Source organism: Zootoca vivipara, chromosome 11 (assembly GCF_965207765.1).
Source record: "Zootoca vivipara chromosome 11, rZooViv2.hap1.1, whole genome shotgun sequence".
Lineage (NCBI taxonomy): Eukaryota > Metazoa > Chordata > Lepidosauria > Squamata > Lacertidae > Zootoca > Zootoca vivipara.
The window spans coordinates 14373326-14477362 of NC_142594.1; the positions used below are offsets into that span (position 1 = coordinate 14373326).

General features: G+C 42.4%; 2 protein-coding genes across 3 annotated transcripts; both read left to right on the forward strand.

The window, feature by feature from the left end:
• The first annotated feature begins 4630 nt into the window (after positions 1-4630).
• Positions 4631-39990, forward strand: TOPAZ1 (testis and ovary specific TOPAZ 1). Its single transcript, XM_088653912.1, has 20 exons — positions 4631-6335; positions 7644-9960; positions 12854-12921; positions 15056-15183; positions 15978-16030; positions 17402-17517; positions 19997-20064; positions 20770-20889; positions 21726-21789; positions 22820-22971; positions 25069-25161; positions 25911-26017; positions 27640-27706; positions 30825-30999; positions 32189-32289; positions 33836-34001; positions 34951-35115; positions 37211-37414; positions 38247-38430; positions 39308-39990. The coding sequence occupies exons 1-20, from the start codon at positions 5072-5074 to the stop codon at positions 39504-39506; spliced, it is 5811 nt and encodes a 1936-aa protein (XP_088510038.1). The 5' UTR covers positions 4631-5071; the 3' UTR covers positions 39507-39990.
• A 3745-nt stretch (positions 39991-43735) lies between these two features.
• Positions 43736-61648, forward strand: TCAIM (T cell activation inhibitor, mitochondrial). 2 transcript variants are annotated; one of them, XR_015946270.1, is made up of 12 exons: positions 43736-43838; positions 49398-49467; positions 49906-50041; positions 51261-51414; positions 52273-52525; positions 53826-53948; positions 54481-54578; positions 55232-55323; positions 56573-56805; positions 58430-58561; positions 59820-60360; positions 61423-61648. XR_015946270.1 is itself a non-coding variant. In XM_035129806.3 (11 exons), exons 2-11 carry the CDS (start codon positions 49439-49441, stop codon positions 60046-60048), a joined length of 1479 nt encoding a protein of 492 aa, XP_034985697.1. In that variant the 5' UTR covers positions 43736-43838; positions 49398-49438; the 3' UTR covers positions 60049-61648. The 2 variants fall into 2 exon arrangements, 1 of the variants encoding a protein (XP_034985697.1); XM_035129806.3 differs by having other exon boundaries at positions 59820-61648.
• Positions 61649-104037: the final 42389 nt, after the last annotated feature.

The window sequence follows — 104037 nt, forward strand, 5'->3', positions numbered from 1 at the left end:
ATTGACAGGCAGTCTATAAATACCTAGAATATTTTTTTAACTCCGCAATTCATTAAAATTTAAATGACAAGGAAATCATTTCTTTGCCATAAAAACAAACAGTAAGGAGAACTAATGCTAATTTCCTGCTATAATTTTAATCTGAAAACCTAGTATTTATATGGAGGAGAGAGAGAGAGAGAGAGAGAGAGAGAGAGAGAGAGAGAGAGAGAGAGAGAGAGAGAGAGAGAGAGAGAGAGAGAGAGAGAGAGAGAGAGAGAGGTCTTATTAGAGTGTCTAAAGCAGGTGCTTCCTGAAAGAGGGAGGGATAAAGAAAATAAATCTAATTTTCAAAGTTTATAACCTAGGGGTGATATTCTGTCACTTCTGTTGCCATCTGCACTAAAACTTAGTTGAATTAGAACTGTACTGCATTTAATACTACAGAGTGTGTGTCCAAGTGTTTGCATTCTTGCACAAATGAAATGTGTTAATGGCAGCCTTCCGGCAAAGCAAATGCTTAGTCTGTGCCCTTCAAAGGGTTTGTGAGTGATCCTTACCCTGCTGTCTTCATCCTTAATTGGCCTCCACTGTGGGGAGCAATTAAAAATAAATGGTAGCTTGCTGAGCCGCTGGGAGGGATGTTCTGCAGTTCTGATCATGAGCAGCCCTTCATAGGTCGAGCATCAACGCCTGAGATGGGCAAAGAGAGAAATAAAATTAAACTGAACAACTGCGTAAATACATTTGGTGGAAAAAGCTACCACTCACATCAGGGTACTTGTTTAAAAGCTGAAATTAGATTGACTTTAAAAGCGATGTACAGAATATTTGTCTAATGAACTGAAAGTAAGCCTACAGATATGTAACTGGAGCAACTGCATGCAGTATTCTTTAAAGCACTGTGCTTACTGATTATGCTAAATAAACAGAATGATGAAAGCGCTAGAGATGTGTTATGTGGAAATTAATGGTTATTTAAATATGACGTATCAAGGCATGATTCCTCTTGCTTAAGTATAAAATAGCTAACATACTATGGTAGCTAACAGCACGGGCCTAAAACCCAGAGTTCTCCCTACCCCAACAATTAAGATTTCAAGCTAATTCCTTAACTTTAAAAGGATGGCCTTAAAAGAAGCCACCCTCATCACTCCCCATATCTGTAATATGGGGGTAATTCTGACCACATTAGAGCAGCGTTTCTCAACCGCTGTTCCGACGCTGGCTGGTGTGCCACGACGTGCCGCGGCGAGAAGGGCGATTTGCATTGTCATGTGCCTGGCGGCCGCAAATGCCCCACAGTGACCCGCCGGAAAGGAAGCCGGCCGGGTCAGTCTGGAGGGCGCGGGGGCGCGAAGGGTGTTTCTCCGTCCCCTCCTCCTCCTCCTCCTCGCATCGCACATCTGGGGTGGGAATCTACTCGCGCTCGCTCCCTGAGCGAGGCAGCGCTTCATGGCCGCGCGCCTGGGCTGAGGGGCTGGGCTTGGAAGCGGGAACATCGAGGGACGGGGCGGATCTCTCCGCCGCCGGACACAAAGCACCGCCGATGCCGCTGCTTTCCGCAATCCCGGGAGAAGGAGGAGGAGGCGGCGGAGGCTGCCCCTCGGGTCTCTCTCTCCGGCCCTTCCTCTCTCCCTCCTTGCGTATGAGTCAGGTATTTCCCAGCCCGCCGTCGGCAGCCGAGGCCGCCTCCTCGCGCTTTCCCCGCGCGCTCCATGGAGAAGGCAGCGGCGGCAGCGGCGCAGGGCGGCGGCGGCGGCGGGGACCCCGGAGCAGCAGCAGCAGCCCCGTCCAGCGGCGGCAGTAACAGCAGCAGCCGCAGCAGCAGCCGCCCCACCTTGGCGGGCTCCTCGCCGTCCTCCTCCGCCAGCCGGGGAGGGCTCTCGGGCCGCCAAGGAGCAGCGGCGGCGGGTACACCAGCGGGGAGGCCGGAGAGAGGTGGCAGTGGCGGCAGCAGCAGCAGCCCCAGCTCAGCCGCGGCCAGCCCAGGAGGGAGCGGGGGGCTGGCGGCAGGCAGGACGGAGGCGGTACTCGAGGGCTCTCAGCAAGTAAATGTTGTGGGAATGACCTCTCTCAGTCTCATTTTTTGGGGGTGTGTGTGTGCCAGTGGGTCGACCTACTTCCTTTCCCCCCTGTCTCCCCACCTTCCCTATTCCTCAGTCCCCCACCCATTCCCAACCCGCAGGATTTGCCCCGTCTTTTAATGGTGGTGTGCCGCGTGATTATTTTCACGGAACAAGTGTGCCTTGGCCCAAAAAAGGTTGAGAAACACTGCATTAGAGGATCTCATAAGAATTGAAATAACAAATAAAATGAAGATTTAGTCTTTATATCATGTTTCCCCCTTCATATTCCCTTTTGTCTGAAGCGGCTAAACAAGACTGAGCATTTTCAGAAGTGCTGTGTTTTATGCAGCTTTTTCAGTCATTCTATTGTTACACCATCAGGAATTGACCAGGTACAGAAGGAAATGAGAATAGGGCATATGTAGAGTCCCTTCCCATTCTTCTTTGGCTTGGCATCTATGGAAGAATTGTCTATACTGTAATATATATCACATCTGAGTCTTTTTTTTAAAAAAGCCCCTCCATCCACTGATGTTCACCTCAAATGATGCAACATTTCTAAGCATCATTTCAATTACAGGTGCAAGCAACAGCAGGAGTGCAGAATTATCCAGCGATTATCCCATAAAACCTTTGTTCAAATAAAAATGTTTAAATACTCCTAAGAGATGGCATGGTGAGACCTCATGGGGTTTCTTTCAGGAACGAGCTCAAAGCTAAAACACCAGAGAGAAATCCTTGTTCTGTACCCTTCCAGATTCCACTTCCCATGTTGACAGAAATCAGAGTAGGGCATCAACCTCTAACCTGAAGGAAAGGGGTAGTAGTGTCATAAGGCTGAATATGCTTTTAGGGTATTAGAGCAGGGGTCAGCAAACTTTTTCAGCAGGGGGCCGGTCCGCTGTCCCTCAGACCTTGTGGGGGGCCAGACTATATTTTGAAAAATAAATAAATGAATGAATTCCTATGCCCCACAAATAACCCAGAGATGCATTTTAAATAAAAGGACACATTCTACTCATGTAAAAACATGCTGATTCCTGGACCGTCCGCGGGCTGGATTGAGAAGGCAATTGGGCCGCATCCCGCCCCTTAGTTTGGGGATCCTGCATTAGAGTAAGCATAGGAGCTAGCGGTTTTGGAATCAATGAATCCCATACCACGCAAATACAGTATAGGAAAAACTATAACCTGATTAATGCAAAGCATTTTTTACAGAATAAGCCTAAACTATAGAAACATAAGTGACTGGCAGTTGACCTCCGGAGATGGGCTTTGCACTTTAAGGTACCTTAATTTTCCAAAGGTTCATTCTCATTTCCTTAAAATTCTGCATAAATTAACACAACGTGCAAATTCATTAAGTAAACTCCTACATGGCACACCAGAGCAGCACCATCTAGTGGCAGTTTTCGAGAAACCCAAGGGATTCTCTGGAGTTTAAACCAGGGTTTCCCAAACTTGAGTCTCCAGCTGTTGCTGTGTGGGTTTTTTTGGACTACAATTCCCATCATCCCTCACCACTGGCCTTGCTAGCTGGGGACGATGGGCGTCGTGGTCCAAAAGCAGCTGGAGAACCAAGTTCGGAAAACTGGTCTGAACCAAAAAAAAAAGGGCAGGAAGAAGCCCCTCGAAGCGATGGTGAATAAGAGAACAACATGGCGGGGTGTGTGTTTGAAGTGTGCGTGCAGATTTTCCCCGTCTGCACGTTATCTGCACGAGACCCTTTAACACGTGTCTTCTGCCCACACTTGAGAGTTGCAAAGTAAGGAAGTGACTCCCCACACCTTTCCCTTCCCTCTGAAACTCTTCATGGAGGGGCGGGATGGCGGGGCGCCTTGACCGACGCCCGCGCTTCCTCGACAACGCCATTTTGTGACCCTGCGAAGGAAGGGACCGGCGCTGGTTGCGTCGTCGTCGTTTTCTTTTACAGTATTGCCCTTTTCTCCCTTTGCTTAATATATTGGCAGCGGGAGGAGGCGGAAAGGGTGGGGAGGGGGATAGCTTCGGCCGGTTCCCTCAAGCTTCCCCTTAAGGTGCAAGGTGACCACAGTGGGAGGGCGAGCGAGCAAGCGACGCGCTCTAGCCCTTCGCTCACGTTCCCTTCAGCGGCACGCGACGACTCACTCTCGCGCTGGACGGGAAAGCCGTGCGCCTCCTCCCTCCCTGCGCGGCCTTTTTTTAAAAAAATCCCGTTCCCTTCCCGAGGCGGATCCGCGGAGCCACCGCCCCTCAGGCCGCGCGTCTTCTCCGCCTTAAGTTCGCTCGCTCCACGCGGTCCCCTCTTGGAGCGTGTGAGTGTGTGGGCGGGAAGGAGGGGGAAAGGGCGGGAAAGGAGGGCGGCGGCAGCCTGGAGTCCTAAGGCTTGCGGTCGGGCCTACAAAAAGGCGTGGGGGCGGTGTGTGTTTGTGTTGGTGTGGGGTGTGTGTGTGTGTGTGTGATATGCACTCACTGAGGGGGGGCGGCTTTTCTGAGGGGGGGACGGGAAGAAGTGGTTTGTTGGTCGCCGTACTGGTGTGTGGGGTGGGAGGTGGGTAATTAAGAAGTGCGGCTTCTCGGGTTCTCTTACCGGTTCAGTGGCCGTTGTTTAGACTCTGGGACCGCGCAATTTCCGCAGGTCTGCAAAGCGCCCGGGGGGCGGCGGCTGGGGGGGGCTTCTTTCTCGCTTTCCTGCTGAAGGAGGTGCAGACCCTAAAGCACCTCAAAAGAAAGGGATAGGCAGCTAGGGTTAAATCAGTTTCTTTTCTTTACACACAATATTATACACATCTTTGTTGTCGTGGCCTGAGGAAGACAAGTTCCTGTGGCAGGGCCCTTCCACATATTTCCCTTCCATCTTTTTTTTTTTTAGCGTCCTTTGGAAGCGTGTTTTTTTTTTTACAAAAATATTTTTTAGTTTTATGTCTATAGATTTGGCAAGTAGGTGAGCATAAGCTTCAAGTGATTCTAAGATTATTATTTTTTAAAAGAGAAGAGTTGTAGGTTGTCTCTAAGGGGGGGGGAGCACTTCGTTCCATTAGTCCATGATGGTACGAAAAGTGCAAAAGAGTAAAGAGCGGCCAGTTTGCTTGTTGCCAGGAATTGGGATGGAAGCTGAAAGGGGGCAACCATCCAGAAGTCTAGATTGCTTTCGGAAAGATGAGAGCAGGCGCACAGAAAAGTCATTTTCTTTGCCGGCTAGTAACTTAAGCAACCCGATTGTTATTGGTTCTGAAGTACAGTTAAGGGAGAAACAGCAACAGAACAAGGGGTTTGTTTCTAAAAGAAGGAAGGGGCAAAGTACTGGGGAAAGGAATGCAATCGGAGCAGACTGTAATGATGATGTGGGCATAAAATGGAAAGGCGAAATGGCTTTGGTGGAAAGACGTAATTCAAGGAAGGCTGTCCGGAGTATGACGGATCAGCCGAATGATTCTGCTTCTAGAGTTTGTTTGCAAACTAAATTGGCATCATGGGTGAGGAAGAAAAGAGAGAGATCCTTGCTGGGAATGGAATCTCATGACAAAGATACAACAGCGGAGAAAAATAGTCTGAGTTCCTTGTTGGAACCTGAACGAAAAATCAAAAGTTGCATGAAGAATGCAAGGAGCTTGAGGAAAAAGCACAGCTGTCCCTTCCTAAAACCAAGTATTTGTTTAATGGGAAAGGATAGGAGTTCTGTAACAGGGCTAGAATCTCAGAAAGTAACTAGGGGACTGCAGAAAAGCAAAAGCTGTTCTGAACCGGGACCACACCAGAAAACATGGAACATGAGGAAGAAGACTAAATCGGTTTGGCAAGAGCAAAAAGCTTTTATGAACCCAGAGAAAAGTCAAATAACAAATAGGGGGTGCTTGTCTTTTAAGTTAAAGTCTGGTATACAGAACGTAAGCCCGAGAACTTTGGGAGAAAGAGGGGAGAATTCTGTTGCAGGGAATCTAGCAAAATTACGTGTAGGTGCAGAAGTTCTAAAACAAAATAGCAAATGCCTGTTGAAGAGTGTAGCAAATCAAGAAGAGAATGGAAGGTATAGGGACACTGCAGAAAAAAAGCATAAAATGGTAACCCGAGCTTCTTTGAAACTAGTGGTGTGCAAAAATGATAGTAAGAACCTGAGCTGGACACCAGAGAAGTCTGTTTCAGAGGTTCCTGGGTGTAGACAAGTGATCTGTGAGGAGAAAATGATGGATTGTGGACCCACAGAGGATCTACTGATTACCAGAGTACATGGTAGGATTAAGAAACAGAGAGATGGAAAGGATGAAGTTCTGACTTCAACTGAACTAAAAAAAAAGACCAGAACATCTAGTAAGGATGCTTATTCGCTCTTTCTCTTTGTATTTGTATGTTATGTTTTTTCACCATAACCTCCCCCCCCCCCGGCCTTTATTTTCTTACAGCATGAAAATCTTGATTCATTTTCAAATTTAATATAAAAACTAAATCACAGTTCTTTATATTTACCCTGTTTCTCCTATTTTAAGACGTAGTCATAAAATAAGCCATAGCAGGATTTTTAAGCCTTCAAGGAATATAAGCCATACCCCGAAAATAAGACATAGTATAGGCACAACAGCAATACCGGCCACAGCAGGAGGAGGAAAAATATAAGACATCCCCTGAAAATAAGCCATAGTGTGTGTTTTTTGAGGAAACATAAATATAAGATGGTGTCTTATTTTCGGAGAAACACTGTACAGTAGGATACTGTTAACTAGGAAATCTTTAAGCTAGAAACCATTGTACAGTCATTTTATTGGGACTTCACAAAGCAAGCTTCTTGCTGGAAGAGACAAGAGACTGAAATTCCATCCCTGACTAAGGAGCACTCTTTTGTTTACAATTTGTGTGAAGCCATTAAATTGCTTCTTTTGATTCATATTTAGATTCACTTTTGACTAATGAAAATGTTAGGCACCACAGTTTTAGCCTGTACAGTACTTAAACTTAATCTATGGGGAAAATTTAATATGCTTGTTAACATATCACCAAAAGTGGCAAAGTTTGAATTTACAATTTCACGAACTTTTTTTTCCTACTTTGGGTATGTTACCTATATTGTGTGTGTGCATGTATGTGCACATTCTACTTTGTGTAATTTTAGCATTGAATTTCCAACATTGTGATTTTTTTGCCATTCTGGAAATGCTTGCAAATTTATTTTAGCAGTTTAAAAAACATTTTTTTAAAAAAGTATTTTATATAGCCAGTAGCAAGCAAAATACAGAACTCAGTCAGTAGAGCATGAAACTCTTAATCTGAGGGTCATGGGTTCAAGTCCCATGTTGGGTGAAAGATTCCTGTATTGCAGGGGATTGGACTAGATGTCCCTTGTGGTCCCTCCCAACTCTACAATTCTGTGATTCTTATATTCTGTATTTCTAATTCTATTATTCTAATTGCTATACTAATGAATGCCAGCCATAGTGGATGAGAACTATGCTTTTGTGTTTTTAAGCCATTAGATATGCTTGTCATTACTACACTTGCAGTTTATAAAGGCATTTTTATAAAATACATATTTATTATTACAGATATGCTTTGGCAAAGTCCAACCTTGTATATTAGAATGCATTCAACATTAGATTAATTATCATCCCCTTTTTTAAATCTCAGGAGAGCAAGTCCATGAACTTTCAAGCATACAGCATGGAAAAGTTCGCAAGACTGGTCTGAGTACTTATCAAGATTGCAATATACAAAATCTGCTAGAGCAATCTGCAAGCCTTCCAGTATCTAAATTGGATGAGACTGAAAACAAAGATCCTGTCATCCCTTGTTTTGGAGCGGATACTTCCTTGTTTCCTGTTACAAATGCCAATTCACAGCTTTTGGGCACAACAGTAGCTGAAAATGTGGAAACAAATGCACTGGTAGTGCAGCAAAATGAAGAATGCAAATTGTTTTCTAGGCATAATACTTTGCCATATACAGTAGAAAGGACTACTATTCCAGTAGTGAGATTGCTTGACTGTCGTTACATTAAGGCACTCTTGACACCTACAGATTTTGAGACCACCCAAAGCTGTAAGGTTCACTCTGGATCTCTGCATGTTGCACTTAATCAGTGTAAGGTTTTGTTCTCTAGCAGGGATATGGGACAGAACGATTTGAGTCGGAGCCCTAATATAGTAAAAGCTGGACAGTCATTTCCAGAAAAAAGTACATTGGTTGAAAAAGAGATGTGCCAAAATATTAAGAACTCCTCAAGATGTCAAAATAGAAAGCGATCCAGGGAAAGTAAAATGTGTTTAGATTTCAAAAAGTTAAACAAAGGGGTTAAAGTGCTTGAGGATCTGGAAAAAATAACAGACCAGGAAGCTTTCACAAGTGTGAACATACACAGCGAATGTGGATTACAAATGGAGAATAAAACTGCTGTAACAAGTTCAATGATTTTGGAAAACCCACTCTACAATGAAACAACTTTATTTTCTTCACTTGGTCATACACCTGATTTTGTTCTTAAGCAGGCTGTTCAAAAACCTCAAAATCAACGTGCCAAATTATCTCACGGTACAGAGATGAGCAAAGCACACTTCATCAAAAAGGAAAATGAGTTAAGCAGCATAGAACCACAAATTTGCTGTAGTAATAAATTGGTTGATAACTCTATAAGGGAGACATTAGTCAGTCAGAAAATTACCGACCACAACAATAATGTTGCTGGGTGTATGAAAAGAGAAAAAAGAACCGTCAAAGAAAACACAATATATAAAGTTAGAAAGAAATTGGTGCTACAAAGCTGTCAAAGAGCAGTACCAATTTCTGGTAAAAATGTTTGGCCCCGTGAATCGTGTGCTAGAACATACTTGTGGTTTGGTAAAAATCATGCATCAGACTCAAAAAGAGAATTTTTAAGAGTTTCTGATTCAGTAATTCTCTCTCGCCAGGCAGAGCTACATAAGCCATTGGCTTGTACTGTCGAAACTTCTGCATATAAGGTAATGGATCATAAAACGCAACTTCCCAATGAAAACCCAACCTCAGAATCTGTAGTTCATATATGCAAGGCTCACTCAGCTACTGCTAACAACAGAATTTCCTCTATGGGTACGGAGGAGAGACCTAAACATTGCACATCTAGCACTAAAAATGTAAAGAAATCAAAAATAGCTTTAAATTCACCAGCAAAAGAGGCTAAAAATAAAGGAAGTATAGCAAAGAGAAATAGTTCTATAGATACCCATAAAAATGGTGTTTGTTCAGATAGTGGAAAACATAGGAAGACATCAGTTCTCAAGCAAGAACCGCTAATCAAAGGGAACCTATCAAATTTCAAAATTCCTTTACTGAAGGATAAAAATGAATCCAGAAAAAGAGAATATACCAGATTGTCAAGAGATGTTTGCAATCCTTTGGACATCCTAGATTCTACTGTGTCAGTGAAGAAAGCCAGAGGTAAAGAGATTTCGTCCAATGTGAATTGTAGACATCAGTTCAAGTCAAAGGAAGTTAGTGGAATTACTGTCCTAGAAGAAAATGCAGACCAATTTGACAGTGTTCTTGAAAGCCTTTATAAAGAGAGAAGTGTTCATAATGAAGGTGTGAAGACTTCCCATGAGAGAGAATTGGAATTGGCAGATTTGAAAGATAAGCCTGATACTTTGAGTACTGGTTATATGGAGATTCAAAACCACAACTCTGCTGTGGTATTGGAAGTGCCAACTAATGATGAAAGTAGTTACAGCAATAACTTTGCACAGGACAAAGCTAACTTCTCTGCAGAGGTTGTTAAGGCTTATGAAGATGATGTTCTTGTGATTGATGTAATTCAGGATGACCCTGATCTGTTCGGAGAAACCAAGGAAGAAGAAAAAGGGCATTGTACCCAAACCAACTTGAATGTCAGCATTTCCATAAAGGAAGAAATGGAATTAGAACCGGAACCCCCTCGGCTTCCACAGAAGAGACATTTGGATTGCTGTCCTAGGTAAGCATTTCCTCTGGAAATAATTTACAGTGGTACCTTGGGTTACAAACGCTTCAGGTTACAAACTCCGCTAACCCATAAATAGTACCTCAGGTTAAGAACTTTGCTTCAGGATGGGAACAGATATCGTGGTTTGGCAGTGCGGCGGCAGCAGGAGGCCCCATTAGCTAAAGTGATGCTTCAGGTTAAGAACAGTTTCAGATTAAGAACAGACCTCCGGAACGAATTAAGTTCTTAACCAGAGGTACCACTGTATATATGTAGTATGGTAAGTGTATTGAGTTATTGGATGCTTGTGCTCTAGCTAGCCTTAAACAATTCAGTGACTTTGAGGTTAGTTACTAAAAATGTGATTTGCTTCTACTTAGTATATTATGTAGGATTTACAGTAATAGATTAGGATTTACAGTGAGAATTGAGGATTAGCAATAATGGATTGTTCTGCTTTTTATTTTTATTATTTTAACCCAGTGATAAAAGTAAAAACTAAAACTATAAGAGTAACAATTGAAAGTGAAGTTTGAAACACATCTGACTATGCTGGTGAGAGACAGTATAAAATTGTCTTTTGCAATTGACAGTAGAACTAAATAGCCTCTTCGAATTATCTTAATAATTTTCATTTGAAGATTGTTCTTTGTAGTACCATAGCATTTAGAAATACTTTTCCATACAGCTGCAGTAAACCTTTTTAGCCAAAGCTTACTTAGCTTAATTTCATTTGGTAGGTATTCAGTAGTAGATTTGTGGTTAGCCAAAGATGAATATGCTTGCTTGACATAGTTAATAGAACTATAGGGCTGTGTTATGTATCATTTTTATCATTTAATTTTGTCAATCAATAGAATACAACCAAGGCAGAATGGCAAATAATTTAAGCCAACTACCGCATACATAATATGTTGTGTGGGCAGTAGTGAATAGTTCAGCCTACCATCAATACTCCCAAATGTGATAATCCTACATTTGCTTTTCCTGTACTGTATTGTAAAGCATCTTTATGAAGTTGTGATCCCTTTGGAGGGATGTGTTTAGAATACATAACAGCTTTACGACTGGTAACTTGCCACACTAGGCAGGTGAAAGCCCTTAAAAACAAATCTTGTATGCATCTTTTGTTAATCTTAACTGTGCTAAATTCTCCAGCTTTAAAACTGCACATATTGTTATGCCTAAGGCTCGGAAAAGAATCTTCAATTGACTCAGAATACTTAAAAAGACAGAATAATTTCTAACAATAATAAAACAAGAAAACGCAAAACAACAATAAATGATTCTATAATAAATTACCCAAGTTAAGTGGACATATCCCTTTCATAGCTAAACAAAGTCAGTACAAACTAACGGTTCTAGCTTATGCATGCAAGTCTCCATGTTCAAATTTGAATGGCAAGATTTTACTGCCCTTAGCTTTAAGGCACAGTTTGTGATTCTTTTAGACACATCTAAAATTTTATTTTCTATTTTAAAATACCACTATTGTTACACCTGTAGAATGAAGAGTCAATTCTAATCTGATACCCAAATGCCAGAACCTATTATTAAATTATTGTAAATATAAACTCAGCCAGGTTAATAAAACAGCTTTCTTTGGTAAGGCACTACTTGTTGAACTGAGCTGAAGGTGGGAGACTATATTGTACATAATATAAGCATTCCTGGTCTCTTTAGCTCCAAAGTTATGTTTCTTATTCTAATATTTATATACTGCTTAACATAAAAAATACCCAAGTGGTTTGCATAAATCACAATAAGATTAAAAAGGAAAAGATAAACCTGAATACAACATTGTAACCCGTGTGGTGTAGTGGTTAAGAGTTGTAGACTTGTAATCTGGGGAACCATGTTCACGTCTCCGCTCCTCCACATACAGCTGCTGGGTGACCTTGGGCTAGTCACACTTCTCTGAAGTCTCTCAGCCTCACTCACCTCACAGAATGTTTGTTGTGGGGCAGGAAGGGAAAGGAGAATGTTAGCCGCTTTGAGACTCCTTTGGGTAGTGATAAAGCGGGATATCAAATCCCAACTCCTCCTCTTCTAACCAGAATTACAAATAAATACTTCAGTAAAAAGAGAGTTTATTAATAAAACATTCAGTGAAATATAAATAATTGCTAAAAGAGCAGTGTGATGAATCTAATGAGCAAGGGTAAACCTGCTTAATAGATGGGTCAGCAGGAGATATTTAAAGTTTGCCACTATTTCTATCTCACAAACAGGACAGGGCTGGGGGTCCCATAATGTCAAAGGACTGAAGGTAGTACAGAATTTCAGGTCCATCGGTTTGCATCTCTTATCTTGCAACAACATCCCAAGAGAGGATCTGGAAAGTAGCACATGGATAAAAGTCATCCTGTAGGCTTAGTCGGTTATTTATTGAACTAAGTGGCTGGAAACAAATCAAGTAAGGGGACATTATGGATTCTCTCCCTATTCTTTTGATCTAAACTCCCAAACCAATCTCCAACTTCCTTTATAGGACCAGTCTCAGGAATCTTACTTGATTTCAAACTCTCGTAGGAACTTCCTTTCACCTTTCTTAGAGAATTGCTTTGTTCCTTCAGGGAGATAACGGGTCCTAGGATAACAATGCAAGTGCAGAGAGGAATGTGCCCCGCCTTTCCCCACTGCAATTGTTGCTATAAAATTCAAATATTGTCATCAAATTTTCCTCCTGAGCTTATCAGTAGGTATAAGGGGCTTAGATTGAATAGGCACCATTTCCAAAAAGAGTTTATGGTGCTGGGAACTCTGGCAAATGAACTCATGACCCAGATTGTTAAGGATAGCTGTGGCAGACTTAGTGCACTCATTGTGTTTTAGTTAGATGAGTGTGGTATTGGTTCAGAAAACTTCCTTCACTTAACATTTTGTAAAATTTTCTTGCTTACAGAGAAGATCCCATTCAGTATGATAGAACATTGGACTCTTTCACAGATATTGGTGTTCCACTGGCAGAAGGTAAGAACAGGAATTTAAAAATGCAACATTAAGGACAATATGACAACTTGTTAAACAGCGTGTTAAACAGCGTCTACTCTTAAATGTTGATGGGACGCAGGTGGCGCTGTGGTCTAAACCACAGAGCCTAGGGCTTGCCGATCAGAAGGTCGGTGGTTCGAATCCCCGTGACGGGGTGAGCTCCCAGCCACATGACCCGGAAGCTGTCTGCAGACAAACACCAGCTCCCTCGGTCAGTAAAGCGAGATGAGCGCCGCAACCCCAGAGTCGCCCACGACTGGACTTAACAGTCAGGGGTCCCTTTACCTCTACTCTTAAATGTTACTTTGGTTTTCCCTAAATCCTAGGTATTTGTGAAAAATTCGGTGCTAGCTCTTTCTGGAGGCATAACATTTCCCTTTCATTCCGAGTCCTGAGCAATGTTTCTTTTCCCAGAATGCTCTGATAAGTTCTGATTGCTGCTATGTGTAGTCAATGTTGTTGAAGTGAGTCAATGATTAGGCTTGATGCAAGGATCAGCAGTTGATGTAAATGTCTATACATGTATGCAAAAACATAACTATAATAACTGTCTTTGAGAAGACCTTGCCTCTTGCTCTTTCATGTTGTTTTCATAATCTCTACTTCTCTTAACTTCTGCTCCACCCACTCCATTATTCCTTGGCCATCAGCTTCTTCCAGTCTGTTGTTTCTTGTACTGCTATTCCCTTTGTCCTCCCATGCATCACATATAGGATTTGGGTTATTTTAAAGCCAATCACAGTTGTAGCTGCCATGAAGACAATTCAGTTATGCAGGGATTGACTATACCTCACAATGCGAAGAGGCACTTAGCATGCAGCTGTTGTTAAATTAATCCTGGGGGTTTCCCCCCTGGAAGTCCAAGTTTAAACAACTTGTGATGTGGCATACCCATTTGTTTAAAGTGTAAACCTAGGTCTGCCTCAATCATGTATTAATTAGAAGGTTAAGGAGCAAAAGGACAATCGAGTGAGAGAAACAACTTCCTTGTCATTATTATTTGTTGCCTGGTGTATAATTATCTACGCTGTGGGTCTTTTATTGTCCAAGGGAAGATGAGGAGGAGCCCAAAGTTGCTGCTTTGCCTCTTATGAGCTGCTGAGCACTGTGACAGATGTTGCTCTGCTTAACTCCCAGCAGGAGCTACCGTTGTACACCTAGTTCTTTGTGTGACTTGCCTGATTATGCAGATTCTATTATGGTAGTGCATTTATTTGAATCTATAAAGATCTAATCCTTTTACAATACTAACTCTTAACAGCAACTCGTGACAGCAGTTGGTTGCGTTCCTTAAATATGTGAATATTTCCTTTTTTCCTTTAAAACTAAGTATATTTGCCTGAATATAAGCCTCACTTTCCCCCCAAATTCCGATTGTGAAAAGTTAAAGTGCGGCTTATATTTGCAACCTTCTGGTATGTAATCAGGAGTTTAGGGCAAACAGTGCCAGGGGCGTGGCAAAGCGGCACCCGCCCCATGTGTAGTCCGCCGTCCTCTCCCCTAAGGTTGGGAAGGGAGACAGTGAGGAAGGGAAAAGGCCGCCAGCAACACAGCGTGGCTCCACTCCCCACCCCCGGCCCAGTATGCAGTTAGGAGCAGTGAGGAATGGAGCGGCTTATATTCGGGTATTTTTTCATTTCCCCCCCCCCTCCACTATTAAAGATGCGGCTTATATTCGGGCCAACACGGTACAGGTACTTGAAACAAAAACACAAGCTGCTGCACACAGTCTTAGTGTTAATTTTTGATACAGTGCTGTCTTTTTAAGTGTATTTGAAGATAAAAGACATTTCATAGAGAATTTTTAACTTTTTAATATTGTCTTAAATTAGTCCCATATTAGCATATTCATATGATAATTGCTGTCATTTCATTACTTGAAATACATGGGACTGCTGCTGCTGATCACATGATTAATCATGTGGTATTATTTTGTATCAGTTTAGCAGTTGCCCAACAAAGAAATTTCACAACTAGTACAGTACATTACTACTGCATACTTTGTAAGAAGGGTCAGCTTTTTTAAAACTTACCAGTGATATGCCCAGCTTCATAGTTAAGCATTCTGTTCTTAATTTTACTGTTTCAGCATTATGTATTGCATTTTTTCCAGTTGATGGAAGTAAATCAGAATTCCTATGTGGAATAAGTTCTACAGGAGGTGTAGCAGAATCCTGTTTTGAGGATGGGCACTTGAGCGAATCAGATTATGTTATAAAGAGTTCTGACGCAAATGAAAAGGTACTGAAGTGAATTAATTTTTTGCTGTATAAAAGGTACTGTTGCAGAAGAGTGTCATTTATTTGAGGGAACTTTTATCATGTAGTAAGTTGCACTACATACAGCACAATCCAATGCATGTTTACTTAAAAGTAAGTCCCACTGAAATCGGGCAGTTCTAACTTCCAATTATGTGTGCATAGGGTTACAGCCTTAGACAGGCATAGGCAAACTCGGCCCTCCATATGTTTTGGGACCACAACTCCCATCATCCCCGACTACTGGTCCTGTTAGCTAGAGATGATGAGAGTTGTAGTCCCAAAACATGGAGGGACGAGTTTGCCTATGCCTGGCCTTAGAGATGTATGCATGCTGTTTTAATACAATGAGATTCATTAGATGTACTGTTTTCAACCAGCATGGTAGTTTTAATTTCTCTTTCATAAATCTGAAACTCTGTTGTGAATCTTAAGTCTGTAAATCAAAATTAAGCAAAGCAAGGAAATTAGATGAACGTTAAAAAAATGATGTGTTCTTTTATTAACTTATGGGTCTAGCAATACTGTGAGCTATAGAGGGAAGCCATGGAACTTCCTTCCATGCTAGATTTGAAGAAGACCTTGGTAGGCTTTTGTTGGTATTCTTCCATAAACAGGACATCTTGCATTAGGGAGTTGGACTTAGACATTGCAGAACCATAAACAGCAACCAAACTTCTTCCGCTTGAATATTCTGTGAAGAAAAAGAGAAAGTTATTAAATGAAACACGAGTTTCTGTTTATTTTAACTGAATTGCAACCTTTTAAATCTTACAGTACAAAATTTCAACTGTGAAAGAAGAAGCAGAGATTCAAGACACTGCAAAAATGTGTGTATGAGTTTTAAGTAGTCCTAGTTAAGTGAAAGGACGATATTTTATCTTCAAACCTGTTTCTCTGGTCTTATAGTCAAGGTTAGACACATAGAAGTTAGAGATAAAATGACTGGTCAGAAGCTCCCCTTGGGGAGAGCATTACAGAGCTGAGGCACCACAAACAAAATGAGCCTTTCCCCACTTATCACCTACCTAGCAAATTGTCCTTTAAGCTACCTGGGTATCAAGCTGTGCATTGTATTATATTATATTATATTATTATATTATATTATATTATATTATATTATATATTTTATTTTATTTTCTATACCACCCTTCATCCAAGGATCACAGGGCAGTTTACAATATAAAAACACAAAAATACATAACATAGTCACAAACCAATACAAATAACCTCTTCCCACAGTATTTTATTTATTTCTTTATGGCTTTAAATTAAATGTTGAATTGAAGCCACTCTTAAGAAGTCCTTCCTTAAGCCATTGTAACTGTGTTAAAGCTGGCAAGATGTTCCACTTGACCAGTTTTGATATGTAATCAAAGCAGCAGTATTATGAACCAGTTGAGGTTTTGAGCAGTCTTCAAAGGCAGCCCCATGCGCAATGCATTCGCAGTTGTTTAATAATAACCACCCATGTTTTTGCAGAAATTGTAGCTGGCCAGCCTTAGCTGCTGGAAGGCAATTCATGCCGCAGCATGAAGAGCATCAACAGTTCAGGATTTAACAGCAACTTGATACAGAACATGTTGAAAGGCCACTTCTCAATTCACGCAAGCAGCCTGTCAGTAGTAATTTTGTCTTGCCTAAATTGAACTGCAGGTTGCTCACCCTCTTTTAGTCTATTACTGATCTTTGCACCTATTGAGCACATTGACCACTTCATCTGAGTTTGAAAAAGAGAGATATTACTGGATGGTTGTCGCTTCAGAACAGTGTATGGTGTCACTTAGTGATTTTACATAGATGTAAAATAGCATGGAGCCTTTTGGAAATTCACAACACAAGTGCTGTGGAGCAGAACCCTAACTGATATAGCCAATGGAGGAGGATTAATAATAAAAAAAATGTATTGCCTCATCAGCTGATCCCAGGGCAGGTTACAACCATTTAGATGGTACTGACCAAGAAGTGATAAATGCTACGCCCAGTACATCCCATCTGTCTACTCACATTTCTTCTCATTCCCAGCTCACTTGCTATGTGTATCTTTGCTATCAGTAGGAGCAGCCTCCTCTACTCCACAAGGGAGGTGTGCTTGGGTATAGAAAATATAATTTACTTTATTGTGCTAATTTTAAAATAATAGATATAAAGTTTTTGTATCATTAGTCAAATAAGCATCTTTTTCCTCATTTGGAATTTAGTGAGAGGGCTCAATATATTGAATCTACGAGCCATGATCATCGGCTAGAATTGACATTTCCTGCTATGAAAACTGATCCCCGGCAGCAAGTCACAGCAGTGAAACCGTGGGTGAATGGTATTGTATTAGTTCAAAATACCTACACATTTTGTTTTATGGTACTACAGTGCTACTTTTCTGTGTCTGTATAAAGGTCTATTTCATTGACAGGGTTTGGTTTGCAGGAAAAACCTGTGGGCTCACTCATGTGCTGATTTCTTCCTCAATTTCCTGGCTCACAGCCATAACCTCATAATATATGAACTAGACAAGCTATTACTGCTAGCCATAGTTTGCCCATGCTGGATAGCTCAGTTGGCTACAGAGTGGTGCTGATAACACCAAGGTGGCAGGTTTGATCCCCATAAGGGACAGCTGCTTATTCCTGCATTGCAAGGGGTTGGACTAGGTAATCCTAAAGGTCCCTTCCATTCTGTGGGAACCACAGTCTAAACCACAGCTGAAGTGGGCAGTGGATTCTGGTGGTAGTGGTAACCATAGTTTTCCCAGTTCAGATGTGGCAACAAACTGGTTTCTGCAACCATGACATAAACAATGTGTTGGAAGAGGCAGGAGTGTGTGAGCCCACAGCACATTCCAGAGGCATAAATGGTTTGGCCATGATGTCTGTGTACCTGATGCAAATGTATGTGGATGGGTGTGTTTGTTACTTTAAGTTTATAAAAGTTAAAATACAACCTAGGATAAGTAGGGTGATTCTGTATTAAAGCTTGGAATTAACATCTGGAGTTTCCTTTCTATTGCCTGTTTCACTTAGTTCTACCTTCTGTATCCAGATCAGAGGGTTTTTAGCTTAATTGTACTCGGGTTCTAGATTTGTCCTTGCCAAGGCAACCTTTAGTTGAGATTTAGTATAAATGCATCTTTGTTTAGCTAAAATGACCCTCTAATTAAAATACTATGGAAAGTTAGCTAAACTAAACCTAAATATGACAGTGAAATAAATTACTGAATCAGTGCATTATTATGTGTACTTAGGATAGCGTTTGAGTGCCATTTCTATTTTCATTGGCCAAGACTTAGAGAACCATGTAACTAGTTCCCTGCACTCAGTAAAGCTTTGGCATTACTAAACTGTTTTTGAAAACAAGGAAACTTCAAATGTAGTTTGCTATGGCAGGAGGTTTGCGTTCAGAGAGTAAAACACACACAATGAACATTCACAAGCGTCCTTACGTGTTTTGGATTCTAGTCACCATATTGAGTTAAATCCAGATTAGATAAAATCTTGAGAAATATGACCATGCATGTAAAGGGTGCAGGCCAGATCCTATTGCAGTCAAAGAGCCCAAATGATTTTAACGTCTGTAAATTTGACCCTATGTGACTAGAACTACATTTTCTGTGTACCTAATCATGCTTACTTGGCATAGCTGCCAAGTTTTCCCTTTTCTCGCGAGGAAGCCTATTCAGCATAATGGACAATCCCTGAAAAAAAGGGATAACTTGGCAGCTATGTTACTTGGATTCTTCAGAGTTACAGCTTTACAACAGAATTCAAAATCTTTCAAAGGCTGTCACCCCAGAAGTCAGATAAATTACAGATTTTCATAGTTAAAGTGAAGCATTCCTCTCACTTTTTTAACACAGAGATAATGTATCCCCTGGGAATATAGGAATGCATGTAAGAATACATAATCGTCAAACAACAAGTTTAAAGGCTGTTGAAGGGGTTCTGTTGTGGGTCCAACAACATGGAGGACCACAAGTTTGCTACCCTACTAGTAAAACCATTTAATTCTTCCAAATACAGTAGTATTTGTACTTCTCTTAGGATGTTGAAGAGCTATATGACCGAAAGATAAAAGAACAGCTACACACAAAATAATTTCCAAAATGCATTACTTGTGTGTAAGATATCAATGTAATACACTGACGGTGTTGGCATATAATGCTAAACCATGGATTAACCATGGTTTGCTCAAACAAACCACAACTCCTCTAGCTTGGCAAGTGTCTAAGGTGGGGTGGCAAAACAAACCATGCTTAAGCAAGTCCGTTTGGTTAGGACATGACTCTAAAATGTAGTTAAACAACCAGTGGTTTATAAGGTAACAACAAATTTTGGCTTCAGATCATGGTTTGCTGCTAGAAAACCATGGCTAATCTAATGGGTAGGGTCCAGATATTTGAACAAACACACTTTGGCTAAACAAACCATGGCTTAGAGTTGTGTGTGAACCAGGCCACCGTCTATATACTGTAACATCTGAAAAAAGCATACATAAAATAAACTATGTGTTAAGGTATACAGTATTCCTGCATAGATGCAATATCAACATAAAGAAATCACTCTTTGTTACGTTGCCACAGAATCGGTTTGAAAATTGCAAAATTTGCCTTCCAGTGTGGCAAATTTCATTTAAGATTAGTTATCACTCATGGTACTTGAAAAGAGTTTAACTTGTCAATAGACAGGAAATGAAAACTTCAGTTGTCAGTCATCTCTGGGATAAGATAATTGAAGTTTATAATGTATAATAATGACTTATGGCTATTTCATTCACTTTAGGAGGTTTTTGTTCTTCAATCTTAGATTTCAGATTCTCAGGGAAAGGTCTTTTGCAGCAATCATATCCCAACAGTTTTAAAAAAAATGTTACGGTAAGTCCTTAAAATTCATAAATTCCTGCAACTAAGCATAAGTTTAGCTACCATTTAAGCATTTACATTGTTAACAACCATTTAAAGCTCAGTTTAAACAGGTGCAATTTACATGCTTGTTTGAGGTTTCTCTTTCATAGGGTTTAGTCATCCTGTTTTCAACTGTCCTGCTTTTATATAAAGTTTCTGACTTAAGGTATATAGCTGCTAGAGACATTTGATTCATATTTTTTGAAAATTTAGCATAATCAGGGTCCCTTCCAACACTACAAGTCTATGATTCTAAGCCTCTCTCCTGGTTCTCAGACCCAAATCTGCTAGCTTGAAAGCTGATGCAAGGCACTCCACACTACTGAGGCCACCTGAGCCTCAAGCAACATCAAAGGATCCAGTAGTACCCCCAAGCAATGTACCCACTCCTTCAGAAATAAGTCTTACTTCATAAGCCAATAACAAATCATGGTTTCTCATCATGGTGTGTTTGTAGAAAAATAAGCTATAAGTAGTTTGCTGGGCTAGGTTTGTACATTCAAGTAAACCATTGTTAGGTTAAGGAAACTATGACACTTTGTGCTATGTGTGAAGTAGTCCATACACTGCTTAATGCACATAAATCCCAAAATATGTGTGCCATATGTGTTTTTTTGGTTTTCAAATGAGAATTCTGAGAGGGAAATGAAAGACTACTCTCTGGTTGCATTGCAGACTTATCTAGGATTGAGTTGTCTACCCCGTGGATACTGCAGAATTCATTTCAATACATTGAATGGTTGTCAGAGAGCAAATTGCCAGTATTCGCATTCACTTGCACCAAGACATGAAAAGGTAAAAACTGTGTGTTTCTTCTCTGTATAAAATACTTGGTTGGTGCTGCCTGGTTAAAGAACAAAATACATTAGGCCTTTATCAGATCTCCAGGATAAGATTGTCATTAACAGTAGAGTAATCGGAGAATTACAGTAGAGTAATCAGAGAATTCTGTAGCCTGAACATATGTTCATTACTTGATGAATACAGAACCCATTGGTGATCTGTGAATGCAGCCATCAAATAAGAGAGCACAGATAAAACTTTAATACCATCTCAAATGTAACCTGTAAATTGGCTTTTGCAGAAAGTGCCAGCCTTAACTGCTGTTTCCTCCGGCAGAATGCACAATGGAAAGTGAAAGAAACTATGCCTTTTCTCCATGAACAACTTGAGGGTTCCTGTGGGGTTTTTACACTTTTTTTAGCAGCAATGTGCTGCTTGCATTTTCAGCAGAAGCCCAGTACAAGGACAAAACATTCCTTTATTTTCTGGCTTCTCTACACATGCCTGGGGAAAGGGAGGGTGGGTGGGGGTGGCAACCACAAACAATGGGTTTGGCTGGTATACTAAGCAAAAGGTTGTGCACAGGGATGATAATGATAAAACAATTGTTGCAGTTCCATGTGGAAGTTATTCATGCTTTACACTCTTGTCCACAACTAACTCTTAGCTACAGTTTAATATGTATTGATATTTTTTTTAGCTCTACTAAATGTAGATCAATGTGTACTTCAAAATTATTTGCATTTGTGGATCCTCACATTTTGGAAACTTGTAATACGCCTGTAATAGATGGCAAGTTTATCTGTAATATATTTATAATAGATTTGTGGTTTTATTTTATTTTCCAGCTTTTCATTGAAATACTTAATACATATCTAAGTATTGGTAAAGAGGTTTTGTTGCAGCGTGCAGGTATGATATAATCATCATTATAACACAAAATAGAGGTTTTGCTTGAAGATTGGCGGTGCCATAACTTTTAAATGCTTATATGTAACAGACCAAATAATACATTCCATTATACGGTCCAACTATGTTGAGTAGAAATTTGGCTGTTAACATTGCATAGTTTCTTAACATGTATCCTAGCACAGCATTTCTGAAATAGTTTGTGATAGCAGTCTAATATGTAGATCATAAAAGCAAAAGCCTGTAGCCAAATAAGAGGATAGTTCTACTTAGATCTGGAACTCTACGCAGAACTAGAATTCTAACCTGAATGAGGTTTTTTGTGGTCTAAGCACTAGAAGTTCTTCGGTTTGTGGGCTTTATTATATTAGTACTTCAGTGCTGAAACAGGAAGTATTATTATCATTATTAGGACATATGTATATGAGATCAAGGCCCTACCATAATTTAATTCAATTCTTTTTTAAAAATAATAATATGCAGATGAATTGTTGCAGAAGCTCTAGATGACATTTTTCAAGGTAGTGAATTTCACTGTTGAGAGGGAAATTGTATTTTTCTAATATGCTCCCCACAACAAGGTTCTTTTGGATATTGTACATATTGAGGCATCATTGCTGAGGTGTTTGCTTTAGTAGGTGCTATCCCTCTCATTTTATGTGAAGCTATGAACCAGTAAATATTAATGTGGCCTACAGGTTAAAGTACTAAATTAATTCTTCATTGAGCTTGACTAGGGATGCGAGCATTTTTGGATCCATGATGTACTAGGACAGTTTTTGTAAAGGAAAGGAACAAAATTTGGTACAGCTATTTTCATCCAACAGATCATGAAATAATGCTGATAAGAAATAAAGGATGCTTTTCATATGTTCATAGATACTGCTCTCAACATTACAAATGCACTTGACCAGTAAAATAGATTTTCAGTGCTTCATTTTTACTCATTTTTGCCTTTTAAAAATGTGTTAAATAATGTTTCAGTACTATGCTACATAAAACAATTTCACATTTAAATTTCCCATTTTTTTAGCCCAAGTATTTATAGACTACTGCAAAAATGGTGTTTCTGAAAAGCACTTGGATTCACAAATGCTAAATAACCTGCTAACATCTTTGCTCCGGTGCTGTTTGCTGAAAGAATTATTTCATGTATTCCGCACTAGCATAATGATTAAAATACTGGTAAGTAGCTTGGTATTTTTAATGGTGAAGACTATATATGTCTACCTAGAAGTAAGTCCCATTGAGTAAATGGGTATACAACTGCAGCTTAAAAGGTCTTCTTACTCATGGTATAATGACGTCATGTGTTTATCTTAATAAGCTCTCAATTTTGTTTACTTGGGTTTTGGTTCTGAGCTATTAATTTGGAAATCATAAGATAAGTTTTAAAAATCTACAAGAGCCAAAAATGTTAAAGTGGGACAGGGAGGAGAGACAGCCTTTAAATGCCCAGGGAAGTGCAGTACCTGACTCATCACGTGAGTGGCTGTGGTGTGAACCCATCAAAAAGGCAGGAAAATTGCTGTGCAATTGACGCCCCCTATTTTTGGGGGCTCCAATTTTAAGAAAATGGGGGGAGATGGCCCAGAGTTGTTGAGGTTTTTCTGGGGAGGGTTGCCCAGAGTTGTTGAACTTTTTGGGGGGAGGAATGCCGAAAATCACTCACCAGACTGACAAACGCTGCCAATCGCCCACGTCACAGAAGCAGAGAACCGTCTGCCCAATTGGCGCAGCAGCAGCCCTTGCCACAGCTACCAGTCACCCACCCAATCGCTGCTGACAAACTCCTGGTTGTGGCTGCAACCAATCGCCCATTCCCCCCTCTGCACTATCCATGTATAAGACAAGCCCCGATTTTGAACATTACTTTAGAGTAAAACTTTTACAAATATAGGACTGAATTGAGACAACTGGGAGCATAGCAAGAGGTTGTGTGCCCATAACTGCGTTTATCCCTGGCAAATAGACAAACAGTGCTTTGCTTTCACCTTCTGTGAAAGTTAAGACATTTAAAACTCCAGAAATGGCACTGAATGGGTTCCAAGTGTTCACATGCATAAGTGGCTCCATTGGATTATGACCATTGGACTTTACACATTGCAAGAACAAAAAAACCCTATTGTATGTGCACACAAATAGGTGCTTCCGCACTCCCTGCATAGCAGATTTTTCAAAACTCAGCACACTTTTCTCTGATTTATACTGCTCTGCATTGTGACCATCACCATTTAAAAATAGATAAACATAGAATGCAATTTAACCCCTTGCCTGGCAGCATGGTGATTGCTTTCATATGGATGGGGTCCCACACCAGAATAGTACTGACTGTATCTGAAAACCTGGTAGGGTCAGGCAGATAATAACTAACTAACTTAACTAACTTATAACTCACCATTCACCAAAAGAACAGTTATGCACAGCGGGTGGCGCTGTGGGTTACCTCAGAGCCTAGGGCTTGCTGATCAGAAGGTCAGCGGTTCAAATCCCCGTGACGGGGTGAGCTCCCGTTGCTTGGTCCCAGCTCCTGCCCACCTAGCAGTTCGAAAGCACATCAAAGTGCAAGTAGATAAATAGGTACCGCTCTGGCGGGAAGGTAAACGGCGTTTCCGTGTGCTGCTCTGGTTCGCCAGAAGCAGCTTAGTCATGCTGGCCACATGACCTGGAAGCTGTACACCGGCTCCCTTGGCCAATAGAGCAAGATAAGCGCCGCAACCCCAGAGTCGGTCACGACTGGACCTAATGGTCAGGGGTCCCTTTACCCTTTACCTTTAATGCAGGAGGAGTAAGACAGGTGTCAGCCAAAGACCTGAGTAAAAGAGGCACCTCTTGACCAATCATGAAAAAGCATATAGTGATGATGCAAGATGCACCTCAGGGTGGAAGTCCTACAACCTGATTGGACGCATTTATTAGATTTCTGTGCCACTTTTCATTCAGGTGAATCGCAAAGCGGCTTACAAACAATAAATAGTACGAACATAATAGAATATCACAAATGCAGTATAAATCATGGCGGTCACCACAGAGAATTTAACTTCCCACACCACCACCACATTGCCTGTCCAATGCTTGAGGTTCGCCAGGACAGGTGATACTGCACAGGTGCAGTATCCCAGTCGCTCAGAAGTGGCAACCACATGCCATGGAGTAATGATTAACTGTTGGAAGCCATCTATACGAGAGCCAGGTGTTTTGTTTCAGATTGAAATTGTTCCTTGAAGTTTTGTTAATTACAGCTAATGTATTTAGCTCTAATGTTGAGGCATTTTTGTTTAGCCAACTGTAGACATTCTCCTCAGTGTCTTTGAACAAGTGGCGTCCATGAAACTAAGAGTCTTAGTGCCTGAGTTAATTGACATATCTTGTAAGGTATGACTTTGATTATTTGATTCTATCTTAAATGTCATTCTGCCTTCTGCATAAATTTATCTGCTTCTTCTACACATCTTATAAAGCTCATAAATTATGTTCATTTTTATTAGATTTTACGCTTTTTCATGCTGAAGATTGTGGGTCCAAAGGTTAACCCCTTAAAAAAAAAAACTCCAGAGGAAAGTTATATGGACATAGAGCATATTTATTGAAAATAAATTCTACCATCCACAGTCAATACACATAGAATTAAAAACTTAAGCCAAGAAATAGTATCAGCCTTGTAGATAATATACTAAGCTATTGTTTGTTTGCTGCATTTATATTCCACCTTTTTTCTCCAATGAGCTCGAGGTGGCATATATAATTCCCATTTATTTGTTACATTACTGTTTACATAACTTAAGTTCACTGGGAGGTTTGTTCAGATGATTAAAACTGACTAAAGTTACAAACGCCATGAAGGTGTTTATGTTCCTGTAATATTAAGGACTTTGTATGTTTGGAAAGATGCTTTCTTGAATACAAGGGAGGAAGCTAGATCACTCATGCCAGATAACAGAACTGATCACTTGCAGCGGGATTTTGAAAGCCAGTTGCCCAACACTGCTTTATACATAGATGTATTACTTAACTGTCTATTGTTAATCACTTGTACAGAACTTTGTAAACAAAGAATTGCTTAGGAAGTCTTCAGTGATATTCAGGTTTTTGGTGCTTTGGGGTTTATTTCCTTCCTGTCATAGCTTTGTGATGGTGGAATGGTTTTTAAAGACGAACACGTTGGCTGCATCACCACATTCCTAAACCAACTACAAGTTTCCAGTCAGGAACAAGCTATTTTTTTGTCCAGGTATGTTCTTCTCTTATGCAATCTATATTAAATCTAAAATATATTTTCTCAACTACTGGTGCCATAAAATGCCAGTCTACGCATTTTATAAACTATTTTTTGATCTCAACAAGATGACAATATTAAATATGGGGTTATATTATTGATTTTATTTTATTTTTTATTTTGGAAGCTGCCATTGAGGGCTCTTATGCTTTGTTTTGTTGTTGTTTAGTCGTCTTAGTCGTGTTCGACTCTCTGTGACCCCATGAACCAGAGCATGCCTTGGAAACTCTCTCTTTCTTTTCAAAGCTTTTCATTTTTTATGTCCATGGAGTTTACTTACCGTAGGATGAACAAAAATGAAGAATGAAGTTTGGCAATATCACTTTCAAATGAGTACATACAATGTGATAAAGATCTCCTGTTTCTGAACTTTTATGTCTGGTTCAGCCATAACAATCTTGGTCTAATAAAGTATGGTTTATCAAACCCAAAATGAAAACTTGCTTATGTCCTTCCTCCTTTCTCTGATGCTCCACAATTAGGTCTCAGTTTATTAAACCATTGTTCCTCTTTATATCCAAACCTGGGAACTGTAGTATGGCCTTAGAGTACAAGCTAGGATATGAAACCAGGATCAGATCCTAGTTAAACCAGTTTCCCAGTTTGAAAGCAAGAGAGAAGTCCTGGAAGTCCTTCATTACAGTGCATAATGCTAATATTCCATCTAATAAACAAACCATGGTCATTGCATCTGAACTGGGTCTTGAACTTTCTGTTGGAGCCTGTGGAGAGAGGAAGGAGGAATTGGAGCGAAACCAACTAGGTAATTAATGAGCTGGATTATGCTTACCACAATCCCCAGTAAGTATACAGAGTTGTTGGGTGAATTTAGGAGTAGAAAGAGGTAATTAATTAGGCTGTAGGGACAAAATCTGAGGCCACAACAGGTAGGAGAATGGGGAAGCAGGAGGGAGATGCTGTTTGGGTAATGTGAGCAGTATTAACATTCCAACAGATCTTGCCTCTCCATTAGGTTCTGAGGGAGAACCCCAGGACATAGCTCCGGGTCCAGCAGGGGCCCAAGCACTCTTGCACATGGGCTTCCCCCCTTTACCTATTCTTCTCTGCCCTAGGGTGATGTAGCATACAGCGAGGTGAGGTGGGAAAAGACCCACACATTTGTGTCTATGGGAAAAGGGCAACCTCTTTGGACATGTACCAGTAAATGGAAGTAATTAACTGGGTAGCTAAGGCAATTATCTTAACTTAAGAAATGGTTTGATTGGTCCAGCAGGTTTACTCTCACACATTCTAACCTCACATGTACAGCATCATAGGCCTGGAAGGAACACAAAGATATCCACACTGAACCACAAAAACATATAACACTATGAAGTATCCAGGTGCACACTTTTGTTGTATGCTGCAGTTGCTTCCCTTGACCTCCATAATACTACCCATGCCATGCAGCAGATAAAAGAAACTGGATCATATTTTGATTGCAGAGTGTATGCTTTGGGGCGGGGGGGGGGGAGTATAAGTGCAACAAAAGATAATTTTTTAGAAAGTCACTTGTTGCTTTTTCTGTTAACTCCAAATTTAAGCTTTATCAAAAGCAGATAACTGTTGTTCCTTAGATTTCAGGCAAGACATTTCCATAAGGCTAGCCTTTGTGACTTGGATTCAGCAATTGCAGAATTTCAGGTACAGTATATACTCATTGTTTTAAAAGCAAGCTTGGAAGGACATCTCAATACTAATCAAATCAAATGGAAGAAAGATGCCTTGGAATCAGTAGACCCTGCTTCTGTATATATCACTTGGTGACAGGGGTGCTAAATGCTTGAATGGCATATTTCTTCTTGGTGGTTTAGTATTCATAAAAATATGGAGGGAAATAACTTTCCCTTCTAAAAGGAGAAATAAATGGGGTGGTGGGAGACTTAGGGACCTGGACTGCTAAAGCCTGCTTAAATGTCCCTCAATTTTCATTCTCATAAATCACATTGAAGTATTAAGTATTCTGAATGCAGTTGCCAGCACTCGTGAGCAAGGTGCAGAATGGGCTTAGTTTCATGCTCAGGATAGGAATTAAGATCAGTTTGTGTAAAAAGTCTATACGGCCATGTGTACTTGCAACTTTCTCTTTTACTGTCAATGTGAAAAGCTTGAAGATTAATTGCTTCATCATTACTCACAGCTAGCAGTTGCAATTCACCTGACCTCTACACTATTGTCTTTGGTATTCTTTCTTTCTTTTTCCTTCCTTCCTTCCAACCATAGTTGCTTCTCAGAAAGCTTGACTCAAATGTTTATACAGTGTGCCAGCCAAACGTGTCTGGTGACTTCATGGCACTGCATCTCGTTCATCCTCTTTTTAATTGGAACAGAAAGTCATCTGTTAATCTTGTTGTTGTTTAGTTGTGTCTGACTCTTTGTGACCCCCTGAACCAGAGCACGCCAGGCACTCCTGTCTTCCACTGCCTCCCGCAGTTTGATCAGCCTCATGTTTGTGGCTTCGAGAACACTGTCCAACCATCTCGTCCTCTGTCGTCCCCTTCTCCTTGTGCCCTCCATCTTTCCCAACATCAGGGTCTTTTCCAAGGATTCTTCTCTTCTCATGAGGTGGCCAAAGTATTGGAGCCTCAGCTTCAGGATCTGTCCTTCCAGTGAGCACTCAGGGCTGATTTCCTTAAGAATGGAAAGGTTTGATCTTCTTGCAGTCCATGGGACTCTCAAGAGTCTCCTCCAGCACCATAATTCAAAAGCATCAGCCTTCTTTATGGTCCAGCTCTCACTTCCATACATCACTACTGGGAAAAACATAGCTTTAACTATACGGACCTTTGTAGGCAAGATGATGTCTCTGCTTTTTAAGATGCTGTCTAGGTTTGTCATTGCTTTTCTCCCAAGAAGCAGGCGTCTTTTAATTTCGTGACTGCTGTCACCATCTGCAGTGATCAAGGAGCCCAAGAAAGTAAAATCTCTCACTGCCTCCATTTCTTCCCCTTCTATTTGCCAGGAGGTGATGGGACCAGTGGCCATGATCTTGGTTTTTTTGATGTTGAGCTTCAGACCATATTTTGCGCTCTCCTCTTTCACCCTCATTAAAAGGTTCTTTAATTCCTCCTCACTTTCTGCCATCAAGGTTGTGTCATCAGCATATCTGAGGTTGTTGATACTTCTTCCAGCAATCTTAATTCCGGCTTGGGGTTGGGATTCATCCAGTCCAGCCTTTCTCATGATGAATTCAGCATATACAGTGGTACCTCGACTTACGAACGACTCGACAACCGAATTTTTCGACTTACGAATGGGGCTAATGGCCGCGTGATTATGAATGTCTCGACATCCGAAAGGAAACCGTGGCGGTTTTAGATAGGGATTTTTCGACTTACGAATTTTTAGATATGGTTGCTTCAACTTACGAATTTTTCCGTTTCCAATGCATTCCTATGGGATATCATGTTTCCAATGGTGTTTTTTTGACTTATGAATTTTTCAACCTACGAAGGTGCCTTCAGAACGGATTAAATTCGTACGTTGAGGCACCACTGTAAGTTAAATAAACAGGGAGACAATATACAGCCTTGTCGTACTCCTTTCCCAATTTTGAACCAATCAGTTATTCCATGTCCAGTTCTAACTGTAGCTTCTTGTCCCACATAGAGATTTCTCGGGAGACAGATGAGATGATCCGGCACTCCCATTTCTTTAAGAACTTACCATAGTTTGCTGTGGTCGACACAGTCAAAAGCTTTTGCGTAGTCAATGAAGCAGAAGTAGATGTTTTTCTGGAACTCTCTAGCTTTCTCCATAATCCAGTGCATGTTTGCTATTTGGTCTCTGGTTCCTCTGCCCCTTCGAAATCCAGCTTGCACTTCTGGGAGTTCTCGGTCCACATACTGCCTAAGCCTGCCTTGTAGAATTTTAAGCATAACCTTGCTAGCGTGTGAAATGAGCGCAATTGTGCGGTAGTTGGAGCATTCTTTGGCACTGCCCTTCTTTGGAATTGGGATGTAGACTGATCTTCTCCAATCCTCTGGCCGCTGCTGAGTTTTCCAAACTTGCTGGCATATTGAGGGTAGCACTGTCTTGATCTTAGTTATTAATAAGTCCTGTCCAAGAAGATCCTTCCCTGGAGAAATCAGTCCTGATGGTAGCTGCTTTTGGAAGTACTAAATGTGAATGGTATTAGGCTTGCACATGATGAAAACTTGACTTTTTGGCAGCTTTTTGCTGGAGAGAAAACTTGTGGGTGCACCTGCATCCAAGGTTTTCATTGGAAAACCCACTGAAGGGGAACAAGTAGCACAGCCTAGCCTGAGGTAGATTGCAACCTACATTGCTGCATTTTGTATATGTTTAAAAGCTAAATAGAAACCCAAACATCTTTGTATTCAGCATCTTTGTTTGTCCCTATGAAGCTACTGTTAAACAAAATGTAAAGTATTTCTCAGCTGCTTAAGGCAGTACATTTTAGATAATATATATTTTCCTATTTGAAAATTGGATTGCATTTTGCAAGAACAGCTCTGAATAATATCTGATCAATATGTATTGTTTGAAGAATAATTGGAAGACTTATCTTTCAGTTCTTTGTACAATAACTGTTTTGAATGCTTTGGTTGTGAAAGATCTTACAGAATTTACTGTAGTTTCCTCAGTGACAAAGTTACAAACAAATCCCAAGTTAGTTACTAAAGTGAGATAAAACTTCCAGTTTTAAAACAAAAAATTCAAATGCTTATTAAGTTTACTGTTTTTGAGATCATATTAAATTAAGAATAATTCTATTTGCATTTTATTACTTTTTGAACAGCATTGCAAAGAAAAAAGTGACTGGGCCAAACTGGGAACTTTATACGTTAATGTGAGAAGTGGATGTGAAAATTTTGGTGACCTTGAAAAGTACTCATTGTGCATTGCTAATATCCTGACCGATTCAGTGACAGAAGAGAGACCAGGCGTTCCTTTTTGTGAATTTGCAGTTGCAGGTAAAATTTGTACAGTATTGCCCATTCTGGAATCACATGCATAGGGAACTTTAATAAAAGTTGGGGGTGCTTCACCAAAATATCATTTCAGCAAGCACTATCACCCCCAAGTCCTCTTCCAAGTGCAGCACCACCACAAATATTTCACAGGCAAACCAACCCAATGAGATTTTGGAGGAAGTTCACAGGCATGGAGACATCTTTAAAAAGTGCATCCACAGAAGTCACACATTAAAAACTTCCCTAAACAGGGCTGCCTTCAGATGTTTTCTAAATGTCGGGTAGTTGTTTATCTCTAATAGTGGGTGGAGCAACAAATATCAAGGGGGGGCAGTAAGCTAGTTTCTACTCGCACTTGTCCTCCATCCAGATAAATAAGAGCCATCAGAGTTCCAGGAGACATTGCAGCCAGGTTGCAAAGGGTGCAAAAAATACTTGGGGTGCAAAGGGTGTGGCCTGGGGAAGGTTCTGAAGGGCTGCATTTGGCCCAAGGTCTGAGGTTCCCCATCCTTGATTTAGATTTTAACATGGTATCTGAACCAGCCAACTGGCTCCATACTGATGGTGTTGGTTTCCTGGCCCTTAAATGGGTCATATGTGGTGTGGTGGTGCCATTTTCTCCCACCTTACTTGTCACCCTTCAAAACAGTTACAGCATAATCAGGGGACAGCAAACCTTTTCAGCAGGGGGCCGGTCCACTGTCTCAGACCTTAAGGGGGGGCCAGACTATTTTTTTGGGGGGGGTGAACGAATTCCTATGTCCCACAAATAACCCAGAGATGCATTTTAAATAGAAGGACACATTCTACTTACGTAAAAACACGCTGATTCCTGGACCATCCGCAGGCCAGATTTATAAGGCGATTGGACTGCATCTGGCCCCCAGGCCTTAGTTTGCCTACCCATGGCAAAAGTCTGCATACTACCGTAACTCAGTAGTCCCACTGTGTCCAATGAGACATGCCACCTAGTAAGCATATTGAAGATGGAAGCCTGCTAATCCTACATTTATTGTATGTCTTTAAAAAAGCTGTTTTCATAGGAAATAATTCAGATTATTTACTTCACATAATGAATGTCACATTGGCACATATGGGAATGGGTAATCATTTAACTAGTTCCTCCATTTAAAAACTTACGGTAATTTCAAGAAATCTAAAGCAACATGTGTTTTTTTTTCTTTTCTAGTTAAGGCTGATGCTTGTCACAATGCAACAGATACAACTTTATTGGGAAGGATTGGTATCGGTGCTATGTTTTCATATTACAAACTACAGCAGTGGCCAAAGGTACTTGGCTTCTTACAGGGCATTCTTGTGTGTCTAATCACATATTATTACATGAGCATGCAAGTAACACATGACCATGGCAGCATGGTTTTGGAGATATTTAATTTAGAAATTATTGCACACCTTGGCAGTGGGGTGGGGGGGTTTACTGTTCCTTTACTCATAATTAATTACTAACAATAATGATTCCCACATTCCTAAGATTATTCTAGTTTGCTTCTGCCAACTTTGAATCTCTAAAATTCAATTAGATGGATGACATTGGCAAACTTTTAGAGGCAATTTAGAAGAAGACCAAAACAAGTTGTAATGCTTCAAACGATTATTGTGGTTATTGCATTGCTGTATTTAAATTTAAGTCTCACTCTTTTCAGTGGGAAAGTGCTTACTTCTCCTACTTAAGTCAGTGGGATTTTAAAAGTACTTAACTTTGCCTGATCATGCACAAGATATATAAGCGAGACAGCATAAGAAGTACAGTACTTTGGCAGAAACAGTGCCTTTAAGTAAGTGTTTTCTGAGTGGGGATAGATTTAATTATAAATTGATCAGCAATTTTAAACAGCATCTGTGAATGCTTGGGAGTTTTATCTATAGTTCTAAATTACCTTCTTTTCAGAGGCATACACATTCTTGGGAACTGGAATATGGATTTAGGGGAGGCAGTGTTTCTTTAATTCCCTGTACATCATGGTTATTAAGGGTTATGTGGAGGACATGCCAAATTTAAAAATAGTTTCATTTGCTAAACTTGGTTAATTGGTTGTATATGTGGCAAGGTTTTCCCGCTGCGACAAATGGACTTGGCGATTTGCTTTTAAAAGGGTCTCACTTGCCTGATGTTTGCTCTCCTCTTGAGGCATATGTATTTATATAAATAATATTGGAAATTTCCAGCCAAATTATTCATGTAAATGCTCAGGAGCCAGGGTAATGCTTGGTATACTACATACTCACTTTTATAAGCTCAAAGTGGTTTTGGCAATCATTGAACACATGCCAACAAAGCAATTTGCCTTTTTGGACCCCTAAGCTGAAATTGCAAACCATACAGGTATAAAAATATTGGTGCCTTTTAATCTTGAATTAAATTCATAAGCAGAAAACAATTCCTTGTATGAAGGGAGTGCAGCTCAATATGCTTGTGTATTGTGCTTTGGCTGAACCAATACTGTATTTTCCTGTGGTGGAGGATAATGTCCTTGTTCAGATTGCTCCTCCCACTAGACTAGGGCTGAAACAATTAGGCTTCAAGGCTCCCTTTGTGGGAGGCAGCAGCCAACCTTCAGTCCTTTGTCCTGACTGATCCAAAAAGAAGCAAGTGGGAGGAGCAATGAGTTTATCACAGGTAAAAGCTACCACTCCTTTCCATGCTCATTTTTTCATACTTATCAGTGTTGCTAGCTAAGAACAAAAAAGAACACACACACACACACACCCTTGTGCTTAGGAATATACAGTGTCATGCATGAACAAGTATTCTGAGATGAAAAACTGATATGTACTGTGGTAATTATCTACGCTGCTTTCCCCCTTTGTATCATAGGCCAAGAAGGTTCTGGATACGCTTCATGCCTTAAAGATACATTTCACATTTTTGAAAGGACTTCTTGGTCAGGAGAGGTTGGCATCACGGTGCCACATTGTTAATGTTGCTGTGGAAATATTTCTCAAGTGCAGGAGCCTAGATGGAGCATTATGGGTATTGAGAGGTACACTTCTTTATTAACAGAAATAAGCAGGGCTTAAAATGACACGTGTAGGTTCTGTCCTACGTTACAGCAAAAGCAGAAATTGAGAGAGCCAAAGTATGTGGTTGAAGTCTCAAGCTGACATTTACTCATATTTCGGAGAATTTGCTGACATAGGCTTGGTGAATAATTAAAGTATGTTGACAATAATAAAGAATAGAGGAAGCAGGGGGAACTGTCCATCATATAAAACTTTGTCTCCTTCATATTTCATGTCTTGCTGAATGCAGAAATGTCAAATCCTTACCTCCCTGGCAGTTTTCAGGAGAGCAACTTTCATTAGTTATGTAACATTTTGTGAGATTAATGGCCTGTTCCATAACAGTGCCGCACAGTGCTGTGCAGATGGTCCCTTGGTGCTCTTGTCTGTGTTTAACTCCAGCTTCTGCTGCTCTGACCTGCTGCTGTGCTTCAAGTGACACTTTGGTGTAGCTGCTCCTAGCAGTAGCCAACCAGGAAATGAACCCTATAGACCTGCTCTGGAAGGGGGATATATGATATATGACATTATATCCTCCAATCACACATTTTAAACTCTTCTCTCTCTCTCTTTCTCTCTCCCATCCTGTGCAAATACCTTGGGGACACCTGGCTTCTGTCTCAGTCAGGAACTCAAGCTTGTCAACAAGGCTAGGCCAAACTGATAGTTTTCCACATAAGCTGCCAAGATAACACTCAAGTCTTTGCAGCCTCCAAACATTCCCATGAGATTCACAATGATCAGTAGTTCATAACTGGACATCAAAATTATTTTCCTCAGGCTCTGCATGGAGAGCAGTTCTTTGTTAAATAGCTGAATGCAAGGTGGGCAGTTACCTGGGATCTTTCACAAGGCCCTATAATATTTTGTTTGTCAGCATTCATGGCCTCATTTTAATCGCTTTTAAAATGCCAGTATTAATCTCTCTAGAGTCGGAATGGATAATAAGTACTCCAACATGGCCTTGTGATCGAATGGATGTCCTCAAGCGACATAACCTGCTATATGTAATAGCATCTGAATGCATTGCAAAGAGCCGTTATGGAGAAGCATTTGAAGTCTTGCAAAATCTACCAGGCTTCCAGAATTCTTGTAGTAAGTGTTTATAATTCCATTCTCAATAGCTAGTAAGCATCTATTGGCTTTTAATCAGATTTCATATGAACTTAAGATAAATGTGTACTCCTGAAAATGATGCCAAGAGATGGTGGGCCAATTTTGGATGAGAATGGAATGAGAACAGATTTACTGAGGTGGATTATTTCTTGGCATATAGCAGTGTTGGAACCCTTTGTGGACTTGCAGTGTGGAGATTAGAGTTAAAATTCATTGAATGTCAGTTGCTGGAAAACAGCAGCAGCAGCAGCAGCAGCAGCAGCAGCAGAAGAAGAAGAAGAAGAAGAAGAAGAAGAAGAAGAAGAAGAAGAAGAAGAAGAATTTGTATTTGATATCCCGCTTTATCACTACCCGAAGGAGTCTCAAAGCAGCTAACATTCTCCTTTCCCCTCCTCCCCCACAACAGACACCCTGTGATGTGGGTGGGGCTGAGAGACTTCAGAGAAGTGTGACTAGCCCAAGGTCACCCAGCAGCTGCATGTGGGGGAGCGGAGACGTGAACCCGGTTTCCCAGATTACAAGTCTACCGCTCTTAACCACTACACCACACTGGCATTTGCCCTCTTCTCCTTCCCATAACTATCTTGCCAGTCACTGGGAAAGGGGACACTGTACCACGTAGACCTTAGGTCTGATCCAGGTCAGCCATGAAGCTTGCTGGATGGTCTCAGAACTATTTTTAAGTCTTCACCCATACTTCTGGATTGTGAGGCGCAATAATGGGATAAATATTTGTATACTAACGTTTATATACTGCCCATATAAGTGAGTTATATGAGTGGTTTCTGCACCATTCAAATACAAAATATAAAATTTAAATTGGAAGCACAAAAACCAATTATAAGACAATTATCAAGGCAGTGGAACTGATTCAGTTTCAGCAACTGAAAACAATTTAAAACAACATAATACCAGCCAGGGGAGCAACTTGGTTCTGAGTTCTAAAAGTACTAAAATAATTGTATGATTAACATTCAAAGACTGAGCAAAAGGGATCATAGTGTGGGCACCAGTTAGTCCTCTAGGGAGGTCATTCCACCACAAATAAGACCCTTTCTCTAGTCCTTGCTAAGCGGGAGAACTTGGACAAGGGTTTCTGATGAAAATCAATTCTTGGGCAGGTATAAGGTAAAGGGGCCCCCGACCATCAGGTCCAGTTGTGTCCGACTCTGGGGTTGCGGCGCTCTTCTCACTCTATAGGCCGAGGGAGCCGGCGTTTGTCCGCAGACAGCTTCCGGGTCATGTGGCCAGCATGACAAAGCTGCTTCTGGCGAACCAGAGCAACACATGGAAACGCCGTTTACCTTCCCGCCGGAGCGGTCCCTATTTATCTACTTGCACTTTGATGTGCTTTCGAACTGCTAGGTGGGCAGGAGCTGGGACCAAGCAATGGGAGCTCACCCCGTTGCAGGGATTTGAACCGCCGACCTTCTGATCAGCAAGCCCTAGACTCTGTGGTTTAACCCACAGCGCCACCTGGGTCCCCTTGGGCAGGTATAAATTAGAGCAAATGGACCTTCAGGGGACCTGGCTAAAAGCAAATAAGGGCTTTAACAGTTAAAACTAGTACTTTTAAATGGGCTCAAAAACAGACTGGGAGCCTGCACAGATGTTCACTGTTTGCTCGCCCAAACACTTTAGAGAGGTTAATAAAACAATCACCTATATATCTCAGGATGCAGGATTTAAGCTGTTCGTTTTGCAGATCACAATATATTTGTAACTTTTTTTGCTTCTCATCAAGATCTATTTCTGTGTAGCATCTATGATATGAAAATAATATCTATTGCTTAGTGTACACACTTCTGAAATATTCCATTTAGCAGAAAACCATTTTGCAGTGCAGTTATTCCAATACAAGAAGAAATGATGCCTCAGGTGGCCAGGGGGGTGCATTCTAAGCTTGGTTGATTTGTTTGTGAAAATGAAAGAAACTAAGATCTGCTTTTTTTAAAAAAAACTTAAAACAGAGAGGGAAATGTTTGCTGTACTTTTCCACTATTATATTGCTGAAACCAATGTTCTACTTAATAACTGAAGAAAATTAATCACTTGTAATGCTTTTCTTTTGCAGATAGTTTGGATGTAGCCCAGTACAGGCGTTTATTTAATAAACTGCTAGGTGCTTCTTTAGAAAGCCAGAAGCTTCAAATATCATCTACTGTAGTAGATTTCATGCTTGCAAAGAACATTCCCGTTGAATTTGATTTACTTAGAGCCTTAATCACAGCACTTGGAAGAGGCTGTTGGTGGCTTAAAGCAAGGACACATTATAAACGTAAGCTCTCAATGTCTACTACATTACTAGTTGAAGAACTTCAGTTATGCTGCAATCTTAAATGTACTTATCTAGGAATAAGCTACATTGGATTTAGTAGCACTTGCTTCTGAATAGATATGATTCGGGTTGCATTGTTAGAAAAGTTCAGGCTGCAGTCTAACCCACAATTACACATTAACAACTAGATATTGAAGAATTCTGCCCCAAATTATTTTTGGGAGATGTCTTGGGAGCTCCTGAAGGTACAATATAGCTAAAGAAGTTATCTGCTTTGTTTGACTTTTTATGACTTGCTATAATTATTCAGAAGACCTGTCTGATATGTGTTGCATTCCAAGCAAACCCAGCATTTTCTAGATTTCCTAGGTTTGTGCTTTAGAATGGATCTACAGCAAAAGGAACATTCAGTGACAACTTCTCTTTTCGAAGAAAAGTAGTAGGTTGCTAACCTTGTCTGGAAAAAGAGAGGTGGGAAAACAAAACCTGGTCTGGTCCCAGATTGCAGCAAAATTCAATTGCAGAACTTTAAAACTGAAATTTAGAGTTTTCTAGCTTTTAGGAATATGTAGAGCAGCTTTGGACTTTCTGAACAAGTAGGGGAGGTTTGCCACTTCTCGCCTTCAGTTTTTGAGACAGTCCAAAACAGCAATAACAGTAGGATGGAAATTGGAAACAGTTAAAAGTAGTCCAGAAGCTCAAATAATCTTGGAAGAAACTGTTTTTCAATAAAGCAGTGGATGATCCAAGTACCCACACACAAACCTAGAGATGTGTGCTGTTTAGTGCAACTTTGACACCTTCTTTTACATACTTTCCTGTCACTTTTTAGATGCTTTAGCATTGGGTTGCTACCCACCACTGGAAGTAAATCTTCACCGTAAAGTTCTTCTGATTCCCTCTTACATGACTGAGATTGAGATGCTGTTAGCAATTGAAATTTTCTTGGTTTCTAATGCTAGTAGTATTCTGAGTCCTGGTGCTTCCAATCAAATACTTCAAATAGTACTGAAAAGGTGAGTTCATTTGCTTTTCCAAGTACAGTCATACTTCAACATCCGAACGATTCGACTTCCGAAGGTTTCGACTTCCGAAGTCGACAACCCCAGAAGTCTTCTCGCCGCGCGTGCTCCACGCACGCGTTCTGCGCCGACTGCGCGCTTCGACATCCGAAAACCTCGACTTACGAAGATGGCCATGGAACGGATCGTCTTTGTAAGTCGAGGTACCACTGTACAGTACATGATTGTGTATCCTCCCCTCAGCTTTCTTGCTTATGTCTGATTTGTGTCAAGGAAAAGAATCTTATGATAATCAGTTTAAATCAGTAACTTATAAAATACAATTAATACCTAAATTATTCAAAGTCCTTTTTGTAATGTTGCCAGTAATAGAAACCTGGTTTTATTATTTTGTCTTTTTGAATTTTCTCCATCTTCTCCTCCTGCTACTGTTGGTGTTGTCTTCTACTTTTGCACCATTTCCTCATTTTTTTTGTGATCAGTCACACATTAGTTAGGATGTTACGGGTAGGTAGCCATGTTGGTCTGCCGTAGTCAAAACAAAATAAACTTCGTATCTGAAGAAGTGTGCATGCACACAAAAGCTCATACCTATGACAAACTTAGTTGGTCTCTAAGGTGCTACTGGAAGGAATTTTTTTAGTTAGTTAGCTTGGTGTGGAAGGGAGCTGGTTCTTCCATGCAATTGCTTCATTTCTGCTAACACGTTACAGTAGTTATCGTTTGTTCCCAATTGAAAGACTTAACAGAAGAGGATTGAAGCACATTTGGGGAGGAAAGGCAGGATGGTAGCTTAAATCACACTGCTAACCATCATAGAATGACTGGTTGCTGATAGTAACTTTTCTTGATTGTGAAAACTCTTTTTCAGATGTGAAGGCATTGAAGATAACTATCAATGTGCAGTGGAGAGGTTGATTCAAGCTACTAACATATCTACTCCAAAGCTTTTCATAAAGCATTTCACAGTAAATAGTGGCACGGAGCAAGTGTGTAGTTTGGAAAACACTTGTGTACTTGAGTGGTTGAAGGAGAATATGAAGTGGGCAGGAAAAGTCTGGCTTTTTTAGTCATTGATAAAACTTCAGTTATAGTAATCACTGTTCAAAATAATGAATCAATAAATGGTTTCTGTTGTGTTCAAACTTCCCATTGTTAATTTTATATAATTCAGTTTTCTAACCTGTTTATGTTTTAACTTCAGTAACCCAAATAACACTTGCATTTAAAAGGCTCCTGACTTGGTAGATACTTGTTTTTACTACAAACTCAAGATCTACCAACCAGTTGCTAAATTTAGGAATTTGTCTTCTGTAGCAGAACTGATCTGCTATAGTCCTTTCATACAAGTATATTCTCTTGGTTAGCTTTCTTCATTTCAGCCATCTAATTTAGGTGGGAATAGTTGTTCCCGTCATTAACCCTTGCCAATTTGCAAATTACATGGAGATCTTCCAGAATAAACTAATCTACCTGCTGCAAGCCCTTGACAATAAGCTGTGGAATCCTGTAAAGTACTGTGTGTTTTTCCTAATAAAAGAAGTGTGGCAGATCATTTACCTCCTACCCATCATGCATGAGGATGTCAAAGGTTTTGAGACTATGTAAGCCTTATTCCTTTTATCACTTGAAAAAGGAAGCTGAGTATGAGCTGGGAATTCCCCAATTCAAATTGAATTCACTAGCTTCATTTATCTTTTATATTTAAAAGCATTTCTAAACCACTTAATATTTAAGCAGTATATAAAAATGCAACATATAAGCAATACACATCATAAAAATAAATAAAAACCAGTAAAACAGTATTATTAAAAACAGGAATTGGATAATAGGGTCCAATCTTGTGGGTCAGGGAAAGCCTGAGCAAAAAGATGTATCTTTACCAAACTTGTGAAATTACAAGTTTTCATCTATGGCACCGAGAAGGACATCCTACAGTGGAAATGCTGGGAAATGTGCATTTTGGGGGGGTCAGTAGCCTGTGACACTGCAGGGTGTGGCACCATGAGTAAAATTTCCCCAGATAGAAGTTATTTTGCAGATCTATACAGGGACAAGTGTGGTCTTTAAGGTAACATTGTCCCAAGTGAGTGTCTTATATGTTAGTAACATGGCCTGGTAGCTGACTGGTAGCCACTTCAGTGCCCTCTCTAATCAATGCACGTCTAAGTGCTCCACTTGTTGACTCTGATCTGGACCAGCTAAAGCTTCTGGACCAGTCTCTGCATGCTACATAGAGCAAATTGCAGTAATCCATTGGTGAGATTTCCAGTGCATAAATCATGGTGGCCAAGTTATCCCTGTCCTGGGGAGGGTGAAATTGGCATACCAAGTTAAGTTGCTAACAAGTGCTCCTCGCCAGTGGTTAGACAAATCTAGGAGCACCTTCAATTTACATACCTGCTACTTCAGAAGGAGTTGAGCCTCATATAGAGTTAGTAAACTCTCCTGGACCTGGGAACAGCTCACCCACAGAGTCTTTGTATTACTGAGCATCAGTGTCAGTTGTCCCCCTCACCCAGGGACCAATCTAAAATGCCACACCTCCTAATTCAGATATAATAGAGAGATAGCTTTGTATAGCAGTGGGGTGTACACATAAACTCCTAGCACTGTTCTGTCAATTCAGCCTTTTAAGTAGGAGTGGAAAACAGTGCTACCAACTTCCAACTCATTATGACTTGTTATCCCTCTTGTCCTTCTCCCCAAGGTCATCCATTTGAGTGACCAAGGCCAATTCTGTCCCCAAACAGCCTGAAGCCAAGCAAATGGGCCAATATCTGTTTCCTCCCAAGAGCATTTGGAGCTGACCCAACACTACCCTCTTTGAACACCTTACCTAAAGTATTTGTGACTGGGGACTAGTTGTCTAGTACCTCAAGGTCCAGGGGTGTGTGGGGTTTAAGGAGCAGCCACACAGCTGCCTCTTTCAAGGAATCTGGCATCATCCCCTTGTGATGCACTAGTCGCTTCCTAGGCTCATCCCACAGTCCGCCTCTAGCTCAAGTCATGATGTTGCATGAGTCAAGAGAGTATGTAGTGGGCCAAATCACTGAAAGTACCGTGTCCACATCCTCAGGCATCAATCAGTTGAAAGTGATCCCACAACATCAGTTTAGACTTTGCTCGGTTAAAGTAATATTCAACTTGGCATGATGGAGGTGAGCGATTTTATCCTCGAAAGTGCCAGGCAAACGTACTAACAGCAGGCTGGCTGCCACAAATCATTCTCAGTCCTAGTCCATCTGCAGCACACTGATAATGCAACTAATTTACCTCACATGACAGTTGTAAGGATTGCAGAGAATGTGTTGGAGGATTTTGAATATTTAATGTATTTATGCACTTTTATTTTAAAACACCAGTAACGGAACAAAGGATTTGCTGAGTTCTCTAGTGTTACAGTCTTCATCTCTTTGCCATCTTTAGGTAGACTTATTTGCAAACTAGTTAACTCCACAGTAGGCAGAAACAATATTCCATACAACAAAAATATAGAACACTTAACTTGCCAAAGTATCAAATTTCCATTGAGATATGAATAAGCTCAAGTGAACAATTGTACTGAGGAAAGAGGAATTAAGTTGTTCTATCTATTTGCTGGTCCTTGTTTATAGTTTGTGGAGTTTAGTGCCTTTTCTTTACAGCCCAAGGATCCATTAAACTCTCGCTGGGTTTCATTTCCCATCAATCACACGCATGTGGCCAATAGATTTACTAGTGAGAAAGTTAAGTGCTTAAGGTAAGTTACACTTGGCAAAAAGACCCACACCTCTGGTTTCACATCAATTGGATATGTCATACGTGCAAAATGATCACCACTTGTAATATAGCTTAGAAAGTTGTAGGAAGTTCTTTAGTCCCATCTGAATTGCTGTATATTGAGCATGCTCAGAACAACTTGCCTTGGAAATGAAAATAGGTTCAGGGGGTCTTCAAGGATTCAAACCAAGAGCAACATTTACAATTGCAGTAGTAGAAACTGAAGGCTTCTTACTGCTGGCGAAAGGGGCAGTGCCCTCACAGCAAAAGACTACCATTTTCCCCACTTGTGGTACAAGACACACTTGCTTCACCCAGAAGTCAGTTCTGGCTGCTGTGTGAGTGCATCTATCCTGACCTGTGCTATGGCTCACCTGCTCCCATGCACTTCCCCAAGGGGAAATATTTGTGCTCCCACCTCTACTCCCATTTCCCGAAGCCAGTCTTGTATTCCAGAGTCTATAAGCAGCCAGTCCAATGCCACTGACATGCCTCTAGGGTGCCATTTCATGCACCTAATGCTGCTTTTGTTCTGATTTTCTTGCTTGGAAAAACTTCCCATGTTGCTTTGGGAGCTTTTGCAGTGTGCAGGTTCTTCTTAATCGGTCTGCAGGCTTACAAGCTTCTCAAAAGGCCCCTTACATAAGAGCCAGGGCGGCCTTGAAGAACCAGTTTGGAACAGACTGGATAGCCCAACACCCACTTTCCAAGGAACTTGTGCTCAGTGGGGCATCACTGCTGAGCAGATGTGGAACAAGACCATACAATGAGCTCAACCAACCGCCTCTGCCACTGCAGTCCTTGCAGATCTATCAAGCCAGGTGGCATTCTCAAGGAGGGCAATGGGCACATTTGCAGCATCTAACCCGTGTATAGCTGCCAAGTTCTCCCTTTTCTTAAGGGAAATTCCCTTATGCTGAATAGGCTTCCTCGTGAGAAATGGGAAAACTTGGCAGCTATGAACCCGTGGCGCCACAAATGCAGCTGGAGGAGCCATGAAGTAAGCCAGCCAGGGCCGGCCCACATACAAGACAAGGTGAGGCAACTGCCTCAGGCTGCGGAATCCACAGGAGCAGCACATCCCAATGTAGATCTTGTTCCTGATGTATATCTTTATTCCGCCTCTCCTTGTTCCTGCTGTGGCGCATCACTCCCCGTTTCTCCCCTGCCTGGGGGGGAGGGGGAGGGGCGCCATTTTGTGGTTCGCCTCTGGCGGCAAAAAGTTCCGGGCCGCTAAAATCCCACCCACCTTTTTTTTTTTTTTTGCTTTTCCCCACCGCTCAAAGCAAAGGGCCAACAGCAACCTCTTCTGCCCATGCGCAGAAAAGCGGCGGAGAGGAGGAGTGGCGACGCCTTCGTGACGCCGCCTGCCTTAAAGCGCCGAGCTTCGGAGGCATGTGCGTGCGTGCGTCCTCCCGTCTCTCTCCTGGCGTCAGCGTGACGGCGTCGGCCCCGCCCCCTCGCGGACCTCCCGGCGGTTCAGGTGCCTCTCGCGCGCAGAGGCCCGCGAGGTCATCCGCCGACGCGACCGAGTCTCACAGGCAGCCCGGCGCTTCGGCGAGCGGTCGCTTCGCCCCGCGTGAGGCGATGGGGGCCGCGTCCCTTCCAGCGGGAGCAGCGGGACAGCGAGGAGGAGTAAGGTGAGCTTGTCGGGTGAGTGGAGGGGTGGGAGATTTCGGAGGAGAGTGATGGGGGCTCTGAGAGGGGGAGGACTTTCTGCTTCTCCGAACGTCTGAACCGCTCGACACGGGTCACGTTCCGCCGAGCGCTGCCCCGTAAGCGGGTGTGTAGTCAGCGCTGCAGCGTTGATTTTCCTACAGTGTTGGGTTGGGGAAAGAAGAAGCGCTGGGGTTTTGTTTTGTTTTGGGTTCCCCACCCCCCTCGTCCTCGCTGAGGTAAAGCAACGGGACCGGCGTTTCGCGGGAGGTTCGCGCAGTTTCGAAGTGACTTAGGCCTGCTTCACCTGGAGCGAGGCCCGTTGGGATGAAGTGGGGCTCGCGTCTGTGGCGTGTAGGGGTGCCAAGTTGGAATAAAATATGGGGGGCAGGTAAGCCCCACCCCACATAATCGCATGACTGAATGGCAATGCCTATCGACTTTGGGGAGGCCACCCCCCCTTCAAATATTTTATTGGGGGTGGGGTAAGCAAAGGGACCTCAGTCCCTAGGAGCTGGCCCCTATGGTGGCGTGTTAGTAAAGCCGGGCGCTGCCCTACCTTGGGAATAAGGTAATGGGGTGGTGAGTGTCATATCTGGAACCTTTGCTATGGTAGACCCAGCAGCAGGTGGTTCTTAAGCTCCCTTTCCATCCTAAGATCTGAGATGCGCTTACTTGCAAGCAAGCCTCGTTTAACTTGAATGGGCCAACCTGATTGCTCGGTTGGTTAGAGTGTGGCATCAATAGCGCCAAGGTTGCGAGTTTGATTCCCGTAAGGGACAGCTGCCTGTTCCTGCATTGCAAGGGGTTGGACTAGATGGTCATCAGGGACCCCTTTCCAACTCTACAATTCTATGATTCTGTTATTGTTGTGACCGGAATTGAACTGCTAACTGGATGGTTGGCAACAAGCGTAGCATAATGGCAAATAAAGTTCATAGGCTGCGTTTTCCCCTGTTTAGATCAATTTTATTAAAGGTTTTCGACAAAGAGGAAAAAAGAAACAAAAATGGTTAAGTACTGTATCTAAAAATAGTTACAGGTAGGTAGCCGTGTTGGTCTGATGTAGTTGAAACAAAATAAAAAAATTCCTTCCAGCAGCACCTTAAAGACCAACTAAGTTTTTTATTTTGGTATGAGCTTTTATGTGCATGCACACTTCTTCAGATACACTGAAATAGCAAGTCCCCAGACACTTATATATAGAGCAGGGGTTCCCAACAAAATTTTCTCGAGGACCCCTCATCGAGCCGCTATTGTGACAAGGACCCCCATTAATTCCTAATCCTAAAATTAAAAAGTGAGAGCCAAATTAAGAGTCTTTTTATATTTTATATTTATACGTTTTTTACAGTTACAACAGAGTACTCCATCAGTATACAGTTAGTTTTAATTTTCAGTTCTTAATGAGATGAGTTAAATCTGTCCTTTGAGTCCATTATTTCTGAAATATTAGGTTCCAAACTTGAAACTTTCACTCTGAAATCCAACCGCATGTCAAGCCGATTCCTATATTTGTTTTTCATGAAACACATGGAAGAAAATGCTTGCTTTGTTTACAAACACTACTGTTTTGCAAAGAGGCAGCGCACGCCAGGGAGGAGGGAGGGGAATGGAGAAGACGGGGTACCTGCGCAGTAGCGCACAAATGAAGCCGACGTGTGCAAAGCATCTTGGGGAGGTGAGCGTTAGTAGAATGCGCGCGCTGCCTCTTTGCAAAACAGTAGTGTTTGTAAAGCGCCACCTAACGGCATACAGCAGAACTACTGCCTCTAAATTCTAGTTTTGCGCTAGACTGCTCATGCAGGAAGCGGCCAAAACAAAAATCTGTTATCATACGAAATATATTTAATATATTTTTTATTCTAATAGCATCTTGCGGACCCCTCTGGCATAGCTCGCGGACCCCTGGGGGTCCCCGGACCACCTGTTGGGAACCACTGTAGAGAAAGGGTGGGGAGGGGTATCACTCAGAAGGGTGGTGGAAATGGGTGATTGATTGACTGACTGATAGCTGTTGACAACTGTAAAGGTAAAGGGACCCCTGACCATTAGGGCCAGTCGTGACCGACTCTGGGGTTGCGCGCTCATCTCGCATTATTGGCCGAGGGAGCCGGCGTATAGCTTCCAGGTCATGTGGCCAGCATGACAAAGCCACTTCTGGTGAACCAGAGCAGCACACGGAAACACTGTTTACCTTCCCACTGTAGCGGTTCCTATTTATCTACTTGCATTTTGACGTGCTTTTGAACTGCTAGGTTGGCAGGAGTTGACGACTGTAAACTACTGCAAATGGTCTTGCATGAAAAAGCAATGGGTGAGATGGCTGAAGATCGCTTTATCAAGTATAATGAGATAAGAATCCAACGTCTCTGTTCAAACCAGGTCTTTCCATGGTTTTAAGCTTGGTGATAATTTGCAATTCAGCAACTTCTCTTTCCAGTCTATTTCTGAAATTCTTTTGTGGTAAGACAGCTACTTTGAGATCTTGTATAGAATGTCCTATGGACATTGTTATCTAAAAATACTGTATGAGGCTGCCGGCATAGTTTTGTATCTCCCAAAGTCATTATGTGATGGTCATTGGCATGTAAAAGTTCTGAATCTCTAGGCACTTGTCTGATCCTTCACATGCTTACCTTATGCTGTACTTTTGTAAACATCAGCTGTACTGTTAAAATGTAACTTTTTGTTCAGCCAATCAGAGTGTGTTATGGCACTTTGCCAATCTATTGAGGTTGCTCTCCTGTTTCCGCAAGAAACCTAAGTAGCTTTGTCCTGAGTCTGCAGTTTTTAATGTAACCTCTGTGTGTCATGCACTGTACAGCCTTCAAAAGGTGGCTAATCATTTGTCTATGTAGTGTGATCTTCTGATTGCAATAAGGCTGTATCTCTAATTTCCACTTGGCATGGTCTTGATTCCTTCCCCCATCCTGCTCCTTTTCTGAACACAATAAGATTTTAAAAGCTTGGGGAGAATGTGTGTGGCTTTTCAAAAAACGCTTTAAAATCATTTAGAGTTTCTAAGTATTGGCATGTAGTTCTGAAGGATAGGGATTCTCCACATGTATCTAAGCAATCAGAATTATGTTGCCTTCCTATGTCCATTTGAAGTAGCTTTATACCATAATTTAAGATACAGTGGTACCTCAGGTTGCAAACACCTCGGGTTCCGCTATCCCGGAAGTAGTACCTTGGGTTAAGAATTTTACCTCAGGATGAGAACAGAAATCGCACCACGGCAGCGGGAGGCCCCTTTAGCTAAAGCGGTCAGGTTAAGAACGGACCTCTGGAATGAATTAAGTTTGTAACCAGAGGTACCACTGTATTTAAATCCTGTTCTTGGAAAACCTGTGAAACCTGCTAACATGTGTTTGTGCATAACACTAAACCATGATTTAGCACTACCTGGACAATCTCTGGTGAGACTGAGAAAAGCACTGGGCTTGAGTGCTCCTGTATTTCTTTATACTCTGCTGCTGGTAAGAGTTTTATTTCGCTTTCAAATAATGTTGGCTTGTCACATTCTACAAACCAGTAGTCCTCACTTACAACAAAAACTGGTAAGGTTCAAAGCAAACCACCTTCAAATCATGGGTTATGAAGCTGGCTCAACTAAGTAAGCAGTTTGTTTTAAGCCATATTCCAGATTTGTACAAGTTGAAAAGCCAGTGTTATCCGCACAGAAATCCTCTGAGCTACATAGGAGGGGAGGCGGATTTTTGCTTGGGCTCATAGCAGCTCATCCATGTAGCACTAAACCATTGTTTAGCATTGCATATCCCCAAACATAAGGGATAGGCTAGAGCAAATATTAACATGGTTAAAGCAGACTTAACATAATAGAGCGTCCCTTGATCTGGACTCTATACTTCTGTTGATGCTGCATAGAATAGCATTAGCTATAAGTAATAGTACCAGTCTATTCTGCCTTTGTCGGAGTACTGTGTCTAGTTCTGGGTGCTACAATTTAATAAGGATGTTGACAAGCTGGGACATGTGCAGAGGAGGGTAACCAATATGATCAAGGGTCTGGAAACCAAGCCATATGAAGAACAGTTGAGGGTGTTGGGTATGTTTACCCTGGAAAAGAAGAGACTGAGGGGATAGCCGTCTTCAAATCTCTTAAAGGCTGTCACATGGTAGACGGTGCAAGCTTGTTCTCTCCTGCTCTGGAGGGTAGGACGCGAACCAATGGCTTCAAGCTTGCAAGAAAGAAGATTTCGACTATAAACACCAGGAAGAACTTGCTGACGGTAAGAGCTGTTCAACAGTGGAATGGACTCCCTCAGAAAGTGGTGGACTCTCCTTCCTTGGTAGTTTTTAAGCAAAGGTTGGATGACCATCTGTCATGGATGCTTTAGAGGGGATTCCTGCATTGCAGAGCATTGGACTATACTGTATGACCCTTGGGTCCCTTTCCATTTACAATTAAATGATTCTGTGCTCCAGATGGTGGTATTGCCCTGAACTGGTGAGTTCAGATTACACAAAAAAAGATTATGACTAACCATCACAAATAGCTTCCTAATGGTACAAACTGTTTGACAGTGGTTGTCTTGTAAGGTTGTGGACTCTCCTTTGTTAAGGTTTTTAAGCAGTGGTTGGGTAACCAGGGATGCTATAGTAATAGGTGTCTTGTATTAGCAAGGGGTTGGTGATGCTTGAGGTCCCTTGCAACTCTATTATTACATTTAAAATCCAGATTAACACAGAGCTCTACTTAATGTCAATTGATTATCTGAGGGAATTTCAAACATTTTTTTCCTTTGTGTGCAAGTGTGCCTCTGTATAAAGGCGGGTATTTGAAAAAACTGGATGTGGTTATTATAAGTTTCCTTTGCCTGCAGTATATAGTTAAACTTTTTTTCTGCTCTTCTGTGGTCTCCAGGCAACAGGTTCCTGTAGCATTTTTAATTGTATCCTGGAAAACTTGTAAATTACTACCCAGCAGCCAACCCAGCTAGTACTGGTGCAATACATGTTAGTTATGACTGTTGCATGCGCCTTTCAGATAGTACCCATGATGAGCAGCACTCCTCTTTTTCTCAGTTGATTTTATTTTATTTATAAGATGGGATGTATGAGTGTCCACATATTTGCTTGTATCTCTCCCTGTCAGTAATGCCTTTACTATTCAAGAATATGTTTTATTTCCCTTAAAGTTTCCTTCAGGAAGAAATTGGCTAGAACAGCATCTCCTTGTAATCTGATTTAGTCAGTGTGCTCTTACCATTGTACTGGGGCCCAGGAAAGGCACTTAAATTAAAAATTAGTACTGTATAGAAATTATCAGGTTTTTGTGTTTACTTGCTTACACAAACTTTTAATTAGTTTGTCCATTTTTATGCGACTTGTGTCACAACAACATTAAAGTGGTTGTTCCTGCTACTGTTTAGCATCACTGGTGAATATTTTTACATAAAACCGGATTGTAATTTCACAGTCAAATTCTGTTGCTTTAAGTATTGGCAAAATGAAAGTAAACATATACAAAACTAAATGTATTAATTACATGTTTAATATGTTTTATTTGCTTAAAGAAATTTAGAGGCAATCTGGAATCAAGATTAAAAGAATTGAGATGTTTTGCCGTTGGGGGACTGTGAGGAGGTAAGGTGGCTCTACTCCTACACTTTTAATTGTAGCATATAAATTATTACATCTACTTTTGGTTTAATTTCTGGGAGTTTAAAACTTTTAGTTCTAGGAATTGTAAATTAGAAGTAAGATTGTAAATTGGAAGATCTATTGGTCAAAACTATAGAGGTAAATGTACATCATCATCATAGAGCAGACAATTCATACTCAGGAAATTTATCTACGGTTGTATGTTGCCTATTGGACTTATGTGGTAGTTCTGAGTGCATGCTTATATAATTCTAAATTTATTAGTACTGTTACAAGTATTATCCTCATAGCTACCTCTTATTGCATAGCCCAATCCTAATTTAAATAGTCCCAGAATTATCCCATCTCTATTGCAATTTACATTTAAGCATTTTGTGGTCTCTTAGGCTGCTTAACTTACTCTTCATCTTTATTTCTTAGGTTATGTCTCAGTAAATTACCATTGCAGCATGTTATCCAGGCAAGAGCTTTATCGGGGGCTGATGCTGTCAATGCTCTGCGGCCATTCTATTTTGCAGTGCATCCAGATTTCTTTGGCCAGCATCCCAGAGAAAGGGTAAATACATTTTTCTCCAGTGGTTTAGGCTGCAATCCTAAACACCTACCATGACATAATCATCATCATTATTATTGTCTTTAAAAATTGTATGCCACCCTTCATCTGAAGATTATAGGGCAGTTCACAACATAAAAAATAGAAAATGAGAAAAGTATGGAGACTGAGCTCCATTTAACTCGGTGGGACTTCTGAATTGATAGATACTGTACTGTTAGATATTTGTATTATAGACAAACTCTAATACAGTCATGCCTGGGATCCCGAACGCCTTGCAAGTTGAACATTTTGGCTCCTGAATGACGCAAACCCAGAAGTGAGTGTTCCAATTTGCAAACGTTCTTTGGAACCCAAACGTCAGATGCGGCTTCCAATTGGCTGCAGGAGCTTCCGAATGTTTTGGAAGTCAAACGGACTTCCGGAACGGATTCCGTTCTACCATTATATATCACTTAAAATATTTTTTAGAATTGTTGTGAAGTTGAACTTTGTGGATAAAACTTGAAGTAGAAGTGCTGCTGTTAGGAATCGACAGGGGTAATTTCCCAGTAAAAAGAGATGCATAAAAACCTGGTGAAATCTGCGTCATTCCCTCTTGCCCTAAATATTAGGAGTCCTTATGTTCTAAGGCATTATGGTAGCTGGGTCATTACTAATCTGTTTGACATTTTAAAAATGCACACACTGTTTTAGACTCTTGTAGTGATTTTCATTATGTGTTCCAGAGAACCCTAGGGTCCTTTGGAAGCTTATGATGGCTCCTCTGTAAGAACATAATATTTATAACCCACTATCAGGGTGGAGCACACAAATCCAGAAGATAAAACAATAATTATCTTAAAACACGTGACAGTTATTATAAAATTAGACTGTGAGATTAACAGTTACTAAAAGCTTGAGTAAATATGCAGATTTTACCCTGGCACCAGGTGGGCCTCAGTGGATTCAAGATGGTGACCATGACTCCCCCGTCACCACTTTTTTCAGTTCTCTGTGTTAAGTTAGGCTGAAAAGCTGCCTGGCACACGGTAACTCATGGCAGAATAGGGATTTTTTGAACCTGAGCTTCCTCAGTCTTAGTAAACTACACACATTTCCATATAAATATACTGTGAATCAAAAGTTGTTGTGAACAGACACTGTTAATTTATGTGTTATTTGCTTTAACCTGGGCCATATTCAAAACTTGAGTAATTCTTTTTCTTGTAATTATTTTCAGGAGATCAATGAAAATTCTTTGAAGAAATTAAATGGGTATTTGGAGAATCTCCAAAAACCAGGTTTCAGGTCTTTAAAACCAACTCGGCTCACTTTTTACGTACGCGAGAAAGAACAAAATCCTTCCAATGTTCAAGAACCATTTGGCTCCTCAGGTATTTTAGACATTTCGGGTCCCGCCTCCCTTACAAAATAAAATGCTTTTGAGTACTTGAAATTTTCTTGTCATTAAAATTTCTAGCCGTTAAGCACTGGATTGTTGTTTTTCTGAGAAGCCTCTTAAACATTGGATTTAGCCACTAGATTTGTTTCTTTGTGTATTCCTATAAAAATTATGGTTTCCCTCACTTAGCCAAAATATAGTGTATAAAACTGCTTAATGTAGACAGGAGGAATTTTTCTGAAAATTAAAGCTCCACTTTTGAAAATTCATGTAGTCTCTAAATCAAAAAGATGTTGAGTTTTTGATTTGAAAATACTAACTATATCTCACTTTACTATATCCTGTTCTAGAAGTTATTAGCACAATGAACTGAGAATTAATTATGAATAATCACTTTTAACAAGTTCTTTTATTTACCATCTAATACATAGTAATCAATTGTTGGAGCAGGGTGCTGTGATAATAGACAAATACACTGATGTTTCTGTGTCTTAGTATCATGCATACCTGCCCATAGCACTTCACAGCTATTGGTTTATATTTCAGTGTTGTTGTTTTTTATCAGAGTCCTGTATCCAAAAATAGAGTCCTTCATCCAAAAATAGCATTAAGAAAAGCCTTCACAGTGGAGCCTGTTCGTATCAATCTTGGAGAGTGGGTACTTAATCTGCTGAGTCCAGGAGCACTCTCAGTTGAAATCAAATCAGCTAATAACAGTAGTACTACAATTTAATGAAGTTGACTAGGAGATTAATCCATGCAAGCCATGGTTTGCATTATCTTTGGTAAGGCAAGCATAAGGAAATGCATTCTGTTAAATACTGCCTTGTTCTGGGTTTGTGTTTTGTAGAATTTCGAGCAGTCAGTTTCACCTTGCGCACCAAGGACCTACTAAGCACAGTGCTGGACATCCTGAACTCCTGTAACTTATCTACGGAGCATGTCCAAATCTTGAATGGCAAAGTGGCGACTCCGTCTAACCAGTCAGCAGAAAGAATCTTCCACAGGCCTATCAAATGGGACAAGACTTACTACTCTTTTACTGGATTCAAGGATCCCGAGGAAGAACTTGAACAGGCTCAAAGGATGGAAACTACACTAAGGTACTGACCTTAGTGACATCACCTTCCTCAATTTCAGAATCTTAAGAGGCCTTTTCGGGATTTTGAACCAATTGATTTTTCACCAGGAGATGTCACAGGTAGAAGTTGGCAACTTCTCTTGCAAACCATCTGATTTATCCCAAGCAGATATTTTGTGCCTCGTATTTTAGACTTGAATGATTAATTTTTAAATCATTTGAGTAGGGAAGTGTTGAATTTGGAACTCCTACCAGGCATACAAGCATGCTATGTGAATGGACTTCAGCTTGCACAATGCAAGTTCAGATTCCGCTGCTCCCCCACTGCAGCCTCCAGCTTCCCATGCTCCCAAAATCTACCCCACAGGTTCCCCAACTAGGAAATAGATAGATGTGGAAAAGTAGTATTCATGAAATAGACTTTGACTTGACCATCACAATTTGAATTGGTTATCTACTGATAGCGACATGCTTTTTCCATCCCTGAGAGTACATACAGAAATTTGCGTGCACAATTCCCAGAATGACAGCCACACACTTTAACTTCATATAGTTGTCACTACGTTGCCATCAGTCCTTCTAACTGTGTTCACAGGCTGACAATACAGGTTTCCATGAAAATGTTCGTTCCTCCAAAGTATTTACTGCCAGGAATGTTGGTAGTTTTGAAGAGCACCATAGGGAGGCTAGCCATTGTTGAATGAAAGCCAGCCACAACTTTTAATCAACAAACCCATAGAAATTCTTCTTTTGGTATACAACTGCGAGTCATTCTCCAAGTGTGGATCTTTATGTAGCCAAAAGGGCAGCATTCACACTAGAGATGGACAAATCAGCAGGATTAGAGGAACCTGCAGGGGTTTGCAGAAATATAACAGATATTTCACAGGCAGGTAAACAAAACAACCCAATGAAGACTAAGCATGCTCAGTTGGTACTGAATGCCCAAAGACCTTGAGAGAGAGAAAACGAGGTGGAATGGCACATCCTGGAAGAGGGTGTGGCTGGCTGTGTGCTAGATAAATATTAATTGGAAGCTCAGTCAGTAGAACATAAGACACTTAATCTCAGGGTCATGGATTTGAGCCCACATTGGGCAAAGAGATTTCTGCATTGCAGAGGGTTGGACTAGATGACCCATGTGTCCCCTTCCAACTCTACAATTAATTCTATGATTCCATAATTTTATGAAGGCTCCTGATGCGCTCTCACAATTTTTCTGATACATGAGCACTTTAAATTGCTGCTTAAAGTTTATCGTTAATCCTCTTGCCCAAATACTGTTTTTTAAAATCTCTTTGTGATCCATGTTGTTTTTCTAGTTCTTGGTTAGATAGTAATGAACAAAGTGCAGAAAAGAAGCTGAAGAATAGCTTACCACTCAGGAAAGAGCTAGACCGTCTGAAAGGTGAACTTTCTCATCAGCTACAGCTCTCTGATATCAGGTAACAAATTAACTTAAACTGTGTGAGAAAGCAATGGGTTTTTTTTTAGATTAAGGATGGAACAGAGCAATACTGCTGGTATATCATAGACTCTGGCGAATGTATTTTAAACGTACCAGAAATGTGTCTTTACAATGCTAGTCCAAGTGTTGTCCAAGTGTTATAATGGTCACTGCAGTTTTATTCTTGGTTTTCTTGCATTTCTAAGCAGCTGCATTCTGTGCATGATGATCATCAATGTTTTAATATCCTCCCACACAATTGTTTCAACAGCAAAAAATACTTAAGAACACAAAAAAGCAAATATATTTAAAGCAAAACTAGATAAGAGCTATATAGACACCCATGGCAGTCACCCATTCACCCAAACTATCAAAGTTTCTATTTGAGTTATAGACCTTGAGTTATAATGCTCGAAGCTGCTTGTCTGCTAATAACAAATAATAGTGCCTTTCATTGACGAACTCTGTCACTTTTGTTACCTAAGTTGCTGTGCAATTTAAAAGGAGTGGTGTTGGTTTGGTTTTTTTAGATGGCAGAGGAGCTGGGGTATTGCCCATCGGTGCAGCCAGCTACACAGTCTAAGTCGGTTAGCTCAACAAAGCCCAGAAGCGCTAAGGAATGCTAAAGGTACATTCTTTTGCTGCAGTTTTCTTTCTTTCACTTGTCAACGATATTATGCTGCTCTTTAAAGAAAATTCTAATCTTTTAAGCTGGCGCAAGTTGGTTTCCTGCTTTCCTTCTCAGCAGAATGTGGGGTGCTGTGTTTGAGCTTTAAAGCTGTAAATGATTCAGATCCTTCACGTCTCCAAGGTTGCATTGATGGAGGCTAAAGCTATTAGTGACTACTAGGCATGATTGCCACACGTTACTTCCTCTGTCAGAGGTAGTTTATTCTGGACACAAGCTCCAGAGGGATTGCAGGTGGGGGGGAATCCATTTCACTCAGGTACCATTGCCTTTGGCATTATCCGGCAGAGGTCTTCATGTGTTCTTATCCTACTCTGATCTCTTGTGGTGACTCAAAGCACCCACATGAGATTATGTTGGTGTTAACTCATAGGGTTTACTTATGCATGTGGGTGCCAGGAATTCAGGCGGGCCTAGAGAGAGATGCCTAGAGTGGAGGACAGCCTAAAAGAGACCTTAGATCTGTAGCAGGGGATCCACAGGGAACCGTTTGGAATCCCTAGACAAATTCCCTTTGTTGTCTGTCAACCCCACCCTCCAAAAGGCTCAGCTGTGAATAGTGACCCCCCAAAAATGCCTCCTCTTTTCAATAGGCCGCACAGTGATATTTACAGACCATTCAGGCATGAGTGCAACAGGCAATGTTATGCTAGGAACTATGGATGTTCACCACCACTGGACCAAAGTAAGAACTGGTAACTAAATTATGTATTTTCTAATTTAAAAAAAATGTTGCCGTTTCCAGCCTGTTTTAATATGTATGTGGAGTGAAAAAAATTACCTATGTGGGCAACCTCCCTGTTTCTGGCTGACACAACCTGTCACTGATTTCTTAAGGAGAGTTTATGGTGACTTGTCACCTTGCTGCTGGAAAGTGGAGTTACAACATTGTATGTGCATACAGTAATTGACTCTTTCTCTAGTGCCTTAATGTCTAAAGCAACTAACTCACAACTCTAAAATATAACTTATAAAGCTATATTTTGGTTCTAGTTAAGGGTTACATGAATGCATTTTTTAAAAGCCTTCCTGCAGTTCTGATATCTCTGTAATATATTGGGCTAGTGCAGGCCTAACTCATGAGCTCCCTCCTCCCACCCCTCCCTGCCTTAAGGAATATGTTGGTACAGTCTTGTATTTAAAGCACTAGTCTGGTAGCCATTTGGCAAGGAATTACATGTAGGCGAGTGAGGGGGCTTCCGAGGAAAGGAGAAAGTGTGTTGTTCCTACCCTAGATAGCTAAGCAGGTTTTCAGAGGATTCCATCCCACTCTGCTAGCCCCTAGGAAGCTCGTGAAATGTTATGCAGGCTAGTAGTCTCTGTGAGCTTATTTATGAGGTTGTGTCAGAGCCACTTTGACTATAGCTAATACTAAGCAGAGTTCCTATTTACAATTTAATGCTTTTGTTTAAAAAATAGCTGTGCACTTAAACCTTTTCAGGGGTTAAAATCTGAAGTGAATAAATGGTGCCTCTGGGTTATCAGCTGTATTTTATTTAGATTATTGTGATTTTACTGTTTTATCATTGTATCCTACCTTTTGAAAGATTGTAATAGGCAATGTATGAATTCTTTTACAAATAAGAATTTGTAAAAATTGAAATGGCATTAACAGATGAGAACAAACCGAAATACATCAAAATGGAAATACAGGATGAGTCATCTGACAAGGTTATAAAAACGTTAAATTGTTTTCATGAGATTTGCTGAAATTACAAAATCCTTAAATTGGCGCCTAAAACCCCTCACAGATATTTTCCAACTTGATTTCATTAGGTAGGAAGTTCAAGTCTCAAGCCGGGAGTTTATCATTTTCCATTAACAGTAACTCTCTGCTGATAAAGAGTTTCTAAAACGTACGTTTGGACAGTTGGGTGGGAGTTGGTTGTGTTTGATCATGTCACCCACTTAAATAAACATTTTAATTTGTGCAGATTTTTGAGAGATTGCCAAGCTACTCTGCACTTCAGAAAAAAGTGCTGCTTTTGGAGGACCTCATAAGCCATATTTTGGGAGGCATACAAGTAGGATACATTGAAGAGCTTCAACCGATGCTGATGCTTGAAGAGTATTACTCTGTCCTGGACAGCTTTTACAATCGAGTGCGTAACAGCAGGCTCCCATTTCACCCTCACAGCCTGCGTGGGTTGCACATGATTCTAGAAAGGTGTGCATTTACCAAGATGAAGACAATGATGATACAGTATATATTAATTTGCTGCTTGTTGAACCAAAGTGTCTCAAAGTGACTTGTGTAATAAAAATAGAAATTGTCAAAATGTTAAAACCAAGCAGTAAAACAAGATCTAATGTGCTCATCCATGTAGGTATGATTTTATTATACAAGAAACAAATCCTACTCACCCCACTTAAAAGGATGAGCACAACAAAGAGGCCACCCTCTCAACTAAGGGCAAAAGGCTTGGGTAAATAAAAATGTATTTGGCTGGTGCCTAAAAACAGATGGTGATGGTGCCAAGCATGCCTCCCTGGGGAGAGAATTCCACAAGTGGGGAGCCATCAATAAAAAGGTCCATTCTTGTGTTACTACCTTCCACACACTCCTCAGAGGGCAGCCTGAGAAGGGTCTCAGATGACAAATGCTGGGTTTGGGTTGGTTCATGTGCAGAGAGGCAGTCCTTGAGTTAATTGGAGACCTGAGCCACACAAGACTTTATAGGTTAAAACCAGGACTTTGAACGGAGCCTAGAAACTAACTGGCAACTAGTGTAGTTGTGCCAGAGTTGTTACATGTTCAACCATCTTGCCCTGGCAGGCAATCTGGCCACCGAATTTTGCACTAGCTGCAGTTTCTGTACTGTATTCAAAGCGTTGCGCATTACAGTAATGAGGGCTGGCCCACTCATGTGGCAAGGTGAGGCAACTGCCTTGGGCAGAAGGATCCACAAGGGCAGCAGATCAGGCTTCTAAGGCAGAGGTTTTCAACCTTTTTGAGTCCATGGCTCCCTTAACAAACCACATTCCTTTTGCGGCACCCCATGGGGCTCAGGAGCCCGGTTATGTCACCCCTTCCCTGCCGAGCTGGCACCTCTCACCCTTTTTCAAACACCCTCCCTTGTAGAGTGTTCCCTCAGCCTCCTCTCCCCTTTCCTTGGGAGTCCTCCAGGCAGCTGTTGCTGCCATCCCTGAGGTGCCCTCCCGCCCCAAGGAGAGGTACCTCCCAGAGGCACCATTCACCTGTGGAGCTTGTAGCCAGGGCTGCTGCAATAAAGAGCTGTGCAAGCCTTTGGGAGGCAGAGACATGAGAGGGCATCAGAGGAGAGAGGGAAGGAAAGAGGGACATGGACCAGTGTTGCCAATCATTCAAGGCACTCCAGGGTGCCACGGCACACTGGTTGAAAACCACTGCTCAAAGGAATATTGTCTGCGGTGGCAGTGGCATCAACAGCTGCAGAGCATTCTTTGGAGGCAGGAACTTCCTCCATGGCAGCTCCATTTTTTTAAGAGTTCCAGCAAATTACAGACCAGTTAGAATTAATATATGTTCCAGGAACACTGATGGTAAGTGTCATTAAATAGAGAATTACGAAGCATCTCAAAGAAGCAGAATCAGCGTGGCTTCTGCAATGGTAACTGGTCTGTCTAACGTTTTAGCATTATTTAAGAGTACCAATAAGCATGTGCATATGGGTGATCCAATAAATAAGGACTTATCTTCTTGGGTTAAGTTTCTATATTGTAAATATTACTTTAAGCAAAAACCTTCCATACAAAAAGGACCATCGGCTGTTTTGCACTATCCTTAGTGTACTTTCCCTCTTTTATTACAGTGACAGGTATGCACCATATCTGCATGAACTAGGGCACTTCATCATCCCAACAACCTGTGATCCAGCAGCACTCCAGTGGTTTATGATCACTAAAGCACAACAAGCGCGAGAGAAACTGAAAAGAAAGGAAGAGTAAGTGGTTCTTTTTTAAAAAAATAATAATTTTTTATTAAGTTTTTTTCCAAATAAACAAACAAAACAAAACAATTTTTTATACAATTCGTCTTAAATTCACCCATCTCAGTTCCTTTTGCTCTGCCGAGCTGTGACTTCCCTCCCTCCCCTCATGCGGTTTTCTTATTCACTCCTATCTTGCAGTTCTTTGTTTCCCTTACTTTAGTCAGTTTGTAGGATTTATTTCAGTCCTGCAAGTGCCTTTAAACTTCTACAGTTCTTCTCCATATAATCCACAAATTTACTCCAGTCTTTTCGGAACCTTGTCTCTCCCTGGTTTCGGATCTTGCTAGTCAGTCTTGCTAAGTCCGCATAGTCCATCATTTTCGTCTGCCACTCATCAATCGTTGGTAACTCCTGGGTTTTCCATTTTTGGGCTAACAATGTTCTAGCCGCAGTTGTCACATACATAAATAATACTTGATCTTCTTTTCCAATTTCCTCTCCTATAATTCCCAATAGAAATGCCTCCGGTTTTGGGGGGAAAGTATATTTGAAAATCTTTTTCAATTCATTATATATCATTTCCCAAAATCTTTTAACTTTATCGCATGTCCACCACATATGATAAAACTCACCATCTTTCTCCTTACATTTCCAGCATAATTTACTACTCATTCTATACATCTTAGCCAATTTTACTGGTGTTAAATACCATCTATACATCATTTGTGGTTCTTAAAGCTCAGTGCTACTGCTACTGCTCTGTGCTGTGCTTGACATCTTGGGAGGTTTAGAGTGTGTTGCTTCAGGAAGTTGTGAAAAAACTCTTGCCTAGCTTGCCCTCCTAGTAAATGCTGTGCTCTAGGTTCTCATCTGGATGTGTTAGCACAAATATACATACAACCACACACCATGGTGAGCGAGAGAGGGTTGAGGACCTAGTTTTCACCTGGCCTTAGTGCCAGCTAGTCACTAGTTCAGTTGCCTCCCTTTCCTGGACCTGGCTAGGAATTTGGAAAAGTGTATGATAACTGAGACAAAACCCTTGAATACTCCTTTATCCTGATCCCCCCACAGCTGGGTACAAGATTAGCCATCCATTAAATTGATAATTTGCAGTCTGGGAAGCACTGGGGCGGGGGGGGGGGGGTAAAATATGGGCCTCTTGTAGCAGAACGGATAGTTCCAAAAGCTGAATGACAAGAACCAATTCTGTATTTTCTCCCCTTCACATTTATAACTTTGGAATGGGGGTTTATGTTTATTATTTCAGGTCAATGGTGTTAGAGAAGAAACTGATCAAGGCTTCAGCTGAGAAATTTCGTCTCCAACGGCTGTACAAAGAGCCCAGCGTTTCCAGTGTACAGATGATCCATTCTTGCAATAGACTGCTGGAGCGGGAGTCGCTTCCCAACTTGCAAGGCATGCATCTCTGCATTTCTCATTTCTATTCCGTGATGCAGGATGGAGACCTCTGTATTCCTTGGAACTGGAAACACTGAAGGCACCAACTGAGCAAACTTGACCAGTCCAATATTTTCCTAAGAAGCAAATGAACAATCGGAACTACTTAGACTAAATTATTGAGATGCTTGTTTTTTATGCCAGTATTCTACAAGTAATCCAAGACGGTTCCTTGGTTTTCACTGCTGCTAAAGCAACAAACTACTACGTCAGTTTGTTTATGCTGTCTCACAAATGGCTGAGTGGTTCCTATATGAAGTCCGGGATGTCTCTGCTTCAGGATGATCACTGAAAGGATCTGTTGGGGGACAAGATGTACAAAACTTGGATGAACTCTAAAGAAGACAAAGGCATGTGGGTTTTTATATATTCAAAATCTGTTAGTACATCCTCCAATATAGATGAACAGTATGGGTTTTAATATATAAGAAATTGTACTTAGAGAATTGAAGTTGGCATTGAAGCTTATCTCTAGCACAGATCCCCCCCCCAATACACACACTGTTGAGCAGGCACCCCCATAAACTTCGGCCCTCCAGATGTTTTGGACTACAATTCCCATCATCCCTGATCACTGGTCCTCTTAGCTAGGGATCATGGGAGTTGTAGGCCAAAACATCCGGAGGGCCGCAGTTTGGGGATGCCTGCTGTTGAGACTATAAAAACTGATGAATGGATATTTTTCAGACGTTGCCAATATTCTAGTTGAGTATTTGTACATAAAGCATACAGCAAAGTATTTATTTTGCAAAAGTACAGTACAGGTTGTTTTGACAAAATTTTATAAATGTCTATGGAAAACCTTTACCCATTAGCATTGCACTTTCAACTTTTTTTTTTAGATAAAATTTAAAAAATTTCCTACTGTGTTGCACTTTGATTTGTAAACTGTCGTCTTTTCAGCCATGATACTGGTGTGTAATTCTCTCCAGGTGCACTTACAGCTTATTCCAGCCAAAGCATAGTACATGTCCACACAGAAACAGCCTGTGCACGTTACTAGGTACTATGGGGAATCTACCCATAAGTCACAGGGCCCCCTAATCTCCACAGGATACCCCTGTGTCAAAAGCAGGAAGCTTATTTATGCAGAGTGGGGAAACCTACTCTGCATGAAATCCCTAATGTTTGAAAAGTCAGATCTCTGAAATAAGCACCTTAAAAGACATGTCTTGCCACCTTTGTATGCAAAAGATGCATGCAAACTGTACCAAATTTGAGTATTAGTGTGAGGAATAGTATGGAGAAAACTAGGTTGTCATGAGATTGTCTACCAAGTACTTGGTTTCATCTCATTGGGTTAAAATGCAGCACTGATTTTTTTCCCTCTCTTTAATTTTTTCCAAGAAAAAAAATACTTTTGTTTTTACGTGTTTATAATGTATGACTAACTCAATGAAATCTCTCAACAGGGAAAGGAAGAGATGTTAACACTCTTGTTAGTGCGAGTAGTGGGTTCCGTGGAAGCTGATAGCATTCATATTCCCAAATAATGATCCCTAAGCTTCTGCGTACATATTTGAGTGCTGCTGGATGTCATTAGTCTGAAAGTTCTGTTGTCCTGTATCAGTATTTTTAAACTACTCCTGATGAGATGTCAGTGTTGTTCTTCAGAAATAAAACAGTCTTAAAATTGCATGACTAATGTTATTTACGGTTTAATTTTTTTGATGATAAAAAAGGTTGATAAAAGGCCTGTGCAGTGTTACCCACCTAGTCCAATAAGTCTTATCAACATTCCTCTTCTCCTAGGCCTTTGACTGAAACAGTCTATGGCCTTTTGAATGTTTCTGAAAAAACGGAATTATTGAGGGTTTTTTTTGTTTGTTATGCATTTTGTGTTTTCATTTTGTATTTGTGACCTTCAGATGAAGGGCAATGTACAAATTAAATAAATAAATAGCCATAGATGGCGCCCTGTCAGCAGCTCAGTACATACCCTATGTTTGCTGCATGGCTGGGACTGGAAAAATAAAAGGGTGTGTGTCAAGCACTTGGCAAGACTGCAATATAAAGCCATTGATCTACGTTACATTTGGTAGGTCACAATATGCCCTGCCTTACATGTGCATATATAACTGAGCCTTCCTGTTGTTGTCCATATGGAATAACAAAACATGTAGCTATCCTATTCCTAATATAAGAAGAGAATAGTGTGAACATTATATTTGCAAACAAGAAAGCTTAAAGTCCAACTGGTTACGCAACCAGTTCTGCCTGGTGTTGTTCCATGCCTTGCCAGTAGGGGGCAGACTTTTCAAAAGAATCCTGAAAATCAGAGTTAGGAGCAAAACAAAAGTGTGGAGCCCAGCTAAAAGCAAAAGTTTCTCCACTGTTACCTATATTTTGTTCTAGGCCCTCAACCCCAAGGTAAGAAGAGCAAAGTTCTTTATTGTTCCACCATGGAATATTGAAGAACAATCAAGTATTGGGGTTCAGTGTCCTTAGGAAATAGCTCAGCTACCAGTGCTGTCATCTGGAACAATCTTTCTATACTGAAAAGTGCTCTCAAAAAGAATATAATTACATTTGGGATTGTTATGGCATTTGTACTGTCTCATGTCACAAGAGGTATATACTGGCCAAACTTTGATGTAAATATTGTAGCCAAAAGCTCTGGGTTGTTATGCTACTTAGGGTTAAAAGGCTTAAAATACAGGAAGATACCTTCTAGTGAGCCAGACCACTGGTTCATCTAAGCTCAATATTGTCTATGTCAGGCATCCCCAAACGGTGGCCCTCCAGATGTTTTGGCCTGCAACTCCCATGATCCCTAGCTAACAGGACCAGTGGTCAGGGAAGATGGGAATTGTAGTCCAAAACGTCTGGAGGGCTGAAGTTTGGGGATGCCTGGTCTATGTGGACCAGCTGTGACTCTCCAAGGTTTGTCAGAGGACACCTACATGGGGATGCTGGGGATAAAATCATACAATTTTAGAATTGGAAAGGGACCACAAGTATCATCTAGTCAAACCCTCTGCAATGCAGGAACCTTTTGCCCAACATGGGGCTCAAACTCATGACCTTGAGATTAAGAGTCTCACGCTCTACTGACTGAGCTATCCCAGCAGCTAGAACCTGCCACCTCTCTGCAAAGCAAATACTCTACATTTGAGCTATAGTCCTTCCTCCTAAGTATTAGGGGTATCGCAGGTTCGATTTTGCATAATGACCCATTTTACAAGTTAGTCAAGGGGAGAATGATTGGTACAGGCCCTAAAGAGTGCAGGTTGCTCATACATACATTCCGGTTCTTGAATGGCACTTGTTTTAGTGTATTTTTTAAAAAAAAATAAAAAAAAAACACCCTTAGAGCTACACTATGAGATTAATTATGTGATTAATAATGCTTGTGGACACCCTGCTGGCTAGGCAATTCTCAGCGAGCAGAATGCAGAATGTCCCATGGCATTATTTCCCGATGTGCTGGATGCATAGCTATGCAGCATTTATTATAGAGCCGTGTAGGGGAGACACCCTCAAGGGAAAACAAAAACTAGATCTGTCTCAGGTTATTATAAACTGAGAATTGATGGGCATCCCAGTAGCTTGTTGCTAAGCAGCCAGTAGATGCAGTTGCCCATAACTCTAGTTTTCTTTAAATAAAGTGTGTTCATCTGCAAGCATAACTATGCTCTTGTCACTCTTCCATTGCTGATGGGGCGGGGAGTCTTTGGGCCAGTTTTTAATTGCCTGATACGGGTACAGTCTTTCTTGGGTCACCTGTGGCATAAGGGGAATGTGTGCATCAAAATACCTCCAAATTAAGCTTGTATAAGTTCTAAACACTGAAGCAATTGTGCTATATCATTGTATACAGGTCCTTGGTCTGTTAAAGACCAGAGGAGATGAGCTGTTCCTTATAGAGTTTCATGGCTGTAGAGGAGTCTTACAAGTTGGGGAAATACATTCTTCCCATAGGTTATTAGCCATGGATGGTTAATACCTAATACCCAGGTAGAAAATGTTTGGAAGTCTTAACAGCCTTTACCACTAGCAGAAATATTTTTACAGCAGTCACATAGTGGAAGTTATTCATTTGCACTCTTAAGCTCTGTGATTATGTGAATATGTCTAGTTTAGCAAAGAACCGTAGAATCACAGAGTTGGAAAAGGGTCATCTAGTCCAACCCCCTGCAGTGCAGGAATCTTTTGCCCAATGTGGGACTCGAACCCACAACCCTGAGGTTAAGAGTCTTTTGCTCTACTGACTGAGCACATCCATGGCACCCAATGGTGCCTGTGGCCAGTTGCATTCCACATAGTGATGGTAATAATCAGGAAAGCAAATGGAGAGTGGGAGAAAGAGAGAAGAAGAATCACATTTGCACAGCAACAGCTCAAAGGAATATTTTTACCTTATGGGCATGGGTAGTCCGTTTGGTGCTCTCCATATATTGTTGGACTCCCAACTCCTATCAACCCCAGCCAGCCAGCGTGGCCAATGTTCAGCGATGATGGGAGGAGTCAAACAATATCTGAATACTCACACACTGGCTACCTATGGTCTGAAGATGGCTCTGTAAATCTGCCCGGATGGAAGACCATTCTGAGAGCCACGGTTGCTCTGCATTCTTATGTGCAATAACCAAATGCAAGCACTATTTAGAAGACATCTGGAGGGCACCCCTGAACCTTTCTTGCACAAACCAATCAAAATCAAGGCCAATAAATATTATAATCTCAATATGTCCTTGCTGTGTCTTTAATTTCTCATGTCTAAATCAGTAGTGGTAGTGGCCTAAAAGGGATTTGAGGTCAGGCAGGCTGAAGCAGACCCTGAAACTGCTATATAAATGTTGGGTGCAGCTACTCATGGGACACTGTTATTCTCTCTCTACACCCCCTCCCCCTTATTTAAATAAATCGAGAGATTATGGGAAGGGTAAAAAGAGACTCCAAGGAGCTAACCTGTGCCTCTGAAACAAGTCTGTCGTTTCTGATGCAGCTGGAGCTTGTTTCAAGGAGCGCTGCTTGCAGTACCTCATTAACAATGGGGTTACAGTGGGCTAGAAAATTTGAGAGAGCCTAGCGTGCCAGGGTCAGCTGCCCTTGCTTCCTTGCTCCTCCTCCACCCATGTGCCTAAAAATAGAGATAATCAGGTTTCAAAGAGGAAAAGGAATGGAAAGGTCAAGTGTCATGACCCCAGCTGTATTCCAACACTGCTTTTCTCTCCAACTCTGTTTTCCTTAGCTGGGCCTCCCCATCCTCCAGCAAGCAGCAGCAGCAGCAGCCCCTTTTAAGAGGAGCAAAACCATCTCTACAGCGTGGTCTTGGTGCTATTCATGACCATCGATTGTCTTTGGCTGTTTTACAACCCCCATCCCTTCACCATCTTCCTGCCTGCTACTCTTGGACTACTTATCCTTTACACACACACACACACACACACACACACACACACACACACACACAAATCCCTAATTATAAAGTGTAATTTATTAGGCCAATTACGGAGTCAACAAAGCCTTACTTGCTGCAGCTCAAGTGCCTTGGAGCCAGATGTGAAACACAGTTTTTGGGGGGACAACAGGCCCAGCATTGTAAGTCTGAAGTGGCACTTCTGCGTTTAACTCCTTGAGTATCACATTTTTCGCACACAAACCTTTAGCAGGGTAGGGAAGAGGTTTTATCCCACCCCCGTTTTGAGCCATCTGCAAAATGCATTTTTTTAACCTTTGTAAACCGCTTAACCAGATGAAACATCTAAGCGGTGTACATTAAAACTATACATAAAAGTCAGAAGTGAAGAACACGTTGACCTAAAAAAAAAAAAAAAAGTTCAAAAGCCCGGAAGTTAAAATATACATAATTTGTTTAAAAAACAAAACAACCCATTAAAATGTATGTCAACCTTACCTATCTGCACAGGCTTGCATAAGCAACAATGTTTCAGGCAGACACTTAAAACAGCAGAGCAAAGGTGCTTACTTCAATATATCTAGGCTATTATTTTCTTCATTTTCTTTTACATTAAATTTAAGGTGGTGATTTAAAGGCCACTGGAGAACGTAAATACCTTGAGCCTAACAAGTCCCTTAAGGACCATCTTCCCCACAGGCGCACCCTTGGGTGCACTCTGCAGCACCCTGCCAGCTGATGTTTGGTGGGTGGCTACTAGAAGTGGGCCTCTCACACCTGTGATGGCACCAACTTCATGAAATGGCCTCCTCAGGGAAGTCCTTCAGGTATCAGCATTAAGGCCAAGTTCACTCCTGGTCCTTCCGGAAGGCTTTTGGGCCTACACACATGACCTTTAATAAAGCACATTTGAAGCACATCCTTTCCCTTCAGAGAATTCTGGGCACTGTAGTTTGTTGGGGCTGCTGGGAATTATAAGTCTGCAAGATGCCCAGAATTCTTTGAGGGAATTTGAATGTGCTTTAACAATATAGCGTATACCACATTTTAAGCTTTTGCTTGCTTGTAGGTTTGCTTCTGCTTCTCCTCTTTCGTGTTATGCACTCCCTCTGAATTTATAATTTAAATTGTGCTTTGTTTTCCTTAGTACTCTGCCTATTTTTGTCGTGGCTCCGTTTTTTTACCTCAGTGCTACACTATTTTTTTTGTTTCTGAGATAAGTCACTTTGGTTTGAATCAGTGGTGGGGAAACTGCGTCCCTCCAGATGTTTTTGGACTTCAGTTCTCATCAACCTCAGCCAGCTCACACTGGCCCTTTCCATTGAGCCTGCAGTTGTGCCGTAAAGAGGGGTGAGGGAATAAAAGCAGGGAAATCAGTCATGGGTGTCATCCTGGCTCTTCTCAATGGAGCCTAGGCAAGCAGGCTGGTTGATCGGCGACGGTTATATATGTCTCCTGAGGCGAACCACAAAATGGTGCCCTTCTCTGCACCAGGGGAGAAGGCAAGGAGTGAAAAGCTACATCAGGAACAAGGAGGAAATAAAGATTTACATCAGGATCTGCTGGCCCTATGGATTCTGCCACCTGAGGCGGTTGTCTTGCCTTGCCTCACGGGTAGGCTGGCCCTGAGTGGTATGGCAGGTTTCATGCGTACATTGTTTCCAAGACGCTTATGGATTCCAACAAAAGAGCAAGTCAAAAGGATGACAGCAAGTCTGGGCCTGCCTATATCCCCAGAAAAATGCAATTTGGTTGCTGAATTGGATGGTGGGAGTAAACACACACACACACACACACACACACACAAAACACACGGTGGAACGACAATACTAAGATTAGAATACGTGCTTTTTTGTGTGTTTGTGTGATGCCCCTTAGGGACACCATCCCGGAAGGAAGATGCTGCCAATGTCCTCTCAACTTGACTCCGAGTAAACCTTCCCCAGAAAAATGCAATTTGGTTGCTGAATTTGATGGTGGGAGTGAACACACACACACACACACACACACACACACACACACTCTCTCTCTCTCTCTCTATTGGAAAAGAAGATCCCCTAGGCAGTCTTGTGGTTGGAGAAAACCCCCTCACCCGTATTATTTAAAACACACGGTGGAACGACAATACAAAGATTAGAATACGTGCTTTTTTGTGTGTTTGTGTGATGCCCCTTAGGGACACCATCCCGGAAGGAAGATGCTGCCAATGTCCTCTCAACTTGACTCCGAGTAAACCTTGCCTTTTTCCGACAGTTGCTAGGCAACCTTCTGCGAGATGCCTGCGCCACTTCACTGGCTCCCCGAGCAACACTCCTTTGTCGCCCTTGAATGTTACAGGGTTACAGGGTGACATTCCTTCCTTGGTAACAAAGGGGCATCAGATATTGAAGGGGTCAAAGGTAGTGCCCTTCCTGCAAGGCCCGTCTCCCGACTGTAATATAGTTTATCTGTAGATTTGTATTTCCCCCCCCCCTCCCCTTTCAAACTTGTACGAGCAAACAAAACAAAAGCAAGGACAACTAGCGGGGAGTGAGGATGAGGAAGCAAACTAGCAAAGTGATATGCGTTTCCCAGAGAACGCAACTCTGCACTCCGCCCAAGGCTTCCCAGAGGGCAGGGCGCACCGGGCGCACCGAACAAGAGCTCCCACAGGGCCTCAGGGCAGGAAAACCTGGATAATTTCCTTCATTTGAAGAGGCAAACTACATTGGGGGGCGAACAGGGACCCTGCCACGTTATTTGAAGCAGATCTTCCCTGGGCCGAAGCGGAGAGGCCTTGTCAAAATGTTGAGATGCCCAACTGTCGTCCACACGGCTATTTGGGATGTGACGCCTGAGCCGCCTCAAAAGTATGTAACCATACGTGTCTGCCGTGCAAAATAAAGCCAAGAGGTATTTTTAAAAAACACAGCACCTACATTTTATAATAATAATATTTTTTATTACTTTTCAATTACCACCTGTCAGAGGGCCTGGTATGGCTACTCTAGAGTAACGACTCCAGCATGGTCTTTTAAGGCTTTTATTAAGTGCTGACTATTTACAGTGTTCAGAGCAGTAAAAATGCATCCTTAAGGTGAGGTGTCAGAACTCCCGAATGGCGATTGGCGCGTTTTCTTCCAGCACCACAACTTTGGCAGACCCAACCTCTTCCCCCTACGTTTGCGTCGCAATTCGGGAGTTGGGGGGATTGGCCTCCCCCCCGTGCGTCCAACTTCCTGTCCCACCTGAGGCATGGGCTCCACAACCCTGCCTGAGCCTCGGACACCACTTCCTGACTCTCCGCTGGAGGCAGAGCTCTCCTTACTCTCTCCAGCGCTTGGTGATGGGCTGGAACTTAAGATGGGAGGGACTTCCCTGTATCCCTTGTCCCTCACATCCACCCCCCTCCCAGGCTCCTCTCTCCTCCTCCCCAGTGGCTCTCTGCTTGCTGGGGACGAGTGAAATCCCAAGAAGTCTGTGGCATCCGAGCCTGTGGGTGTGAAAATTTCCCCCCAATCCTGCGATCTCTCTCCTTCCCCCTGAGAAGACGGAAATCCCAAGAAGTCAGTGGCATCAGAGCTGGTGGGAGTAAAAATGTTCTGCCAGTCCTCTCCTGCCTCTGACGTCGTTGACCTCGGTGAAACCCACACCTCTTCTTCCGTGTCCTCAAATTCCGCTTCCCATCTCCATGGGGAGCTGCTGCCTGCTATCCCTTCCTCCTGCTCCTCCCCCTCTCCCTCCCTTTCCATGTGCCAGGGCTTGGGCCTGTGGGGGAACAGGGCGTGGAATTCTTCCACTAAAAATTCCTCAGGTACTTCCGTGGCCGGTATCCACTCATTGTGGGATGGCGGAGTGTCCTCCCATGCTATCAGGTACTCCAGTCCTCTCACCCCTCTCCTTGAGTCTAAAATCTCAGTTGCCTCATTGAGCTGTCGGGCGTTTCCCGTCTCCCCCCCTCCCTCTGGAGGCTGATCGCTGTCCCTGAACCTGGTACTTTCCCTGTACGGCGACAGCAGTGATCTATGAAACACTGGGTGCACTCTCATGTCCTCCGGCAGTGCTAGCCTGAAGGCTACCGGGTTGACCTGTTGCGTGACCGTGAAGGGGCCCAGCCTCCTGTGTGCTAACTTTCTGCATCGCCCCCTGGTGGGAAGACCTTCCGAGGATAACCAAACCTTGTCCCCCACCCTTATGACCTCTCCCGGCCGCCTGTGGCGATCTGCCCCCTTCTTATACGCTTCCTTGGCCCTCTCCAAGTGTTCTCTGAGCTGTTGGTGCACCGTCTCCAGGTCCTCTGCCCACTCCTCGGCCTGTGGGCCCTCTTCCTCCTCCTCCCCCTCCCTCTCCGGGAAAGATCTGAGGTCGCGCCCATAGTTGGCCTTAAAGGGCGACACCCCTGTGGAGACGTGCACCGCATTGTTGTAGGCAAATTCTGCCAGTGGCAGGCGATCCACCCAGTCCGTTTGCCTCTGGCTGACGTAACATCTCAGGTACTGCTGCAGAATGGCGTTGACCCGCTCCGCCTGTCCATTGGTCTGCGGGTGCCGAGCCGTCGACAAGCTGACCTCCACCTGCAGGAGGTTCATGAGCCGTCGCCAGAACCTGGAAACAAATTGGCGGCCACGATCCGAAATAACTCTTAAAGGCAATCCATGCAGTCGGAATACGTGGTCCACAAACAGTTTGGCCGTCTCTTCTGCCGAGACCGCCCTGGCACACGGTATAAAGTGGCACATTTTGGACATGAGGTCCACCACCACCAACACTGCGGTCTTGCCCCTGGACGACGGCAGGTCTGTGATGAAGTCCATGGACACTACTTCCCACGGCCTGTGCGGTGTGGCTAATGGCTCCAGCAAACCTGCTGGTGGCGCTCTGACCACCTTTGCTCGCTGGCAGGTGTCACATCCCCTGACATAATCCCGAACATCCTCCCGCACCCCTGGCCACCAGAAGTGTCTCATGACTAGGTGAGTGGTTTTGTCCCTTCCGAAATGACCCGCCGTTGGGTTGTCGTGCATCTGCTTGAGAACCTTACCTCTCAGCTGTTTGGTCGGGAGGTACAGGGCTCCCCTGTAAAAAAGCAAACCCCTCTTCTCCTCAAAGTCTTTGGCCTGCTCCCTCCCCCCTCTCAGGTCTCTGAAGATGCGGGTGGCAAATTCATCCGCTGCCGTCAGTGCTGTGAGTTCTGCCTCGCTCACCACTGCTGCACCGCATGACCATGCAGATAGGGGGAAAACGTGCCTGGGTGCTGGTGGCAACTCCTCCTCCATGTACTCTGGCTTGCGGGAGAGGGCATCCGCCCTGACGTTCTGCTCCCCCGGGATGTAGTGGATGGAGAAGTTGAAGTTCGAGAAGAACTCTGCCCACCGTATCTGCCGCTGGTTGAGCACCCTGGCCGTTCTCCAGAACTCCAGGTTCTTGTGGTCTGTGCACACCTGGATGGGGTGCTTGGCGCCCACCAGGAAGTGTCGCCAGTGCTGGAACGCCGCGTGGATCGCGAGAAGTTCCCTATCAAACACTGTGTAGTTGCGTTCAGGCTGGGTCAGCTTCCTGGAGAAGAAGGCACAGGGTCTCCACTCTCTGTTGGCGTCCAGTTGCAACAGAATCGCTCCCACAGCTTTATCAGAAGCATCTGTCTCCAGGCGTAGGGGCGCATCCTGCACCACGTGGAACAGGTGCTGGTCTGACGCGAACACCCTCTTGAGGCTTTCGAACGCTGCTTGTGCCTCTGGTGTCCACCTGAACTTCTGCTTGCCTCTCAGGCAGTCGGTGATGGGAGCCGTGACCCGAGAGAAGTTCTGGATGAACTTCCTGTAGAAGTTAGCGAAGCCTAGTAGTCGTTGGGCATCTTTGCGCGTCCTGGGGCTGTGCCAGTCCAGGATGGTCTGCACCTTGTCCTTGTCCATTGCCAGTCCCTTGTCTGACAGCTTGTAGCCCAAGAAGTCCACCTCCTTGGTGTGAAACTTGCACTTCTCCAGCTTCACATACAGGTGGTTGTCCTTCAGGCGCTGCAACACCTCCCTGACATCCTTCACATGCTGCACTGGGTCATTGGAATAGATAAGGATGTCATCCAGAAAGACCAGGCAGTTCTTGAAGAGGAGGGACCCCAGGACGTGGTGCATGAAGGCCTGGAAGCAGGCTGAGCCCCCTTGCAACCCGAAGGGCATCACCAGATATTCAAAAGAGCCCAGAGGCGTGAACATCGTGGTCTTCCATTCATCGCCTTCCCGGATCCTGATCAAGTTGTACGCCCCCCTCAGGTCTAGCTTGGTGAAAATCTTGCCCCTGCGTGCCGCTGTCAGGAGATCATCCACTCTGGGCATGGGGAAAGCCACTGGCTCTGTCACCGAATTCAGCCGTCTAAAATCCACCACCAGGCGGCGCTGTTGCGTGTCTTTCTTGTCCACCCAGAAGACCGGGCTGCCCCCTGCTGCCTTGCTTTCTCTGATGAACCCCCGCTTGAGGTTCTTGTCGATGAAAGCGCGCAGATCCTCCAGTTCCTGGTCTGACATGGCGTACAGCTTGGCTGGGGGTATAGTTGCCCCCGGCACCAGGTTGATCTGGCAGTCAAAAGGCCTGTGTGGGGGTAGGTGGTCGGACTCCGCTTCGCTGAAGACCTCCTGCAGGTCCCAGTACGGCTTGGGTATCGCCTCACCCCCTTTGACGTGCATGGTGGCCACTGTGGCTATCGGAGGCCCCTCCCCTGGTTGGTGCTGCATGCAATGTTCCAGACAAAAGTCCGACCCAAACGTGATGCATCTCTGGTGCCAACTTATGGAAGGGTCGTGGCGCGCCAGCCAGCTCATTCCCAAAACGATGGGGGGGTCTGAGATGGTCGTGACGTTGAAAGCCAGTGTCTCTGAGTGCCTTCCCACCGTCATTCTCATGGGGGGGGTTTGATGAGTGATGGCCCCTCCCAGCAACTCTCTGCCATCAATGGTGGCCACATGCAGGGGAAAATCCAGCTGCAGAAGTTGGATTTGGTGCTCTTCTGCAAAGTTTCTCGAGAAGAAGTTGGCAGATGCCCCACTGTCAATTAAGGCGAGGACTGACAGGGGGTAGCCATTTGGGAGCGTCAGCGTGACTTCTAGAACCACTCCTGCTCTGGGAGGGGTGGGCTGGCTCTGCTCCTCTCTGTGCGGGTGGGCGGGCTGGGGCTGTTCACTGCTGACTGTGCCTGGCTGCTGCCCCTTGTCTCCTGCAGCCAGGCTGTCTCGTTTCCCTGCTGTGGTGCTACGTCAGTGGGGGAAGGTACAACCGTTCCCGCCTTTCCTTGCCACTCCCTGCGATGAGGGCAGTCTCTGACGCGATGCCGGGGGGAGTTGCAGAGAAAGCAATTCCCTCCTCTTCCCTCCTTGCGTTTTGGCGCCGCCGGGGTTTGAAAAGCCCGCGCGCGCGCTCCCCCGATCTCCATCGGTTCCGGCTCTGGGCTTGGTCTGGGCGGGTCTGGGGGCGGTCCCTGGGGTGGGTTTTGGTGATGTGGTCTGTCCTGAGAGCGTGGGAACCAAGGTTTTGCTGCGCGCGTCGCTTGTTTGTCATACCATCTGGATTCCTGCCTCACCCCCACCGCTAGCGCCGCTTTGCTGAGCTGATCCATAGTCTGCGGTCTAGGACCTCTTGCCAGCTCATCCTTAACGTCTGCATGCAAACCTAGGTAGAAGGCTGATTTCACTGGCTCACTGTTCAGATCCCACCCCAGTTTGTGCACCAGCATGGTGAATTTCGCCCAGTAGTCTCTAACTGTCGATTTTCCTTGTGTTAGGTCATGAAGCTCCTGTTTAGTGGCCTCCATTTCACTGTCGCTAGCGTACATTAATTTTAAAGCTTCTAGAAATAAAGTTGCGTTCTTCATGCAAGGATTTTTTTGCGCGATGAGCGGTCTTACCCATTCCCGGGCGGCCCCCGTCAAATGCTCTATGATAAAGTAGACTCTGTGCGCGTCATCTGGGAATTCTGCTGCATGCAATTCCAGCGCATAATTTATCTCAGTCTCGAATCCGAGGTACTCCCTCGGGTCTCCGCTGAACTTGGTGACTAGGCTCTGTCCCCTTCTCACTTGGACTAGCTGCGGCTGGGGTGCCCCCCCACCTCTAGCGGCTTTCTCCTCTTCCAACTTTTTCTGCAGGTCTAATACCATCACCCTTAGCTGTTTCTCAGTCTCCTCTTTTGTCCTCACCTGGTCCACCAGCTTGTTCAGCTCCTCCTGCGCCCCTCGCGCTTCCTCCTGAGCGGCATGCAATTGCTGCTGTGCGTGCGCTGTGAGGGTCTGTAGCTCCTGCTTCGCTGCTTCAGCCTCCAGCCTCCAATGCTCAGCCTCTTGAGCGCTCATCGCTGCACTCCAAAGTAGCCAAAAAAGATTCGGGAGTTGCTGTCAGAGGGCCTGGTATGGCTACTCTAGAGTAACGACTCCAGCATGGTCTTTTAAGGCTTTTATTAAGTGCTGACTATTTACAGTGTTCAGAGCAGTAAAAATGCATCCTTAAGGTGAGGTGTCAGAACTCCCGAATGGCGATTGGCGCGTTTTCTTCCAGCACCACAACTTTGGCAGACCCAACCTCTTCCCCCTACGTTTGCGTCGCAATTCGGGAGTTGGGGGGATTGGCCTCCCCCCCGTGCGTCCAACTTCCTGTCCCACCTGAGGCATGGGCTCCACAACCCTGCCTGAGCCTCGGACACCACTTCCTGACTCTCCGCTGGAGGCAGAGCTCTCCTTACTCTCTCCAGCGCTTGGTGATGGGCTGGAACTTAAGATGGGAGGGACTTCCCTGTATCCCTTGTCCCTCACACCACCCAATAATAGCCGCATTATAACAACACCAAATTATAATACAATTACTAATACCAATCATTCAAATAATGATTAGGGCCACCTAAATTATTTAATTCACCCCCTACATTTTAAACCACTATGATAGTTTTTTTTAAAAAAATCTGTCTAGATGTCCCTCAAAGGATTCTGGAAGCTGTAGTTTGTTGAGTGTGCTCCTCACGTTGCTCACAGTTTCCTCAGATGGTTATTCACAGGGAATTCTGGGGATTTTTATTATTACTGTTATTCTGATTCTTATATAACACATTTATTCAAAAGTTACAATACAGCTTTGTCCACCGCCATAGTATCACAGAGTGATCACTCCAACCCTGAATGCCTCATTACTTTCATGTTGGCTCACCAAATACGGTACCCTCAGTAGGAACCCAACTACCAACTTGATTTACTAGGCATTTTCAATTAATATGTCCCCTCCCTGTGATGAAGAATAACAATTTTTGGTTTTGTGTGTGTGTGTGTGTGTGTGTGTGTGTGTGTGTGTTTAAAAAAAGATTATGTGGTGTAGAAATGCTTTTAAATAAATAATATTGGGGGGGGGGAAACACATCACAAATAAGAATAAAATGGCAGCAAAAAAAACCCAATAACGCCCAGAAGTATAAAACAGAGAGTGTCAGCAGTTACCAGTATAAAAACTGAGGAACATGCATTAAAAGTGAACTGGATTTTTTCTTTAAAGTATTTTGTATGCATCTCAAGATGAGCAAATAAGGGTTCTCACTGGATCTCACCCAGGAGGGAATTCCACAATCTTTGCGCATGATGTTTTACACAGCGCTGTAATAAAACATGACAGATCTCTGCCCCAAGCAGATGACAGTGGAGGAAATAAAAAAGCAGAGGAAGGGGAAAAGAGACCAGATATATTGAGGAATGAATGTAAGCCAGCATGATTAATTTAAAATTCCATGTTATGGGCTGAAGCCAGTTAAGTGTTACGTGTACGGTATCAATAGATCATTATATAAACAAAATAATAAAACATCTAAACAGAAGTCCGTTTTTTTAAAAAAGTTAATTTTCATGGTACTGGGGTTCACATATGAATGGCTATGTGAAATTCAGTTGCCCACATTCTCCCCTGCAGGTAGATTCTCCTTTGGGCTTTAAAAACTGCATCATTTTGGAATACTTTTGTTGTCTTTTCTCTCTCTCCAGCGCAGAGTGATTGCTAGTAGATTATTTCCTGGACATTATTATGTATTCCTAACAATGTTCTGCACTCACCTAAACCCTTTGGCTCTTTCCAGCAAGGGCTTTAATGATGTACTAAGATCCTAGTGGATATATTTGGATATATTTGGATTTTAATTTTAATCAGCTTCAGAATGTACACTGAAGTCATTGCCAGAATTTCAGGTTTTAGTCCAATTATTTCCCTGTCCATTTTTCATGAGTTTCACTGCATGGAAAGCTTAAAAGGAGGAAAAAGTGAGAGAGAAATAACTATGGACTTACAAATGGAGTTATGAGATATGGGATGTAGACGTTGCTATGGCAACTAGACTTTAAGGCGATTTTCCATTGTCAACCCTACATGTCAGTTTTTTAGCATCTTGCAGGTTAACATGTGGAATAGAAGGTAAAATTCCTAAGGCAGCCACTTTTATTGTATCTCTATGTGCCTGTGCCAATAACAGCTATTTGCCATGAGTGGATGACCCATGAACATGGCCAGGGCGTGGCACCCCCCCAAAAAAAAATCAATAGATATAAATACTTAACTAATTGACCAATTGCATCGCAGATAACTCGGTTCTGCCCTCCCAACATAAAGCCTGCCCCCTCCCCTAAAACAAACCCTGGCTATTCCCATGGGATGACCCCACAAACCCATTACCTCTTTCCAATGTAGCATCACATCTACACCATACATTTAAAGCACATTTAAAATACAGTCATACCTTGGTTCCCGAATGCCTTGCGACTCCAACGTTTTGGCTCCCAAACGCCGCAAACCTGGAAGTGAGAGTTCCAGTTTGCGAACGTTCTTTGGAACCCGGATGTCCGACGTGGGTTCCGATTGGCTGCAGGAGCTTCCTGCAGCCAATCGGAAGCCGCAGCTTGGTTTCTGAATGTTTTGGAAGTCGAATGGACGTCTGGAATGGATTCTGTTCGACTGCCGAGGTACCACTGCACTTGTGTTTTAAATGTGCATTTAATGTACTGGGTGGGTGTGAAACCCACTGCTGGTCCTCTGGATGAGCTGCCCAGTCTACCTGAAATCAGCTGTAGAGACTCTTTTAAGAACATGACACTTGAACAGCATTTGGTGCGAGATGCCATCAGTAGAAGGACAATACACTGTTTGTCCTTGTCTTCTGAATCAAGTGGAATTCCAGAAGTGCTGAACCGGGTCAGGAGTCAGTAAAGTATGAGCTTTTCTTAGCACTTCCTTGGCAGAGAAATTTTGCTCATTGCACATGCCTGGTAGTTTTTCTGGGTTGGTGGTGTGAAAAAAAGAGGGAAGGGGGAGAGGGAGCTAACTAATCCTTAATGTCCTAATTCAAGAGGATGACTGCCAAACCGTTCTCTCCTTCCTGAGGATACCTGATAACTCTTGGGTGGGTGGAGATGTGAAATTCTCAGTTGGTTTGAACAGCTGCATACTTTAATGTCCAATTAAGTGCTTCTTAACAGAGGGAAGAATGTCAGTTTAGCTTTATTATACAGACAATTCCTAAGAAGAGCTAAAAGGGCTGTTATGAAAATTGGGGATTTTTATAATATTTTTGTCCTTCAGCTGAAAGCACGTAAAAGTTGTAATCATAAAGGATGCTTGTATTGTATGGCTACATATTTGTACACATACTGTAGGTAGGATTGCCACATGACCCCCAAAACATGGCCCTGGCCTGCTCTTGTGCATTAAACAGCAGCTTATTGTAAAGAAATTGGCAGATCCAGCTTCTCATAGCGTCACACATACCCTCCAAATGTACCTATTTTCCAGGGACAGTCCCAGATTTACAAAAGCCACCCCAGTTTCTGATTTGATGCCGGAATGTCCTGCTTTTCCTTAGGACATCCCTATTTTTATTGGAGAAAGGTTGGATGGAATAGGATGTTCCTATTTTCCCTATGATCTGCAATTTATATTTCAGCATCTGTGTTGTACTGGTTTTGATGCTTTTATTTAGTCACATATATCCAGACTTTTAATTTTACTATGTACATTTTAAAAAGAAACTGTTGATATATGTTTTGATAATTCAATTGTATATACAGTAGTACCTCGGGTTACAAACGCTTCAGGTTACAGACTCCGCTAACCCAGAAATAGTACCTCGGGTTAAGAACTTTGCTTCAGGATGAGAACAGAAATCATGCTCCGGTGGCGCGGCGGCAGCAGGAGCCCCCATTAGGTAAAGTGGTGTCTCAGGTTAAGAACAGTTTCAGGTTAAGAACGGACCTCTGGAACGAATTAAGTTCTTAACCAGAGGTACCACTGTACTTATTTTAAAGTCATTTTTTACTTCTTTCTCAATGGATATTTTCTGCTATTTTATTTTAACCGCATATCTTCCCCCCCCCCCAATTAAGCAGTATATAAATCTCGCTAAAAACAAATAGATGTAAATTCAGTGTCAGAAAGAAGAACAGGCAGATTCAGCCAATAATTTAGTTATGTTAAGCTAGTGCTAATAATGAGCTTTCCTATGTGCCAAGGCGGAGAGTAGTTAGTTTAAAGATGAAGGAAGTTTATTGAGATAGCAGGAGTCAAGGCAAGGCTGGAGATATGAATGCCTTTATTCTCTTCTTTAAAGGAATCAAAATCAAAATGGTGTTGGGGGAAGCATTCTTCCCCTCCTGCCGACAGCAGCTTTGATTTAAAATGTCAGCAAAGAGATCACATCACTGGCAGCCAATATTACTTCCTTGCTCACTGCAAGGGTGTTGACAGAAGGCAGTAAAGTCTCTTCAGGCATGACATCAAGTCAGATAGTGTGCTTCCCAAGGCAGGTCTCATGTCACATCAATATTCTAGCATCTAATTCACAGGTTATAAATTTAGAAACCAGTTTTCTGGCTATGTTCTCTGAACTGCGGCTAGGGGATAGTAGCCACAAACTTTATTCAAAAATAAATAAACCATAGACAAGGTTTACAGGACTAGAATAAATGTCGGACACCTAGTAACATTCGTCAATTGCAAGGGTTATCCCAAAACTGTATTTTCTTTTATTTTCCCCTAAAATGACTCTGAGACCATACCACACCCCCTAGGCCTTTTTTACATGATCCTGTATGATAATATAAGATGGGTGTGTGGGTGGGTGTGCCTGGCTTTACTAGCAGTACATGTGAAAAGGATCTAGGGGTCTTGTTGGGCTACAAGCTTAACATGAGTCAACAGTGTGATGCAGCAGCAAAAAAATGCTAATGCTATTCTAGGCTGCATCAATAGAAGTATCATATCCAGATGAAATAATAGTACCACCACTCTATTTTGCCTTGGTCAGACCACACCTGGAGTACTGTGTCCAGGCAGCAGTAAAAGCTATTCAGGCAAAATACTTATATTTACATTATAACCAGCTTAAGGCATGTGCCTAAAGCTGGAGCAAGCAGAGGGATTTATGCCTCCAACAAAGGTCAAAGGAAGAGAGAGAGGAACAGGAAGTACTATATGTTACTTCCTCTCCAGGAGAAGAGGGGAAATGACATCACACAGAACCCTCTCTACCAATTGTATTTCTGTGGTCTGAGTATCTGCCTATCAGCAATAAAGCTCTGTGGCATTAACCACTTTTCATGCTAACTAGCTAGAATATGCGTTTGTTAGGTTTGGCTGCTATTCTCCCACAGTTAAGAAAGGAGGTGCCATGTGGGTTGGGCAGAAAAAACGTGACTGGTGACTGAAGGAAACACATCTTTCATCCTCCCCGTCCTCCTTTTGTACCAGCACATGAGTTGAGCCATTCAAAGCCAATTGTACGAGTTCAGCTTGGTTTGGCAACTTATGAAGCAAGATCCTAAGAGTCTTCCACATTGGTAAATGTTATGGGCTGGTTGGACACAGAAGGAATGGTGGGAGGAACCAGCTAGGAAACCCTCAATGGAAGACAGCTCAGAGCCTCCGGCTGCTCAAGCTCCCCCTGTCTCACAGAGCCAGAAAAGGGCTGATATGGGCTTGGGAAAAACCATGGAGAGCAAGGGACTTAAGACAGTTGTGGGGAAGCGGGGACTTTCAGTCTCAGCAACTGATTCATAAGACCTAATGAGCTGCTGTACTTATTAGGCCTGACACTCTGCCAAGTCTGTGAAGATTGTGTTTTTGCTAATAAATAGTTAACTCCAACTTTGAACAGTGTAATTTAGGCCTTTGGCCAGCTCACTCTTGGACAATAAGTGGGATGCTTTGGACAAGGCATAGGAAAACTCTGGCCCTCCAGATGTTTGGGACTACAATTCCCATCATCCCTTCCTAACAGGACCAATGGTCAGGGATGATGGGAACTGTAGTCCCCTACTGCAATGCGCTCTACGTGGGGCTACCTTTGAAGGTGACTCGGAAACTACAACTAATCCAGAATGCGGCAGCTAGACTGGTGACTGGAAGCAGCCGCCGAGACCACATAACACCGGTCTTGAAATATCTACATTGGCTCCCAGTACGTTTCCGGGCACAATTCAAAGTGTTGGTGCTGACCTTTAAAGCCCTAAATGGCCTCGGTCCAGTATACCTGAAGGCGCGTCTCCACCTCCATCATTCTGCCCAGACACTGAGGTCCAGCACCGAGGGCCTTCTGGCGGTTCCCTCCATGCGAGAAGCCAAGTTGCAGGGAATGAGGCAGAGGGCCTTCTCGGTGGTGGCGCCTGCCCTGTGGAACGCCCTCCCAACAGATGTCAAAGAGGAAAACAACTACCAGACTTTTAGAAGACATCTGAAGGCAGCCCTGTTTAGGGAGGCTTTTAATGTTTAAAAGATTACTGTGTTTTATTTTCCTGTTGGAAGCCGCCCAGAGTGGCTGGGGAAACCCAGCCAGATGGGCGGGGTATAAATAAAATAATAATAATAATAATAATAATAATAATAATAATAATAATAATATGCCTGGTTTGGATCTTACATGCCTGAGCCTTGAGCTGGCCTGCCGCCACCTTCTGCCACAGCCAGTAAACCAGTTTAAACAGAACAGGCTTGGGTGAGCCTTGGACCAGCAGGCTCCCCCCTCACCTCCTCTCTTCCTGCCCCCACCCCGCACCATGAGGCAGGTCTTTCATCCTGAGTACATTGAACACCTGAAAAAGAGGTCTGCGTCCTGTGTGTCCAACAGACAGCGGGACTAAGGGGCGGGGAATGCAGCAGGCAGCATCCACGACAAGTTTTGGAGTCTGACCATTTGAACGTTTAGAGATAAAGTACGCTTCTGCCTCTATTGATATTGTGTGCACCATGCCATTGTGCCCTTGACACGACGAGATTAAATATTGAGTCAGGCCTTTATCAGTATAGACAGCAGTTGTGTTTGCCATTCTGTCACCAAAAAATAAACCAATGACTCTGCATTTAAGAAAGGCTTCGTCACATTAGAAGCCTGGTTGGTTCCCTTTCTGAAACAGCCTTGCAACATAGCTGCCAAGTTATCCCTTTTTTAAAGGGATTTTCCCTTATGCTGAATAGGCTTCCTCGCGAGAAAAGGGAAAACTTGGCAGCTATGCCTTGCAATCCTAAAAAAAAAGTTTTTAGGGACCAGCGCTGTCATATTTCCCCTTTATTTCAGTGGGATCCACTGCCAAGTCAGTGTGTGGCTGATTCGCTGAATTCTTAGTAGTTCTACCAGTATGGGTGGTGATAGAACACACCTGCTACAGGCATCAGCTCAGCTGGAGATACTGGGATACCCCATCCTGGCTAAGCCAAGGCCAGATCATAAAATGGTGTAAGCCCTGAAAATGGGACGTTCTGAGGACATGTTTGGGGCAGGATAGAGAGAGGAAACATGGGGTGCATCGCATTGTCCAGGATCTTCACAGTCAAGCTTTCCAAGTTCCTCCCACCCCTTGCTTGATCTGACCAGCTCCTCCAAGATGTCTCCACAGGACTCATGACACCTAAGTCCCTTCAGCTTGGTCATGCATCTGGCACACTTTGCATAAATTAAGCTGGCAAAAACAGAGTGGTGTGTGACTCAAACACTATTTTAAAGGCTTGTTTTCCCTCTGCCAGGCTTCGGTTGGCGAGGGGTTTGGATCTGGTGTGCTTTACGTTGACTTAATTTACACTGGCTTGCTTTATGCCAGTTTCTTGTTCATAGGATTTCTCCCTAAAATTACTATAAAAGTTAATTATGTTAGTAATTAACAACATAATTCTAATCCTGTCTCCACAGAAGGCTGCTGCCCTGATCTGGGAAACTACCACGGAACTCAGTTAAGTTCTCACTGAATGGCATGCGTAGGATTATAGGGGAAGGAACGCTGTTCATTGTGGCAGGAAGGACTGGTAGGTCACTTCATATTATTGGGAATAAGTATGGGAAGAAATCATTGCTCCATTTAAATGTTCTTCTCTTATATATTTGCTCTGTTTACAGTAAATTGGAATAGATCTTGAAATTAAAGCCTCATGGGGGCCTCATGTCATAGGAGCCAACTCCTAGCAGCTGCAGAGGCTTTAGCCCCCACAATAAATTTTCTGAGGGGACCGGGCCCCCATAAAATTGCTGGGCATTCCATTCAAATGGTGCATGTGCGCTGCGTCATGTGATCAATTATGAGGAGCAGGGCTTATCTGGCCCCCCATAATATTTTACTCAAGTTGGCACCCCTGCCTCATGTTCCCACCCCACCCCACCCCCACCCCCAAAAATAACATTGCTGAACTACATCCAAAGTGAGCGTTTCCTCCCTCTTGTTTATTTATATTTATATATATACTGCATATGCTTGCTTATTTTCCGTTCTGTCCCTGAAAAAGAAAAGCATTGCAAAATCTAATTCTTTCATTCTAAAACCCCCTACTGCGCCTGACTACCTTGCCAAAGTAAGTATGATTCCCCCCCCACACACCCTCTAACTCTATTAATAGAATTCAGACATGCATAATAAAGTTTACTAGATTATTTTACAAGATTATCCATTAACTTTTAAATTGCAGAACTTGGCTACATTTTGTCCCTCCAGGCTACTACAAGGAGAGCATAAGTTCATTTCCCCAGTACTTGTACTGTAGTGGAAATACTGTACATTTATTGCTAGAGGAGTCCGTGGTTATCTTTTTCTTAATGTACCCTTCCTGGGTAAAAAATTGCTTCTAAATAAGGGGCATTAATCCAGCTGGCTGATAATCAGATGATTTCAATGGGTGTAGTCAGACTATGACTAACGTTGATTCCACCCAACATTTCTGCATGGCCCAAATCAGCTTAAAGGAAGCATGAATTGAATGTGACTTGTGGTTCTCTGGATCCCATACTGTTTTCATATAACAAAAAATGGCATTAGCCCAATACTCCAAACTCTAGAGAGGAGGCTACAGCTTGAGCAGTGCAGCTGTAGAAGGTGGAAATACTCAATACCACACTTTCTTTTGCTCTGTTATTTTACCTATTAAGCTTGTTGACCTTTAGCACGGATGGGGAAGCTATGGTTCTCCAAATGTCGCTGAACGTGGAGCTCGAACCCACAACCCTGAGATTAAGAGTATCGTGCTCCACACATTGTTACCCCAAAATCTGCAAGGTTTGAAGAAGGCCGCACACCCTGCCTCATTGTAGGGCATAACATGCGGGGCTAGCTCTATTTTTTGTTATTTCATTTTCCCTTTGCTTCCATCCTGCCCCATTCTTTACAAACTGAAATTCTTTCTACAACTTGTGTCATGGATGAAACACTTGTGTGATTAAAAATCCAGCCACAGGAGGCCAGTGTTGTTCTACAGAAACAACGCTGAAAGAGAAGGCTGTGCTAAGGACCCCAGTGGGTGCTGATACATCTTTGCATCCATGCAGCACTAAGTACCGTACCTAAGTACAGTGGAACCTCTAGTTACGAACTTAATTCATTCCGGAGGTCCGTTCTTAACCTGAAACTGTTTAGTCTGGAGTTTCAGAGAAATATTCTAAATATGGATATGTATTTGGTATTGTTTTAACTCTACACTTATAAAAAAATCGTTTCCAATAAACAAAAAATTGATTATGTAGGGGTCACAGTAATGCACTCAGCCTCATCAGGATCACAGGTGCACCGTAACACAGTTCTTTTTAAAGGGAACTTACGAGGTTCAGGGACACGGGTGGCGCTGTGGACTAAACCACAAAGCCTAGGGCTTGCTGATCAGAAGGTTGGCGGTTCAAATCCCCGTGACGGGATGAGCTCCCATTGCTTGGTCCCTGCTCCTGCCCACCTAGCAGTTCAAAAGCACAGCAAAGTGCAAGTAGATAAATAGGTACCACTCTGGCGGGAAGGCAATACTCCCCCCCTTTCAAAAATCCATGTCCTGCATCAACATTACAACATTGCGAACTTTTTGGTCTATGGCCAGGTTGTTCCTCTTTGCCCAGGCATTTTAGATGACAATCTTGTTGGTATTTTGCCTTCCTCCATTCTTTATTCTCCCTCTTATTTTTGCTGCATATACTTTAAAAATAAATAAATAAAGTATTTGTACGTTGTGTACAAATCTTCATTCACACCTTTGCACACCACCTTGGAATCCTCTCCATGAGGGCTGGGTGATTTGAGAAATATGTTAAATGGATAAATAAAATAATAATGGGGAAAAGAGATTCCTGGGGTCCTGCTGAGCTCAAATTAAGCCCTGGGGTTCCCACTAGCACATGCAAATTTCAAGGACTGGTATCTCCCAAGATATCTATTTGCATGTCAGCCTCCTTGTAGGATTAAATGGGGAGCTGTGAATGCAGCTCGGAGGGTTCCACCATCCAAATGCTTGCTTAGCAGAGGAAATAAGGGGAAGGAAAGGGTTCAAATTAGTTGTGGTCAGCTGTTGCCAATGAAGCTCAATCCAAACTGGCTTCAGCTATTCATATATTTTCTATATGAGCCTTAATTTGATGTAGGTAATCCTTAGATTGTATAAAGCAAGCCCTTTCCTTTGACTTGTGAGTCTTTAAAATACCCTCAAATGAACCTTTCCAGTTTGACCTTACTTTAAAATACTGTAAAACAAAATAGGGAGGAGGGTAGTTGCTCAGACTCCTGAGTTCAGGAACCAGACAATTTATCACATCTATGAATTGTTACTCCTGCCAACCTAGCAATTCAAAAGCACATCAAAGTGCAAGTAGATAAATAGGTACCGCTCCGGCGGGAAGGTAAACGGCATTTCCGTGCGCTGCTCTGGTTCGCCAGAAGCGGCTTAGTCATGCTGGCCACATGACCCGGAAGCTGTCTGCAGTCAAACGCCGGCTCCCTCGGCCTATAGAGCGAGATGAGTGCGCAACCCCAGAGTCGTCCACAACTGGACCTAATGGTCAGGGGTACCCTTACCTTCTGAATTTTTAAGAGTCAGCTCTTGTTAGGTGCAGATTTGCAAATGCAAGATTGCCTAAATTAAGCTCTGTACCCTTTACCTGCTTAAAATGCAGCTAGATGGTTCTTTTCCTCAATTGGGATTGAAGCTGGTTTGGGGTGGGGAGATGCATTAAAATGCAGTACAGTGGTACCTTGGTACTCAAATGGATTGGCTCCCGAAGAAATCAGCTCCCGAACGCTGCAAACCCAGAAGTGAGTGTTCGGGTTTGTGAAAGTTTTTCGGAAGCCAAATGTCCGACACGGCTTCTGCGGCTTCTGATTGAGTGCAGGAAGCTCCTGCAGCCAATCGGAAGCTTTGCTTTGGTTTTTGAACTGTTTCGGTAGTCGAACAGACTCCCAGAACGGATTAAGTTTGAGAACCAAGGTACCACTGTATTTCTTAAGAAACCAAGTGAGATGCAGGTTACCGGTAGATATGGACTGTGACTGACATTGTGTGTATATTGCTTCCCAAACCAGTGATGGGAGCACAGTGGATGCAGAGTAATTAGGATTGTGTAAACAGCCTTAATTGGGACTTCCTAGTCCATGGAATCATTGCACTGTTAGGCAAAATAAAGTTTTACAGAATAAAGTGAAATGTCCTTCTAAATTTGCCTCAAGTCGACAACATGCACCCAGATAACCACAGAACCAGAAAAGAAATCATAGTAAATGTTGACAAGAGAACCATCCTGTTCAAATTATGGTGGCCATGTGCATGTCCCACTTTGCAGAGGAAAACCTCTTCCTGAAGGAGCCCTGTTTCCGCGGAGCAGTCCAGGCCAAGTCTGATTTGAAGAACTAGTAAGCCAGTGTGGTGTAGTGGTTAGAGAGTTGGACCAGGACATGGGAGCCCAGGATTACAAATCCCCAATCAACCATGAAGCTCACTGGGTAGTCCCTGCCTCTTAGCCTAACCTACCTCACAGGGTTGTTGTGGGGTTTAAATTAGGGGGGGGGAGAAGCATGCCGTTTACGCCACCTTGAGCTCCTTGGAGGAAATAAATTTATAAATGTAAAAAAATAAATGAGGGTCGGCAGGCACATAGCTGGTCACCAGATCACAGTCTTCCCCATTGTCTTGAGATGCAGTTTATTGCTATTTAAATTACTGTAATTGTTTCTAAATCTGCATCTACACATATAAATTAGCAGAAACAAATGGTATGCAAATCTGTGGCCCATTTCATCCTCTCTTGGGCTCTTTCTCCCCTCCCCCCCATGCAGTCCTTCTTCTTCCTTTTCTTCTTCTTCTTCTTTTTTGAGGATGCATTAAGTGGCCATTCTAATCACAGTTGGTAGTCAATCTAATGTTGGGAAAAGGTTTAAAAACTGCCCAATTGCTTACAAGTATTATCTGACAATATTCCTCTCAACCCACTTAGCTAGAGAACAATGTTCCATCCTCTAAATATATCTCATTCCATGAAAGCCTACCTCTGTGTTTTCTAGTACAAAGTGAAAAGTTTTAAATGGACCAACTTATGGTAGTAAAAGCTGAAGATTTTGTTGAGTGTGATTTTCATATCTTTATCTCTGTTGTACCACTCTGGAGGATTCAAACAATTAGAAGCTCTGAGGCTTAAGCTCTGTCTACAGAAACTCTGAAGTGATGCCTGAATTTTCTAGATAAAAACAATGTCCCACATTTTTTTTGGTGTGGGGAGGATAATGAGATAAGAGTTCCTTTTCAAGCACAGTGCAATCTCTGCTTTTGCCACTGTCAGAAGATTAGCAGGAAAGCTGAAAGTACAAGCTTCTGCTTTACACAGAATTCTTAAACAGTAGAAATGGAAATGATGTTAATTCTGAGTAGTTCTATTACAGTATACTGTTGCAATTTCCAGCTGTTGTATTACATACAGATGTTTTAAGTGGTGAAGGTTTTGTGATTGTTTGCTGTCTGGTTGTACAGTAGTGACTAAATGTTTGCATTAGCTTATGATTACCCAATAACTAAACCTATTAGATGTATTTTAATAGGACTGGGTGCTAGGATTGAGAGAGGAAACTTATTTTAGTAAGGGGAGTTCAAAGTTCCATATATTTATTAATATTTTATTTAAACTATTGATACACCACTTAATATTTTAAAGTGAATAAATAATAAAAGGCATGGAATACAAAGTAAAACAATATAAAAATAGAATAAAATACATTTCTACAGCTACACATTGATCACTAAAATATATGACCAATATCACTAATCTGAAAATATTTCAGTGAACAAAACAGTTCTAGCATATGCTCAAAACATAAGATCGTTGGCAATTTAAACTGCACTACCGTGCAAACAACACACCGCTGTTAACTGGGTGGATTTATTGTCATGAGAAACAAACTACAAAACTAGAATAATGCAAAAGGTAGAGTTTATAGGGTTGAATCCAGACTAATGTCAGATCTACACCGTGCATTTAAAGCACATGACTTCTCCTAAAGAATCATGGGAGCTGTAGTTTACCCTTCACAGAATTACAATTCTGAACAAACTACAGTTCCCAGGATTATTTGGAAGAAGTTGTGTGCTTTATAATAGGACAAGTTAGTACAGTCGTACCTTGGATCCCAAGTGCCTTGAGAGTTGAACGTTTTGGCTCCCGAACGCCGCAAACCCGGAAGTGAGTGTTCTGGTTTGCGAACATTCTTTGGAACCTGAACATCCGGCGCGGCATCTGCAACCTTGGTTTCTGTACGTTTTGGTAGTCAAACGGACAGGGCAGTCTCGAGCAGGTCGCGCGCCCTGGCGTTGAGCGGCGGAGATCGCTCCGGTGCCCCCGCCCTCACAGGGCGCAGCATGGCATCCACGTGGCTTTGCCGTGCAGCGCCCTGCCTACCGGCCTGGCGCCCCACGCCACTGGGACTCTACCTAGAACTGGCCCTGCGAACGGACTTGCGGAACGAATTCCGTTTGACTTCCAAGGTATGGCTGTAATTGTGGAATCACAGAACTGTAGAGTTGGAAGGGACCACGAGGGTCATCCACTCTAACCCCTGTGATGCAGAAATCTTTTGCCCAACATGGGGCTTGAACTCATGACCCTAAGATTTAAGAGTCTCATGCTCTACCTACTGGTAATTCAATTACCATTTATTACAATGAGACTGCACTTTTGGATGCAAGCCATTGCCTTCTCTATGGACAGCATAAAAAGCCATTCTGTCAAAGTTAATAACATCTGATATGCTCTCCATTTGCACTGCAGATTGTTTTGAGGACTTGCCTTTCCACTTAATCTTGCTATGCAGGGGATATGCACAGTGCCGGTTTTACATATAAGTTAAACAAGCTATAGCTTAGGGCCCCACTCTCTTGCCCCCCCAAAATTTAAAGGAACAAAAAAACCTGGATGTACATTTCCGAAATACCGTATAAGATAAACAAACAAACAAATAAAACCTACATACAGAAACAGTGTTTTTTGTTGTGTAGGCTTCTATGATGTAAGTCATGGGCCCTGCCTGCTAGCCTGCTCCCTAAAATATCACTGGTTTCCTCATTTCTGTATATAGGGGGCCTACATTCTGCACGGACTGGTTGCATGGCAACATGTGCAAATGGCTTTAGATACCTATTAGTCCATAAATGACCATATAGCATATAATCAACACAAAAAACAGCGACAATTTGTTGTTGACAAATGACAGCTGGACATATAAAGGGGCCCATTATCTTCAGTAGCTTAGGGCCTCATCAAACTTAAATCCGGCCCTGGATATGCACATCCCATCCTCTGTCTTGGGCTGCTACATAGTTGCAATCAGCACCAGGTTGTCAGTTGCATTCGGCCCTATTCTGAAAGCTCTACAATGGGCAACAAGTGCTTGCATACCAATAGCAGATTATCGGTAAAACCCTCGCAACCAGGCCCGGCTCTAGGTGTAGTCCCGGTGGCGCCGGGCGCCGGGGCGGTGTGTGTGGGGGTGCTGCGCGACGAAGCCATGCAGAAGCCATGGTGTGCGCTGCGAGGGTGCGGGCGCCGGAGCGATCTCTGTGCCTCAGCGCCAGGGCGCCCAACCTGCTCGAGACGGCCCTGCCCGCAACCCTAAACATGTTAAATGGATTTAAATGGAGCATCCAAGTAAATCTCCTTCAAGTACCGCAATACCAATTGCCCATATGCAAAATGCAATAATTTTACAATGCAATCCTATATATGTCTACTCAGAAGTAAGCCCTACTGAGTTAAATGGGGCTGACTTTCAGGTGAGTAATTGCAGCCCCCATTTATTTGACGGCCAACTTCAACTTGGTATAGGATTATAGCCCTCATTTACCGTATTTAAATAGCCAGCACTAATTTGGGTGCTGGTTGCAGTGGGCTGCACTTTTACCATGCCGCATTTGATTGAGACACCCGGTCAATGCTGACTTGAAGATACGCCTTCCAATTTAAAGGTAAAGGTAAAGGACCCCTGACAGTTAAGTCGAGTCGTGAACAACTCTGGGGTTGTGGCGCTTGTCTCGCTTTAATAGCCGAGGGAGCCGGCGTTTGTCTGCAGACAGTTTTTCTGGGTCATGTGGCCAGCATGACTTAGCCGTTTATGGCGGAACCAGAGCAGCACATATAAATGCCGTTTACCTTCCCACTGGAGCGGTACCTATTTATCTACTTGTACTTTGACGTGCCTTTGAACTGCTAGATTGGCAGGAGCTGGGACCGAACAACAGTAGTTCACCCTGTCGCAGGGATTCGAACTGCCGACCTTTCAATCGGCAAGCCCAAGGCTCAGTGGTTTACACCACAGTGCCACCCGCGTGCCTTCCAATACCCCACTATTAATATTTGCTGTTTTTATCTGTTTGCTTGGTCTTTCAAAAAAGAACACTGAATGGTAAGGGAATCCACTCCTCCTTTGATCATAAAAAAGTCTATCTCTTGCCCAGGGATCCCAAATGAGACATTTATAAGGATCAAAAGATCATTCTATTTACAGCAAAAGTTTGGAAGGATCCATTTTGAAAAAACAGAAAAAGCAGGTAAACTAAAGTCCACACTAAGATAGGACCTCGTCAACTCAGAAGGAAGGAGAGCTGAATTCAGTTTTTCCAGAATGCCAAAAATATACAAACTGGAAACAGAAACTCATGAAAATTAATCAAATGGAACTGCCTTTTGTGGCACTAATCTATGTTGGGGTAGTCAATATAGTGCCCTCCAGTTGATCCTTGACTACAATTCCCATCATCACACATGTACAGAAGTGAGATGGATTTGTCTTGCATATTTCTGAGAGCCAAGTGTTTACATATGGCTAAACTGGAAGATAATAGTCTTTTATGTAACTAACCGCAATGACCTTCCATTAAAATAGCGAGTCTGGACAAGACCGATGTTATCCTCCAAGACTGGGAGGCAACTGATGTTTCACTCTGGAGAAACAACTTAAGAAAACAAACTTTGAAATAGGTGCTGTAGCCCAAGACTTGCTTAGATGAAATATCAGATTCAATCTCAAAGTAGGGGTGAGGAGCCTTTATTTCTGCCCAAACTAATGTTCCTTCAGGCATAATTTGTCAGGGTTGGTGGGGAGGGCTGGAGCAAGAGTGGAAGAGGCCAGACCCAAAAGTGGAAAGGACCCATACCATCTCTCTCTCTCTCTCTCTCTCTCTCTCTCTCTCTCTCTCTCTCTCTCTCTCTCTGCCATCCTCTTTATTCTTCCTTGCATCTCTTCATTGAATTCAATTTGAGGGACACATGCACCCCAGGAGCTGCAGGTTCCTCAACCCTAGTTTAAATTCTCTCAAGTAGCAGGAAAATCCTCTACCTTTATATCTACTATCAATGAGATAATACTGGGCTAGGTGGTCAAGGTGGCGCTGTGGTCTAAACCACTGAGCCTCTTGGGCTTGACGATCAGAAGGTAGGTGTTTTGAATCCCTGCGATGGGGTGAGCTCCCGTTGCTCTGTCCCAGCTCCTGCCAACCTAGCAGTTCGAAACCATGCCAGTGCAAGTAGATAAATAGGTACCGCTGCAGCGGGAAGGTAAACAGTGTTTCTGTGCACTTTGTCACAGTGTTCCATTGTGCCAGAAGCAGTTTAGTCATGCTGGGCACATGACCCAGAAAGCTGTCTGCGGACAAATGCTGGCTCCCTCCGCCTGAAAGCGAGATAAGCGCCGCAATCCCATAGTCACCTTCAACTGGACTTAACTGTCCAGGTGGCCTTTACCTTACACAGACTTCCAGAGGAGGAGAGTGCAAATAACACAGAAATGAGCACTGAACTTACCCGGTGTTCTGCTATATTTCCAGAAGTGGCTTTTACATCAGGGGTCCTTTACTTAGGAGTACGGTAACTCCAGTTGAACCAAGTGAATTTTACTTCCAAATAAAACACATCAATTTGCACACGAGAAAGAGTGGGAGTTGATACATCAACAATTCAAACCTAGGCATGCTTACTCATAAGTAAGTCTCTTTGAAGTCAGTGGGGTCTACTCTCAGGTAACCAAGTAAGTGCATTGTTATGCAAACTATGCCTGCTGAAATTCCCTTTCATGAACACTATTTAAGGGGTGGGAACCCTTTCCACTTCTTAATCTCACCACCCTTAATTCCACTGTAAATGGGTTTTGGGAGGGGGGAGATTTAAAGAAAAATTATTCCTCTATTTGGCTTTCTGGCCAAAAGGGAGAGAGAAACAAACAAACAAACAGACAAACAAACGAATAATGCACATTCTCCTTTACTAAGGATTCTCAAAAGCCCAGAAAAAACTAATGGCATCAAATAAGATAACCTGCTGACTAAGGACTAACAGTCATCCCTGGGGTGGGGTGGGGTGGGGGCGGGGCGGGGCGGGGGGGGGGAGGTGAGAATCCACAAATAGCACAAAGGGAAGCAATTTAAAATAAGAGGAGAGTGATAGCAAGCCAGAAGACCAGCCCTCATTCTGTACAGAAGAAAAATCTTGGCCTTGTAGAAATGAGTTGCAAAATTCCATTAGTTGCCAAAGACAGGCTTCAGATTAAAAAACAACAACAGCATTATAGGAAGTATATGTGAGTGGGCCTTAACTGTCTGTTAAATGTGCCAGTTTTTCAAGCATTATCTGTAGCTGCACCTTTGCAGCAGGTTGATTGTTACAGGAATTAGCCAGTGCAGCATCTCACTGTGTACACACATTGCCAGTTTAAAATGCAGCTAGTTTGTTCTTTTCCTTAATTTGGATTGAAACTAGTTTGGGAGGGAAACACGTTAAGCTGCAAAAGTTAGTGCCCTCTTTCCCAATTCTCATATGTATGTATTTATTTCAGCCTGCATTACTGTCTACCACATTTATTTTCTACCCCTTCCCCACAGAAAATGAGTAACACAATGAAACTGGAGAGATTATGCCCCCTTTCCCCAGCGTATGCGTTAAATTTTACAGGGGAGGACTGGGCCTGTGGGAAACAATCTCCATCTTTAATTATATTTACTCATCCTGATATTTAACTCCTCCACCAGGAGACGGCAAGATTAGGAAGCTAAAAATGCAGAGGTTCTTCATCAATACCTACTGTAGTGTTGAACTGTATGGTGCTCTACTAGCCTACGAAGAACTGATACAGTTGTACAGTACCTTGGCTCCTGAACACCTTGGGAGTCAAACGTTCCAGCTCTTGAACGATCGAAAACCAGTTGTTTTTTAGTGTTCCGGTTTGCAAACTTTTTTTGGAAGCCGAACATCTGGCGCGGCTTCCGTTATTGTTTTGTGCGTCTGTGCAATCGGGAACCAATCGGAAGCCGCGCCTTGGTTTCCGACCTTTTCAGAAGTCGAGTGAACTTCCAGAACGGATTCTGTTTGTCTTCTGAGGTACGTTTGTACATTCACAGGGTTATATCCAACTCGCAGTAGACCCTACTCTGAATATAACTAACATTGGCTGTCAATCATGATGAGCAGGTGCTCCAGATAGCCCAATAGTTGCACATACGATGGATTTTGCATACCACCATTCATTCATTCATTCATTCATTCATTCCAATTAGGCTTTCAGGCTGCCCTTTCCAAATATAAAGATCTGATAAATTCATAGCAACAATAACAAAGCAAGCAGGGTTACTTTACATACAGAGCCAGTAATATTATTATTAATAATGATATTAATACCCCGCCCATCAGGATGGGTTTCTCCAGCCGCTCTGGGTGGCTCCCAACAGAATATTAAAAGCACAATAAAACATCCAACATTACAAGCTTCCCTAAACTTCCCAGTAATATTCTACAAGTCTCTGTCATTAAAAACAACATGCTTCAAAAACCATTATCTGAATTCAAAGCCATAAACCACGTAATGTAGATTGAACCCTGTAACCTGTTTATCATATTTTAAGACATACCCATAAAATAAGCCATAGCAGGATTTTTAAGCATTCAAGGAATATAAGCCATACCCCGAAAATAAGACATAGTGATAGGCACAGCAGCAATGCCGGCCGCGGCAGGAGGAGGAGGAGGAAAAAAATAAGACATCCCTTGAAAATAAGCCATAGTGTGTTTTTTGAGGAAAAAAATAAATATAAGACGTGTCTTATAATATGTAGTGCAAAACCACAGCAACAGACACTCAGGACCAATGTGATCCTTCTATGGTGATTGCTTCTTATGGGTCAGTTCTTAAGACTCAGACACCACAGTGCCCTCAGATACCCATCTTGACATTTACCATTTGCTGTTACCATTTAAAAAAACAGAACAAATTGAGGGGGGGGGAGTTGCTTTGCAAATGTCACCAACTTTCTTTAATCAGTGCTATGAATTAAGGGGTGTGTTTTTGACTGTTTTTTGAGCCATGGGTATTTATGAGCATTGCCATCTTTCATTCTGTTAAATGGGTATTTTGTGGTGCTCATCGCATATTTTCAAATGTGCCCCCAGGCCCAAAAGCATTGGGCACCCCCATATTAGATACAGTACTGTATATTTATAAGACTAGTAGGGGTAGGTGGGTGTAGATATCTAAACAGCAAGTGTGTTAATTGGCCCTTCCTGAACAGGAAATTTTTGTACAGTAAATGTATCTCCTCCTCTTCTTGCTGTCTGTTTCATCAGACAGGGTGGCTCCAGAAGGTGCCTGCATGGAAAATATTTGCTACTAAGTGCCACAAAGCTCTCACTCCTGCAGTCAAGTTTCTTACTGGAAATTTGGTTTGCAAGGACAGCTGAGCTTCCTTCAATATACTGTACCTTGTTCTTCCTTTGCAAGTTAATTAAGCTTTGCAAGGTCCAGCTGCAAACTTAGCTATCATTACCAGAAAAGTGGAGAGGGGAGGTAATAGGAAAAGTCCCAGGTTCAAGCGCTAGCATTTAAAGTATCCAAAACAAACTGATAAGAATCAGATTGGCCTGAAAAATAGCTCTGGGTCTACTTGTATATCACTGTGTGGTTTGCAATAGATCAGCAATTATTTCAACTGTTTAACAATAGTAGCAACGACTCCCCCACTGCACCTTAAATGATATTGCTGAAATGGAGAAAGCTTGGGGTGGATTTTTGTGCGGAAGAACCGTGAGCTCTGTTCAGTTCTGGGGCTCAAAACCAATCCCTGGGTTGGTGATTCTTTAATTTTCAATCTATTGGGTGGGTTGTGTTTGTGTTTTGTTTTTGTTTTTTTGCACCTGGCTCTTGTTGCTGGATCTGTAGGTTCTAGTAAAAGACAATATAGATTCTGCAATCCTGAAGTTTTCCCAGACACCTAAAATAAGCTGCACCAAGGGCCCCTGGGACATGGCTGATGGGCAACTGGTCTATGGGTGTACTGCTGCCTATGCAAGTAAAAGAAGGGGTATCTCCTACTGCAGTGATGGCGAACCTATGACACGCGTGTCAGACGTGACACGCAGAGCCCTCACTGCTGGCACGCACCCCATCGGCCCATTTGCGCTGTTGTTGTTGTTCCCCCCCCTTTGTTCTCCTGCTCCTCCTACAGCTTGTCTCCACTAAAGCTTGTCTCCGCTGTTAAAACCCGGATCCTTTTTGTTGTTGCTGGTAGCCAGAGATTGGTTTTTTAACCCTTTCTGTGCTGTTTTTCCTGGCGCTTTGGCAGACTATGATTGGGTGTAACAGCATTCATTTTTTAACCCGTTCTGTGCTGGTTTTTTTGGCGCTTTGGCAGACTATGTCGGTGCTACATGTTAGTTCTAGTGAAGGTATTATTCGTCATTTATTTCTGTTCTCTTACCCCCCCCCAAAAGCACAGCAGCTTTGGGGCATCCCCCCCAAAAGCAAAGCAACTTTTGCACCCCCCAAAAAAGCTCCAAAACTTTGGTCAGCAGCTCCCCCCAAAAAGCTCAACAACTCTGGGCACTTTGTGATAAATAAGGGGTTTTTGGTTTGGTTAGGTTAAATAATTAGGTTTTGGTTTATTAAATACAGTTATATATTACAATTATACATTTTTGTTTTAAACTATAAATACCGTTAAATTATGTTTTTTTTCTCGAAGTGACACACCACCCGAGTTATGCTCGGTTTTTTGGCGAATTGTGACACACCAAGCTCAAAAGGTTGCCCATCACTGTCCTACTGATATATTGCCACCCAATTTAATCTTGTTAGGCCCTGCAGCTTTAGATCTATTTTAATGCATGGGTCGCCAGCAACTTCTGGAAAACATACTATGGCTCCAAAAGGCACCAATAAAAATGGTTCACGGTGTCCCAGAACTGAATGCAGCTTACAGTCTTTGTGGTTCAGAAGCTGCTGCAGTGTTAGATGTTAGATGCGGATGTTGAAATCCGGGCTCAAATCCCTGTTTAGTACTGAAGCTTAAATCCTCCTTATCACCTTACCTGGGAGAAAACGATAAAGAACTGGGCTGCATCAATAGGAGTATAGCATCTAGATCTAGGGAAGTAATAGTACCACTGTATTCTGCTCTGGTCAGACCTCACCTGGAGTACTGTGTCCAGTTCTGGGCACCACAGTTCAAGAAGGATACTGACAAGCTGGAACGTGTCCAGAAGAGGGCAACCAAAATGGTCAAAGGCCTGGAAACGATGCCTTATGAGGAACGGCTTAGGGAGCTGGGTATGTTTAGCCTGGAGAAGAGAAGGTTAAGGGGTGATATGATAGGCATGTTCAAATATATGAAAGGATGTCATATGGAGGAGGGAGAAAGATTGTTTTCTGCTGCTCCAGAGAAGCGGACACGGAGCAATGGATTCAAACTACAAGAAAGAAGATTCCACCTAAACATTAGGAAGAACTTCCTGACAGCAAGAGCTGTTTGGCAGTGGAATTTGCTACCAAGGAGTGTGGTGGAGTCTCCTTCTTTGGAGGTCTTTAAGCAGAGGCTTGACAGGCATATGTCAGGAATGCTTTGATGGTGTTTCCTGCTTGGCAGGGGGTTGGACTGGATGGCCCTTGTGGTCTCTTCCAACTCTATGATTCTAACTCAGTGGGACTTACTTGCAAGGAGACATCTGGATGATTGAGCTGCGGGCATCCATTAAGGTAGGTTCCAGTTGCAAAAATAAAATAAAGGTAGCCAGGTTTTGAACCCGCCCCTGTAGCCGTGTCTCTAACAGTATTCTGTGGTAGAAGACATGCTCAGCATGCAGATGTTTCAACAGTCAGGAAGATCCAACCTAAGGCAGCATCCTTCTTTCCTCTCTTCACAGGAACTTGGTGACTGTGATGCATGGAAATAACATATACGTAGTGAGCAATAAGTATTTATCCTCCCTGTGTAAACAAAAACCTGATTCTTGCCAGTCAAGCTTCTATTAAAGCTACTTTATTTTTGCTTAGTTGGCAACGCTACTCAAAGGAGTTGAGCTGAAGTTCTATGCATTGCCTCATACAGCGTTAGGGAAGGGGGAAAGACAAGCATTTTGCCTTCTCGGTTGACATGATTTCCTTCACAAACCTTAAGATTACCTTAAGGAACACATCTGTTTCCTGGGCTTCCTGCTTCTCTATTCAGCTTCACCTGCACTAGATCCCCAGGCTTGGGAAAGTTTCCTGAAATGCCCATTTTGCTATTTAATTCTGTTTCCTGAAAGGCTTCTCTCCTCTTCTCACATTCTTAGTTGGATTTGCAGTTGCATGCAAAGGTATTGGATTGGTTTACAATACAGAAGGAATGGTAAAATATTTCTTTCTGAGAGATATTGTTCCACGGAGGAAATAATCATTTGGATGTTGGACCACAATTTGATTTTATAGCACTAATTGTTCACTTTGCAATCTGTACATGAATTAATAACTGTACTAACAAGAGCTGTCCGCCAGTTAAAGATCTGAAGTTGATTAATCACCTGTCTTTTAATCAATTTACTGATTAAATTTAAATAAATGAAATCTGCATATTAACAGAAGCGCAATGCCTTTTTTGAGGAAATGGAAGGAAGTCTGTGACAACTTACAACAGCATAAGTAAAAGCTGCCACTCATGTTTAGAAAGAAAAGCCATTTTTACTATTTTTATTTTTAAATTCCATCTGGTAGTACTGTGATATTTGACATTCGTGTAGGTAAATAAATACGTAAAATACCATAGTCAAAACATCTTAAAAACATACAGGTCTTTGCTTCAACCTCACCCAAGTTATTCAAATATGTCCCACTAATTAATCAACCAAAGCTACCGTAATTAAGCCTAACCTCATTTACCTGGAAGTTAGCTCCATGGAATTCAATGGGACTTACTTATGTGTAGACATAGGATTCTGCTGTAAAGTATATGATCAATGTACTCATCACTCAAGCTGATCCTAGGCATACTTATCTGGAAGTAATGCCCATTGAAATCAATGGGACTTGTAAGTAAATGTGCATAGAATTGTGCAGATGCTATGGTTCTAAGTTGTCTTCCAACTCTTAACACACATCTGCCACAGCCAGCATGACCAATGGTCAGGGATAATAGGTTGTACCCCAAAAATATCTGAAGGCTGTTCCAGGCATAGTTATTGCATAAGCCTACGCAGAATTAACCCCACTCAGTGTAATAGGGTTTACACCAGGCATCCCCAAACTTCGGCCCTCCAGATGTTTTGGACTACAATTCCCATCTTCCCTGACCACTGGTCCTGTTAGCTAGGGATCATGGGAGTTGTAGGCCAAAACATCTGGAGGGCCGCAGTTTGAGGATGCCTGGTTTACACCATGGATAGGCAAACTAAGGTCCGGGGGCTGGATCCGGCCCAATTGCCTTCTAAATCCAGCATGCAGACAGTCCAGGAATTGTCGTGTTTTTACATGAGTGGAATGTGTCCTTTTATTTAAAATGCATCTTTGGGTTATTTGTGTGGCCTGCCTGGTGTTTTTTACATGAGTAGAATGTGTGCTTTTATATAAAATGCATCTCTGCATTTTAAATTTGTGGGGCATAGGCATTCGTTCTTTTTTTTTTCTTCCCATAATATAGTCCAGCCCCCCACAAGGTCTGAGGGACAGTAGACTGACCCCCTACTGAAAATGTTTGCTGACCCCTGGTTTACACCCAGGAAAGCATGGATAGGAAGATTATAAACTAGTAAGTCCAACTGCTCTCCAGTACATGCATTGGATTATGCTGTAAATTGAATAAAGCTGGTCCCATACTGAGGCTAATAAGTCTGATTGAACTCCACCAAACTTAATTATGAGTAGGCACTTGAGTATTGCCCTTAAATGTACTTTTATTACGGCTCAATCAAAGGTCTCACTTAAAGAGATGTGGGTCTCTTTGACTGTGATAGCAAACTTATTCAACCAGACATAGGAGGGAACAGATCCTCCTTGCCCAAGATTTTGAGGGGCCACCACTGCACTGCCATGATAATGACCTTAAAACAGGCATGCCCAAACTGCGGCCCTCCAGATTTTTTGGCCTACAACTCCCATGATCCCTAGCTAAGAGGACCAGTGGTCGGGGATGATGGGAATTGTAGTCCAAAACATCTGGAGGGCCAAAGTTTGGGGATGCCTGCCTTAAAATTTGGGTAAAGTGCACATTGAGAGCAGTTGTCCCATGTTTTGTTGAGATTGGACACCTTGGAGGTGCCTAAGCCACCATGTGCAGTATCAGGTGTGGCCCATGAGGTTTATGGAAACCATTCAAGGTCATGTCTAAAGCATGGTCTAATTTGGGTTTCCCCCAAACTTGGGTCTCCAGCTGCTTTTGGACTACAATTCCCATCATCCTTGACAACTGGTCCATCCCTAGCTAGGGATGATGGGAGTTGTATTCCAACAACAGCTGGAGACCCAAGTTTGGAAAACCCTGTTCTAATTATACGTCTGACCACAATCATGATAATATCCAAATAAAGTCTATGGCTTTCTCATAGTGACCTAATTTAATGGAGAATATTGCCCATACAAAAAAACCTATGGATTGTGGTTATTACCATTCCCTGGAGGAAAAACTGCTTTTATGGGTTAACAGTTAGGGCAACCACACATTAAAAGTGACTAAGTCTTAAGAAATGAGTGTATTGAGACAGGCACTTGGGTGGTATTTATTTCATCTTGTTAAATGATGGGTGTGCTGCTATCCATTTTACCATGTAGGAGGAAACTTTGTGCTCTCTCTGCTAAAGCAATAAGCTGGGAATTTTGTTCAGCTGATAGAATCTCACAAAAATGTGGTAGGTGTCCACAGAATAGCGGAAGAACAAGCTCAGTTTAAAACTGGTTTGGCCAAGTGTGGTCTTCAGAACTGAAGAGAACAGGACACAAGATAAATCCAGAGCTGGTTTCACTGGACAACCCAGCAACATGTAAATGCCTCAGAAACAGTGATACAGACAAAAAGTTTGAGACAGAATAAAAGGTAAAAAATATATAACAATTGCAATGCACACTACAATATGCTACAGCACAAACTGGCAATAGGGTGTGTGTGAAAGACACACAGAGAAGTTAAGAAATTATATTATACTCAAATTATGACCGAATAATAATAATAACAACTTGAGATAGATTAAAACAGTAGTGTTTAAGGAACAGATGTAAACAGACTGCCAGGAAGAAATGATGAGTAAATAAGGGAATGAGTATTTTAAGAATTAGAATGAACTAAACGATGCAGGTTTAGCAACCACCGAAAAATAAAAAGCCTCCAACTAACTCCATCAAAAGTATTTCAGTACTGCTTCTGGGAGACAGAACTAGCAAACAGGCAATTTGATTTCCTTCAGCATCCTTCCCCTGGTGAAACCATTCCCTGTGGTTAACAAGCTATACTTGTCAGTCACAAAAGAGCTCTTTCTCACCCCTATCTCCATCTTGGTATCTTCCTTACATGGTAAGATTTTTGTTGTTGTTGTTGTTGTTGTTGTTTAGTTGTGTCCGACTCTTTGTGAGCCATGAACCAGAGCATGCCAGGCACTCCTGTCTTCCACTGCCTCCCGCAGTTTGGTCAAACTCATGTTGGTAGCTTTGAGAACACTGTCCAGCCATCTCGTCCTCTGTCGTCCCCTTCTCCTTGTGCCCTCAATCTTTCCCAACATCAGGGTCTTTTCCAAGGAGTCTTCTCTTCTCATGAGGTGGCCAAAGTACTGGAACCTCAGCTTCAGGATCTATCCTTCCAGTGAGCACTCAGGGCTGATTTCCTTCAGAATGGATCGGTTTGATCTTCTTGCAGTCCATGGGACTCTCAAGAGTCTCCTCCAGCACCATAATTCAAAAGCATCAATTCTTCGGCGATCAGCCTTCTTTATGGTCCAGCTCTCACTTCCATACATCAATACAGTACTGGGAAAACCATAGCATTAACTATAGGGACCTTTGTCGGCAAGGTGATGTCTCTGCTTTTTAAGATGCTGTCTGGGTTTGTCATTGCTTTTCTCCCAAGAAGTAGGCGTCTTTTAATTTCGTGACTGCTGTCACCACCTGCAGTGATCATGGAACCCAAGAAAGTAAAATCTCTCACTGCCTCAATTTCTTCCCCTTCTATTTGCCAGGAGGGGGTGGGACCAGTGGCCACAATCTTAGTTTTTTTGATGTTGAGCTTCAGACCATATTTTGTGCATGCTTTTGCTTTTAGTAGACACTTGTGAGTTGCAATAGCTTTTTACCTAGTTGGGCACTACAGGGTCCTCTACACAGTGGCCTGGTAGGTAACTTCTACCTATCGCAACCCCCTTGTGTGTAAAGATCAGGGTGTTAGGATTACACGGTTATTGAGAAAGGAAAGAGGAAAATTTGGCTGACAAATTAATCAAGCAACTAGCAATGAAGCCGAGGATGACAAGTGCATGAGGATAACATAGAAGCAAGCAACCAAAATGTCACAAAATAATGAGCAAGCTTTGGAGTTCACAGAGCTCTTCATCAGGCTATTTTGTGGCTTATTTTTGGTCTTAATAAAAAAATATTGTCTGCCTGTTGTGATTTTTTCCTGACAGACCGAAACAACGTCCTCTGTTTTTTATAGGCATCTTCAGATATGAGATTTTCTGTTATTGACACCCTTCTCATTTGAAAGCCAGATTCCAAATGTATATTGCTTTGGTGTTAGTGTTCATATTTTAGCCCAATCAAAAAGTGAAATAAAGAAAAAAAAGGAAAGAAAAACCTTTAATGAATAAAAGTGCAATTTAAATTCAAAGTTTTAGGGTCGTCATCTTGCCTGAAGTTCCGAGGTAAGAAAATGATAGTGTTTTGAATATCATAATGAGCATGCAAGTTCTCCATTTGCTATAGAAGAAGCAAGTGGCGAAGCTGAGCAACTGCTGAGTTTGGAGCAAGTTAATATAACTCTTGGCACTGAACAGCATTTACAATCCTTCAGGTGACAATCATGCAGGACAACAACCTCCTGGCTGAACCTCTGAGAGGTATATATGCTATATGCATGAGCAATCCAGTAACGGCACTTCAAACACACTTGCCCATGTCATCAAAGTATAGATTTCAAATAAAAGTTAATGCTAATTCAATATAATTCTGTACTGTGGAATCTACAGCATAGGTGTCTTTGTGCAATTTGCAAGCATTTATTCAGAGCTCTGAAATTAGTGACTAAATAAAGTATTGATTTTATGAAAAATAATAAAATGACTCCCTTATTTTCTTTTGTATTTCGGTACTGAAAATAGGAGCCTAGGGAGCTGTCTTGTATACCAAGTCAGACATGACAGTAAACACGTTATTTTGTGCCACAGGGCACCAGTACTTCAATTTTAAAGACATAATGAAAATTACAATAATGAAAATTAATGGAAAGTTACATATACAGTATATGCATTTGAAACCACAGCACCATCTTATTCATATAAATGGGAATAAGAATTCCAGCATCATCTGAGCTCTGCGAGCGCAACTTTCTCCCGACTGAAGCGCAGAGTGTTTGAGGACCAAGACATTTGCGCAGCTTTCTCCTGACTGAAGTGCAGAGTGTTTGAGGACCGAGACATTTGCAGGGAAACCAAAAGCTATTGTACTACAAACTTCACAGTACACTGTACTGTACGCTTGTGAAACATGGACTACTTATAAACTTCATCTCCAACTCCTCAAAATATTCCATCAACGGTGTCTCTGAAAATTGTTACACATCACTTGGGAAGGCAGGTGAACTAATGCCAGTGTATTGGAAAAAAGTAAAGATCATAAATGTTGAAACAATGATTCTTCAACATCAACTTCGTTGGACTGGTCATGTTGTTCAAATGCCTGATGATAGTCTTCCAAAGCAACTACTCTATTCCCAACTTAAGAATGGAAAATGAAATACCGGTGGACAGCAAACAAGGTTTAAAGACACTCTCAAGGCAAATCTACAAAAATGTAGTATAAGCACTGATAACACTGGCCTGCGAGCCCTCCAATTGGAGAACAGCCTTTACTAAAGGTGTTGTGGACTTTGAAGACACTTGAACTCAGGATGAAAAAGAGAAACAAGCTAAGAGGAAGGCATGTTTGATAATCCCTCACCGTGATCAACTTCCGTCCAGAAGCCTATGTCCCCACTGTGGAAGGACATGTGGATCCAGAATTGGCCTCCACAGTCACTTACAGACTCACTGTTAAGACCGTGTTCATGGAAGGCAATCTTACTCGGCTACAACTGATCGCCAAAGATTAATATCTACTCATAAGAAGAGTTCATTGGTGCTTACTTTTAGATTATGTGCAGGATTGGAGCCTTAAATTCTTTCAGGCTTGGGACCTAACCCTGTAATCCTATACACACTTAGCTGCAATTCTAACACCACTTCTTTGGGAGAAAGCCCTAGAGAAATCAGTGGGGCTTACTTATGAGTAGACATGTGTAGAATCATACTGAAAGTGTTTTTGTTTAATGTCCCAGTCTTTTTTAATTAGTGGTTGTAATTTTTGCTTGTCAACATTTTATGAAAAGAAGAATTCCATTTTTTTTGCAATTGCTGTCAAACAACCTAATTTCCTGTACTAAAAGTAAATATTAATATATGCTACTTTGTTTGGTAAAGCATACCTAAACCCTCAAATATTATTGGTTTGGTACAATGTTAAGTCAGTTATTGAACTGAAAATATTTTAAGACGTACCCTTAATAACTAACTTTTTAAATTTTTAAAGAAAAAGTTATTTTTAACACAAGTACTGTGCTTATAAACGCCATAGTTGGCAGACACCATTTTAGAAAGAAGACTTCCTCATTTACTCTCATAGAGAAGGGAATACCTCTTCTAAGATGGTGGCTGTGATATGTGTGCATATATCATCTGTCAGGAAATGCTTCTCCCTCTTTCAGAATGTTTTTATTCACAAGCAAATTCATTGATTTAATAATTGCAGAAATTCCTCAATCAACCCACTAAGATTTATTTAATCAGATGACAGACCTCATTTTCAGAATAATTTGCAGAAGCCTTCTTGCATAGAATTGACTGAATTATTAAACGCCCCCTCCAAATATGAGATCTTATGGATGTATTTCATAAATGCTAGCTATTTTGTAGCTATTAGGAGTTTCCTCAGAAACTTATATCTATAGATTACTGGAAAGGACAGAAACGTGTGCTTTTACATGGAAGGGATTTGCATTTGAGGTTACCCATTAAAGGTGTTGTTTTCCATTAAAAAAAAAAACCTCTATAAAACTGGTTCCTTAGTGCCTTTTAAGTTGCAGCCTGTGCACTGTTACTTGAGACGAAGTTTACTGGAAAACTAACAAGATTTACTTCTGAGTAAACAATGAGGGTGGCGTCAACTTTTAATAAAATAAAAGTGTGGGTGTGTGAAAAACCGAGAAAATTTTTTTAAATTGGACGGGGAAGGGGAGAGCTAATTTAGCCTAACGCCTTGATGCCAGTTCCTAATCCTCCCATCCCGGCTATCTCAGTTTATTTTATTTTATTTAAGAGAAAAGCGAATTAAAGCAAGGCAAGTTTTATTCCAGTCGAGGAGCAACGTCTGGCTACTAGAAGCTTCAAGAACCTCCCCGTT

What these genes read in the sequence shown, in the direction of transcription:
- TCAIM (XM_035129806.3), top strand. Translation starts at nt 49,439, where the DNA reads ATGTTTTGCCGTTGGGGGACTGTGAGGAG. An exon ending in CGTTGGGGGACTGTGAGGAG is followed by an intron (nt 49,468 to 49,905) that starts GTAAGGTGGCTC and finishes TTTATTTCTTAG; the next exon opens with GTTATGTCTCAGTAAATTAC. An exon ending in AGGATGGAAACTACACTAAG is followed by an intron (nt 52,526 to 53,825) that starts GTACTGACCTTA and finishes TTGTTTTTCTAG; the next exon opens with TTCTTGGTTAGATAGTAATG.
- TOPAZ1 (XM_088653912.1), top strand. Translation starts at nt 5,072, where the DNA reads ATGATGGTACGAAAAGTGCAAAAGAGTAAAGAGCGGCCAGTTTGCTTG. An exon ending in TAATTGACATATCTTGTAAG is followed by an intron (nt 25,162 to 25,910) that starts GTATGACTTTGA and finishes TTCCTGTCATAG; the next exon opens with CTTTGTGATGGTGGAATGGT. An exon ending in AGGCTTCCAGAATTCTTGTA is followed by an intron (nt 35,116 to 37,210) that starts GTAAGTGTTTAT and finishes TTTCTTTTGCAG; the next exon opens with ATAGTTTGGATGTAGCCCAG.